General features: G+C 44.7%; 4 protein-coding genes across 13 annotated transcripts in view; 2 read left to right on the top strand and 2 right to left on the bottom strand.

Moving 5' to 3' along the window:
- The window catches only part of LOC308463769 (all-trans-retinol 13,14-reductase-like), a 24,292-nt gene extending 14,195 nt beyond the window's left edge, over positions 1 to 10,097 (bottom strand). The window contains exons 1-4 of the mRNA XM_080982458.1: positions 9,888 to 10,097; positions 6,264 to 6,446; positions 3,605 to 3,846; positions 700 to 901 (exon numbers count right to left, since the gene is read on the bottom strand). Of these exons, the coding sequence (XP_080838584.1) occupies positions 700 to 901; positions 3,605 to 3,846; positions 6,264 to 6,446; positions 9,888 to 10,047 (787 nt within the window). The 5' untranslated portion in view covers positions 10,048 to 10,097. The remainder of the gene's footprint in view (positions 1 to 699; positions 902 to 3,604; positions 3,847 to 6,263; positions 6,447 to 9,887) is intronic.
- A 5,173-nt stretch (positions 10,098 to 15,270) lies between these two features.
- On the bottom strand, positions 15,271 to 50,811 carry LOC308463762 (all-trans-retinol 13,14-reductase-like). 2 transcript variants are annotated; one of them, XM_080982443.1, is made up of 11 exons: positions 50,562 to 50,811; positions 44,790 to 44,972; positions 43,367 to 43,608; positions 42,192 to 42,393; positions 40,809 to 41,006; positions 37,798 to 37,917; positions 27,618 to 27,756; positions 24,618 to 24,727; positions 23,587 to 23,753; positions 21,949 to 22,108; positions 15,271 to 19,199 (listed from the first exon to the last, which is right to left on the bottom strand). In XM_080982443.1, exons 1-11 carry the CDS (start codon positions 50,782 to 50,784, stop codon positions 19,054 to 19,056), a joined length of 1,890 nt encoding a protein of 629 aa, XP_080838569.1. In that variant the 5' UTR covers positions 50,785 to 50,811; the 3' UTR covers positions 15,271 to 19,053. The 2 variants fall into 2 exon arrangements, with proteins under 2 accessions (XP_080838569.1, XP_080838570.1); XM_080982444.1 differs by lacking the exon at positions 21,949 to 22,108.
- Positions 50,812 to 56,093: 5,282 nt separating this feature from the next.
- On the top strand, positions 56,094 to 83,709 carry ELMOD3 (ELMO domain containing 3). 5 transcript variants are annotated; one of them, XM_080982524.1, is made up of 12 exons: positions 56,384 to 56,510; positions 57,069 to 57,173; positions 58,704 to 58,781; positions 60,688 to 60,757; positions 62,411 to 62,476; positions 68,724 to 68,815; positions 71,152 to 71,275; positions 73,048 to 73,170; positions 74,556 to 74,686; positions 77,609 to 77,685; positions 81,032 to 81,159; positions 82,355 to 83,709. In XM_080982524.1, exons 1-12 carry the CDS (start codon positions 56,439 to 56,441, stop codon positions 82,576 to 82,578), a joined length of 1,290 nt encoding a protein of 429 aa, XP_080838650.1. In that variant the 5' UTR covers positions 56,384 to 56,438; the 3' UTR covers positions 82,579 to 83,709. The 5 variants fall into 5 exon arrangements, with proteins under 5 accessions (XP_080838651.1, XP_080838653.1, XP_080838652.1 ...); XM_080982525.1 differs by lacking the exons at positions 56,384 to 56,510; positions 57,069 to 57,173 and adding an exon at positions 56,094 to 56,200; XM_080982527.1 differs by lacking the exons at positions 56,384 to 56,510; positions 57,069 to 57,173 and adding an exon at positions 56,210 to 56,316.
- A 4,675-nt stretch (positions 83,710 to 88,384) lies between these two features.
- On the top strand, positions 88,385 to 142,490 carry FEZ1 (fasciculation and elongation protein zeta 1). 5 transcript variants are annotated; one of them, XM_080982533.1, is made up of 11 exons: positions 88,385 to 88,949; positions 97,903 to 98,244; positions 107,742 to 107,841; positions 122,336 to 122,422; positions 129,202 to 129,370; positions 131,728 to 131,751; positions 133,819 to 134,090; positions 135,820 to 135,900; positions 138,125 to 138,200; positions 141,429 to 141,494; positions 142,118 to 142,490. In XM_080982533.1, exons 2-11 carry the CDS (start codon positions 97,934 to 97,936, stop codon positions 142,132 to 142,134), a joined length of 1,203 nt encoding a protein of 400 aa, XP_080838659.1. In that variant the 5' UTR covers positions 88,385 to 88,949; positions 97,903 to 97,933; the 3' UTR covers positions 142,135 to 142,490. The 5 variants fall into 5 exon arrangements, with proteins under 5 accessions (XP_080838659.1, XP_080838660.1, XP_080838657.1 ...); XM_080982534.1 differs by lacking the exon at positions 88,385 to 88,949 and adding an exon at positions 89,062 to 89,306; XM_080982531.1 differs by lacking the exon at positions 88,385 to 88,949 and adding an exon at positions 89,407 to 89,504.
- The last annotated feature ends 587 nt before the right edge of the window (positions 142,491 to 143,077 follow it).

Genomic DNA, 143,077 nt, shown 5'->3' with positions numbered 1-143,077 from the left:
AGTTGATCTAGAAATTGCTGACGGAGATCAGCATATAGTTTACAATTAAGAACCATATGTGTGAGGGTTTCCACCAGGTGGTCTTCACATGGGCAAGTTCTTTCTCCTTCCACCCTGCCTGAGAACCTTTGATGACTGTATCCCACATAATAGTCAGGATCATGCCACTTTTACTCTCTCAGATGAGTAGCCTCCTGTCTCCATTAAAAGGTAAAGGGACCCCTGACCATTAGGTCCAGTTGTGACCGACTCTGGGGTTGTGGCACTCATCTCGCTTTATTGGCCGAGGGAGCCGGCGTACAGCTTCCAGGTCATGTGGCCAGCATGACTAAGCTGCTTCTGGTGAACCAGAGCAGCACATGGAAACACCGTTTACCTTCCCGCTGAAGCGGTACCTATGTATCTACTTGCACTTTGACGTGCTTTCGAACTGCTAGGTTGGCAGGAGCAGGGACCGAGCAATGGGAGCTCACCTCGTCGCAGGGATTCAAACCGCCAACCTTCTGATCGGCAAGTCCTAGGCTCTGTGGTTTAACCCACAGCGCCACCTGCGTCCCCCTGTCTCTATTACCAAAGTTATAAGTTTAATCAACCAGATGAAACTAGGAAAGGCTCCTTTATGCCTCCTTAGAAAGGGCAAAGGGACTGTCCTTATGTAACGTATGCTCCTTTCAGATGGCAGGGGAGGGTATCGCTTACCGTAGGTAGGGAAGATATAACTGAAGACTGCTCTCAGGTCTGCATTTGTTGTCAACTCAGCCACCACTTCCGAAAGGCTTCTGACTGACATTCTAAAGAAAGGAGAGATCCAGGCCAGCAGGCCAGTGCGGTTCACAAACCAGACCAAGGGCATCGGGAGCATTTTCAGAATCCCCATGTGGGTGCTCCCTCTGGCAGTTTTCTGCAAGGTGGAGGGGCAGAGAAAGAAGGAAAAACAGTGAGGCACAAATCTCAGAGGCAGCAGAAGACCTCCATCTTAATGCTAATGAACATACATAAGAAATGTTGTCTGATTTTCAACAAACAGATCCTTCATCTCTCTTCTTGTTTTTCCCCTTCCCTGCTCTTCCTTCCCTGCTTTCTCTCTTTTTGGTTTTCTTTTCTTGATGTTAACTAAATAGCTATACAGTGGCACCTCGGTTTTTGAACGTCTCCGTTGACGAACATTTCGGTTTACGAACACTGTAAACACAGAGTAAATGCTTCAGTTTATAAAGATGCCTTTAAAAAAAAAAATATTGATACAGCAAGAAAAGAAAAAAGAGAAAACACAAACACCAAATTACCGTATTTTTCGCTCTATAGGACGCACCGAACCATAGGAGGTGGAGAACAGGAAAAAAAATTCTCCCCCTCTCTGCTCAGCGCCCCTTCAGTGAAGCGGCAGGAGAAACGGAGCCCTTCCATTTCTCCTCCTGCTTCCCTAAGGGGCGCTGCGCAGAGAGGGAAAACTGTGCAGCGCCTCTCCAGCGAAGCAAAGCCTGGAGAGCAAGAGGGATCGGTGTGCACCGACCCCTCTCGCTCTCCAGACGGCTATCCGCAAGCCTTCAGAGCGCAGCGGGAACTCCTACTGCGCTCCGAAGGCTTGCGGATAGCCGCCTGAAGCCCCCGGAGCACAGTGGGAGTTCGCGCTGCGCTCCAGGGGCTTCAGCGAAAGCAACACTAAGCCTCCGGAGCGCAGGGGGAGCTCTCCCTCTGCACTTAGGAGGCTTCGCGTTGCTATCGCTGAAGCCAAGGAGCCTGCATTCGCTCCATAAGACGCACACACATTTCCTCTTAATTTTTGAAGGGGAAAAAGTGCGTCTTATAGAGCGAAAAATACGGTACACACAGAAATAGCAATAGACACAGAATTTTCTTATCAAACAATAAGATATAAATTGGTCTTAACACTAAAGACCCAACCTCCCGTCTATTCCGTATTTTGATTTCATATAACTTATTGCCAATACAAAGACGCCTTGGATGTCTAACATGCCACAGGGCTTCTGCTGAGTGCAAGATTCTGAGGTCTAGCTGCCAGCTGCTGAGTTTTTGGTTTTTGAACGTTTCAGAACTCGAACGGTCTTCCGGAATGGATTACAGTAGTACCTCTAGATACGAACGGGATCCATTCCGGAGCCCCGTTCACATCTAGAGGTAAACATAACTAGCGATGGCATGTCTGCACACGTGCGCATCACTTTTCGCCGCTTCTGCGCATGACGTCATTTTGAGCGTCTGCACATGCGCAAGCGGCGAAACCCGGAAGTAATGCGCTCCGTTACTTCCGGGTTGCCGAGGAGCGCAACTCGAACGCGCTCAACTAGAAGCATATTTAACCCGAGGTATGACTGTACATTTGAAAACTGAAGTACCACTGTACTATTATATAATATTTCCATCAGAAATGTTTCTTATTTGTTTCTGTGTTATCTAGATCGAGAATGTATAAGCGTTACACACTGTTAAATTGTTAAAAAACTGAACAAAATTTAAAAGATGACGACATCAGTGTTACAAGCACAAGGACTGAGAATTTTAGCATTTTGTTCTGCTAAGCACAAGGAAGTAGCTGGAGAGCAAAACTGCAAAGCACATGAAGCTTACTGGGTGATTTTAGGTACACTCACTGTCTCTCAGCTCAGCCTACCAAACAGGGTTGTTCTGAGGATAAAATGGGGAGGGAAGAACCGTATGTGCACTGCCTTGAGCAACTTGGAAGAAATGTACTACATTTATATAGTATATAATGTAATTACAATTTATCATTGATTTGTAGGAGAAAATTGAACTCGATAGGGCTTAATCTAACTGACTTTGAAAATTCTGACCCCAAAGATATTTGGGAAATTATCAGGAAGAATCTTACAGAAAAAAAGTGTTCTCTCCACTCTCGAGGTTGCAAAGCAGAGCACTTGCTCTCCTCTCTATTTCAATCTCCCTTTGTGTAGAGATTTTCAAAAGGGATACACGACAAATCTGAAGAATCATGAATTGTGCAGGCTGTTTATGTTAGCCAGATTTAATGTTTCCCTCGAAGATAGTAAGAGGAAGATATTTAGCTCTCCCAGAATCAGAGCGTCTCTGCAAATGTAGTAAACAGGAACCTGATATTTTGGAGCACATTTTCTTTTCTTGTGATTTTGGCATTTATGCCAGAAGAAAATTATTAGAGGCCTTACAACACAATAGGCTCAATTCTATGCTACCAGTGGTTCAGGACCTGCTCTCGGACAGGAATGATCAAATTACTTTAATAGTGGCTGAATTTTTTAGTGCTGTCCATGTAGAAAGACCGGGCCATTATAAAGAGATCTAGTGGTTCTTAATTGATTGGTAATGTTGTATTGTATTATTTATGCAAATTGGTTTTTTTCCTGGAGTTAAAGATCTTACTGGGACAAACCTTGTTATGTTGAGCTCGTATTTTGCACAATTTGTATACGGTGTCTGATAATGTGTGGTTTGCTATGCCTAATAAAGGATAGATTTAATTAACTATATAGTATGTACATTTAAACTGGGTTTTTTTGGTTAAAAAAAACCTTATTAATGTAAACCAATTAAGACTCGATAGCCAGTTTAAGAGGCCTTTCACCAGAACCACTTTTAAAAGGCTTACCTTTATAAGTGTCACAAATCTATCAATATTAGCTTCTTCACCAGGAAATTGTTTCTTTAGGCCTTCGGTATATTTCTTCTTCCCACTGTATAGGTAATACCTCTTGCAGTTGTCAGGATCTCCCAGAATAACCGTATCAAAGGGAGAGTCCATCTGGGCCCATTGGAGCTGCCCATCTGTGAGTTGGTCAATAATCATGCGCTGGGAAGAATTCTCTTGCATTTGCCCTATGTAATGGATTCCTGGAAGAAAACCCACGAAGTGTTATAGAGAAAGAACAATACCAACAGATTAGCTCCTAAATTTTAGGATCTGGGAAGGGTATACTAAACTGGAACATGGTATTTGGATGAGATATTTCTCTAAACTAAGAGATTTTATGGCATATACATTTTGTTAAATAAATAAAATAAACCAGCTTAATAAAATACCAGCAAAATATCATGTAGTAATGACTACATTACTACATGAGCACTGTTCCACAGCATTTGATATTTTCATTTACATACATTCATTCAAAATAAGATGGGTTTATGAAGAAATTCTATATCCTCCCACCACGCTGATGAAGAATTCTACGAAACAGTAGTCAATATCCGGAATCACTGTTCAGTGTTGGACATCATATTTACTGAATACACAAAGCTTCACAGCTTGTCTTTCATCACACAAAGTCTGATACCTTGCTTCATTTAAAGATTTTCAGAGACTTTGAGACTAAAGATTTCATTTTGTACTTGTTATGGTTTGAAGGAATTCTATAAAAGATTGTCTATTGCGTATGTACATGATCATTGTGTTTCCTAGACATTGCTGACGTTCTCTTTGCAACACAGGGGGTTGTTTGGTTACTTATTGTCCGAGTTCAAGCATACATATGCCTGGATAGCTCAGCTGGTTAGAGCACGGCACTGATAAAGCCAAGGTTGCAGGTTTGCATGGGACGGCTGCGAATTCCTGCATTGCAGGGGGTTCAACTAGTATGGGTCAGCAAGGTTTATCTTGCCTGAGCTGGATTGGCCCTGCGGAGATCCCTCCATGGGCTAGATCGTGTGCGTGCCTGAGATTTCCGGCGTCTGCGCAGACATGATTTCCGGCGCCGCAGAAGCGAGTCCCTGTGCCGCGCTGCGCTGGTTTAGCGCAGCACGCAAGTGGTCAGCTTGGTTCAGGGGTGGCTTGTGGGTCGGTCAAACAACCTCCATGGGTTGCTCCCGGCCCATGGGCCTTAGGTTGCTGACCCCTGGACTAGATGATCCTCAGGGTCTCTTCCAACTCTTCCAGCCAAACAAAAACATTTGGGGTGTGAAGCAGGGTCAGTGAGGAACACATGGTCTGGAGAAGGCTCCGAGGGCCATATTTGGCCCTCCAGACCTGAGGTACCCAGCCCTGTGCTAGATATCATGCAAGGCCTGCTTTAGTTTTAATGCTCTCATTTTTAAAAATTTAAATTATTTATGACAGCGTTTTCATTTTCTGCACGATTCCACAACAAGGAACAGCGTTAACGTATAATAAAGCAATGTTTCATTCAAATCACAGAATGCACCTTAAAACATTTAAACTGGATGCTATAGTTACATTGCTAACATATTATCGGTAAAAATAGAAAATATATTAGCAGTGCAACCATATCATCCAACTGAGGCACAGCACTTTTGGGTGAAGAGCTGTATTTTTACTTTGTTTTGAAACTCCATTAAGTGATGGTGCTGCTACTTCTGTGAAGGAAGGGCGGAGTTGGGGTGCCACTACTGAGAATTCCCTCTCATACAGCACTGTGAGAAGGGCAACCGTCAAAGGCCTCAAAGCCTAGGGCGGTATATCAAGGAGGAGGTCTTTCAGGTATCTGGGTCCTGAGCTGCCTTATATGTCAAAACAAGCTCTTTCAATATGGGTCAGTGGCACACTGGAAGCCATTGCAGAGCATTCAGTGCTGTTTTTACCTGTTGCTGGGAAGATGCCCCCGCAAGTCAAAGTATTCTGCGCTAGCTGCAGTTTCTGAACCAAGACCCAAAGCCAGTCCTACTGTACTCCAAGCTCTGGTAAGCTCCTGATTTGACTGCTGCAATGCATTGTACATGGGGCCGTCCTTGAAGATGATTTGGGAAAGCCAACTGGTGCAAAATGCAGTATACTAGTTCCATTCAGAGGTCATATAAAGCCAATGCTAATAATAATAATAATAATAATAATAATTTATTTATACCCTGCCATCTGGCTGGGTTTCCCCAGCCACTCTGGGCGGCTCCCAACAGAATATTAAAACACAATAAAACATCAATCATTAAAAACTTCCCTAAACAGAGCTGCCTTCAGATGTTTTCTAAATGTCAGATAGTTGTTTATTTCCTTGACATCTGATGGGAGGGCGCCACTACCGAGAAGGCCCTGCCTGGTTCCCTGTAACCTCACTTCTCGCAGGGAGGGAACCGCCAGAAGACCCTCGGAGCTGGACCTCAGTGTCTGAATGATGGGGGTGGAGATGCTCCTTCAGGTATACTGGACTGAGGCCGTTTAGGGCTTTAAAGGTCAGCACCAACACTTTGAATTGTGCTCAGAAACGTACTGGGAATACAAGCAAGATTTAGTCCTCATTACAAGTCCAAGGATATATATATAACTGCTCTGGCCCATGCCCAGCCTGACTAGGTCACCTTACCCACGTCAAACTCGAAACCTTTCTCGTTGAAGGTATGGCAGCAGCCCCCTGCCTTCCCATGCTGCTCCAAGACCAGCACGCGCTTCCCAGCTTTAGAGAGCATCACGGCCGCCGCCAGGCCCCCATAGCCGCTTCCAATGACAATGGCATCCAGACTGCCAGGAACTTTGTCCTTGGAGAAGCCTGGAGAGGAAAGAGAAACAAAAGGCATGAACAACTCCTGTTCCCTACGGCATCATTGTAGATAGGCTAGTTCCTATGCTGTAGCAGAAGAGACCCTGCTCAGGTAACTGTTGCAGATGCAGCAGGCGTTTGCAAACAGCTTGGAGGCAGTGAAGAAACCATAAAAAAATCAGAAGCTGTGCTTTGGAAGCTGAATGTTTCGGAAGTTGAAAGGACTTCCGAAATGGATTCTGTTCGACTTCCGAGGTACGACTGTACTTAACTAGATATAGCACTGGTCTGATTCTGCCCATGACAGCTTCCTATTGTTCACATTTTTTTAAAAAAAGATTTGTTTCAAAGGTAAAAATACCCCAGATGAGCTGGAAATCTTGCAAGATTCCCCCCTCCTGAAAGTTGTACAATGTACAAAATTATCTTAAAAAGAAAGGCACCGAGGACCTCGTAATTTTGTCACCGATCTTGACTTAGGCGAAGGCCTTATGGATCAGCTGAGAAAGGGTGAGAACCGATAACTCTGGTAAAGCAGCGTTTAGCTTTTATATATGCATGATTGATCCATATCTGAGTTCCATACGCCTTGCCTGCTGGCTGTATTTCCATTAATTTGAAGTGACAACCGAAAGGTAAAAACCACCTGCCGCACATCATGTCTGTTTTACAAGGCACTAGCTGCAGTTAATTTAACCAGATTATATAAAACCTTCCTCATTCCTGTTTAGGCAGCTGCTTAAGAATGGTAGCTAGTCCACTGTTTGGGAGAGAACTACACAGCCATTGATTTCTGATTTCTTGTTGTTGTTTAGTCGTGTCCGACTCTTCGTGACCCCATGGACCAGAGCATGCCAGGTACTCCTGTCTTCCACTGCCTCCTGCAGTTTGGTCAAACTCATGCTGGTAGCTTTGAGAACACTGTCCAACTATCTTGTCTGTCGTCCTCTTCTCCTTGTGCCCTCCATCTTTCCCAACATCAGGGTCTTTACCAGGGAGTCTTCTCTTCTCATGAGGTGGCCAAAGTATTGGAGCCTCAGCTTCAGGATCTGTCCTTCCAGTGAGCACTCAGGGCTGATTTCCTTCAGAATGGATAGGTTTGATCTTCTTGCAGTCCATGGGACTCTCAAGAGTCTCCTCCAGCACCATAATTCAAAAGCATCAATTCTTTGGCGATCAGCCTTCTTGATGGTCCAGCTTTCACTTCCATACATCACTACTGGGAAAACCATAGCTTTTACTATACGGACCTTTGTTGGTAAGGTGATGTCTCTGCTTTTTAAGATGCTGTCTAGGTTTGTCATTGCTTTCCTCCCAAGAAGAAGGCGTCTTTTAATTTTGTGACTGCTGTCACCATCTGCAGTGATCATGGAGCCCAAGAAAGTAAAATCTCTCACTGCCTCCATTTCTTCTGATTTCTACATCACACTAATCCAAGGGTGGAGAACATTTTTCAGCCTGAGGGCCACATTTCCTCCTCCCTTTCTCCACCCTCCACCCAGAACAAGCAAGAAGCATTCTAAGACTCCCAGGACATATTCCAGCAAGGCAAAATCCCTTGAGGCGCAAAGCAAGGACAGGGGAGAGTTCTGAGGGCCAGATAAGTGGGGCTTGGAGTTGGCGCCTGATGCCGACATACGGACTAGACACACATCTGCTGGCTGTGTCATTTGGCAACCATGAAAAGGGCCCTACATATCTTCCACACGAGGCCAACCAGGGTCCCTCATGGCATGAAAGAGCTCAACATGCATATTTAAATATGTGTAAAATGTATATTATAATTACAAATTTAATTATATCCCTCCTTTTCCCCTGACAGGGACACAAGGCAGCATACAGATAAAAATAAGAACAGCTGAAAGCATAGGAAAAACCCCTCAATAATGAAATACAATAAAATTTTCATAGAGCTAAAAATAAAACTCTATTAAAAACATACAGATAATTACAATAAAAACAGCACAGCATTAAAACACTTTCATTAAAAGCTCTCTGTCTCTCTCTTTGTGCTCACTGAATGCATGGGATGTTTCATGCTTGGTGTGCATTTTTTTTGCCTCAGTGAAACAAACTGACAGTAGACTGAACTCTGGGGTCAATGTGATTAGTTCTCTTAAACTGGAGGGCATGGAACAGGGCAGGAGAAGGACCAGATTCAGAGAGCAGGCAAGAGCCTGACCTCCCCCAAACCCCAGGGATTATGGACAGCTAGGCAGGGCTATCCATTTGTCAATCACCTGGCAGCAGTCTGATATCATTCTCCTTTGTGGTATGAACAGGGTTGGGCAAGAGTTCAGCAATCGGCTGACTGGGGTGATGGTTGTATAAGCACAGGACCTTGGCCACCGGCACCAGCAGGAAATGATGACATTGACTGCAAGGCAGGGGAGCCTGGCCAAATTGGGCCTCCGTGTTTGGTGGTGCTCTGAATGATGAAAGCTGTGGAAATGGCAAGGAGGAGGGGAGCAGGACCACCCACCATTTTAATCCCTGAAGTGCTGCAGAGGTTTGGAGGTTGGCTATTGAAGGCACTAGCAGGGATGCTGCTACTTCCTCCACCCTAAAGGACGGCTCCAGAGTGCTCCCACTCCTGAAGTCGTACCTGAACACCATGGTGGTAATCTGGGAGAGTCCCTGGCACGCTTGGAAGGCCAGGAAACATTTGGAAAGTGGGGGGTGCTGACAAACTGGGAGAGAAAAGGTCCAGGAGCTCATGTAAAGCTGGCCAAGGGAGGCCTGTGACCTGTAGGGACTGGAAACGTGTGGGATTTGAGACAAGACAGGATGTCAGTCTAAGGATTTAAGGAAGGGTGTCAGATGATAAGAGGAGTGAAGGGGGATGCTTGTGGGAAAAAGTGTTGGGCACTTAAGGTCAAAGTGAGACACAGGGATGCGGGGGCAGCCAAGCGGGGGCAGGGAGGGAAAGCTGCCCCCCCCCGTGACAAAAATCAATAAAAATACATAGCTAACTGAGGTTCTCTCTCCGCCCCCCCAATCAAAAGGCCTGACCCCCCCCCCGTGACAAAAATTCCTGGCTACGCCTGTGCAAGGGGAGAAGTCTGCACTAGTCAGAGCCCAGTAAGTGCCAGGGGGCAGTGGAGAAGGATTTTTTGCACCTCTAACCCAGATCTTTTTCCTGGAATGCCCAGATTGATGAACTTTGGCACACAAAGCAAGAACTGAACTCAACAGGGCACTAAGCAACAGAAACCAGCAGGAGTCCTTCTCTTAGCCTGCACGAATTACGCGAGAGTAAACGCGGACTTTACTCTGGAGTAAACATGCATAGGCTGGCACGGCGAGTGCAGTTCAGAACTCCCGCGCTGCCCACCACCACTGGGCATCGTTCACGCGCCACTTGACCCCCCCACCCAGCAGCTCCCTTTGCCAGCCTGGCAGCGCCCCACGCCGGCCGGGGCTGGCTAGCTGAGGCTGGCCGGTGGCTACCTTGCTTGAGGACCTTTCTGCGCGCATCTTTGTCGGTCACCAGAGGCGCGGGCGGCCGCCTGGAATCTGCCCGGAAAGGGTTGGAAGAGGCGCTTCGGGTGCCCAGAGCTCTCCAAATGCCCAGGAGGAGGAGCGCGCCCACGAGCGCGTACACCCACATGGCCGCCCCGGCAAGCGCTGCGAGGACGCGAAAGTGAGACGCCGGCTCAAAGAGCGCAAACCTACAGCAGCTTCCTCCTCCTCCCTCTAGTAGGCTGGCCCCCGCGCGCTCCTGCCCCTTAAAGGCGCACTTCAGCCTTGCACTTGAACTTGGGAAGAGCGCCACAGACATCCTCCGAGCGCGCGGGAGACCTTCGAGAGCTGAGGGTCGGTGAGCTTTGCGAACGCAGCTTTTCTCCCGATTAAAGCGCAGAGATCAGATAGATGGAATCTTTATTTGCATCAGCCACTAGCCATAGCAATAAAATAAGATGTACAGAAGATAGAGGTAAAAAAATATATTTTGGGGGTTTATAGCAACAATCAAATATTACATCTTATTCTAATTGCCCCTGCTAAAAATTTTGCAGTTTTTGCTGTCACCTGATCATCTTGATCTTCTAAAAGTAAGGACACGGTAGCAATGGCTGGACAATAGTAGAGGGTTAATAACCTCACTCCTCAAATCTTTATAAAGAGTGCAGCCAGAAGCACATGAGCCACTGACTCAATACTGCCATCTCCACAGGGACATAACCGTTTTTCCAGTGGAATTTTTTGAAATCAACCAGCCGAAGGCAGTATATTCAATCTTGTGAAAGTGAAAGCACACCTGTATTTTGGAATTGTTAAATTTTGCTTGAAGTGCGGAGTGTTTGAGGACCAGGACATTCAGAGGGAATCCAAAATGCTTGTTTACAAAGCTATTGTACTACCAAGCTTACTGTATTCTTGTGAAACATGGACCACTTATAAATGCCATCCCCAACTCCTCAGAAGATTCCATCAATGGAGCCTCTGAAAAATTTTATGCATCACTTGGGAAGGCAGGTGAACTAATGCCAGTGTACGGGAAGTTTCAAAGATTACCAGTGTCAAAGCAATGATTCTTCAACATCAACCTCGTCATGTTGTCTGGATGCCTGATTATCATCTTCCAAAGCAACTACTCTATTCCGAACTATAAAAATGGAAAGCGTAATGCTGGTGGTCAACTAAAAGAGGTTTAAAGACTCTCTCAAGGCATCTTTAAAAATGTAGTATAAACACTGATAACTGGGAAACACTGGCCTGGGAGTGCTCCAATCAGAGAACAGCCTTTACCAAAGGTGTCATGGATTTTGAAGATGCTCGAAATCGGGACGAAAGGGAGAAATGTCTAAGAGGAAGGCATGCTTGGCAAACATTCACCGTGATCAACTCCTGCCCAGAAACCTGTGTCCCCACTGTGGAAGGATGCGTGGATCCAGAACTGGCCTCCACAGTCACTTATGGACTCACTGTTAAGACCCTGTTCATGGAAGCCAATCTAACTTGGCTACGTATGATCACCAAAGAAGGAGGAGGAGGAGGCAGGGTTGGAAGAAGGAAGGCCAGCGAGATAGAGGTTTATCAGGAGACAGAAACAAAAAAGGAAGGGGAGAGCAAGGGAAAGGCTGGAAAAGCTGGTCCAGAGAGGAGAAAAGTCAGCCTGGGGATTTAAGGAGGAGCAGGAGCAACAAGACTTGGACAGCTTGGGCAGCAGAATTCTGCATAGACATGAGATCAGACCAGACATACAATGGAGCACAGGGCAGAGGGCAGAGAAGGTGCTACAAGACTTTTGGGTCTCATTGCGCTACACATTTAAAGCAGGTGTCATGCCACTTTTAGGGGCAGGTGTGGCTCGTCAACCTGGGAAGGAAAACTCTGAGCAGGGATATTGGAAGAAGAGGCTAGGGAGTAAACCTTACACAAATCCTTAAACGTAAAGGTAAAGGGACCCCTGACCATTAGGTCCAGTCGTGGCTGACTCTGGGGTTGTGACGCTCATCTCGCTTTATTGGCCGAGGGAGCCAGCGTACAGCTTCCGGGTCATGTGGCCAGCATGACTAAGCCGCTTCTGGCGAACCAGAGCAGCGCACGGAAATGCCGTTTACCTTCCCGCTGGTACCTATTTATCTACTTGACTTTGATGTGCTTTCGAACTGCTAAGTTGGCAGGAGCAGGGACCGAGCAATGGTACCTCACCCCGTCGCAGGGATTCGAACTGCCGACCTTCCGATCGGCAAGTCCTAGGCTCTATGGTCTAACCCACAGCGCCACCCATGTCCCATGTCCCAAATCCTTAGTGGTCCCTAAAATGGTTGGATGATGCCTTGCATGGCTCCTTCCAGCAACTCCTGCAGTGGATTCATTCATACAAACATTCGTATATCATCTTCCAGTGCTTACGCACCACTGCTAACAGCTAACAACAATTCACATAACTACAATGCAATATTTTAATATTATAAAATACAATGTAAAAACAGAGACTATATAATGTAAACAGACAGCTGTGGTAGATAAAACAGGTGTCAGATTTTTTTATTTTAAGCAATTAAAAAAAAGTGTCTCTAAACAAAAAGTGCTTGTTGCTTTTGTTTTTTGCCATATGGCAAAAACACCATCTGTAGAAATAGTTTTGTTTTTAGAGCTTGCATATTTATTTATTTTTTGTACTTCATCTCACTTTTGTCTTCAGGCACTTTGGGCTGTGTAGTAGTTTATAAATACATAAAATAAACAAAATTCAATAAAGATTGGTCCAACAGAGTCTCATGGACCAAGGAGGTCTACTATTTAGGTGGAGTTTATAGATGTCTTAAAAAACAAACCTTTGCCTTTCCTGCAAAGAACTCAATGCAACAAACAGAGTTCTCTACCCACCATGTTATCCTCTGAGGCAGACTAGGCTATGCTTGTGTGTGGGACTGGTCCAAGGTAAATCAGGGAGCTTTATGGCTGAGCTAAGATTTAGAACCTGGATACCCCTTTCCAGCCCATATCTGATACTCTAACTACCACACCACATACCAGGGTGTCTAGAAATCTCTGTAGGATGGATTAATTTTGTCTCTAACGCAGTGGTGCTCTAAGGACAGCGCTTTGTGGCAGACATCCAGGGTTTGCACTCAAGAAAATGTGTGGGGCGACAGGACTGCAGTTCTCACATTTTGCGAATATACGTTTACCACCTAAAGAGCTCTGGCCTCAAGACTGTTAAAGGTTCCAGACTTATATAACTTGATTTATCACTGCTCTAGGGAACACAGAGCAGCTCCTGAACTTCCCCCACCTCTTCCTTCTGAATCAGGCAGATGAAGCATCGCTATTGTTTTGCCCTCCACTCCAAAGCTTACCGTATTTTTGTGTGTATAACACGCCCCTGTGTATTTGGGGGGACTCAAATTGAAGAAAATGGGGGGAGATGGCCCAGAGTTATTGAGCTTTTTTGGGGGGATTGCCCAAGGTTGTTCAGCTTTTTTGGGGGGGCGGAATGCAGAAAATCGTTAACCTGAATGCAGGAAGACAAACGCCCAATTGCCGCAGCAGCAGCCAATCCACAGCAGCCATTGCTGCAGCAAACCATCAACTACCCAATTAACGCAGGAGCAGCCAATCCAAAGCAGCCCTTCAGGCAGCCAACAATCACCCACCCAATCGCTGCTGAGAAGCTGCAGCTCGTGGCTGCAACCAATCACTAGTCCCCCCCCCATGCACTGCCCATGTATAAGACAAGCTCCATTGTTAAACATTATTTTTTAAGTAGAAAAACCTTGTCTTTGTTATGTACTGAAGTTCTCATCCTGGGCCAGCAGGGGGATACTGTAGATAGTTTTCACTCAGGTCCACATATGCAAATAAGGAATTGAAAGTGACGTTCAGTGATTGGATAGTTACAGAAAGTTGTTACTGTTGCGTTGTAGTGGAACTCTATATAAGCACGTTGGCTGAACCCTTCAGTTCAGTTCTGTTCTGGCCTGTGAATAAACAAGAGCTGTTTGAAGAATCGCTGTGTCGTCTGATATGTTCACCCACAACTTTACAGTCTTATACATGGAAAAGTACGGTAATTCTCTCCCCCACCACAGGAGAGCTCATGATCTTCCTACCCCCCCTAGTGTGTGTGTGTGTGCAATGTGAAAGGTAAAATAGCTGCTATCCTGCTTTGTAGGACTATGCTGTGCTCAGAGTAAAACTACCTGTGTGGAGTGCAAAGGGATTTAACCACCGGCAGCCAGCTTCAATCCTCAATCTGCACTCCAAATCACCCCAGTCTTTTTATGCTGGGTACATCTTTCTACCAGCAGCATGGTCCTTCTGTGTCTCATTTGACACCCATATGCAGTTCCAGACTCTCATTCTATTCCACCTTCCCTTGCTTTTTTTTTTGGTAGGGTATGGTCTAAAGACACACGAAGCCACCATCTTGTTGCACCTAAAGTAGGTCAGAGTCCGGTCAGAGTGCCCTGCCTTGTGTTCATTGCCGGATTTAGGTTCAACGAGGCCCTAAGCTACTGAAGGAATGGGGCCCTTTATATGTCCAGTTGTCCAGTTGTCTAGTTGTCCTTTGTCAACAACAAATTGTTGCTGTTTTTTGCGTTGAATATATGCTATATGGTAATTTATGGACCTAATAGGTGTCTCAAGCCATTTGCACATAACAAAATATGTATTTCATCAAAGTAATTGTTGAACTGAAATACAATTAAGAAGTAGTATATTAACAGTGGATGTGTGTGGCGCTGTGGGTTAAACCACAGAGCCTAGGACTTGCCGATCAGAAGGTCGGTGGTACGAATCCCCGCGACGGGGTGAGCTCCCGTTGCTCGGTCCCTGCACCTGCCCACCTAGCAGTTCGAAAGCACGTCGAAGTGCAAGTAGATAAATAGGTACCGCTCCGGTGGGAAGGTAAACAGCGTTTCCGTGTGCTGCTCTGGTTTGCCAGAAGCGGCTTAGTCATGCTGGCCACATGACTTGGAAGCTGTACGCCGGCTCCCTCGGCCAGTAAAGCGAGATGAGTGCCGCAACCCCAGAGTCGGCCAAGACTGGACCTAATGGTCAGGGGTCCCTTTACCTTTACTATATTAACAGTGAAATACAATTAAGAAGAAGTATATTAATAGTGAAATAATTATTAAGCTCTAACTGTATGTAGGATTTATTGTATTTTTTTATCTTATATTTTGGAAATGTACATCCAGTTTTTTCCCTTTAGATTTTTTGGGGGCCCCCAAGAAAGTGGGGCCCTAAGCTATAGCTTGTTTAGCTTATATGTAAATCTGGCACTGCTTGTGTTCCACGATGGAAGAAAAATGCATTTTTAAAAAGAAAAAGTAGTTCAAAACAATTGCAAGACTGAGACACAGAGCTGGTCCACATGTTATATCTATTTTTCTATAGAAAATACATACTGTAAAACATCAAGTGTATTATTCTACAAAACTAAGAGACAAAACATTTAACACGGTTTTTTGCCAGTGCATCTTGCCCAGTACTGTCCATCTCTGATTGAAAATGGCTTTCTCAAATAGCTGGTGATATGAAAGAATTCTTTCTTTCTAGAGATACCAGGGGGCAAACCTGTAACCTTCTGAAGGCAAAACACATTCCCTATCACTGATCTATGGTCCTGCCTTGTGAGTGATGGCCCCTCTCCACAAAAGGACAGCAAGGGGAAAAAAGTACCGATCTAGTTTTCATAAACCAATGAAACCATAAATCAAAGGGGGGGGGGGAAAATACATTTCTATATAAATACATATATCGGGCACCATGTACATTTCCATAAAAGTCTGACATGCATATTCTCTACCTAAACTAACATACAAATTGCATTGACTTTGCCATTGACATCATCTGCCCCAGTTTCTCAAGTCATTTGCTCTTTATGATCAGCAACAGAATTCTTGGTTATGTGCAAGTTATTTTTACAGCCCTGAACATAGATGATGGGCACCTTCCAGCTAAACAGATGTGCTAGTGAGAGGACTTCTGATTGTGCAAAGGAACTTCCCTCTGCATCCTTAGCTCTAGCAAAACTGACCAAAAGGAAAGGATGTTAAATGATAAAAGGACAGAAATCACAATACAATTTCCCCACTGGAAAGTGGCTGAGTCATAAGGGTCAGCGGCCAAGCAGACTTCGCTGTCAGGTGACTGAGCTGTCAGTTGTGGGAAAAGGTGGAAACGTTTTCCAGTCAGGAAAATCAAAATTTAGTCCAATTACCAGTGGAATATGTTTGCTGGAGGATGTTTCTTTCTTCGTGTTCATCGATAACTAAATAAGGATGTCTACTTGCATGAGAATTGATGCTTTTGAATTATGGTGCTGGAGGAGACTCTTGAGAGTCCCATGGACTGCAAGAAGATCAAACCTCTCCATTCTTAAGGAAATCAGCCCTGAGTGCTCACTGGAAGGACAGATCCTGAAGCTCCAATACTTTGGCCACCTCATGAGAAGAGAAGACTCCCTGGAAAAGCCCCTGATGTTGGGAAAGATTTGAGGGCACAAGGAGAAGGGGACGACAGAGGACAAGATGGTTGCACAGTGTTCTCGAAGTTACCAGCATGTGTTTGACCAAACTGCAGGAGACAGTGGTTCATGGGGTCATGAAGAGTCAGACACAACTAAATGACTCAACAACAACAGCTTGCATGAGATTTGGTCAAAATTCCAGGGCGTAATTGGGCTTTTGCACTCATGTCATCCAGGGATGTGCTCATTATGCACACCTGCTTTTGTGGAAAATTCCCCATACAATGCCTGAGAGAGAGAAGGGCATTTGGTGAGAACCACAACAAGGGCTTCCCTTGGTGGGAGGACACTTGGCTTGAATTCTTACAGCTTTATCCGATTCCTTTGCTATAGTGCTGTACTCAGTGCTCAGAGAAAAGCTAAAACAAACACATAATTTTGCATATTCAGTGTTTCAGCTGAACCAAGCTTGCTGGCAACAGGCATGGGGCTGGCTGCTGTGGGAAACAATGCTGAAAAGCAGGACTTCCCTTGCATTCTTAAGCAGAGGAACACATAGATGGTACCTTGGTTCTCAAACGCCTTGGTACTCAAAACAACTTGGAACCCAAACATTGCAAACCCGGAAGTAAGTGATCCGGTTTGCGAACTTTTTTTGGAAGCCGAACGTGCTCCGTTTTGAGTGTTACGCTTCCAATTTGAGTGCCACACTTCCGTTTTGAGTGTTATGCTTATGTCTGTCTGTTTCTGCTATTTATTTTGAGTTTCTGTTTTTGCAACTCTCTTTTTTGTTTTTGTGACTGTGTGGAACCCAGTTCAGCTACAGAATTCATTGTGTGACTGCAGTACATTGTTTATTGCTTTCATTTTATGGATCAATGGTCTCATTATAGTAAAATTCATGTCAAATTGCTGTTTTAGGGGTTGTTTTTAAAAGGCTGGAACGGATTAATCCATTTTGCATTACTTTCTATGGGAAAGCGCGCCTTGGTTTTGGAACGCTTTGGTTTTGGAACGGACTTACGGAACAGATTAAGTTTGAGAACCAAGGTACCACTGTATTTGAGTTTAAATTTTCACTTTTCTCGCACAACCCTCTATCCCAAAGCTTAAAAATTGGTGTTTTGTGAGCAGATGGCAACTGCAAGTGGAACAGAACATTTGTACCCACCCTAATTTTAAAAAATAACAAGGTGTTGGGGCGGGGAGAGAGGAAGGAGAGAGGAAACAAAATGCTGTGCTTCATCTCTGCCTGAACACAGCTCTACATTTTCAGGCCCTTACATGTTTACACTGTGCAGTGCCCCAGGCGCTTTATCCCCTCATAGAAGCAAGTGCACTGAAGCCACCCATTCTTCTCTGTTAAGCCTGTTTATTTTCCTCACGTTGTCATATGTCCACGACATGAAAAAGTGTGAACATGAACCAGATGGAACATGGAGAGAGTTGCATCTACTTCCACTTCCATGTGGCAGCTGTGAATGCGGATATTTCTGCAATTGTGGAAACTTCTGCAATTGGTTTACATTTCTATCACCTGTTTTGTATTAACCTTTTCTCTAGGCTTGTTTCTCTACAAGTGATCTAACCTATATTGCTCCCATAAGTAGCATAGAATGCATCAGTACCATTTTGTAAGAGCGCTGCACCCTGGTCTTTAGCACCATGAACATACGAAGCTGCCTTAAAAACAAGTCAGATGTATTGGTCCAGCTGCTCTGACCAAGTAGCAGCAGCATCCTAGGGTCTTAAGAAAATGCTTTTCTTGCTCCCTGAGATCCTTTAACTGAGGATGCCAATAACTCAACCTGGAACCCGCTGCATCTAAAACATGCTTTCTACCACTGCGTTATGGTACTTGATAGGGAAACCCTTCCTTGTAGAGAAAGGGCAATTCAGGTCTACATCACCTGGGACAACAAATTCTCAGACAGTCACCCAAAATATAGGGAATGGTGCCTCTAGCACAGCCTTTCTCAGCCTGTGGGTCCTCAGATGTTGTTGAACTATGAACCGCTGCTCTAGTAGCTTCAGCAATTCTCCTTGGCATTAAAGCCCATGTACCTGCCAGTGCCACCCCAATTAGGGTACCACGGTACCACTAAGATGCTTAAAACCGACCCATGAGGGCTTGGAAGGTAGAGAAGAAGAAGAAGAAGAAGAAGAAGAAGAAGAAGAAGAAGAAGAAGAAGAAGAAGAAGAGGAGGAGTTTGGATTTGATATCCCGCTTTATCACTACCTGAAGGAGTCTCAAAGCGGCTAACAATCTCCTTTCCCTTCCTCCCCCACAACAAACACTCTGTGAGGTGAGTGAGGCTGAGAGACTTCAGAGAAGTGTGACTGGCCCAAGGTCACCCAGCAGCTGCATGTGGAGGAGCGGAGACGCGAACCCGGTTCCCCGGATAACGAGACTACCGCTCTTAACCACTACACCACACTGGCTCTCGGAGTCCTTATTTCTGCCACAACAAAGCTATCAGAATGGCTTAATGGACCTACATACTAAACTGCAACCTGTTCCACAGCGACACTCATGAACCGGAACTTTCTGCAATAATGAACCAAGGTATATGGCTAGTTTTGGTCCCTGCTGACATCCCCTGGAGGGGAAACGGAGAAACCAGGTAGCAGGTAGTCTACATAGCAGGAGGAGCAAATTTTCTTTCTGAGGTGGAGGTTGAAGGCTCAGTTTTTCTTCATGGCACTGTTGGCTTTGATTTTTCCATATAACCACATGATGTCGATGTAGAGATTACGCTTCAGGACAGCAGAAGCACAGACAATGGCTCCGTGAAGTGCTCCTGGAAAGCCACCAACAAAGACATCCTGACCTGGCAGGGAAAAACAAAAGACAAGGAGGAGTCATAGAATTGTAGAGTTGGGAGGGACCATGAGGGTGATCTAGTCCAACCCCCTGCAATGCAGGAATCTTTTGCCCAACGTGGGGCTCTAACCCACAACCCTGAGATTAAGAGTCTCATGCTCTACGGACAGAGAGCATGGGCACACAGTCATACCTCGGGTTAAAGTAGCTTCAAGTTAAGTATTTTTGGGTTGCGCTCCGCGGTGACCCAGAAGTAACGGAGCGTGTTACTTCCGGGTTTCGCCGCTCGTGCATGCGCAGACGCTCAAATGGACATCACACGCATGCGCGGAAGCGGTGAAACGTGACACACGCAGACGTGCAGTTGCGTGTTACGTTTACTTCAGGATGTGAACGGGGCTCCAGAACGGATCCCATTCGTATCCAGACGTACCACTGTAATTGCCTCTTATCAGTCTTTACTCTTGTCTATCTTTCTCCTCATCACCACCCCTCTTGTCAATAGCCAGGAATGATGTTTGGGAGAGCACCTCAGTACTCCAAAGTGCTGCTGAGTTATATTATGCAGAAGGTCACTTGCAGAAACCCCTTAAGGCACCTGTGTAGCCGGTAGGAAAAGCTAAGAAAGGGACACACAGAAAGATCAGGCATCTTTAAAAAGAAACCCAGACACCCCAAGACCTAGTTCATTCTATTTTTCTAATCGAGTTTAATGTTAGAACAAGATCTAACCTTTGGGGGTGGCTGCCTGCTATTCCAGGGACTAGGGTGAAATTGTCCCTCCAGACTGAAAGCGTCTCCAAACTTTACAAGAGGGGTTTTAAAAATTGTACTCATGGGGGGGGGGAGTAATCAATGCATTAGATAAAGTTATAAAGCTGTAACTCTCAAGGTCCCCTGCACTGTAAGTATGAGATATTGACAGTCTGAATCTAAGAAAACAAAGTTGGCTTAACCTCTAAACTAGGTGGCACAGGTGTCAATGGCACTAGCCTGTATCAATATCTTTCAGGATGCGAACACAGCAAACCTGGAAGTATTTTTCTGGGTTTCGCCCCGCACGCATGTGCAGAAGCATTCTACGCGCCACGTGTATGCGCAGAAGCGGCACCTCCGGTTGTGAATTCCTTGGGATGCAGCCGGATCTCCAGAACGGATCCCGTTCGCAACCAGAGGTACCACTGTATACAGATGGCATCGCTACATCTGCAATCATAGAGGAAAGCTACTTGCTTTAAACTCACCAAAGTACTTTTGCTGTGAAGCAAGGACACTGTGAAGCAAGCATACACTGTTTCTACAAAGAAGCAATGGCTTTGGGTACATTATAGATCAGGGGTGGGGGAATTGGATCAAGCCTGGTGGCTGCATCCATAGCTTTCCCACTCTATGTGGGCCACTTTGATAGGTAGGTCAGGCACCAGGTACCAGGTGATTCACATTTAGAGAAATTAAGTTCAGCCCCTACTGCAAGCCCCTCTCTGCACCAGGGTTTGGCTGAACTCAATATTTCTGACTGGCAGCTCCTGAGCAAAACAAATCCCACAGGCACTTTAAGGCTCCCAGTAGTTCCTTTGCAGTTGCATCTTTACTTGGTCCTTCCCTCATTCACATCATGTCATGTGTGGAGCAAGTGGGTGTGGCTTAGGGGAAACGGTCAACAATATCTGCTTGGGTTAATTCCCATTCTTCCTTTCCCAGTTCATTCACTCATCTGCACCTCTAGGGCAAAAAGGCTGGAGGAAGTGAATGCCCCCAATGTAGTTTTTGTTCCTAAGCTCCAATTAGAGTAGACCTCCCCCTCTCCTGGGAGCCAGACCACACATCAATGAAAACACATGACACATAATTGGGATTAAAATGGACACTACTTTTATTAATTTCAGATGTAGGAAAATCTTGGCTTAGGCATTGGGCGTGTATCCCTCTCAGCCCTCCGGTGGGGGTCTGAGGCAAGACAGGGTTAGTCATGGTGACACTGCGAAATGTGTGTTTACACAGCTGGCCCCCATTCCAAGTTGCTGATGGGAGTTCTGTGACCTAACACCCATGGCCATAGACTCCCCTCACTATCCCCTTTAATGGGGACCCTGTTATCACTGCCACAGGAGGGGTGCATCACCACAACACCCCATTTATTATTGGATGATGGACTAAAGGATTCTGCCCAAGGTCTAAAACCACCACCCAAGACCGCGAACTTGTGATCTCACCACCAAGACTAACTACAACTGAAACCACAAAATCAGATGGCCGCCAACCAGTCCTGAAGGCCCTGCTTCACAGCCCACAACCAATGTTAATTCCCCAGCCAGTCAGGTGTACTGCCTAAGGAGCAGACTGGGGCGAAGTCTGTGCTCGCCCGGTCCGCACCTCTAGCTCCCCCACTGGCCTGCCGCGGATTGGCCGATTTAAAGCACCTGGGTTTGGTGGGAACCCAGAAGCCCCTGCGGCAAGCCCAGGGGACGGAGCAACAGCACAGCTCTCCGTCATGGCTCCAAGATGGCGGGGCTGTGTGCCAGGCCACAAATGTCGCCCACTGTCAGGACCCGGTGAGTGGCCATTAATGAGCCTAGGTTAACCCTGCCCATCAATGGGCCTACTCTGAGTAGACAACCCTTATTTTCCAAAGTCAAGACTAGTGCAGAAACACCATCTATTCTATGCACTCGGGATGGGACAGGCTAAAGAAGTTAAATAAGCCTAACGGTGAAGGGGTTGTGGCAGGCTGGAATTGGTAAGGAAGTAGCATTTACCTGTTAGGTAGAGGTTTGGGACAGGGGTCTGAGGGCGTATTGTGGCCATGACTTCCACCTGGAGGCGGGAGATGCTGTGCTCTGCACCATACATCTCTCCTTGGACAGAAGCTATGTAGTGCTTATTGGTGAGAGGAGTTCCCGCAGAGACATACTCAATCTGTTCAGAGAAAGAGACAGATCAAAATGGTTCCTTGTTATTTATTCAGTAGGATCAGGGGAAACCTTTAAAAGGGTTTAAGATAGCACAGGGAAGACAGGGAGTATGCTCAGTGGGATCGCTGCCTGTCTGTTGGGAAGGGGTTAAGTGGAATAAAATAAAGAATATCATCAAAACCAGCATGGCTGGCTGGTGCTCTGAATGGGAACTTTCCACACTGCAACGTTTTGCTCCAAGTCCATCTTGACTTTTGCAATCTTCTTGCTGCTACAGTATTTTAAACTTGGTCGAGATGTTCTGGTCCCAAACTGTTCACAGTTTGGGGCCAGAACATCTCGGGAACTGTACCATCTCCTTAAGAAACCCTGGGGCTTTAAATTAAGAAGGGAAATGGAAACAGAGAGAGCGAAAGCAACAGATAGACAGAAAGTATAATGAATAGTAGAAGGCAGGCCTTGCTTCCAAGAGACTAACAAAAGGACAGAGACACTCATCCTGAGCCCTAGCTGATCTTATGAGCTTGCTGAATAAGCTATCAGTAATGTCTCTAACCTCAGCTGACCTCAAAAGGATGGGAGCAGCACTATCCTTAGGCTATGCCAAATCCAGGACTTTATGTGTGTAGCAGGAACCCCCCACCCCAATCATTCAGTTTGTACAAACTTCACACACTCACACTCACACACTACATATGCCACACTTCTGTTATAAATTCATAGAAAAATCAACCATATATCGGATTTGCACTGTTCCATTTTTATTTTCCTCCATATGACAAGGACTATCAAAGGGGGGTGGCTTGGTTCTGGTCAGCCATAATCCCTTCACCATCCCAGCACATCCACAGGAGCCCTGCCCAGTTGCTATGCCAACCCTGATGGTCCTAGACAGAAGACCATCAAGATCACAAAGAACTTGCATATGGGAGTGGATTCAGCATGGACTGAAACAAAGGACAATGATCAGATCTTCCCTCTGGGGGCAGGAAACTGCCAACTCCCCTTTGTCTCCTGGAAGTGACTCATGGGCAGGGGGGAAGGAGGAACCAGCCAGGTGACAGGACACTCAGGTTACCACCTCAACCCCTCCTTTCTGTAATGTATGCATGATGTCAACCCCTCCTTTCTGTAATGTATGCATGATGTTTCTGGGGGTGGGCTTGATCTACAGGGTGGGAATTTCAAAAGTTTTTATAAGGTCTTGCACACCATCTTTCTGGGTCTTTTCCTCTCTCCTGCAAGTGAGGGGAACACCCTGTTGCAACAGTTCAATAAAGGCCAAGCCTACAGGCTGCTGTTTTGCTCCAAGTTATCCTGGTTGGTGTCTTTGTTTTGTCCAAGGGAGCCCTCGGATTTTTCCGGTAACATGTGCAAACAATTTTTAAAACACCATGCTAGAAATTATTTAAAGAGAGCTGAAAAGCTCCTTCTTTGCTGCTGTTTGCACAACTGATGGTGCAAGACAAGGAGTGCCCTTACCTTATCTTTTATTTGAGGGTAAAATTTCAGAACCGTTTCCATTATGTTGTCCACAAAACAGTTTTTGAAGGCCTCATACTCCGCTCCCCTCTTAGTAACCTTTTCCTCCTTCCATTCCTCAAACCATTCATATTTTGCAACTGCCAGGACAATTAGAGTGGACTTGCCTATAATGAAAAGGGCACAAAGCGTTTCATTAGTGATGTGGTTGCCACAAAGGGACATCTTACCACCCCAGATTATTGCAGAAGATTTGTCAGGTGTCGAGGGCGCACATTTCACAAACCTGGGCATTCTATGACGCCTCATCTCATACAACCATCAGCACTCTAGGGCCTTTGGCCAGCGACCCAAGCTGTATTGACCTGAATACTGTCAGCTGGCCTGAAATTGGCTATCTGACGTTGCAGCCCAATGGAGAGGCATATAAAGTTCTTCCTCCTAGTCTGGTTTGGCTATCTGAACAAACTGTATTGTCCTCACTCAGTGGCCCAACTGTTCAGTCTGGTATCTGGCCTCTGTGACGATGACATCTTGTTTCCCTGATCTGGTATACCAGCCCATTCATGATCACGTCTCAAGCCCATCACCCTACATCAAATCCAAACCCTTTAACAAAGTGAGTCATGGGCCCAGCATGAATCTGGATCCTAAGATTCACTATCCTTTAGATTGCTCTCTGGGTTTCCAAGATTCTGTCATCTATGGTAGTTCGGGGTAGTGGTAGGGTGTCAAGGGAAGAGAACTCCCCCCCCCACTGGGGATCATCTATTGGGGGCAGTGGGTGAGTTCTTAACCAAGTGGTGGGCAGGACCACAAGCCAAAGCAGGTGGGGACCCTTTTTCTCTTTTCCTTCCCTCCTCCTTTCATTCCAGGCTATTCCAGAATTCCAGGCTAAGATTTGCACATAGATTTAGGGCAACAGGTTGCCCAACTCTGGGCTACAAAGCCCCCCCTGCTGGCTCTTCTCCATTTCCTCCCACCCCTTAAGAAACACGATGTTGCATTGCTGGTTCAAACAACACCCATACCTGGGTATCTCTTCTCCCAGAGGGGGTCCTTAGCCGATGGAGAACCAATGTATAGCAAGGGGATATTCTCTGGAGCGGTTTCTCTTGAACAATTAAAGTAACGAACGAACCTATCAAGAAAGAAGACTTACTCTGAACTTTGACTTCATAATGTGTACAAATTATCAAACTATACTATTAATGCTGGAGACGGGGAAAAGCTTGAGAGAGTTGAAAGTGTCTACAATTTCTGCGGCTTATAACTTTTTGGCTGGCCTAAATTTTTAAGCCTTCTCTCCAGTCTCCCACAAGGGAAAGCCGGGTGGGGGCAGTGTACACTGTTGTATAATAATAATAATAATAATAATAATAATAATAATTTATTTATACCCCGCCCACCTGGCTGAGTTTCCCCAGCCACTCTGGGCAGCTCCCAATCAAGTGTTAAAAAACAGTACAGCATTAAATATTAAAAACTTCCCTGAACAGGGCTGCCTTCAGGTGTCTTTTAAAGATAGGATAGCTGCTTATTTCTTTCACATCTGAAGGGAGGGCGTTCCACAGGGTGGGCGCCACTACCGAGAAGGCCCTCTGCCTGGTTCCCTGTAACCTCACTTCTCGCAATGAGGGAACCGCCAGAAGGCCATCAGCGCTGGATCTCAGTGTCCGGGCTGAATGATGGGGGTGGAGACGCTCCTTCAGGTATACAGGACCGAGGCTGGTTAGGGCTTTAAAGGTCAGCACCAACACTTTGAATTGTGCTCGGAAACGTACTGGGAGCCAATGCAGATCTCTCAGAATGCCTTTGGGAAAAAGCATGCTGTGCTGCGATGAAAGCTACATTCCTTTGGAGTGTAAGCATAGAAAAAACAAAACTGTACCAGGCTCCAGGAGGAAACATGTCAGAGCACTTCTGCTTACCAATTCAGATATACCATTTTCACAGCCAGTTAAAAATAAATAAAAAATGTGTTGAACCAGGAGAAAGTTTTGAAAATTCAGTTCAGATCCACCCAGTCCAAATACAGTCAAGAGAATTAGAATTTAGAGTGCCAGAGTTTAGTTCTGCATCTCCATAAAGGCCCACTCCATAAAGCCATTGTGCAAGATCATTTCAGGTGCTTTTTCTACAGACAAGAACAAAGACAAGGAGCTATGGACAGAGTAGCCAAGGGAGCTAAAATGTGGCTGCTAAGTGAACGTTATTGATCAACTACTGGCAAGTATCTAATTTGCATTTGTATACAGTTATGAGTTGTATATATGAACAAATAAAATAACACTCTCAAAGGCAGCTTTCACAAATGATGGCAAACCATAATGCCAAGGCTGTTCTTGGCTGACCAATCCTGCTGGTCTGAGGGAAGGAGTGAAGCATGATGGATCTCCACATTAATGGCAAACAAACAACTAGCTATGATTTGTCATGATATGCAAAGTGAGCCAGTTAAACTGACATTACCTCCTCCCCAAGAAGTCGAGATAGGGTACAAACAAGCAAGTTTGTAGAAAAATGGTCCTGGTTTATAAATTCTGGGAATGAGACACTTCATAAGATTTGGCTATCTGTTTAGCGTGATTCGGCAATTCTAGTATTATTATTTGGAAACTGAAACTTGATATTGTATCATTAATTTTAGTGCTATTATCATTTATAATCATGCTATTTATTTTATATTATTACCTCCTAGAACAGGCATCCCCAAACTTGGCCCTCCAGATGTTTTGGGACTACAACTCCCCTCATCCCTAGCTAACAGGACCAGTGGTCAGGGATGATGGGAATTGTAGTTCCAAAACATCTGGAGGGCAGAGTTTGGGGATGTCTGTCCTAGAAGATTTAAGGCTCTCAGTACTTTAACCTTAAATTCATATAATTTTGCAAAACCTATGTTAGCCAGCAGTGTGTGGGGGTGGAAAATCAGAGATGAGAAGACCCTTCCTAGATTTTTTTTAAAAGTCCCTCTAGTCCTGCTTTCTGTTTCCCATGGTGGCAGTCAGATACCTCCCAAAAACCAACCAGCAAGGCATGAAGGCAACAGATCTCACTTGCTGTTGCCCTCAAGCAACTGGTATTCACTGCTATAATACCTCTGAAGATGGCGGCTCCCTTTAGCTGCAACAGCCAAAAGCCACTTAGAGGTTATTGAAAAAGATCTATCAGAAAAAACGACCTTCTAAAAAGTTAGCGGCCACACCACCACATTGTTGCCTGATTAATTCCATAGTTTAGCTATCCAATAAATGAAGAAGCATTTTCTTTTGTCTCCTGCTAATCGATTCAACTGGGTGACGGACAGAGCTGTTCCGCCTGGCCTTTGCATTGGACTTGGTCTGACCCTTATGTTTTCCCTCCCCTTATGGTCTTGATTTATCGGCTATTTTTAAAATGGGGCTACGTTTTAAATTGCATTTTAACCTGTATTTTAAATTGGGTTTCCCCTCCCTCGCTTTCCCCCTTATTATGTTTTTACTGTGATTTTATTGGTGTTAGCCGCCCTGAGCCCGGCTCTGGCCAGGGAGGGCGGGGTATAAATAAAATTTATTATTATTATTATTATTATTAGTCCACTGACAGACTTCTCTCACTACCTACCCCTCCTTGGGTCACTTTATTCCTTTGCCCCCCCCAAATAAAAAGTCCCCAAATGTTCATTTCCTCATTAGGAAACTCCTAGGTCATTTTGATTTCATGCAGTGCTTTTTTTCCTGGAGGGACGCAGAGGTACGCATACCCCTAAACATTTTGTGATTCTAAGTTTGGCCTCATTGAGGGGCAGCATTTCAATATGAGGAAAATGAGAGTACCCCTAAACATTTTTTTAAAAGAAAAAAAGCACTGGTTTCATGCATACTGAAGGATGAGCCAAGGGTGATGCCATCTTGGATATAACTTCTACAATTTCGGCTATATGACCCAAAAGTTGAGAGAAGGTTCTCTTCACTCCATATCGCTGTGGTCAAATAAATTTCAAATTTCCCCTAACTCTTAGCTGGTTCAGTAGCAAAGTTACACCTTACGCTTCACTGAAGTCGCTGTGTCGGTAGATGTAGTAGTTCTTAGCTTCAAATCCCAGTTCTTCCTTGGAACCTTTGAGTCCGATGAAGAGGCTGATTCCTGCTATGCCATGATTCATCATGGAGAGCTGGTTCTGAACACCTGCCCAAAGACCAACAGAGGGAAGTAAAATGGGGGAAGACGAGGCAGGTAAGCTCTAGAAGTAAAATTATGAATCAAAACAGCACCATCCGTTGGCCCAGAAATGGAAGCAAGAAGAAATCCCGACGAAAGAAGAATGGCAGACAAAATTAATGGGCTATGCAGAATTGGACAAAATGACAGGAAGAATTCGAAACCTGCTGGAACAGAGATTTACAGAAGATTGGAAGAAATAGATGAACTATTTGAAGAGCAATTGTAACCAACAAATTACGCTAGTAGGACTATAAGAGGTTTTGTAAGGAGAAATATATGAAACATTACAAAGAATAGAGATATTGGTTGTGAGTTTTAAATGTAATAAGGAAAGTAAGAAATGTATACTAAGAGATTAGATTGGAAAATTTTCAGACAGGATTGATGGAAGTCAAAAAATTGTATAAGATGTAAAAGTATGTTTAATTATTGTTGAAAATGGTATGTTAAAAAACTAATAAAAATTGATAAAAAAAAAACAAAACAAAACAAAACAGCACCATCTGGCATCTTAGACTGGGAAATTGGAGCAAAAGCAACTTTTTAAAGCTAACCTCCCTCCCTCATGGACCCCCCCAAAAAAGGTGCACCTTGTTGGATTTAATGTGCGCACTTATGTGCTAAGCTTTTATAGCTTTGAAAGTCGAGCTTTCCAACCAATAGGTAGAGGAACTCCTGGAACTGAGCCCAGAAGCATATGGGGTATATCTGAATGAATTTAGTCATACACATTCAAGGTAATATAAGTTGCCTTTCTAGAGTAATTTGTTGCACAAGATATTGGTCCTAAGCAACAGCTGCTATGACCCATTCATCCCCATCTCTTTCCTTCCTTCTTCTCTTACACCTCCTTAACTTAACTGGACTGTGAGTTTTTAGGAATCAAATAGCTAACAACTTGAATTTATTTCTATAGGTCTTGATGGTTAAAAATTGCTTCAGTCTGTTTGTGCTGAGGTGATTTCCTAAACCAAACAAGCAACAACACGACGAGATTTTTCTCCTCTGGATAATTGTGTACCACCCACAGAGCTGACATTTTTTATATTGTACGATCACTTTTTTCCCATCAACTACTGATTAAAGAGAAGTCTGGCAGCTTGAGAAAGAAGTCAGGATAGAGAGGAAATGGGATACTTCACTCATCAGATGTAGTTGCTTAGCGATCTTGAAATGGCTCTTTGTGAAGCCAGAGGGACGGAGTCAATGCAATGTTATTCACTCACAGAGAAATTGCTATAAGCACATTGTATTCATCAGAAATTAAGCACTGGCTTTGCTTATTACCGCAAAACAACAAGACAGAGGTGTACAAGGGATTTGCATATTCACTTTTGTTTCTGGGTAACCACAGAGCCTAGGACTTGCCGATCAGAAGGTCGGTGGTTCGAACACCCGCGACGGGGTGAGCTCCCGTTGCTCGGTCCCTGCTCCTGCCAACCTAGCAGTTCGAAAGCACATCAAAGTGCAAGTAGATAAATAGGTACCACTCTGGTGGGAAGGCATTTCTGTGCACTGCTCTGGTTCGCCAGAAGCGGCTTAGTCATGCTGGCCACATGACCCAGAAGCTGTACACTGGCTCCCTCAGCCAATAAAACAAGATGAGCACCACAACCCCAGAGTCAGCCATGACTGGACCTAATGGTCAGGGGTCCCTTTACCTTTTAACATGGAAAAACTTGGTCATCTCACTTAAAATGAGATGTGCAAGTTCTTCCTTGGGATGATCCTTTCCTGCCCAAAATATGCTCTTTACCTTAACATCTGCTATTAGGTAGCAGCTATGAAACATCACTAGCTTTTCCTCCTACCAAACATTAATTTCCATCTCTTACCTTTGCTGTATGACCTGTGCCATGTGAAGGTAACTTTTAACCTCTCCTTAGGATGCAACTGCCCAACTCGTTCTTATTTACAATATTTCTTTTTCTAAAAAAATTATTTACACATTTCAAGTTTATACATTTCACTAGTTTTACAATCAATTTAACGTTTGAAAATTTGACAACAAAATTAAGAGCTTCTGGGACACTGTTTATGAGGAGTTGAGAAAAATATTTAAACAAACTTTTATAAAGAAACCAGAAGCCTTTTTATTGGGCATATTAGACATCCCAAATGAAAATAAGAGAATATACCCTTACGCATCAGCAGCAGCAAGAATATTAATTGCAAAAAATAATAATGGAAAAGTGAAACAGTACCAACACAAAAAGAGTGGCAAGTCAGATTATTTGATTATCTTGAATTGGAAAAAATGATGGACGCAATTAGGGAACAGTCTAACAAAAAAAATAAAAAAGAGTGGGGAGTGTACAGAAATTACTTTTAAAAAAACAGTGCCCCCAAATCAAAACCTGGACTTGCTTTGAGTAATTTTTGCAAAACAAATTATGGTCTACAAGCATAGTATATGGAGAAGGGTAGAAATGATGAAATGAGAAAGAATCAGTTTATCAAACACGAAACCAGAACCGCTTTGAGGAGGAAGGAAGACTTTCGGATTTATGGCTAAATGTTTGCCATTTGTTTTGTGTTTTTTAAAAAGTTTGTTTCTTAAGTGTCGTATGTGTGCATGTTGTAATGAAAAGTTAATAAAAAGCATTTAAAAAATAACGTTTCAAAGTTTGACCTTCTTTCCCCTCTTTCTGCGGTTCCTTACATTTATTTTTAAATATCTTCTGCATATCCAAATTCATATAATTTGCTTGTTTAATTATCTACTTTAAATATATGCTCTTTCTCTGTTTGCAATTTCTCTGTAAATATTCAATAAACCATTTCCATTCTTTTATAAAAAAGTTTGTTATCTTGATTTTGCCATTTCTGCATATTCCATAAGTTTTTGTATCCATTGTTCCTTTGCTGGGACTTCTGCTTCTTTTCACTTTGGGGCAAGTAGCTTTCTTGCTGCTGTAGTAGCATAGCATACATAAATAAATTTCTATACAATTTAGGTAGTTCTGTCCCTATAATTCCCAAAAGAAAAGCTTCTGGTGTTTTTTTTACACAAGTTATTTTGAACATCCTTTTCAATTCATTGTATATCATTTCCCAATAAGCTTTAACCTTATTACAAGACCACCACATATGATAAAAAGAACCTTCTTTCTCTTTACATTTCCAACACTTGTTTGATTTAGATTTATACATTTTTGCCAGTTTACTCGGTGTTAGGCTCCTTAATTACAATAAGAAAGTTTCCTACCTGAAGAATTCTATGTTAGGTACCTATTAGAAGATTAGATACCCAGCGTTATCTCTTGTAATTGCCAACTTTCTTTCTTAGATAAAAGTCTGAAACAAGCCTTGTTTTATTCATTGTCCAAATAGTATGTGTGCTTTTAATGTGTTTTTATCTTATTGGAATCTATTTGTGGGTCTTTGGACCACAATGAAGAATTGATTGATTGATTGATTGATTGATTGAATAAGAAAGTTTCCTTGCTTTATTTCCACCCAGTATTACTTCACTGTGATAAACTTAACCTAATTTAATTCAATATTCCAACTTTCAGTTCATGGAAACCTCTGAGCTATTGGAATATTAAAGTGGATCTGCAATTCAGAATTGTTCTCCAAGTGTCCTAGAGGAACACTTCATGTCAACGATTGTCTATATCTTGACTCCTATTTGGTCAAAACAATTTTTACTCCTGAAAAAGGGATAATTCCAGGAGTAGCTGTCGGAAAGGGAGGTTGACTGAGGGTAAATGGTTTTGCGTGAGCAGGTGCATAATCTCCTGCTAAAAGTTAATCACAGAATCAGGGTGGCATAGAAGGTCAAGTTAAATCTCCCATTAGCCTTAGACATCTCAAGTTAATTTTTTACAGTTGAAGAGCTCGCAGGAGTTCACTAGGACTCCTGTCATCTTGTGTCAACTTTTCACCTCAAGGTCTTTTTGTCAAGGATAAACAACTGCTGCCCCAGGAACTCACATGAAGGAGACTCAAATCCTCTTACGCGTGGCTGTTCATTCAACAAAATACAAGGTTATTTTTTTACTTTTAAGAGAAAGGTGCTTGCACACATTACACTAATTACGCTGCTTGCACACATTACACCAATTAAACAGGTTTGTGCATCTATCAATCTAGATATCAATATCAATATCGTTGAAAACAAATGGAACCCTTTACTGAATTCTGCCCCTGTATGCAAGTATTGCAAAGGGCGTAGCCAAGATGTTACAAGGAGCAGATTTTCAGTGACATTTGGAAGAATATTTATGTTACAACCACCACCACCAGGTAATATGTAGCATACCTATTAATTTGATTCACTGGAGAATAGTGTAAGGTAAAGTTCAGAGTAAGGGCAAATTAATTTACATCAGGGTTGAGGAACCTGCAGCTTTCTGGATGTTGTTAGACTACAACTCCCATCATCCCTGATCATTGACCATGCTGACTGGGGCTATTGGGAGCCGAAGTCCTCCCAATGTTCCTCCATCCCCTTTTGCACGTTCAGCGTGGTATTGTGTATTTTTCGTAGGCAGGGCCATAGTTGGCATAGATGGGATTGGCCAACACTCACTAAAAACAAAAAGACAAGCAAAGAAAGACAAAAGGAAACACTATTCTTCAACTATTATCAATAAAACAACTTGCAATTACAACAACTGAACCAAAGACAAATGTATGACTTACACAAGATGCTTCAGACACACCCCACAGTGTTTTAGTATTAAAGTTATGGAGTGAAAAAACCTTACTGGGCATAGGTCATTCAATACAAAGGGCATTCTAATTAAGTCGTTCTCACGGATGACCATTAACATTAATGGAATAACTGAAGTTCACTGACATCTGTAGGACTGTTCTAAGCATGACAACATTGGCTGTCACCCAAGCATGTATTTGACTTTGACACTTTTGAGTTTTGTAGTACTACATCTATCGATTGCCTGTAAAATATCTACCATAACAGACCATCTATGAAATGCTCAGGAAGCTTGTGGTATAATATCATACCTTGGGATAAATGTGCTTCAAGTTAAGTATTTTCAGGTTGCACTCAGCGGCGACCCAGAAGTAACAGAGCACGTTACTTTCAGGTTTCGCCGTGTGCGCATGCGAAGACGGTCAAAATGACGTCACACGCAGGCGCAGAAGCGGCGAAACACGACCCGTGCATGCGCAGACGTGTGAACGCGGGTTGCATTGACTTCAGGATGCGAACGGGGCTCCGGAACGGATCCTGTTCACATCCCGAGGTATCACTGTCTTTAGTACCCAGTGTTTTCTGGTGTGGCATAGGTTTCTTGGGGGTTCTTTAGATTAATGGTCCTGTCACACAAAGGTCCATTCTTGATTAATGTCCCTCATTTTAACAGCTTAATTTAGGTGGGAAAAGACCTTTGGTCTTCCATGAACTTTTACCTAGTAGGAGCTATTCCATCAGGCTTCCTGAACTGGCTGGTCATTATAAGAACCGGTGCCTCGACTTGCTTTCCCCCCTCTTCCGTCCCCATCACCTTTTCCTCATGTGTCAATCGTAAGCTTATTGTAAGCCATCCTGGGTTTGGGCTGCAGCTTTCTGCCTGCCCCACTTTAGATTACTTAAAAACCTGAAGCTCTACCTGTAACTTTTATATACAGTACTCTGCGCTACCCAACATTGTACAGCTCATGTTAAGCACTTGGCCGCTTTTCCCCCTTTCACTCAGGCTCATTTGTTAAAGGAAATCTTTCTATTCAACACTGTGTTTATATCAAGAGCCTTAGGAGCAACACGTGAGCTTTCTTTCAAAGCTATTAAAATTTGCTTACAATTTGATCCTTCCAGGGCATACTGGTAGTCTGAAAAACTCCCATGAGATTTAGAAGGATTGTGCTAGCGAAACAGAGGACAGGCCGTTTTGAAAGAAAAACCACACGTAGTATTATTAGAGCTGAAAGGAAGTCTTGGAAAAGTTGAATCCTATTAAAGCCAATGCATAAATTCATCTCATGTTTACCACATCTTTATCCCTTATGAATTGGCCCCATAATTTGAATCCTTTGACCTCTAATAGTGGGGACCAGATGGCAATCAGGAACATGGCATTCTAGAACTTCTGTCCCACTTTTCAGTTAAAACATACTATTTTTTTTTTTAAAGGCTGCAACACAGTTCTGAACAGCAGCAGATTAAAATAGTTAAAATCAGAAGATAACGGGGGGGGGGGGGAGCCTAGGAAAAAATTGGCGCACCACGGCAAAACATTCTAGTACTCCTTTGTACAATTTTTGTGGTTTATTTTCTTTTACAGGGTTCCGGGTTCCGGGTTCCGGGTTACAGCTCAGCTGTAAGAGGTAGCCCTTTTGATCAACTATAGGTCCCTAAATGTTTTAGAAAAGGAGTAAGCAGTGCCCAGCGTATGTAATTCCCTCCCTACATATGCTCTTCTTTTAGTAACAAGTTATAAGGAGCCTGCTAAAACCATTTTTGTTTCAGCAAGCTGGTTAGGCATGTAATTTTAGCATGTACATAGTTTCAGTAAGTAGAAATGTTTCGTAATTACTATACAGTGGTACCTCGGGTTACAGACGCTTCAGGTTACATACGCTTCAGGTTACAGACTCTGCTAACCTAGAAATAGTACCTCGGGTTAAGAACTTTGCTTCAGGATGAGAACAGAAATCGTGCTCTGGCAGTGCGGTGACAGCGGGAAGCCCCATTAGCTAAAGTGGTACCTCAGGTTAAGGACAGTTTCAGGTTAAGAACAGAGTTCCGGAATGAATTAAGTTCTTAACCTGAGGTACCACTGTATATGTTTTGGGGCTTTTTTGTTGTTGGAATATTTAATGACTCTCTTAAACCGCTCAGAAGCCTTTTGTTCTAGTAAGTGATATATAAATTTGGGAAAATAAAATCTTTTAAAACCCACAGTGTTTAAAATTAGATGAACCCTATACTGCCAATTCATTCCAACTTGCAATAGCTTGGTCATTTTATTACTGCATCTTTTATGGTCTTCAGCTATATATTAGGCATTTTGGATACTTTTGGTGACAGAATACACACACAGCCCTGCAAAGCAGACTAGGTGGAGCAACCCACTGTATCCGAATTAGACCAAGGTCTTACAGAGGTGGCAAAATGTTAGCTATTGAAGAGCCAAATGTTATATATGCAGTAGATCCCAGAACCTGCAGAGAATTCCAGGAGGTTGGTATAACCATTTCAGTTTAGGCACTATCAGGTGAAAGTTGTAGGACCTATGTTTTCTAGCTGTATCAACATGGAAAAACATCCCTGTTTCAATGCTGCGGATGGATAACTAAAAAGGAGGAAATAATGGAACAGAACATATCCGAGCAAAATTTGTCGTAGGCAAAAACAGCACAAAATTGGCTAAGACACAGCTAGGTCTGAAGACTGGTCTGGATTGCACTGAAAGGACCTCTGGACAGTTTTCCAGGAATCTTCCAGGACTCTATACACATGCATAGCTTGATTTGTCATGGTTTACCACTCAAACAAACCACAAGTGGTAAACCAAAAACACAGCAAGTCTTGTTTTTCAAGCTGCCTGCCCTATTCAGCCTTTCCATCACCCTCTTCCACAATGGAAAGCACTGGGGGAAAGGGAAAGGTAAAGGACCCCTGGATGGTTAAGTCCAGTCAAAGGTGACTATGGGGTGCGGCTCTCATCTCTGCTTTCACGCCAAGGGAGCCGGCGTTTGTCCACAGACAGCTTTCCGGGTCACGTGGCCAGCAGGACTAAACCGCTTCTGGCACAACGGAACACCGCTAAGGAAACCAGAGCATACGGAAATGCTGTTTGCACTGAAGGCTTGGTTTAAGCTAGCCACACAAACATTTTTTAGTACAAACAAGCATTTAATTATTGAGAGAATAGAATTCAGGATAAAGGAATACAGGCCAAAAAATGTATGTACAGAGGAACGTACAAAAGAGGAGCTTAGGAGTCACAGCAGACTAAAGTAAGATCTTCCACAATCTTGTAGCTAATAAGGCTAAGTAAGTAAGTAAGTAAAATATCAAGTGTGATTAGGAGCTTGTTGCGCTCCCTGTTCTAATAAAACTGTAGTATAGAAATTCCTCTGATCCAATCTCCCGGCTTAAAGATTCTTTTTAGATTAGTGGTGGGGTGCTCAGATTTTTATGTATAATATATTCACACAATCCACATTACAGCCACCTGCATTTCCTCTCCCTTAGTGGTGGTGTTGGAGGAGGACGGGGAAGGAAGGCCAAACATGCTTCTCCCACAGACTCGCCACTGAGTTCCATCACAGCTTTGGAAATCAAAACGATTTCCCACCTTACATGCCCTTTGGTAATAAGATCCTTATTGGAACTCCTCCTCTGCTTTAGAAGAAGAGTGGAGAACTTGTGGCCCTCCAGATGTTGTTGGACTACAACTCCCACCATCCCTGAACGACACTTGCAGGGCTTCCACATCTCTGCTTTCAAAAAAAAAGAACCTACATCACACAGACATATGGAAAGATAGGTAAAGGTAAAGGGACCCCTGACCATTAGGTCCAGTCGTGGCCAATTCTGGGACTGTGGCGCTCATCTTGCTTTATTAGCTGAGGGAGCCGGCGTACAGCTTCCGGGTCATGTGGCCAGCATGACTAAGCCGCTTCTGGCGAACCAGAGCAGCGCACGGAAACGCGTTTACCTTCCCGCTGGAGTGGTACCTATTTATCTACTTGCACTTTGACATGCTTTCAAACTGCTAGGTTGGCAGGAGCAGGGACCGAGCAACAGGAGCTCACCCCGTTGCGGGGATTCGAACCGCCAACCTTCTGATTGGCAAGTCCTAGGCTCTGTGGTTTAACCCACAGCGCCACCCGCGTCCCTTATGGAAAGATAGTTTTGTGTAAATGAGAAATCATTGCATGTTTGAACGGCATTGTGCTTGGAGGGTGAGGTGTGTAGGATGGAGTTTTCATTTTTGATTATGTCTAATACAATAAAAGAAAGAAAAAAAAGAATCTACTACATTGCCATCTGTATAGCTGCAAAAGGTGCTTCTGACACAAGAAAACTCTGGGAAAGAAATGTTTACCAGCTGCGCTATATTCAGAGTACTGAAAACGTCATAGACTCTAAACAGTTGAATCACAGGGCAATATTACCTAAAGGCTTTGTATATGTTGATCACTTACGTCTTTAAAACGTGTACCTCTTGAAAAGAAAAGAAAAGAAAAGAAAAGAAAAGAAAAGAAAAGAAAAGAAAAGAAAAGAAAAGAAAAGAAATTTATGAAGGTACACTACAGGCAACTCCCGATTTAGGCGCACCTGAATGACGCGCAAGCATGCACATTCACATGGTACAGAACCAGAAAGTAGCCCCAAAATGTCGTAAACACAGCATGAAAAGGGATGGAATGGGATGGGGCAGAACAGGCTTATGCCCCGCTCCACCAATGAGCGTGGAGGGAACCTCCACAAAAAACAAGGAGTGCCTGTATAGTTTCTGGTGCTATAATCATGGAACTGCAGGACTGTGTGCAGTGCCGGATTTACGTATAAGCTAAACAAGCTATAGCTTAGGGCCCCACTCTTTTGGGGCCCCCCCAAAAATTAAAGGAAAAACAACAACTGGATGTACATTTCCAAAATATAAGATAAACAATAAATAAAATAAAACCTACATACAGTTAGAGCTTAATAATTATTTCACTATTAATATGCTTCTTAATTGTATTTCAGTTCTTCAATTACTTTGATAGAATACATATTTTGTTATGTGCAAATGGCTTTAGATACCTATTAGGTCCATAAATTACCGTATAGCATATATTCAACACAAAAAACAGCGGCAATTTGTTGTTGACAAAGGACAGCTGGACATATAAAGGGCCCCATTACCTCCAGTAGCTTAGGGCCTCATCAAACCTAAATCTGGCCCTGACTGTGTGCGAATGAGAGAGCTCTAGCATGAAACCTTTGTGTTCCCAGTAGTAAAATCTGCCCCCCCCCATGGCTACAAACCCACCATACACCTACACAGTGGAAGCACAAATTGTCCTGTGTCCTCTTACCTGGCAAAGCCCGCAATTCCTTTGGCAGGAGCTGCTCATAGGTGTTAAAGATGCCAGCATCAGAAATCACAACAGGAGCATAGATGTTAACAAGATCTTGACCTTTCTTTACGCTTACACCTGAAAATAAGACCAAAATGTGTTCAGACCGGGTAAAGTTTCTTTTGGATTGCTCTAATCAAAGAGCAGGGAGAAATCCTTTCCTGCTGATCACAGAGAAGACTCAACCAATGACAATTCATAGCTGGAAGCTGGTACGGAGGTGAGGTTTTGTTTTTGTTTTTAATGTTTCTTTTTGGTGGCACCTGCAAGTTCCAAGGGTTTCTGTTAGTTTTTACAGCAACCTTGCATTTTGCAATCCTCATTTTGCAGATAGTCTGAGGAAGAAAGGTTGGGGAGGGTGATCAATATTACAGGCAATCCTTGAACTGGCAAAAGAGGCTCAGTGAAATTAAGAGGGAGGGTTTAAGCATGTAAGCAGCTTAAACACCTTCAATGAAGTTTAATGTGGGTGGGAAGAGCTTTGGTAGGATTGTTTATTGCCTTGGTTCACATGAAGGTACAAGCGTCTCCTCTCTTTCCCTGTCCTTCACAAGAGACTCACTGACATAGCTAAATTTCAGGCAAGACAAATGGCAGAGTGATGTTAATTTTTGCAAGTTAAATGCATCCTGGAAAATGCGCTGAAAGCAAGAGCATGCGGAGATTCATTCTTTAAAGGCTTATGTTATGTACTGAGTTGAATAGGTTCCAAATTGCAGCAGTCTGATTGGTCCTAGAACAATAGGATCCAGAATACAGCAGTCTGATTGGTCCGCAGCAGCCACCCAATCCAACTCCAGGTGGAAGTGAATCCACAACTTGATTGGCCTACAGGAGAATCCTGGAACTGGCCAATCACGCAGGGCCCATTGTGTAAATAATGTATATAAAGCAGACATTTCAGGGGAACTTCCATTCCTCACTACTATGAGCTGAATAAAGAGCATGAAATCCACACTCGACTCCGAGTATATTTCAGCTTCTCTTTCCACACCCAGCAGCCGAGCTCAGAAAATAAGGGAAAGTTCCTATTTCAGTCCTTATACATGATGGTCTCATGCAGATGCCACAGTAAACCATGGTCCGCCTGCTGACTGTGGAACAAATCGCAATTAAAAGCTCAGGTGTGTTCTTGGCCTCCAGATTGTGGTCTGCTTTGGGAGAAAGCAAATGTGATCTAACATTCAGACGTCACAACAAGCTTCATGGCTTGCTACTTCTGCTTGTTCTAGGGGCAAAGCAGAGAGGGAGTGTCTGAGTGATATGCTTGTTCATAGTAAGCCATGAACCATGGTGTACGACCACATTCAAACCAGGCCAATACCTTAAGCCAAGAGAGCTGCAGCCAACCAATGTAGGAATAGAGAACTATTTTCAACCCAAGGGTTGCATTCCTTTCTGGCCAGTCTCCTGAGAGGTACATACCAATGGTAGACAGGGCCCAAGGAAGGAGTAGACAGAGCTACAGAAGTGAACTTGGCCTTTGTACAGTAGACTAGCTTCTGCACATAAACATTCCTAAATAAGGTAAAAAGGTAAAGGAGCCCTGGACGGTTAGGTCCAGTCAAAGGCGACAATGGGGTTGTGGCACTCCTTTCGCTTTCGGGCCGAGGGAGCCGGCGTTTGCCCACTGACAGCTTTCTGGGCCATGTGGCCAGCATGACTAAACCGCTTCTGGCGCAATGGAACACCGTTACGGAAACCAGAGTGCACAGAAATGCTGTTTACCTTCCCACCACAGTGGTACCTATTTATCTACTTGCACTGGCTTGCTTTTGAACTGCTAGGTTGACAGGAGCTGGGACAGAGCAACGGGAGCTCACCCCGTCACGGGGATTCAAACCGCTGACCTTCTGATCGACAAGCCCAAGAGGCTCAGTGGTTACGATAAGATACAATAATCTTTATTGTCATTGTCCCATACAGAACAACGAAATTGAAAATCTACATCAGACATTCAGAAACCAACAAGTCTGCTATCCTAGCTATCCCAGCCTGGTTAGCCCCCTAAAAACTCTGATACCCCACAATTAAATACAATATACTCCCATAGAGACTACCTTACACTGCGTTTAAAACCAAAATCGCATTTGAATAGAAACTGTTTCTCAGGTGGCTAGTCCTAGTCTTTATAACCCTGTACCTTCTTTCAGAAGGTAGAAGCTGAAAGAGATCATTTGCAGGGTGCGCACTATCCTGCGCTATCTCTGCAGCTTTCTTATGGCACCTGGAAGCATAGATTTGATCCAAGGTGGGAAGAGTGCACCCAATTATTCTCTCCGCAGTCTTTACAACCACAGCACCCTCCATCCAGGCATGCATTAGCTGCTGGACAAAAAACCCTCAAGGGGGTGAAAAGCGTACTTATGCCCCCAGGCCTGTGGTCCCCTCTCCTGATGTAGCCAATCCTGAGCTTGATGGACCAGTAAAACAGCTTTCTACAACAGGAAGCTCTTGATTGGAAAAGTAAATAAGGGTAAGAGCCCCAGAATCTCTCGGTTTAGAAATTAAAGCAGCGTGATCAAGGGGTTGCACATAAGCCCTGTGGCTTCCCATTTCTTTCCCATCCATGCAGCAATTCCTTGGGCTACATGGGATGCTTAAGGCATAATGCAAAGCGCTCTGGATCTTCTTGTTATAATCCGCACAGCAATCCTCTAATACAGATCAGTATTGTCCTCATGTTGCTGGTGGGGAAGGGGAGATGTGGCAAAGGTTAGCTGAGTTACCCAGGTGAGCTCATGGCAGAAACGATAATGCACGGAAACCTGTGGTTTCCATATATTTGTTAGACTACAGCTCCCATCCCCTCTGACCATGAGCCACGCTGGCTGGGGCTGATGGGAGCTGGAGTCCAGAACCATCAGGAGGGCCACAAGTTCCTCTCCCCTGTTACACTGGGACCAGGATGGAATCTGAAATCCAGACTCTCAGCTGCTATACTAAATCAGCTCTGAGAAAGAGCTCACCGCAGGCTTTTCCTTGCGAGTTCACCAAGATGCTCTGCACAGGTGCTTTGGTGAGGACAGCCCCTCCGGCGCGTTCAATGATGGGGATGGAATGAAATGCAATTTCACTGGATCCTCCCTGAGGGTACCAGGCACCTTCCAAGAAATGATCGACAAGGATGGCGTGCAAAGGGAAGCTTGACTTCTCCGGAATGACTCCTGCAAGACACAGAACAAGGATTATTAAATGAGGAAGCTGAAATCGTAATTGTGGTTTAGGCTCCCCCACCCTCTTGAAGTCCTATCCAAGCAAGGTCTACACAGGAATGGTCCAAGTCTACACACTCCATGTAAGTCAGCTTGGAAATTAAGTCCATTAAAATATTAGCTCACAGTGCACCACGAAATATATAATGCCATGTCTAATCAAAGATAGTCATTTGTGGCCTTAGGGCTGGGGGTATCTGCATAAGAGCTGCCTCTGTTTTATTTCCTAGAGGATATTTTTTACTTCCTTCCCAAACATTACATTCACCCCATGAGGCTCTCCTCTGCCCCCTCCTATCATCTGAAGTTAGGCAAATGGGAACAGGATGGAGGCTTTTTTGGTTGTGGTCCTAAGGAGGCTCACCTGGTACCTATTCTGATGCCACTCTCAGGCCAGCCAGGGTTTGCCTAGGATTTTATTTCTTTTGCTGAAGTTTTCTGGCACATTCTCTTCTAGGGGTGGTTCAGATATATGAAGCCAGTTTATTAAGCTGACGAAGAGCATTGATCCAACATGTTTACCTGTCTCCCGCTCCCTCATCAGCTTGCTAACCACTTGCTGCATATCTATATCTATATCTATATCTATATCTATATCTATATCTATATCTATATCTATATCTATATCTATCTATCTATCTATCTATCTATATATATATATATATCTGAAATACACTCACATTTCAAAAGGCTCCTATAGAAAATGGATAGTCTGACTAAGCAGAGATTAAAACAGTTCCTGGTTTCTATGGAACAAGAAAACCTGGTTTCAACTAACACCTGACCCAACACTTGCCCTCAGCTTTCAGTGTGAAAAGAAAAATTAAAAACAGGATGCTACCCTGCTGAGCTTCTCCACTTCTATCACACTTCATTTGTGGCCACTCGTAGGCACAGGGAAATTCAACCCAATGACATGTCTCACTTTTGATATTTACTGAATGATACCAGGGTAAGAAGAGACTATGGACCACCACTTTCAATGGCAGCCACGTTGATATACGGTACTTTGCATTGTCTAGTTCCACCCACAGTTACAAGTTTCAGCCCCCTTAAAAGGGGCAAAGGGATTACGCTTTCATAGGATTAATTTACGATGCACATGCCTTTGAGGCAGCGGGGGACCGCATCACCTACCATAGGTAGGGAAGATATAAGTGAACACTGCTCTCAGGTCTGCATTTGTCGTGAACTCAGCCGTCACCTCCGACAGAGTTTTGGATATCATCCTAAAGAAAGGGGAGATCAAAGCCAGCAAGCCGGTGCAGTGCAGAAACCAGACCAAGGGCATCGGGAGCATTTTCAGAATTGCCATGTGGGCGCTCCCTTTGGCGACTCTCTGCGGGAGGGCGGGAAAGCAGGGCGGAGAGGTGGGAAGAGAGAAAAGAGATGACGTTTAATGCACACCTGAAAGACGCAGCACGAGACCTCAGCAGTTACAAGCACAAGAACTGAGGACTTCGGCATTCGCTAGGAAGATAGAAGTGGTTGTAGAGCAACCGGCAAAACAGAAGCACAGCCACGGCTGAGAGGAAGAGCGCATGCTATGCAGCTAGCAAGTGGATCAGTTAGCAAGTGGTTGGAAAGACTGACCCCCGCCCCCAAGATCCTGGAGAGCTGCTGTTAGACGGAATATTTGATACTTGACTTGAGGGACCAAGAAGGGAACTTCCTTTGTTCAGAAAGCACGGTGGATATTCAGAACCAGCCAACCTAGGGATGGGTGTGGTACAAGTAGTAAATTATTATTATTATTATTATTATTATTATTATTATTATTATTAGTGCTCCAGGATTTAGAAGCCTCTACGTTGGGTCCAAGGCTGCTTCCTTTTTTGCTGCAGCTCTTTTGATAACCTCGGTAAATATATGCGTTATTTAAAATTACACATTTTGTGAGGTAGATTCAGCTGAGAAAGCAAAACTGACTTCAGCACTGTCCCGGGACCATCGCAGTCAAGAAGGTATTTGAAACCAAATATTCTCTGTCACATAACTTGTTCTCTGTGATAGGCCATACTCCCCGACGGTCATTTTGTGATGACCCTCCCAGAATATGTCCTCAAATTTCACACAGACTACAGCACCCACAATAAAAATATAAGGTTGCAGTGCTGTTGAAGAAATTTAAGCTGACCTTATATGTTTTAGTTGCTTAATATGTTGAGCTTACTTCAAGGCTAGATTGCATTCTAGATTGCATTTCAAAAGTGTCAAAAATATCAGTTAATCTAACAAATGGGTTTAAGACTTTGCAGCCATAATAAAAAATCAAAGGTCTTTCACCAAGGCGCAATGAAAAAAATGATTACCTTGACAAGCGTCACAAATCTGTCAATATTAGCTTCTTCGCCAGGAAATTGCTTCTTTAGGCCTTTGACATATTCCTTCTCCCCACTGTACAGGTAATACTTCTTGCAGCTGTCAAGATCTCCCAGGATGACGGTATCAAAGGGAGAGTCCATCTGAGCCCATTGGAGCTGCCCATCCGTGAGTTGATCAATCATCACACGTAGGATAGAGTTCTCCTGCATCTGCCCGATGTAATGGATTCCTGGAAGGCAACAGGTCAAGTGTCATAATGGAAAAGTGATAACGAAAGACATTAGGTCCTAAATTTTAGAACTGGGGTGCATGTGTGTGCTGTGCATCTTTCAGAGTTGGCCTGCTTGGGGAGTCGGGTGGGTGGTGGAACAAGCAACTGATTTCAGTCCACAAATGATACACAGCACAGCATAATTGATGACTCCGCCCTGGTAATTTGCGTTCTGCTTCCTTTGCATTTAAATTGAAATACTTTATTGTCAATTGTACAACTTGTATACAGTGAGATTACATGGGCACCCCCCTCTCAGCTCTCTTAGTCTTAATTCCCCTTGTTTACTGACGCACACCCACCAAACCCGAAAGTCAGTTGTCCTATGGTTAGCTTTTCATTCAGCAGCCTAACAGCCCATGGATAGAAGCTGTTTTTTACCCTGTTGGTGCGACTAATCATGCTTCTATATCTTCTGCCTGAGGGCAAGAGATCCAGAAAGTGCTGGCCAGGGTGTGAATCATCACCAGTTTTGTGTGTGAGTAGATGAAGTATTAGGATCTCAGAGCCGCAGCGTATGAACGCGCCGCCATCTTGGAATATGAAGAATAAATGAAGGATGGGGGACAATGTAGTGATGACATAATTGTGTCCATGTGTAGCAGACAGCGAGAGAAATGTAGTTTTGTCAGGAGTCAAACTGCAGCAGATGGTATTTGCTGGAATCAATTCCTTTCTGGATAGGAAATGAAGAAGCCAACACTGGCAATTTCTGCGAGAGTTCTCCAACATCCCTACATGTATGCAGGGGCGTAGCAAGGGGGTGCAGTGGGGGAGGTCTGTCCCGGGTGTCACCACTGAGGGGGGGGTGACAAAATGCTGGGCGGCACTCACCATGGGGCCTGCAGCTCGTCCAAGCCACACGTCTCTCCTGGGAGTGACGCGGTGGCTTGGGTGCCCGCAGGCTCCGTGCTGCCCCAAACAGTCTGCCCATTGCCTCCCCCTCAGCTGTAGGGCGACTGAGTGGAAGGAGGAAGGCAGACTCCTCGGAGGCCCCACAGTGCCCCTGTAGGCGGCTGGCCCTGCCCCGGGCGCAGGACACACGTGCCGCCCCAGGCGCCCGATCGGTTTGCTCCACCACTGCCTGTATGTAGTTGTAACTGCTCAGGCCCACTCCCTGATTGAGCGGGTCACCTTACCTACGTCAAACTCGAAACCTTTCTCGTTGAAGGTATGGCAGCAGCCCCCTGCCTTCCCATGCTGCTCCAAGACCAGCACGCGCTTCCCAGCTTTAGAGAGCATCACAGCCACCGCCAGGCCCCCATAGCCGCTTCCAATGACGACAGCATCCAGGCCGTCAGGAACCTTGTCCCTGGAAAAGACTGGGAGACGGGGACAGAAGACATGAGTATCATGTAGCCGGGCTAGCTATTAGGCTATAGCATAAGAACGTAAAAGCCACATAATCTGGCATGTATTATCCCTGCTCTGTTCCCACACCACTCTCCCTGACCCCCCAACCTCCAAAGTAATCCTGTTGCTATAATCCTCGACCTACCTCTCCCACTCACATCTTCCTGCTGGTTATCCTAATTTGCTACATCACAGCCAAAATTAGATTGTGTGTAGGAACTCTCAGATCTGCCACAACAGAGAAGATTGAGATACACACACAACACCACCACCACCACCACCACACAAACAAACACATACACGCACCCCAGCTACCAGCAACTGCAATTTGCTTAGTATAAATGATGGAATTTCGGTGTGTGGAGACACAGAAGTGTTATTTTATCAGATGTGTTTGGAGGTAACTATTTGTAGCTTAGGAGAGATATATATCAGGGGTACAACCCACTGGGAATTCTGTGTTGTGCAACTGAATTGTGCATACGCATCTGAGCACTCTAGCACCCTTGCCCAAGTCTAGTTCATTTTGATAAGTAGACCCCCTCACTGTTGGCAAGTTAGGATCAAACAAGATGAAATGCCATTCATGGAATTGTGTGAATGAACTGCAGGTAAAGCCCCCCAAATTGATACCCTGGTATGGGGAGGAGGATTTAGCCCTTTGCTCTGCTGCAGCCTCAGATTCCCTGTGTGTTCTATTTTCACAAGGCAAACAACAACAACAACCCCACTTCCATTCATTCCAATGGGCGTTTCCTTCCCAATGCAATAGCGGAAATTCAGTTGATCTTGTTTGGCACTGCAGTTGGGGCTGAATCCTTTGCCCCCCATGCCAGGGTCCTGATTGGCACTGGGACACCCAAAATTTAGTGTAATAATAATAATTATAATAATATTAATTTATTATTTATACCCCACCCATCTGGTTGAGTTTCCCCAGCCACTCTGGGCAGCTCCTAATCGAATATTAAAAACACAATACAGCATTAAACATTACAAACTTCCCTAAACAGATGCCTTCAGATGTCTTTTAAAAGTAGGATAGTTGCTTATTTCCTTGACATCTTCCACAGGGTGGGCGCCACTACCGAGAAGGCCCTCTGCCTGGTTCCCTGTAACCTCACTTCTCGCAGGGAGGGAACTGCCAGAAGGCCCTCGGAGCTGGATCTCAGTGATGAACGATGGGGGTGGAGACACTGCTTCAAGTATACTGGACTGAGGCTGTTTCAGGCTTTAAAGGTCAGCACCAACAAATTGTGCTCAGAAATGTACTGGGAGCCAATGTAGATCTCTCAGGACCGGTGGTCCTGGAGGCCACTCCCAGTCACCTGTCTAGCTGCCGCATATAGTTGCATATGGATCAGCCTTTAGACACTCTCTTGAGGGTTTCTAGTGGCATTCTCTTTACAGCTGTCTGAGCCATATAAAACTTTAGTTAAATAAAATATATTGATCTGTAGAACTGGCACTGCTACCACTGCCACATAATATTCATTCTCCACCTATAAGAAACCAGTCTTTTAAAGGGGCAGCACCAACACTTTGGAACTCCTTCCCTATTGACATCCGGCAGAAACCTTAGCTGTATTATTTTTGGTACCTGTTTAAAACATTTTTTTGTTTAGGCAAGCCTATCGGAGCATGTAGAAGTTACCTGTGCTTTATTCTCTTTTCAGACACTGTTGAGTTTAATCAACTTTTGAATGTTTTCAAATTCCTGGTCTTTGGGGTTTTTTTTGAGAATTTCAATTTTTTTGTAATCTGTTTAAAGGTTCTCTTACAATCAAATGGTTATACACGTTTTGTTGGATAAATGGGGGTTTGCATTTAATCTGGAGGAACAGCTGAAAGGAAGCAGGGAGTAACAACTACCTGCAGTGCAACATGGTCTATTTTCCAAGGCACTAGGTGAAGTTAATTCAATCACATTTTATCAAATGAAGGGTTTTCCTTCCTCATTCTTCCCAGACTAGAATGGTGGCCAGGCCGCTCTTTGGCAAAGAATTTTGCAGCCATTGTCATAAAGGTGGTATAGCCAGCTTTAGGGGGCAGCTGGTAGGAGATTTCCTTGAGCAGGGTTCTAAAACATTCAGATGAGGATGGACAGAATGCAGACTAAAGAACATGCACAGTCATACCTTGGTTCTTGAACAGCTTAGTTGACGAACAAATTGGCTCCCGAACGCCCAAAACTCGGAGGTAAGCGTTCTGGTTTTTGAACATTTTTTGGAAGCCGAATGCCCAACATGGCTTCTGCGTGAGTGCAGGAAGCTCCTGCAGCCAATCAGAAGCCATGCCTTGGTTTTTGAACAGTTTCGGAAGTCAAACGGACTTCTGGAATGGATTAAGTTCAAGAGCCAAGGTACCACTATATTGATAACACTCCATAGAAGAAGTTTCTAAACCCACCTTTAAATAAAGAAAGGGTCAACTACCCCCCCCCTCGCATGGCAGATGAAATGCTAGACTCGGCTTCTATCATTCACCAAATCTTATAGCACATCAATTGTCTTACAACAGGGGTGGCCAGCTCCCAAGAGACTGCGGTCTACTCAGAGTTAAAAACTGGCAGTGATCTACCCCCTCTTTTGGGGGGTTCAGGTCAGCTTCTTTGGGGGGGGGGAGCCAGTAATCTACCAGTGATCTCTATCGTTTGATGTCCAGTGATCTACCGTTTGATCACGATCTACCTGTTGGACGTGCCGGTCTTACGATGTTATCCCATTTGCCTTCGCAGCAAGGTAGATCAGCATCATTTTGTAGTGGGGCTGATCTAGCATATTGTTCAAAGTCCATCAAGAAAATCCATTACTATAAGAACTGAAATCCTTATGTCTCCTTAATAGAATCCCTAGTATGTTCAGCTCTCCAATCCAACAAACACATTAAGGAACAGAAGAGATGAAGTACCTGTGTTTTGTTAATATTCAAAGGAAATGAAATGAATCCAATCTGATTTACTCCACTGTACTTATGGATACTGGGCGGGATACCTGTGTGTTCTCCCTCATGTGTTCAACCCAGTCATAAGAGGGTTCTGTGCAGGGTAGCCTTACCCCGCTGCTCATGCAGTTGCCAGGCACACACACATACCCCTGCTGGCAGTGGTGTTGGGCAAACATGAGATGGGTCCCTGCATGTGTCTAAATGTAAAGACAATGTACACCTCCTTCATGTGAGGGGCAATCCTAAGCAGTGGCGTAGCGTGGGGGCATGGGGGGCCGTGGCACCAGGCACAGAATTCTTAGGTACCCCCATGACAGGCTCCCTCTTCAAAGCTGCATGGCTGACGCCTTCTGGAGCCATGGGGAGGTGAGCAGAGTCTGGGCTGTAACTTTGTGGCTGTGGCGGTACCTCCTTCTCCTCACGGCCGGCAAACAGATGCCTGCCCCTGGGTGGAACTCCTGCCAGCTGGAGCCCAGACTTTTCCTGGCCTGCGCTGGTCCTTCCCTGGGGCCTCCCTTCTGGTGTGTGTCTTTGAGCAAGGTGCATGCCCCATGGCAGGAGAAAAGAGAGGAGAGGAGAACCACCCACTTGCCTGGGACCTGCCAGCAGCCAGCCTTGTGCTGCACAGCCAAGGTGAGGCAGCCAGGGAAGGACTGCGCTTGGTGCCTCAGCCTGCTCTCTACCACCCTCCTCCTAGGCCAGCTGTGGCTGTGGCTCCAGCACTGCTGGGACACCACCAACCCCACCAAGGAAAGCCAGTCGCCGCTCCCGCTGGGAGCTCGCTTAGCTTAGCTGAGAGGGCGAACACAGTGACCTCCATGAAGGGCACCACAAGGATGCTTCGAAATTCACCTGTTGCCTTCTGCGCGATGTCTGCTAAGAGGTTAGGGGGCACACAATCCTTGCCTTGCCCCGGGTGCTGCCAACACATGCTATGCCACTGATGCTAAGTCAATCAGCCCCCCCCCTTTGTGTGAAGGAGGTCTATGTTTGTATATCATAGGGTCTGCCCTCAAGTTCCCTAAACATACAGCCATCAGGGATGTGGCTGGCAAGGGTGATCCTCTCACATGTTGGGGGAATGCACAAAGTGGGTTATTTTTGTGCTTCCCTCTTTTGCTTCCCTCTTTCCAACTCACACTTTTGCCAGAGGGAAGAGGGGCTGGCTGTATTGGACCCCTGACTGGAAGGCAACGATGTTCTAGGAAATGACTGTGGAAGCTACCAGAGACATAATATGCTCAAGATCATGTTTAGCTCCTTTACAGTCTTGGCTAAATGACACCAGGGGCTGCATTTCAAATTACAGTCTCAATGTCGTTAAAAAATAATAACGTCACTACAGCAACAAGACTAGTTTTAGCAAAATGATGGAGACCAGAAAGCTCTCCAGCCAAAATTTAAAAGTTATCAAAGAAAGAGGGCTGAAATTAACAGCCTATAAAAGACCTGCTCAAAAGCAAGCTAAACTCCAGTGGAACAAGCCAATTGAAGCTAAGCATTTTAACACCCCACTGATTCCAGCCAGAAAGTTAAACATGTGCTGTACAACAGCATCCCATACATACTTACGCAGTGTTCAGTGGTATCAACTCCCAGGAAAGTTTGCATAGGGCTAAAGCTCTCTCTTCCATTCAAAGGGCTCAATGCTGGCTGAATTAAACCTCCGTTAGATGGAAAAGTAATCACTTTATTTACATCTATGTAATATACAATATTCAGTATAATGTGAATTTTCTATTACAAGACTCTAATGCAAGTGTGAAATTTGATACCGGTGTTAATACATATTTTTGCGATTACATATTGCAAGCTCCTAACCTGAAATTCACCATTTTGTCAAGAAAGGAATATCTAAGGCAGTCTCCTTCATAACACAGCTGAAATGTAATTATTCCCACCTAGCAGGGTTCTATTTATTTAGGGCTCAACTGAGTCCGAGGTACAAGTGCTAGCAGACAGAGCAAAACCAGGAAGATTTTAACAAGTTAGTTTTTAAAGAGGGTGACCTTGGGCCAGTCACCGTCTCTCAACAGCAGCCTGCCTCACGAAGTTGTTGCGAGGATAAAAATGGGGAGGTGAGAACCACGGAAAGCTGCTTGGTGAAAAACTGTATAACTTGCAGTGCTAAGGCAACAAAAAGAAGATTCCTTGTAGCAGGTTAGCCTATTTCCCATCTAGTACTGGCACCTGCAACTTTGATTGGCAGGGTCTCCAACAGAAGTGGCTCTTTCCCATTGCATGTTTTTAAACTGAAAATACCAAAGAGGCAGAATTTGGGGACTTTGGCAAGCAAAACACGAGATAACCATCTTCTATACTAAGCTCGACAGCTCGCTAAGCTCTGAACTAAACAGCGCGCGAAGCAACAAAGGGAGAAGAAAACCTTCTTTTAAGGCTGCAGCCCCGTGCTCTCTTGCCAGCCCGGGAGCCCCACGGAACAGCGCCTTAATCCGCAGTAAACATTCCTAGGAATGCATTGATCCCTTCGCTCTGCCACCACTGGGCATCGTTCACGCGCCACTTGACCCCCCACCCAGCAGCTCCCTTTGCCAGCCTGGCAGCGCCCCACGCCGGCCGGGGCTGGCTAGCTGGGGCTGGCTGGTGGCTACCTTGCTTGAGGACCTTTCTGCGCGCATCTTTGTCGGTCACCAGAGGCGCGGGCGGCCGCCTGGAATCTGCCCGGAAAGGGTTGGAAGAGGGGCTCCGGGTGCCCAGAGCTCTCCAAATGCCCAGGAGGAGGAGCGCGCCCACGAGCGCGTACACCCACATGGCCGCCCCGGCAAGCGCTGCGAGGACGCCAAAGTGAGACCCCGGCTCAAAGAGCGCAGACATAGCACCACCAGCAGCAGCCGCCTCCTCCTTCTAGTAGGCTGGCCGCAGCGCGCTCCTGCCCCTTAAAGGCGCAGTCCAGCCTCTCCCTGGGACAAGGGAGCATCCTGCCAGGGAGTGCCAGGCATCCTCTGAAAGTGCAGCCAGGAGATCTTTGGAGAGCGGAGGGCGAGGGGTCTGGAAGAGCGGACGATTCATCGATACAAGGAGAGACCTGTCAGGGTTGCGCAAGGCCAGGGGACCTGTGTGACCCTCGAGGTTCTGCTGGCCTTCAACATGGCCAATGCTCAGGGATTATGATTATTTATTAAATTGGTATACCGCACTTTATCTGACAACCACAGGGTCAAAACATCAAAACACGACATTGAAACACAGAATACATATGATGGGAGTTGTCCAACAACACTGAAGAGGCCACGGGTTTCCCTATCTCTGACTTGCAGATTAGCCATGAGAACAGAACGTTTCAACCTTTTCATGTTGGTGACGTACTTTTTAGACATGCATGCATCGTTCTGAGATACAGTAATTCAGTTGTACTAGCAAGCTGGAGGTTAAGCTTCTTGGATATTCTCTGCATGTGCAAGAGAATAATTTGCTCCAGAAAGAGAAGAAGTTTCAAGAAGCAGAAGGCTGTGGTTGTTCTGTCTATGCAGGGACATTTTCTGTGGGTTCTTTGGACATGCACAGTGTGAAGGAATTAATGATAACAACGGTTTTGTGTAACTTGTTGTATAACTTGTTGTGAGTCTCTGCAGAGACAGAGAGAGTCTTGGACTCTTGCTGGACTCTAAGCATGCCTTGACCACAGCAGTGGTGAATGCCTGTATATAGTAAAGGTAAAGGGACCCCGACCATTAGGTCTAGTCGTGACCGACTCTGGGGTTGCGGCGCTCATCTCGCTTTATTGGCTGAGGGAGCCAGCGTACAGCTTTTGGGTCATGTGGCCAGCATGCTCTGGCCAACCAGAGCAGCACACGGAAACGCCGTTTACCTTCCCGCTGCAGCAGTACCTATTTATCTACTTGCAATTTGACATGCTTTTGAACTGCTAGGTTGGCAGGAGCAGGGACTGAGCAACAGGAGCTCACCCCGTCGAACCGCCGACCTTCTGATCAGCAAGTCCTAGGCTCTGTGGTTTAACCCACAGCGCCACCCGCGTCCCATGTCTGTATATAGTTGCTACCAATATGCTTTTATACCTGTCAAGTAAACTTCTACACTTGACTGAATCTTAATGGTGTCCATGAGTGTTTATTGCCTACTGTGTGTACCTTCAACCCCAAAGATGCTTCCAAGGTAGGAGCTGCAGTGAGATGTAACTCTGCTGAGTATAGACACTGGCACACACACACACACACACACACACACACACACACACACCGAAAGTGATGCCAGACCCAATCATTTCTAAATCATCCATCAGGGGTTGATGGATTGATCTAACAAAACTAACCCCTTTCCATCCCAGAGAAGAGAGCCAGGAACTTTGGGTGACACACCTACACACTGTGGCTAGCACGCTAATATGTCAGGACACACAGTTTGGAAAGCTCTGCACTAGAAGCTTCTTCAGGACCTGGGTCTAGGCAGGAAAACGGTATCAGCAGGGTCATGTTGGCAGTAGAGTGCCAGATAGCCATGAGCAGCTCAAAGTGAGATATTGGGGGTAAGAGGAGAAGTCTGGCTTGAACTAGAGCTCATTGGTAGCTGCTCTTCAAGGTGTTAGTCAGGTAAAGTCCTTTTTAAGTGGAGATGGCAGGGATTGAACCTGGGAACATCTGCGTGTGAAGCATATACAGTCAAACCCTGGTTGTTGAACATAATCCGTTCCAGAAGCCTGTTCGGCCTCTGAAATGTTAGACAACCGAGGCACAGCTTCTGATTGGCTGCAGGAGTTTCCTGCACTCAAGCAGAAGCTGTGTCGGATGTTCGGCTTCTGAAAAACGTTCGAAAACCAGAACACTTACTGTTGGAGCCGAAAAGTTCCAAAACGGAGGCATTTGGGAGCCAAGGTTTGACTGTACTCTGCTATTGGGCCAGTTGCTCCCCTCAACTGTGCAACACTAAGCAACAGAGATTGTGGATGGGCACAAATCAAGCTGGTGTGTTGCTGAAGGGATCAGAGAGGGAATTTTGATATGTACAGGGATCGAGAGACTATGGAGCAGCGCATAAGCTACTAATGACACCATTGCCCAAGAATGAATATTTTTGTTGATGTTTACTGAAAGGTTTTTTGTGATTTTATAGTAAAAGAATTCCACCCACATAACTATATGGTTGGTGTTACAGGATGTGCTCCAAATAAGCTTCCATTTCCCATAGTTAATTTATGTGTCTTACATATTATACCATGGACAGTTATAGCTGATACAAATGCTGATTTGCCCATTCTGGGTTGTTTTTTAAATGAAGAAAGATTAAAATTAAAAAGCACATCAAGGCACATCAAAACAAAACATGATACTGATGCACCTTTTTTTAAAAAAAAACACCACTCTTAAGGTATTTAAGATACATGTAAGGCTTTCAAAGAGAAAATACTGGTTTGTTTGTGGGAGATGTATGTGGGGAGGGAAGGAGTAAACCACAGGAAATTTGCATGAGACCTTTGAACTCAAGACACAGCTGCTTTCATCATGACATTTTAAAGTTTGTGCACCTAAGGTGTTTGTGCTAAAACCACAATGGGGTGCATAAGCTAAACCTAAAATGTAGCATGCAAATTCAATAAACACGCGGCACGCATCGCGTACAGGATCCAGGGTTGCCCACAGCCCTCAAGCAAACAAGATTTAGCTGGTTCCTGCCAAATCTGAGCTTGCTCCCCTGTGTAATTTATAGAATGGTCTCCATTAGAGGAATGGTTTTGTGTGTTTATGTCTCTGTGGACTTCAGGTGATTTAAATATTTGAATAAACATAGATAGGATATGGCCGAACTATATTTTGTTGGATGCATGCAAGTGCCTGTAGCTATTATGCCTGTTGCAAAAACTTGTTCAGTTTCGACTATGGTTGAACTTACATGCTTGTCAAAGGCTAATACCTGTGACATCAGTGACAAAAAGCAGTACAGTCCCCACTAGAGGCAACATCTAATGAATTTAGGCTCTTCTCCATCACTATTAAAGGGAACCATTTTTTTCAGTATCAAAAGGCTTGTGTCAATTCCTTCAGTGGCCGTTTGGAGGCACCTGTGATATATGGATTTATAGAGAAACTGCGAAGTTATACCTACTCTTCTATATGCAAATATAGTACACTTCACAAAACAATACTACTTTCTTTCCTCATGCTAGGGTGGGAGGTATGTTCTGATCACATGCACCAACTTCTGTGGGATTTAATTTCTAACAGGTACCTACTGTCTGATCCAAATGTATGCACAATCTTTTTTTATTTACTTTATTTAAAACATTTATAAAACACTTTTGATGCTACCTTTGAAGGTGACTCGGAAGCAACAATTAATCCAGAATGTGGCTGCTAGACTGATGACTGGGAGCAGATGCCGGGACTGTATAACCCTGGTCCTAAAAGATCTACATTGGCTTCCAGTACGTTTCAGAGCATAATTGAAAGTGTTGGTGCTGACCTTTAAAGCCCTAAATGGCTTTGGCCCTGTATACCTAAAGGAGCGTGTCCACCTCCATCGTTCAGTCCAGACACTGAGGTCCAGTTTCGGGGGCCTTCAGTGTGAGAAATGAAGTTACAGGGAACCAGGCAGAGGGTCTTCTCGGTAGTGGCGCCTGCCTTGTGGAACACCCTCCCAGTGGATGTTGAAGAGTAAAACAACAACATAAATTTTCATAGAGATCTGAAGGCAACCCTGTTTCAGGAAGCCTTTAATGGTTGTTGTTTTTCCTGTATTTTTTGCTAGATTTGTCCGGGGTGGTTGGGGTAACCCAGTCAGATGGGTGTGGTATAAAAAATAAATAAGTTGTTGTTGTTGTTCTTATTCTATAATACCTAAGTGCCAGCTATTATGGTTAAGAGCCCTCAGTTGATTCCCTCCCCCCCAACTAAATCTCACTTTAAAATTATCTAATCCTGGGTCCCCATGCCACATCCAGCTGTGTCTGGCTGATGAAGAAAAGGGTGCATGTCGCAAATGCCAGAGGCATGCTCTAATAACCATTCATTCTGATAGTATCTAATGATTCTTAAGAACAATATCACAACAAAAATAATTTTCAAACAATACCAGTAATTTCCGGGACAATAATTTCACAAGGCTTGACTTTTAGCTGATGAACGCCAGTACTATATACAGGGCCGGATTTAGGTTTGATGAGGCCCTTTATATGTCCAGCTTTCCTTCGTCAACAACAAATTGTCGCTGTTTTTTGTGTTGAATATATGCTATATGGTAATTTATGAACCTAATAGGTATCTGAAGCCATTTGCACATGCAGAATGTAGGCACCCTATATATAGAAATGAGCAAACCAGTGATATTTTAGGGAGCAGGCTAGCAGGCAGGGCCCATTACTTACACCATAGGAGCCTACACAACACAAAACACTGTTGCTGTATGTAGGTTTTATTTTATTAGTTTTTTATCTGTTATTTTGGAAATGTACATCCAGTTTTTTTCTCTTTAATTTTTTTTAGCTTTAGCTTGTTTAGCTTATAAGGGACGTGGGTGGCGCTGTGGGTTAAACCACAGAGCCTAGGACTTGCCGATCAGAAGGTTGGCGGTTCGAATCCCTGCGATGGGGTGAGCTCCTGTTGCTCGATCCCTGCTCCTGCCAACGTAGCAGTTCGAAAGCATGTCAAAGTGCAAGTAGATAAATAGGTACCACTCCAGCGGGAAGGTAAATGGTGTTTCCGTGCACTGTTCTGGTTCGCCAGAAGCGGCTTAGTCATGCTGGCCACATGACCCGGAAACTTTATGCCGGCTCCCTCGGCCAGTAAAGTGAGATGAGCGCCGCAACCCCAGAGTCGGCCACGACTGGACCTAATGGTCAGGGGTCCCTTTACCTTTACTGTTTAGTTTATACGTAAATCTGGCACTGAAATCCTTCTGTACCTTGAGTGTTGGGTTTTTTAAAATTAGCTTTTGCGTGATACAAAACAATCAGGTAAAGAGTGAAAGGTACATCTATGGTCTCTCTCCACTTTTCAACTCGGAGTCTTTTTCACAGTTCGTTTTACATTTCGCGAGAGACGCTTTTGTCGTGGGAGCTCACTCTTGATCATGCACAACAACCACCTTCCGCAGGGCTACCGGACTGAGGAGTCGTGCAAGCTCAATGCTACAGAGCAGAGCCGAGCTACAAACGCGTCCCCCCGCCACGCAGCAGACTTTACGCGGCGGAATGAAGAAGGAAAGGCTGCTCGGTCCAATCCGAGGCCGCTGGGACTACAACTCCCGGCATGCAAAGGGGCGCGCACGCGCGTTTGCCTGTGTGGGTGTTACAGGAGGGGGGGTTAGCAACAGAGCACAGATTGGAGGAAAAACTGAGGCGGGGGGAGGGGGAAGCCCGTCGTTCGGTCCGGCTTGTCGGGGATGACGCCTCCGTGGGTGCGTTATTTGTGGGGGAGATGTGTGGGGAAGGGCAGGGGGAAACTGAGGGAGGCGGGGGGGGCGTGACGCGCGACCGCGAATGTGGGAATGAGTAGACACGTGTCACTACCTATGCAACTATGTCGCTGTATAGGGGGAAGGGGGCGTGTACGGGCTTGTGCGTGTCTGCGTGCGTTACCCTTCCTTCCCAGGTATCTGACCTTAAGGGAAAGAGTAAAAAGGGGACGACGACGACAGGACAACCGTATTGGTTTGGGGGGGGGCATGGTGGGCGGGGATATATTTTTTGGGGGGTGGCGAGTAAAGGTGGGTCGGACTTATTAGTTTGGGGGCCACAGTGGGAGGGGCTGTTTGAAAGGGGGAGGGGAGTAAAGGGGATCGGGTTTTTTGGGGGGGAGGGGTGGCATGGTGGTGGTGGGGGGGTTGCCCAGTTTTGCTGAATTTATATTGGGCTCATAGCAGCCAACGTCTTTTTCTGAGGAGGCTTGTTGTGTTCACTGTGAGCTTAGTGGGTATATTTTGTGGTTTATTCACAGGGCTATTTTTCTAGGTGGGGGGAAAGGGGTGCTGGAACTCCTTGTGAACACCTCTGTCGTTCTCTTAAGAATGGCAGTGGTGCCCACCTGAGAGGTGCCAGGGCTGAGTTCTGGTTGCAAAAAAAGGAAAAGAAGCCCTGATATGCATGTCCCTCAGAAAGCCAAAGAAGTGATTGGTAACACTTTTATTTTTCTCTTCCTCCCTTCTACCAGAATTGGCCATCGAAATGGTTGGCATGGATATTCAAGTACAGTGGTACCTCAGGTTACATACGCTTCAGGTTACGGACTTCTGCTAACCCAGAAATATTACCTCAGGTTAAGAACTTCGCTTCAGGATGAGAACAGAAATTGGCACGGCAGCAGCAGGAGGCCCCGTTAGCTAAAGTGGTACTTCAGGTTAAGAACAGTTTCAGATTAAGAACGGACCTCCGGAACGAATTAAGTACTTAACCCGAGGTACCACTGTAGTAGGAAAGGCTTCCCCTAGGCAGCAACCTGAAGGCCATGTGTGCACCGTCAAATTGCCTGATGCAACTGATGCTTCTCTAAGGCTTTTATTTTGCCCCCTTTGCCTTCCTCCCGCCTGCTGTGCAGCACATCTTGCTACAACACAGAGGGGAAGAGGGTTGGAAAAATTGCAACTGTTCTTTTCTGTTGTTAAAAAAATGGGTGGGTGTGTTTGAAGGTAAGCTGCAGATCTCCAGATGAGAAGCCTGTACCTGCTGGTTTCTGCCTGTGCAGTTGTTAAAAGCATAGGTGCAGTAGGAGTAAAAATGTTCCCCCAAAATGTTGAATATTCATGCAGAAGCTCCTAGGTTGGAGAGTGTAGCTTCCAACTTCATCTGGTGGAATACTACCCTTTTTGCAATGTTGGGAACTGCAAGTTCAGTAGTATGTACTGAACCTTTGGAAAAATTAGAACATCTGTATGTATTGGGGGAAAAAACATGCCATTGTGGTATGAGAGATAGTGGCTAAGAGAATGAGATCTAGGAGGTTGTAGTTCAAATCTCACTTCAGCTGTGAACTGAGCTGGGGGTGGGGGCTTAAGATATGCTACCTTCTCTGGACCTTAGTCTTCATATCTGTAATATGGGGATAACAACACTGGGCTAGATGTCTTGCAAGGGCCTACTAAGATAATATACTCAAAATGAGCTTGGCGTTTAGCAAACAAATATCTGAATCAGGAATGGAGAACCTCAGGATTCTCAACTCAACATCATGTGTGGTTGGGGACGAAGAGAGTCTAGGAGCATTGGGCAGGATGCAGGTTGCCTACCCCTGATCTAAACTTAACGATTGTCTAATGTGCTTTATGTTTTGGGGTGGAAACTCTGTATTCATTTTCTTCGATAGAAAAATAGGATGCAAAAGAGCTCAGGGCAGCTTTTGTGTGTTTACCAGCTGGTCCTGTATGCAGTCATCTGCTTTGGTTTGTGGATGTAGAGATGTTCTCTTTCATTCAGTATAAAGCAGGTACACCTGCATTCATTTGAGTACTCTTGGAGGGCATTTGCATGAGTGGCATCTCTCATCCACTCATACATAAATATTCCCCCTGCCTTTTGTATTCAACCACCACGCTTTTGCTCTTAAGTTGGTCCCCCAAGACTAGGTGACCAGATAGTGGTTTTTGGCCCTGTGCAATTCGCCCTAAATCCAAAGTGTGGTTCCTTGTTCTTTAGTCTCTGTTAAGTTAAACAACTGACAAATGTTCCCTGGTACAGCTCTGCATAAAGCTTAACCGTGTTCTCCGTTTCCTCATAGAAACCTGGGTGCCTTTGGGACTCCGAGATGATAATTCATTCTCTGGTGACTCTATGATTTCATTGTTTCCATTAGGGTATGAACCGATGCAGCACTGGCAACTACCAGAATGAAGAACAAGCGGTTTCTTTTCCAGCGTACAAAGCTTTGCATGTAAGTGTAATCTCTTACCTGGCCGAGGCAAAATTTGAACTGGAGACTTCCTGGCCTGCACTGTCTGCCACTATGCTGCACCAGCTGTTCAGACAGCCAATCCCTATATAGCACCACAGTAGTAGGTGTGGTCAAGTGCCTGTAACCAACATACTTAAATCTGCAGTAATGGAATATTAATAAGGAATTTTGTTTCTGCCAGCATAGTAAGGTGTGGATTTTTCATTGCACTAGTTCTGCCTTCTGTGGTGGCTGGAGCTGATGTGAGTTGTAGTCCAAAGGATCTGGTGGGTGCCATGTTGGGGAATGCTGCGCCAGTGCAACTAATAGTTTCCTTGTAAATATGCAGATGTGGTATTTTTAAGCAGGCACCCTTAGTAAGGTAAAGGTAAAGGGACCCCTGACCATTAGGTCCAGTCGTGACTGACTCTGGGGGTGCGACGCTCATCTCACTTTATTGGCCAGGGGAGCCAGCGTACAGCTTCTGGGTCATGTGGCCAGCATGACTAAGCCACTTCTGGCGAACCAGAGCAGCGCACGGAAGTGCCATTTACCTTCCCGCCGGAGTGGTACCTATTTATCTACTTGCACTTTAACGTGCTTTCGAACTGCTAGGTTGGCAGGAGCATGGACCGAGCAATGGGAGCTCACCCCGTCACGGGGATTTGAACCGCCGACCTTCTGATTGGCAAGTCCTAGGCTCTGTGGTTTAACCCACAGCGCCACCCACGTCCCTTGCACCCTTAGTAGTTCTTGGGAATTTTAATGGAACGTAGAGTAGGAGGCAGCTTAGATCAGCCTATTTCTATAGGAGGCAGACAGCTATTGCTCCTTGTGGTCAGTCGTACCTTCCTCAAAACCTTGAAGGGAAGCCTCTTATAAAGCACCTGCAGCCTTTGAAATGGCAAAAACATGGATGAATTGATACACAACTGCACTGTTCACAACGTCTATAGCGCTTTTCAATGTAAAGTCCTTTGCAATAATAAAGAAAAGTAACCCAGCTTTCCATCCGTTGGTACTTACAAGACAACTTAGCAGCAGTATAGCATGATGCTGCTGAAAAAAGCCACATTATAAAGATTACTGCTGTGATCACAGCCAAAGACAGCCAAATGATTATCTGGTGTCCTCTGAAATAGTTTCCTGTCACCTGAACCCTATTAATGAGGTAGCCGTGTATGTCTGTCTAGGATGAGAGTTCCACAATTTAGGTGCTACCATTGAAAAGGCCCTGTCTCATGGAACAGCATAATCTTACATTTCATGTGACGGGGAGACGGATGTATGATCTAAGTGAGTGGATAGAATCATGGGAGAAGCTGTCCCAGCCCCAAACCACTTAGGACTTTAAAGGTCAAAATCAGCGCTGTGCATTGGGCGTAAATGCCTACCAGACACTGGTGCAGTTGACATAAAACTGAAATATTACACTTTATGTGGGCGGCTCCAGTTAACACTCTTGCTCCCACAGTCTGAACCAGTTGCTATTTCTAAACACTTTCCAAAGGCAGCCGCATGTGCAGTAGTCTCGTCTGAATTAATGTTGTTAGGGTATGAGTGAGAGCAGCCAGAGCTATATCACAGCAACACATTTGGGGGCAGTTCAGTCTAAGAAATAGTGGTTGGAGTCCTCATTCTCCCACCCAGCCCAGTTAGCTCTTCCATGCTAGTATGATTTCTTAGTTGCTTCCGCCATCGCTTAATTGTCTGCATGGAAATCGGCGGACAGGATGGCACCAATTCCAAAGCTGACTTTAAATTGAAGCTGGCGGTAGCAATTTGCCAAGTAGCCCCGATCTCAGCCCAAAGGCATTCAGATGCATTAGCCTTGACAATATTTTGCAGAAGTCCATCAACAGGTTAATGTGGCATTTTACATTCTGATGACTTCTCCCTCTTTCAGATTTCTGCCTTGAAGCAGAATGGACTCTTGCAGTCTCTGTCAGCAACACCCAACGGATGCAGAGAAGCAGGTATGGTTCCAGTTAGCTGAATGTTCCGCTGTGAGTTCTGTTTCTTTTCTGATGAAATGGCACACCGAAGGAGCTATAGTCATCATCCTGTCAGCAACTGGGTCATATACCTTTGATCCCACTGAGAAGATTGTTTTAATTCTTCGGGTGAGCTTAACCAAACCATCCTTTGCTAATTTAGCTCCTGTGTTAGGAATCTGATGCTCTTAAACAATATTTTAATCCTGGATGCTATTTTGACTGGAGTGTGGGCAGGGTTATGGGCATCATTGTATTATTATTATTATTATTATTATTATTATTAGTATTTTATTGTAAGCTGTCATAAGGCATTGTGGAGAGGGGGAATCCAAAATTTCAAAGTAAGTGTTGCCCTTGAGTGAAACCTAGTGAATGTTACTGTTGGAGGCATTATGCCTCTGAACGACAGTTTCCGGGAATTGTTACTGGGGAGAGGCCTGTAGGAATTTGGTCCTGTTTGTGGGACTCTTATATGCTTTCGGTTAGCCACTGTGGGTACAGGATGCTGGACTCGATGGCCGTAATCCAGCAGGTCTCTTTTTATGTTATTATTATTTAATGAGAAGTTGTGTAATTACAGCTTTTGCTCATAACAGATAAGTCAAACAACTTGTTTGCTGTGAGTACAAAGCCTTCATGATAGTAATGGAGAGCAGTCACCATTGGCTGTGGGTGGGTGTGTTTGTGTCCACTGAAATACCCGTGTTTCAGAGTTTGATTTACATAAGATCGAAAACACAGCCTCTGCAGCTTACAGTCTGAAAGACACAACTACGAAAATGAGAGATGGAGAGGTGAGGAAGCCACAAATTCAGGCACCAGTTCTTAAAGTTACAAATGACTAGCTTGAATGGAAACAGCTGTGGAAAAGTGGCAGCTGAATGGAACTGGTCTTCCAGATCCAACGGCATGGACCCCATTTCCCATCTCTCCCTCTGTTGCTGCCTGATGGAATGGAATGGCTGCCCAGTGGAGCTGCCCTCTTGGCCAAGTCACTGGAGTTGGTCCTTGCTTCTCATCTCTTCCTCTCAGTGGCATAGCATGGGTTGCTAGAACCTGAGGCAGTGCAAGTGTTGTGTCTCCCTGGTGGACTGGGCAGCAGGGGGGCACGTAGAGCCCACACAGAGGGGGAAGGGAGCCTGTCTTCAACAGGATTCTCACCCGCTGCCTCTGTTCACCTGCCCACTAGACCAACCCACCTGCTGCTGTGCCTCAGAAGCCGGAGCTCTGTACCTGTCATGGAGGAAAGACATTAGCTGCTATCCAGTGCAAGCAGATTGCCTTAGGAACATAAGGAAGTGTCTTATACAAAGTCTGACCATTGATCCATCTAGTTCATTATTGTCTACACTGACTGACAGCAGCTCAGTCAAGGTTTCAGATGGGGGGTCTTTTCCAGCCCTCTCTGCATATGCCAGGGATTAAACCTGGGATCTTCTGCACTGAGCTGTGGCCTTTTCCTTGGCTTGTGGCACAAAATAGTCAAAATTTATTGTCAGTCAAGGCAAGGGCTAATTTTTTAAAAAAACAGGAGCTGCTTTTCGCCTTAAAAATGCTCTTTTGGAAGTGGTTCCATAGTTGACATGGTTCCATGATGTTTTGTCTCATCTCTCTCTTTCTCTTTGTTGCTAGATATTAGTGAGGAGGTTCTGCGAGCCCGAGAAGAATGGGACAGTGTGGCAAACATCCATTCGGAAGGTATGAAAGCAACGGCAATGACATTTCCTTCTATTGGGACCAGTTAAACATGGCAATAGATTAATTTAGATGACTGTAAGAAAAGCAAGTGCTGGAGGTACTGTCAAAGAGCAGGAAACATGTCTAAGAATAGTATGTGGTGGGTGTGAAAATGTTGGATGTGATTCAGTCTGGGAATTATCAAGTTATAAAGTATTAGCTATGTATAAGTTACTAGTGCTTCAAGTATTTTCTTCAGTCAATTAAATAATCTGCTGCTTACTGGTATGTTTAGCGCTATGAGAATGGGGGAAACTCAGTACTCATGAAAAACCTAGTAGGCAAACTCAGTGGCTGTGTTTGCATGAATAGCTCAGGTGTGATTTTAACCACGTTTGTTGAACAAGCCAGGATCAGTCTCATAAATGAGCAAAGTAACCATGGTTTGCTTTGTATCATTGTCACATGTCCTGGGGCACGGCATCAAAACAAATGGGGATAATGGAATTGGACGTCACAAGAAACCTAACACAGAGACTATAGTTACTTAGCTGGGGTGGGTTTGGACATACAAACCACAATTAAGCTAAACAAACCATGGATTTAGTGTTCTATACAAACCATGCCTGCATGTGCACTACGCAATCATTTTCCCATCATGGCGTTTCTGAATGTGTGTGTTTGTGTGTGAGCGTGTACACATACACTTACTATATGCTTCATATTTTCAGATATATGCAATTTAATGTGGGGGGCAGGGAGAACTGCATCAGGATTAATGTCGCTTCAACCCTCTCAAATCTACCTTCAAAATTTCTGGATGGCAAAAAATTTAAATGGACCAATAGCATTGTTCTTTATCAATATTTAGGTATAGATTTTTTTATTAAAAAAATAAGACGTACACTTATTAAAGGCAGACAGAGTCAGACCCTGCGACCATGGAATATGTGAAGAGTGAATTATCCAGAGTTCATACATTGAAATGGGCCAGCGTTAAAGTGATAACAATGGGGTCTTGAGAGAGTAAAGGTAAAGGGAACCATTAGGTTCAGTCGCGGCCGACTCTGGGGTTGCGGCGCTCATCTTGCTTTATTGGCCAAGGGAGCCGGCATACAGCTTCTGGGTCATGTGGCCAGCATGACTAAGCCGCTTCTGGCGAACCAGAGCAGTGCACGGAAACGCCGTTTACCTTCCCGCCTGAGCGGTACCTATTTATCTACTTGCACTTTGACGTGCTTTCGAACTGCTGGGTTGGCAGGACTTGAGAGAGTACATAAGACTATTTAACAGGAAAGCTTAAAATATAATGAACATAGTTGATAAAAGCTATTTTTAAAAAGGTAAACTTCCTGGTCCATGTTGAAAAGAGTGCTGGGTTAGCTGAAATTGTGGCAGACTTTTTTTTGTTATTAAGACCAGAATTTTAGAATGAGATTCTAACCGGACCTGTGGTATGTAAACTGAAGCTCTGCTTTTTATGAAGAAAGGACTGCAGGATTAAAGTGGCTTCATTCTTTAATTGATTGTAGAATTAAAGGTTAAGATTACAGATTGCAGCCTTAATGAGATTGCGGTGAGGCTTCCTGCATAAAATCCTATCGTTTCCATAAAAGAGCAGGATCTGAAATCTGCCTCTGGCCGTATTATAGGCACCATTTCAGGCTGACACTTCTCGGTGGGGGGAAACCAATTGTAGGTAACATAATTTACTAAACAAACACAACCAAGTACATGTTTGAGTCAATCTAGTCCTTTTGCTTAAACATTTATTGTGCTTTCCCCAGCTCTGATCTCAGGCATGCTTGTTAAGAACGTAAGAACCTTGCTGCATCAGACTACAGATCTATGTAGTCCAGTTCCCACATCCCAAATTCCTCTGGGAAGCTCACAAACAGGGCAGGAGGACAGCATCCCCCTCCTGCTGTTGTTTTCCGGCAACTTCTCTGCAGAGAGGCACACTGCCTCTGATCCTGGAGGCAGCTTTTCACCTCCTGGCCCTTGATAGACTTATCCATGCATTTGTCTAATCCTCTTTCAAAGCCATCTTAAGTTGATGGCTGTCACCACCAACTTTGTGGCGGCAAACTCCACTGTTAGCTGTGTGAAGAAGCACTTCCTTTTTATCTGTCCTTAATCTTCTACTTTTCGGCTTCCTTGGAGGACTCCAGGTTCAAATGTTATTAGGAAGGGAGAGAACTTCTCTCTCCACGCCGTGCAGAATTGCAATAATCATAGGTGGGTTCACCCTCGTATGCCAACAGGAAAAAAGTCCAATAGGGCTTAACTTTCAAGTAAATGGGCACGTAATTGGGCTCTTAGATAAGGCAACTAAGTAGAGGTGAAAGAAAGCTCCTAGTGGTGATTTACTTAAGTGATGCTGCACAAATTCACTTTGGATTTTTACCCTCTTAAAGGTCTTTTTTCCCTTTTTTCCCCTTTTTGATAGAGGTGTACTTGATAGATGACCTACTATTGAAACCCTTCGCTTAATTTACCTTCACTAACTTTCTGCGAGAAAAGCAGGGAAGATATTTTGAAGAGGGATCACAGAGTGGTTTACAGTATAAAAACACAAAAATGCATACCCAATACCCTGTGGGTTCAGCCTGGTTGGCCTGTTGTCAGTCAAAGAGGACATTTATGAAGGCATTGCAAGGCCAGTGCAATACAACCCCAACCGCAAGTACTTGAGGGGTAGCACACCAAATATGGCAAAAACACAAGCATTTATACATTTGCAAGTAACATACATGTATGGTGACACTTCCTTCTGCTAGCTTCTACTGGTTTAATCACAAGGCACAACATATTCCTTATATTTCCCACCTTCCTTTGTTCTTAACAGTTAAGGCAATAGCTCCTGCATGTTGTTTTGTGTACCTAGGCTCCCTTGCGCCCTCAGCAAGGAGATGTATCAGTGCTTCCAAAGCTGGGAGAGACCATGGCCAGAAACTCAAAAAGTTTGCTTTTTGTCACCTTTCGCACTCCGTCAGTGACTTCCTCTGCATCCATTGGGGTTGGGTCTGCTCTGCTCTGTTGGTGCACCTGCCTGCCTGCCTCCCTTCCCTTTTCCTCCTCCTGCAACTCTTGCCCACTGTCTCCTCTCTCTCCCCTCTGAGCTCTGATGGGAGCTCCACTCACACTTTTAATAGCGCCACTGGCTAATTGGAGAGGGGGGTCCTGCAAGGGCTGCTGTGATGGCTCACACCAGCAACTGGATTCCTCCGCTGAGGCAGCCAGAAAGAGCCTGTGCACCTCGTCTGGCCTCCCAGAGCAGCAGAGGAATGACCTGGGGAGTTCATGCGGACTGGCAGGCAGACCTTTAAAGCTCTGTGCGGCCTAGGACCCACGTACCTACAGGATCACCTCTCCTGGTATGCCCCACGGAGGACCTTAAGGTTCACAAATGACAACATTTTGGAGGTCCCAAGTCGCAAGGTGGTTAGGTTGGTCTCAACTAGGGCCAGGGCCTTTTCAGTACCGGCCCCAACTTGGTGGAACGCTCTGTCACAAGAGACTAGGGCCCTGTGGGACTTGACATCTTGTCGCAGGGCCTGCAAGACAGAGCTGTTCCGCCTGGCCTTTGGTTTGGACTCAGTCTGATCCTTATGTTTCCCTCCCCATATGGTTTTCACTTTTAAAACGAGGCTGCATTTTAAATTGCATTTTAACCTATATTTTAAATTGTTTTTTCTTTTTCTTTTTTTCTTATTATGTTTTTACTGAAATTTTATTGGTGTTAGCTGCCCTGAGCCCGGCTCTGGTCAGGGAGGGCGGGGTATACATAAAATTTATTATTATTATTATTATTATTATTATTATTATTATTAGCCATGTCGAGCCAAACTGGAATGGAGCAATTTTTGTGCCTGCACCCTTGGCAGAGGCCAACCTAACTAACCCCTAGGTACGCCCCTGCTCTCATGGTTCTCTTGCAAACTCAGCCGTTCTCAAACACATTTCAGTTTTCAGTTTTATTATTTCTATAACAATAACATAATAACAACAAAACAGTAACCCTGCTCCTGTTTGTTTAATCAGCCAGAGGACTGAGAGATGAGGACTATTTTCTCCTGGCTCCTAAAGATCTGTAATGAAGGCACTAGGCGAACCTCCCAGGGGAACTTAGCTCCCTCTCACACACCCTGGTATTAAAATTGTATTGCTTGCCTTTTAAAGAAGAAACATTAAAGTTGCCCGAGACCAAAGCCTTGTTGCTTGCGTCGCTCTCAAAAGTTCTTGCTGCGGAAGTTAGAACTCTGTGGTCTTTCGCAAAGGAGAACACGCAGGCTCAGCCGAAAGCTTCCGCTTGCTGAAAATGGTAAGAGAGCGATCTAAACAACAAGGACTCCTGCTGAACGATGCTTTAGGTTGTCTCTTCTCTGCTTCCACTTTCTCTATGGTTTCAGCTCAAAGGGTGAGCATGGAGGGTGTGCACTCCTAGTTTCCCTGTCTCTGAACACAAAACGGTGCTGCGTTTGTTTCCATGCTCACTTATGTAACGCTGAGCAAGTTGCACACTGTAATCTACATAAGTGTATTAAGCAGCTTGAACCGGAAATCAAAGTAATTTATCGTTATGTTAAAATTTCTAAAGTTATTTATTTCTTTTTCCTTTGTGAAAAATGAAAGATTTTTTTAAAAAAGTTTTTTTAAAAGGCCAGACAAAGGTGGCCTGCAAACATAGAGTAATGTGACCAGCCTACAAGCCTGTGCAGCCCAGATAAGCCTGCTGTGCTAATTCGTCCTGAATTACTCTGAGCATATCTATCAGTTTTGAGGCTTCTAAAAGGTCAAGTGAATGACATCAACTGCATATTTGTGTCAAGATACGTATGCTTGATAACTATCATCTACCCATCCTATCTATCTATCTACCTACATACCTACCTATCTATCTATCTATCCACATACACACATAACAGTATTTATATAAAACCTGCCTGTAAGATACTTATATATTTATACATAAAACCTGCCTGTTGAAGCAAACGTCGAGATAAACCAAAGCTTTCAGTTTGCGTTGTGCTGAATTCTAGGCAGTAGAATTGATTATCTTCAGGACATTAGCAAATGATTAAATCTGAAATAAGATCATAGATTTGGATATGATAGAATATGACCAAAGAACCTTGATGATTGTTTGTGGATTCTTCCACTGTTTCAGAAAGAATCATTATTTTGTAGAGCTGTGCTTCACTCCTATCATTCATATCCCTCGCTAGGGCTGAACTAGACACAATTTTAGCTGTGTGAATGCAATTAAAGTGCACAGTTTCTGTTACATAAATAGTAGTCCTGGGAAGCTTGAGCATCCTTGGAACTATGAAGGTGGGGTTGGGAGATTGTAACTCTTTCCTTCCCTGCCACAGTCCTACAAAATCTGCCTCTCCCATTGTCAATGGAAGCTTCCCTTGAAATGTAAATAGCAGCTTCGCTTGGACTATGTCAGGGAGAGAGTTAAACTTCCCCCACTACAGTTCCAAGGCTGCTGAAGCTTTCCCACAGCTATTAACATAACAAAAACAACACAGTTAATTGCATTCATGCAATTAACATTACCCTGCCCCTTAGTTCAGCTTTCAAAGTTTTGAGACTAAAGTCCAAACACATTTTTCTCATTTGTAACTGATCCAACCCCCTGATTGCTTTCATTGCCTCATTTTCTATCTTTTCCCAATTGACAGTATCCTTTCTGAAATGAGACAACCAGACCTGCACATGCCATTTCAAATGGGGTTGCCCCGTTGATTTATATAAGGGCATTATGATTCTAGCAGTTGTATTTTTCATCCCTTTCCTAACGATTCCCAGTTCTGAGCTCGCACTACTACAGTACGAGCTGACATTTTGATTAAGTTATCTGCTTACAACCATAAGACCTTTTCAGACAAATCAGACCCCATCAGCATATGTGTGAATTTTAGATTTTATTTTCCTCTCTGTGTGCATCGCTTTACACTTACATATGTTGAATCTCATCTGCCAATCCGTTGCGTCTTCACTCAACTTGAAGAGATCCTTTGGATGCTCTTGGCTATAACTAGGTGTTATTGGCAGACTTGGCAATGCTATTGTTTCTCCCTGGTTCCAGATCATGTATGCATGAGTAAATAAATATAACACAAATTCCAGTACAATACTTCTTAAAAATAGGTGGCTGTTGTTTTTTAAAATGTTGTTTTAATATTGTAAGGCTCCACTGGGAGGAACAGTGGGATGAACATGAATTAAACAAATGCTCTTCTCTTCTTTGTGACTGTAGGAATTGTGGAGAGGCCTCTAGGGCCAATACCCTTAATCTCTTTCAATGAAGCATTGCAATACTTCCAAACAGCAGATCTCTCAGACTGCAGGGTATGTATGTGCCAACTAGGATTGATTTAACAGCCATACTGCTTAAATATTTTAGGCATTGAAAATGCTGCATTGATGGTTCCTGTTTGGCTCTTAAAGCACTTCCGAGGTACTCTTATTCCTATTTCATTTTGTCAGGGAGAGATAGAGTTACCAGAGCCCAGGAGCTTAAATCTCCATGATTTAGCTAGTTCCCCTCCTTTCCGCCACCTTGTCTCCTTTTTGCTAACAGATACAGGTGAAACTCGGAAAATTAGAATATCGTGGAAAAGTTCATTTATTTATTAATATTAAATGAAATCAGCAAAGTGCTCCAAAATCTCCTGGTAGATGGCTGCGTTGACCCTAGACTTAATGCAGCACAGTGGACCAACACCAGCTGATGACATGGCTCCCCAAATCTCTTTTCTGATGAAAGCAGCTTTTGCATCTCATTTGGAAACCAAGGCCCCAGAGTCTGGAGGAAGAATGGGGAGGCACACAATGCCAAATGCTTGAAGTCCAGTGTGACATTTCCACAGTCTGTGTTGATTTGGGGAGCCATGCCATCAGCTGGTGTTAGTCCACTGTGCTTCATTGAGTCCAGGGTCAACACAGCTGTCTACCAGGAGATTTTGGAGCACTTCATGCTTCCTTCCACAGACGAGTTTTATGGGGATGCCAACTTCATTTTCCAGCAGGACTTTGGAATCTGCCCACACTTCCAAAAGTACCAAAACCTGGTTCAATGCCCATGGGATTATTGTGCTTGATTGGCCAGCAAACTCGCCTGACCTGAACCCCATAGAGAATCTATGGGGCATTGCCAAGAGACAGAAGAGAGACATGAGACCGAGCAATGCAGAAGAGCTGAAGGCTGCTATTGAAGCATCCTGGTCTTCCATAACACCTCAGCAGTGCCACAGGCTAATAGCATCCATGCCACGCCGCATTGAGGCAGTAATTGATGCAAAAGGGACCCAAACCAAGCACTGAGTACATATGCATGCTTCTACTTCTCAGAGGTCCAATACTGGTCTATTTGCAATCCTTGTTTTGCTGATTTCATTTAATATTCTATTTTTCTGAGATTGTTAATTTGGGGTTTTCATCAGCTGTACGCCATGATCACCACAATTATAACAAATAAAGGCTTGACATATCTCGCTTTGCATATCATGAGTCTATCTCATATAGGCTATAGGTATCTGTAACAGGAGAGTTTAGATGCTTTCAAGTTATTTGTGCTTCAGAATCCCTGCCTATTGACATAAAGCAGGTCCTCTAATATAGCTATATAGATATAGATATAGAAATTGTTGCCTATAAGTAAATTAACAGTCATTATTTCCATTAACCTCAACTGAACGAAGCGCACTTAAGAGCCAAGTTAAATGGTTGAAGGATTGTATTGTTAGTTGCCTGCATCTAACCAGGCAGAGGGAACCAGGCAGAGGGTCTTCTCGGAAGTGGCACCCACCCTCTGGGATACCCTCCCATCAGATGGCAGACAGATAAACAACTATTTGACTTTTAGAAGATGTCTGAAGGCAGCCCTGTTCAGGAAAGTTTTTAATGGTTGATGTCTTATTGGCTTTTAATATTTTGTTGTGAGCCACTCTTGAGTCAGATGGGTGGCCTATTATGATTACTTCTATCTGATATAGGGCACTGTAGTACAATTTACTTTCTCTAAGGGATTTAAAGCACCCACAAGGCACAAAACAAAACCATACAAACTAGTTTTTTTTAAAAAAACCCCACCTATCTGATTCAAAACACCCAAAAACATTACAAAAGATAAAACAGCAAAATGAGCAACAAGATAAAAATAGCTAAAGGCAGTAAAAAGATCTTAGGTATCACCAAACGGTCCATGAAAATAGAATTTGTCTGATGCCTAAAAGATGGCAGTGAGAAAAGCCTAGGCAGGTATGCTTAAGGAAGGAGTTCCAGAGTTTGGTTGTCACCACAGAAAAAAAACCCTCTCTTTGGCAGGGAAACAGGAAGAAGGTCTACTAAGGGTAATGTCAATCCACAGCCAGGTTCAAAGTGGTCCTTTTTGTTACCTAGCTCAGGGTATGAGGGAGATCAGGCCAGGATTTTGCCTGTGAGAAAACTATGGTCTGAAATGTCAGCTGCACATAATGCATAGATTGCCTGCCAGGAAAACGCTCCTTGCCAAACTGAGTTTGGAAAAACAACAACCTTGGAAGTGAATGAAGGTCTCTTAATATTGATATAATATGGTCAGTTGCAGCAGTGGTCTGTTTCCCTCTTCTCAGCAGTGTTGTTAGGGAGGACTTTGCCTATGTACCATCACACTTTTAAATTCTTTCTAACTTTCCTTGTTTCAGAAAAAGATTCAGCCAACGGTGCGAAGGAGAGGACTGGCCGCCGTTGCCCATTTCCTTTTCGGCCCTCCCCGTCTCCACCAGCAGCTGCAAAGTGAGAGGGACTTAGCCTTGGCGATAGCCCAGTGTAAGTTTTGCTTCTTGTGGCTGCAGATAGCATCTTCCCAGTAGCCGGTTTTCTGACTGTCCGACTACTTAATATTGCCACGTCTTAAATATCTGGAAAGGGCTGCAGCTCCTGGGAAGAGCACCTGCAGAACGCCACGGGTTCAATCCTTGGCATCTCTGGGAAAGATTCCTGTGGAAAACTCTGGACAGCCACTACCAAGTTAGTGTAGACAGTACTGAGCCCTATAGAATGATGGTCTGACCTTTGTATAAAGTTGTTTTATCCAGTCCTGTGAAGTTGGGCTGGGGAACCTCTCGCCCTCCAGGTGGACTCCCAGCTCCCATCATCCCTGACCGTAGACCAGGCATAGGCAAACTCAGCCCTCCAGATGTTTTGGGACTACAACTCCCATCATCCCTAGCTAACAGGACCAGTGGTCAGAGATGGTAGGAGTTGTAGTCCCAAAGCATCTGGAGGGCCGAATTTGCCTATGCCTGCTATAGACCATGCTGGCTGGGGTTGGTGGATGTTGGAATTTAGCAACACCTGAGAGATTCCAGGTTCTGCGCCCCTGATATAAAGTCACAGGTGACTGCTTTTATGGCCTTTGTTTCCTCTAGCCCAGTATTCCCTGCTTTTATTTGCAATAGCTCTCCCAATGGTTTGGGCAGAGGTCTCTCTCCCTGCTGCCTGAGATACTTTCGTGACCCTGCAGTCCCAACTCCCCATCTCTGGGAGAGGAGGTGGTGTCTGGGTGGGAGAGGCAATTGTCACCAGAAATGGCTCTGGGTGTCCCCACTGGCCTAGAAGCTGCAGCCCAAGAGGAGTACCTTTGGCCAGCGCCTCTTCAGCCTCTGGAGGTTGTGTTGCTGTCCTCCAACAGCCAGTTCTATTTAAATCTAGGTTGACCTGCTGCTGAAGTACAGTGCTACCTTGGTTCTCAAACTGAATCTGGTCCAAAAGTCCGTTCCAAAACTAAAGCGTTCCAAAACCAAGGTGCGCTTTCCCATAGAAAGTAATGCAAAATGGATTAATCTGTTCCAGACTTTTAAAAACAACCACTAAAACAGCCGTTTGACATGAATTTTACTATGTAATGAGATCATTGATCCATAAAATGAAAGCAATAAACAATGTACTGCAGTCCCACAATCAATCAGTAGCTGAACTGGGTTCCACACAGTCACAAAACAAAAAAAAAAAGAGCTGCCAAAACAAAAACTCAAAATAAGTAGCAAAAACAGACAGACACTCAAAACAGAAGTGTGGCACTCAAATCGGAAGTGTAACACTCAAAACAGAGCACGTTCGGCTTCCAAAAAAAAGTTCGCAAACCTGAGTACTTACTTCCGGGTTTGCAGTGTTTGGGTTCCAAGTTGTTTGAGTACCAAGGTACCACTGTAATGTGATTGGAGCCTGCTGATATGTCTCTTCTGCCTGAACATCACATGGATGCAGGCAGGGTGCTGCCTGCTTTGCCTTGACTTTCCTGTGTTGCAGGGGGTGGCACTGCATGACCCTTGTCCCTTCCAGTTGATTTTGCCTTTTCAGAACCTGAACCTTGCCTTGTTTCAGATGGTCTTGCTGGAGCCTGACCTTGTACTCAGTTGATTTTGCCTTGCTTCCTTTGCTCTTTGCACTCTTCCTCACTTGGGTTAAAAACGCTCAAGGCCACTGCTTGGCAGAGAACAGATCTTTATGCGAAGATGCCAAGGATTAAACTTGGGCCTTATGTATCTAGAGTAGAGACTTGTTTAAGCAGAGAAAATAATCGGCATTTCCCTCAACAGGTGGCTTGGATAACAATGAAAAAGTGCACATGAGGATCCTGCAAACGATTTACAAGAAACTAACGGGGTCCCGTTTTGATTGTGCCCGTTATGGAGCCCATTGGGAAGACCTGGGATTTCAAGGTATGGAGGAAGTACATGAACAATATTCTTCATACGAGCTTGGCATGGCATGACTTTTGCTTCTGCTGTAACATGTGGAAGGGGAACATGCATTTTCCCCAGGAAAGATCTATGGGTCATACATTATTTTGCAGGGGAAGACCGGTGAGTTCCCTATTTGCAGGATACAGCAGAAGCCTTTAAAAAGCTGCTCACACCTCCCTTTTTTGACACTTTATTTGAAATAATCCTCATCCTAAACATCCAGCAAGAACCACTGTAACATTTCAAAAACCCTGAATATTTTGAGTTTGGGCAGTTGTTTTATAGGCCTGCTTCCACAAACATTATATACGTGATTTGTAAGGAGTTTCTTATTTAACATACTGTTATGGTTTAATACTAACATCACATGACCTTGGAGGGAATGGGAGTTATTTTATTTATTTTAAAATGTATATATCGCTTTATAGATTGCAAATGCAAGTATTCAACAACAGATACAGAACAACAGTAAAAGCAGCCGAAACACTTTGGGGGCTGCTTTGACTGCTGTCCTGTATCAGTTGTTGAATACCACAAGCAGCATCAATAAAGGATGCAGCAACAGGCAATAGAATCATCTAATTAAAAACTTGGGAGAAGAGTGTGGTGCCAGATGAATGTCTCTGGGAGTCATTTCCACAACCAGGGTGCCAATACTTTGTTTCCATGCGCCTTGCCTCAAAAAGTTGGGGCATTTGAAGAAAGACTTCTGAATACCGTATTTTTTGCTCTATAAGACTCACTTTTTTCCTCCTAAAAAGTAAGGGGAAATGTGTGTGCGTCTTATGGAGCAAATGCAGGCTGCGCAGCTATCCCAGAAGCCAGAACAGCAAGACGGATTGCTGCTGTCACTGTGGAGTGATCCCTCTTGCTGTTCTGGCTTCTGAGATTTAGAATATTTTTTTTCTTGTTTTCCTCCTCCAAAAACTAGGTGCGTCTTGTGGTCTGGTGCGTCTTATAGAGCGAAAAATACGGTAATTTGAGTGGGCGACTTCATTCAGGGAGTAGATGGTCTTTTTTAGATAGCTTGTTCCCCTATTGCATTCGCCTTGGAGATAAGCTGTAACGCACAGGCCAGAACATTTCATTCGGTAATTCAGATCACCGTTTTCCTGTGGCTTTCAATTTGGAGTCATTCAGGTATGGTTACATAACGGAAATGATTTATTGGGTGCTCACGAGAGAGAGCATCAAGCTTTCATCAGGCCACATTAATTTTAGCATTGCCTTTCTGGTTTTGCCTTGGCAATTAAGAATCCTCTAATGTAGCTTTATGCATGCAATCATTCACAAATATGGCCTGTGTAAGAGCGTTTATTGCCTTGGCTTAACTGTCTCTCTGTGTGTGTTTTATACTTAAGGGATGGATCCTGGCACAGACCTACGTGGGACTGGAATGCTAGGATTAATGCAAACACTATATTTTGTAATGGATTCTCGGATATTACCCGTAGCTCGAGAGATTTTCAAGTTATCCCATCACGAAACACAGGCACGTTTCCTTTTTCTGAGCTCGGGTTTTTGAAATGTTATTGAAAACCTGTGGGAGAGATAACTTTGCAAGCCTGGTCTCCTACTGGTTATAACGGAAGGCCTTTATTTTTTGACAGCCTAAATCATCAGCTTTAAAGATTCCTAGAGTGTCGACTGCTTTTGTCTGAACTGCTTCTTGTCTGAAATGTCTCAGTCCTTTAACTACATCTCCTCGGACTACATGTTGGGAGAGCTCATGTTCTAATAATTAGGGTATTTTAGTCTCTAAAAATTCCGTGCCTGTAATGGCAAAGCGCAGTTGGTCATTAGCTCTGAATTCAGCCATTTAATTTTTTCATCTCTCCTTTCCTTCTACTCTTCCCTCCCCACCCCAATATAATCTTATTCCTGTCTGCCATACTATGCACCCCCAATAATGTTTCCAGTATCCAAATACTCTCTGGCTGAATCTTTCATGAGCCTTTGGATGTGCTTTAGGAAGACTTGTAGATGAGAGGGATGATGAACCTGCGACGCCCCAGATGTTGTTGGATGCCTCAGCCCCAGCCGGAATGGAGATTACTCAGGGATGGTGGAGATTAAAGTCCAGCAACATCTGGCGTGCCACAGGTGTCCCACCATTGTTTTAACTATCCAGTTTAGATTTTACAACCAATACTTGAACCTTCAGCCTGAAACCTTGTTGAACTGCTTTCTGATCCAGGATTGAGGGTATTTGCATAACATTTTGATGGGTTATGCTGCTTTCTTTGAGTGGAAGTTTGGGCATTGGCCTTGAGAATCCAGGCTAGGTCTTGATAGAAATGCAAATGGCCATATGGTATTAGTAGGTATATCTTAGATTGACCAAGGCAGAGATCTTTTTGCAGTAAAGGTGGCATTAGATTTCTTTTTCTTTTTTGAAGAGGCTGGTTGATATTTGTATGTTTGGTACAACAACGTTTCATGCTGAAATGATATTGCTTGTATTTCTCTCTCCTCCCCTTCCCCCAAATAAAAATATCAATAAATTATTGGAGGAGAATAAAAGAAATTTAAGCACCACCTTTCCCATTAGCTCATTGAAAGGCATTTCTGGGAAACAGGGTGGAAACTAATGCATAATAAGATGCTGAAATGTAGCTGATGCTCCCACTGTGTCTGGAGGCCTTTGCTAAAATTGGTCCCACCAGAGGCATTTGGAGGTCCAGAAAAAAGAACCATTAGCATCTCAGCTGGCAGTCTGGTGGAGCCTTTGTGAACCTGGTGCCTTCCAGACCAGCTGTGCTGATGGGAGTTTTACCTCTTTTACCTTTCAAGCCCAAAACTTCTGAAGGTCGTCAGGTCTGGGAAGGGTGGTCCAGCATATCTTTTTATGTTCCTATTTGGCAGGTTAGTCAGCTACGCTCTGTGGGTTTATGATTTGGTACTCCCTGCTCTTAACAGCATTTTCCCAAATTGTCTTACCTGTACTTTTCCTATTGATGTGAGGTTAGTATTCTGCAAACAGCCTAACTGGAACCTTGCTGCTCTTTAATTTACAATAAATTATACCAGGGTACTAGAGTTTTCTTGATTTCTTTTTGGTTATGTGAGCTGGGTTTTGTGTGAGGTGTTTTTGTGCATTTTTAATACTTATCCTTCGTTAGGAAAGCAGAATTGGTTCAGGGTCCCCCAGTGGAGGGAAGCAGAAGAACAATGAGGTCCTGGGACCTCTGCTGGATGATCCTGAAATTCCTCTCCCTTTTCCTCCCAAAGGCCCACCCCAGTCCCTTTCCCAGTTTCTAAGCAAGTTGAGGAAGTACCGATAATCAGAAGGGTGAAAACATGATTTTAATCACATATCCACTCTCTTCCAGTATACTACAACTTACTATGTTGTCAATGCAAATACGCAAAGTCAGTAAGGGATGGCGAGGTAAGGTTTTGGGACTGCAGTGGTATTTGCTTGTCAGTCAGAATGGTCAAGGGCATGCCGTATAGTCCAGGGCAGGCATGATTTGTTCTTGAGGACAGGAGGTGGCGTTGCACACTGTTGTGTCCTTCCAACACCTTGCTGCTGCTCCCCATCATCTGCCGCCTGAAGCCGTTGTCTTACCATGCCCAATGGTACAGCTGGCCCTAAACACTGGGCAAGAATGACAGAAAGCCAAGCTCCGAAGGGTTTGATCCAGACACAGTTATGCTTAGAGTTAGATACACTGAAAATGTAATAGACAACAATTTCAGTGGGTCTGCCGTGAGACTGACTATGTCTGGATTCAACTCTTATTGTTAATGATTGTTTTAAAAAATAAATACTGTATGTAAATCAATAAAACTAAAGCTCGGTTCTGAAAAGCAGAGGAAACAGAGCAAAGGAACAGAGTAGAAGACTTAGCCAAGCGGGGTCTTCTCCGAGGACTCGAGTTGCTTGGACCAAGAAGCAAGTTCTGAGGCTAGAGCGTTAAAAGGCCCATTGAGAAGGATTGGTGCTTGGGGTCAGCTGACGGGATGTTGTAAGATGCTGTGTTCTGCACTCTAAAGGCACCACTTAGGTTGCAGTACCAGTGTGTCAGGTTTGTGATTGAGACAGCATCAGTGAGACAGCAGCTAAGATACCAGAGCTGGGACCAGAGCCTTGCTCTGAGATGTTTTGAACAGAGAAAATGCCACAACTTCAGGTCAAATGGGTCACACCTGATTTTTATAAAAGGAACAAATCAAATCGGCATATCTGTTGAAAGGATTCATAATCTAAAACCAGAACATGTTGCCTGAATTTGACTTGCTTCTTAAATGTAAGGTCAAGTAGAGGAACTGACCCAAATCTCTGTGTAGGGGTTTCATCCAGGCATATATAAGTGAACTAAAAACAAAACAAAAACAGTATGAATTTTACTTCCCGTTAATTTAGGGACAGGGCACACTTTTTTTTTATGTATTTCCAATTCCTTTACAGAATTTCCCTTTCTGTGTGATGTCTGTCAATATTACTCGTATTGTAATCCAAGTGCTGAGGGAAGAACGCCTTTCCAGGTGAGTTCGTTGCAGATCTCTTTTATTACAGATGGCATGGTAGAGCTGTGTTCAAGTTGTTGCCGCTCTTTTCCTTGGTATGGAACCATGCAACTCAAGAAGAATGAAAACATTTACATTAGCGTGGAAATTAAGTACCGCTTCCGTAAAATGTTGGGAATATATTGAATACATTTTTTTGAAAAATTCCACGAATACAGAAGATCCAGGACTGTAAGCATAACTGACAGGTCAGTCAGCTAAATTGAGGGCCCACTGGGTCCTACTCTTACCCCATGTGAGCCAAATTTGATAGGAGGTGGGCAATCCTCCTGTCATTCAACCAATGCATTCCTGTGAGGAATCATACAGCTGATCCCTGCAGAAAGCAGGTACCACTACTCCTCAGGTGATGTTTTCCCCAGTAGGGGACGCAGGTGGCGCTGTGGTCTAAACCTCTGAGCCTCTTGGGCTTGCTGATCAGAAGGTCGGCGGTTCGAATCCCCGCAACGGGGTGAGCTCCTGTTCCTCCGTCCCAGCTCTTGCCAACCTAACAGTTCGAAAGCACACCAGTGCAAGTAGATAAATAGGTACCACTGCGGCAAGAAGGTAAATGGCATTTCCATGCGCTCTGGTTTCTGTCATGGTGTCCCATTGTGCCAGAAGCAGTTTAGTCATGCTGGGCACATGACCCGGAAATCTGTCTGTGGACAAACGCCTGAAAGCGGAGATGAGCGCTACACCCCATAAGTGGACTTAACCATCCAGGGGTCCTTTACTTTTACCTTTCCCCCAGTGCTCTCTATCATGAAAGAGGGGGATGGAAAAGCTGAATAGGGCATGCAGCTTGAAAAACAAGCCTTGCTATATTTTTGGTTTACCACTCGTGGTTTGTTTAAATGGTAAACCACGACAAATCATGCACTGTGTGTGTGTGAAGAGTCCTGGAAGACTTGCTCTCTGCTTTGCATGTTTTTTCCCGCCTGGCCTGGTATGGCAGGGCCCTGACTGACTCCAGCTACAAAAGCTGAGGCTGTTGAACACTCTTCAGCTGGGGTGTTTGGGGGTATTTTGTTGGGGTGGGGTTGTTGCTGGGGTTGGGTTTTTTTTTTTGGTATCTTCATTTTAGATCTTGCGATTTACCGGTATGTGACAATTCTTGTGCATTTTTTGATGTTTCATTTATTGTTTATGACTACTTTTGTTGTGTTGCATTTTTTTATGTAGTAAGACACCTTGAGCATTAGAGGCACATTCATTATTAAACCATAGTTTATGACATGGGACATGCAGATGTTTTGGAGAGGCATTTGCACCCCAAAGCCACACATTCTTACTTTGGAGTAAGCCTTGCTATGTTTGGCAGGGCTTACTCGCTAGTAAGGAGGCTTAGGAATGCAAATTTTCAGGGGGAGTGCATTGCTGCAAACGTGGCAAGTAGCAGGAGTCACACCACTTACTGACACTTGGTTTTTAAAGTGAATTTAAAAAGTGTCTCTTTAAAAGCAAACTAATTCAGGGCAGCTCATGGGTAGGATATTACTTTGGGGGTATAATTTTGTGGGGAATTTTATTTAGTGCTGCCTAGGGGGTTATGATAAATGAAGGCCAATGAAAGGGAATTGATTTGGAGCAGAAGATGGGGGGGGGGAATTAATTGGGAGGGGGAATTCATTGTGCGTTTGCTTCAAAGCTTTGTTCTGCTCAGAGGGGGGAAAACATTTTACACATGCTCAGTGCCCGAGATGCCAGACTTTTTGAGAACAAAATGTGACCAACCCTATTCATCCTCTTCCAAGATGTGGAAAGACTACCTCGTTCCTTCCAGTCCGTACTGCAGAAATTGGTGACCATTTTTTGTCAGTTCTGGAAAAGGGGAGGAGGAAAGATTGCCAGGAGGGCACTTACAGAATTAAAAGCAGCCTAGAATTCCTTAGTACCTTCAAACCTAACACATTTATTGTTGCCTTAGCTTTTTGTAAGCCAAGATCTTATTTCTTTGGATGCATGCATTGTACCACGTTGGTTTCATAGTGCTTCATGTACACCTGGTATTGTAGTGACCCTTACTGTGAGCCTCCAAGGTAGACCTGTTTTATTATCCCCACATGCTGGGGGAAGGGACAGTGGCCATGGCTAGCACACATAATAAAAAGGTAAAGGACCCCTGGATGGTTAAGTCCAGTCAAAGGTGACTATGGGGTTGTGGCACTCATCTCGCTTTCAGGCCGAGGGAGCCGGCGTTTGTTCACAGACAGCTTTCCAAGTCATGTGGCCAGCAGGACAAAACCACTTCTCCCCCCACCCATAATTTTTATTAAATTTCCCCAAATATCTTAAACACAATACAGCTTAACAATATTTCTCTATATCTTATCTGAGTTAACTTCCCTCCACCCCTCTTCTGGCTTCTCTACATTGCTCCTGCTTTAAGCGCGATTACTATATATACATTCTATAATTCTATAATTCCTTAATAAATTTTTGTATTATACTTTAAACATACATTCCTTATTACAATACAACATTGCATCTTGTGGTCTAACCAAATGCTTACAATAAATGTTATGAGTTTTATTTCAGTCCTGTGAGTGTCTTTATTTATGTACAATTTTCTCTTAAGTATACCATAAATTTGGACCATTCTTTTTGGAATTTCTCATCGTCCTGCTGTCGGATTCTTCCAGTTAGCCTTGCTATTTCCGCATACTCCAATACTTTCTGTTGCCATTCTTCAATTGTTGGGATATCCTGTTGTTTCAATCTCTGTGCGAGGAGTAGTCTTCCTGTTGTTGTGGCATACAGGAAGAATTTCTGATCCTCCTTTTTACTGTCCTCTCCAACCAGAGCGCATGGAAACTCTGTTTACCTTCCTGCCACAGCGGTACTTATTTATCTACTTGCATTGGTGTGCTTTTGACCTTCTAGGTTGGCAGGAGCTGGGACAGAGCAACAGGAACTCACCCCGTCATGGGGATTTGAACCGCTGACCCTCTGATCGGCAAGCCCAAGAGGCTCAGTGGTTTAGACCGCAGCGCCACCCGCTGGGCCACCATCTCAGGCTTTCTTTTGACATGGGTGTGTGTGAACTTCCCCTTGTTTTACCTTAAATTCCAGAGGCGTGTTGTCTTTCCCCCCAGCAAAATGAAATGTTTCTTGGCAAGCAAAAGCATGCTCTTAGTGACGGAAATGCAAGTCTTTGCCAGCCAATATGGAGTGACATTACTGAGCCAGATCGACCAGAAGTCTGAATTGGTATAAAGCAGCTCCTTGTGTGTCGTTTCCCCTTTTGTCTTTTCCTGTTAATAAGGCCCAGTGATAGGGAAGATGACCCTGGGAATAAATTTGTTGTACTTGTCTCTTTCAGAGAGTGTAATCGAAGGCAGCAAGTCATTGCAGTGCTAAATGATTTGTACGTGGCTGTATTTTTGCGCCTCTTCAACATCTGGAAAGCACAACAAAAGACTATTTCCGACTCTGGTTTTGTTCTAAAAGGTGGGCTGTTTTAGTCCTGTTCAAAAGAAAGAAAATATACAGTATAATAATTCCTTGTTCCGTGCATATACGTTCCTTTATGAGAGAGCTGATTGCCATGATCAGACTCATGTGCGGAGATAAATGTTTGTGTCGTTGATTCTTGAATATGGTGCTGCAGGCAAATGCTATGTATCAATTTATAACTGGGGAAATAAAGCAAATGTGCTGGCATTTGTTGAATTTGCATAACTGAAGCTAGGTCTGACACCTAATTAAATAAATTCTAGCTGATTAATCAGGTGTTTTAATTAATTAAATAAATCTGCCTAAGTTTGCATATTCCTTATAGAATTCCACAATTCTTATTGAGGAAAAGGAAAAGGTGGTATATAAATGTAATAAATTATATGTGTGTGTGTACAGACACTCTCTGCATGCACAGAATTTCTGAGGTTTCAGCTGTACTTGCATCTTCAAGCTAGTGCATCTTCAAAGCTCCTGCCTTCTTTTAAAAATCAGGACTCCAAAATGTGATTCTCGGATTGCCAAATGCTGCACCCAGTCCTGAATTCTGTGTTTGTAAGATGCAATCATGAACCTGCAGAACACTCCCCTGACCATAGCTGCTTAAACTCCGAAGAGACTGGAAGAATTTGGAAAGCTACTTTTTACTTGGCTTCTAGACTCCTCTCCAAAATGTCATTTTCATAGCTGTGCAGGTTTGCAGTAGATTTTCTCCATGCTCTTCTTCATAACTTTATAAACCTTTACCCCGATACCACCACCAACCCTGCACTTGGCTTAAAAAGCTCAAAAGTGGCCTTTCCTCACAGGGAAGGTGAGCTGGAAGTCAAAATGGCTAGCCTTTTTCCAACCCAGGTGTCTTGACTTCTTCAGAGCATGTTCCTACCAGATACAGTGACACCTCAGGTTAAGAACTTAATTCGTGCTGGAGGTTTGTTCTTAACCTGAAACTGTTCTTAACTTGAAGCACCACTTTAGCTAATGGGGCCTCCCGCTGCTGCTGTGCTGCTGGAGCACAATTTCTGTTCTCATCCTGAAGCAAAGTTCTTAACCCGAGGTACTATTTCTGGGTTAGCGGAGTCTGTGACCTGAAGTGTCTGTAAACCTGAAGTACCACTGTATCATGTTTCTCTCTCTCTCTCTCTCTCTCTCTCTCTCTCTCTCTCTCTCTCTCTTTATCTTTTTGCAGAAGTGGAAGCATTTGCTAAAAGAAACCCGAAGCAGCTGCTGAGACATTTGGAGACTTACATGAACGGGATTTCGCTTTCAGCAGGGGAAGACGGCTTTCAGGCCAACGCTTTCACCTCGGAGGTTCTCGGTTCGAACCTGAACTCTGTGAGAGCTGACAGTAAGGAGCTGAATTTTACTGGAGTCGGTGACCTGCCGACGTCGGAGAGAGAGCAAGACAGCTGATCCGGTCCCAGGGAAATGGGAAAAGTCCTTGTACATGATAAGTCGACAAAGCCGGTTGATATGGTCTCTTAGTGGCTCTGTGGCCCGGCTGCAGAAAGGCTCACAGGGAGGGCTGAAGGTCTTGGAATGCTGCTAAAGTAGAAGTGTGGGGGCTTCAGTTTGGGCCAGAGGCGCTAAGCAAGGTATAGTGAGAGCCCCAGGGGTGGAGTCTGGGTTCAAGAGCAAACTGCTTCAGTTCCGCAACGAAGCAATCTGGGCAGGATCCATTCATCCCGGTTAGTAGCACTAAAGCTGTGAAGCTGACCTTTCTTTTGTTGCGGGAGTGTATATCTGAATTTCCAAATCCTCTCGCACACTGAAAATAAAACGTTCGTTCTTCCGGTTCCCAAGGTTTGTTAGAGCTAAGAAACCTATGTTTATGCATTGCTGAATGCGAGCTAATGTGAGCCTTGAGCTGCTGCAACCAGAGGCTACAATTCCTTCAGTTAGGATTTTTATTATTATTATTATTATTACTGGGGAACGTACGAGACACAAAGCTGTTGAATCCTTTTTACTCCCGTCAACTGGGAAGCATCGATTTCTCAGTTGATGTGCACCTGCTGTGACATATCAACCCACAGGATGTGTATGTGTGTGTGTGTCTTTTGTTTTTTTAAATGGGATTGTCAACAGGAACCACTGAATGTGTACTGAAATTGTGAGCACCCGACTTATATGCTATTGAGGGTGGTCACAGACAACCAGCAACGACACAGTAGTTGTGTGAAAACGTACCATATGGCGGCTGCAACTGCAAGGTGAGGCATTGTGTGGCTTTCAACCATCTGGGAAACCCAGTGGTTACTACACCTCGGTTTTCCTGGATGGCTGGGGTGGTGAGGAGGGATGGTAGCAGTGGTACTACTAGGCTTACCATATGACTGGCTAACATATGAATGACTCTTGTAACGTTGGTGGAAACGGCCGCACTTTTCAGCAGCTGACATGTGGTGCCCAGTGACTCATTTTCACTCTGCGATAATCTCCTTCGGACGTCCTGTCCGGCGTACCAGCTGTATTGTATGTAAAGTTGTAGCCCTGGCTGATACTGGGCTTTTCCATTAAACTTACTACAATCTTCAACCCTAAGCTATGTGTCTGTTTTCTTCATACCATGACATAAAAAGAAAAAAGTAAAAAGTAAAGGTCCTCTGGATGGTTAAAGGCGACTATGGTGTTGCGGTGCTTGTCCCGCTTTCAGGCCGAGGGTGCTGGAGTTTGACCACAGACAGCTTTCCGGGTCATGCGGCCAGCATGACTAAACTGCTTCTGGCGTAATGGAACACCGTGAGGGAAACCAGAGCTCATGGAAACGCCGTTTACCTTCCCGCCACAGTGGTACCTATTTACCTACTTGCACTGGTGTGTTTTTGAACTGCTGGGTTGGCAGGAGCTGGGACAGAGCAACAGGAGTTCACCCCGTCGTGGGGATTCAGACCACCGACCTTCTGATTGGCAAGCCCAAGAGGCTCAGTGGTTTGGACCACAGCGCTGCCCATGTCACCTTTGAGTTTAAATAAACGTACTTATAGAGGCACTGTGGGCTGCCACATTGCTCACCAACTCTATCTACCCCACCTGCAACCCCCTGCCAACTTCCACCGTCCCTTTATACCTCACCCAACCCCCTGCGACCCCTCACAACTCCTTTGTGTCCCTCCGTCAGGATGGTGTCCAAAATATAAAAAGCCTAAATGTATTACCTACAAAGTTAATTTTGTTTCAGTCAATTCCGAAGGTTGGCTAGACATTGTTTCAGTGCATGGCAAAATGATATTTCTAAATATATTTGGCAATGGCAAAAATCAGAAATAAAATATAAAATATTGATAGATGCAAAAGAGAGAGGTTTCTCTCTGCCGGATATGAGATTATACTATGAAACGTCTTTGTTGGTTGAAGGAATGGATGACATTGGAGAATTCACATATTTTAGACTTTGAAGGTCATGATAATATTTTCGGTTGGCACGCTTATTTATGGTATGAAAAGGTGAAAGTACATCAAGGATTTACAAATCATATAATTAGGAAAAAGTTGTATAGAGCATGGGATGAATATAAAAATATATTAGAGGCAAAAACACCATTTTGGCTCTCACCATTGGAAGCTGTAGCGGTAAAAATAATATGATTGAAGGTGGACAACTTATAGAAAGGAAAGTATCAAAAGAATTTTAGGAATTATCAGGAAAATTAATAACATGAATACAGTATCATTTGAATGAAGTATTTAAGAAAGATAGAATACAAGGGATATCACAACTGGAGAGAGATCTGTTGGAATGAGATGTAAAAGTGCTGTCTAAAATGTATAAGATATTGGAATAGGAGACAAAGGATAAGCAAATAAAATCAATGATACATTGGGCAATAAATATTGGTCATAATATAGATAGGGAAGCATGGGAACGATTGTGGAATATGGATATAAAATTTACAGATTATTGTCTAAGAGAAAATTATATGAAAATGCTATATTGATGGTACCTAATACCGAGTAAATTGGCAAAAATGTATAAATCAAAATCAAATAAATGTTGGAAATGTAAAGAGTAAGAAGGTTCTTTTCATCAAATGTGGTGGTCTTGTGGTACGGTTAAAGCTTACTGGGAAATGATATTCATTATACAGTGGTACCTCGATTTTCGAATGATTCCGTTGACGGACATTTCGGTTTACGAATGCCTTAAATGCTTTAGTTTTCAGACATGCCTCGAAAGTCGAACATGGCACATGGCTTCTGTATTGAGTTTTCCATATTGAGGCTTCCATATTGAGTATGTGGTTTGCAAATGTTTCAGAACTCGAACAGTCTTCCGGAACAGATTACGTTAAAAAACCAAGGTACCACTGCATAATGAATTGAAAAATATGTTTAAAATAATGTTTGTAAAAGAACCCAGAAGCCTTCCTTTTGGGAATTATAGGGACAGAACTACCCAAACTGTATAGAAATTTATTCATGTATGTGACTACAGTGGCAAGATTGTTACTTGCTGAAAAATGGAAAGAAGTCCCAGCGAAAGAAGAACGGATACAAAAACTTAACGGAATATACAGAAATGGCAAAAATTACCGGAAAAATAAGAAATCAAGATAACAAACTTCTTATAAAAGAATGGAATTGGTTTATTGAATATTTACAAAACCCCCCCCAGTAAACAGATAAGAACATTGGCAGGATTGTTGTAATAACCTGCAGATTTATAGGAGTATATATTTAAAGTAGATGAATAAATGAGTAAATTAAGTTAATTTGGAATATTCAGAAAATATAAAAAAGAAATTTATATATAAAACATAAATGCACAGTGTTGCACACTGGAGGGGTTGTTTTGGGGGAGATTTGCTTGGGATCAGATGGTATTGCAAACTTCAGTATTGCATGCAAGCTTTTGAAGGACACCTTGGTACAAGGCTGATCAGACCCAGAGCCTTATCTTGCTAACAGGCCTTGCTGTTAGTATATAATAGACCCATATTCTTATCTCTGATGTTGCATAAAGAAAGTTTTCTCCATACTAATCTTCTTCCAGGAGGAAACAGAATTAATAAACGAACAGTTGCAACACTTGTGTGAGGGACGTCTCCTCCAAATCTATTCCTGTGGCATGGCCACACTTCCTCCATTTCTCAAAGGGAGCCCTGAAACAGTGTGATCTCTGATCCAGTTGCCTGCCCTGCCCTTACATTACGTGAATAATTTCTGCAGCCTCTGTAGTACAGTACAGTCGGCTCGCAGCTTACGCAGAGATTACGTTCTGGGGATTGTGCCTAAAGCCAAAATAGTGTACAGTGGTACCTCGGTTTACGAACTAAATCCGTTCGGGAAGTCCGTTCTTAAACCGAAACTGTTCTTAAACCGAGGCGTGCTTTCCCTAATAAGGCCTTCCGCCGCCAGTGCCCTTCCACTGTTCGGTTTCCGTTCATAGACCGAGGTAAAGTTCGCTGACCAAAACACTACACCAGAACTACTGCGGAGTTTGCATACCGAATAGTTTGTAAACAGAGCTGTTCTTAAACCGAGGTACCACTGTATAGTCAAAACACACTGGGTGCAATGGCAGGTGGGATTGCCAAAGTCTCCATTCCTGGATGTCCACCTACTTGTAAACTACTACTTTTTTTTGCCAATCATGTAAAGCTGAAAGTTGTGGGCTTGCTGCATTGTAGCTTCTGCACTTTGACCATCCACCCCTGCTTATTCTTCAAGCGTTTCTGACTGTTCCTTGTTGCTGATTATTTTTTTCTGAAGCCTGCATATGCACAACTCTACTCAGGCTCAGCCTATTGTATGCGCACATATGCTTTCATCCTGCAAAAGGGCGCTTTTGTGCCTCTTAGGTTTTATTCCAGTTTTTTCTTAAGCACGCAGTTGTGGCAGGAACAAGTGAGATCTGCAACAAAATTTTGTTGTGCATAGTGCCGGCCATGTCCTTTTCCAGGAGACTCCCAACTGGAGGCAGAGCATAGCCATCAAAGCTAGTAGCCATTGACAGCTTCCCATAAGCTTGCCCGATTTTTGAACACCATCCAAGGTTGCGACCATCGCTGCCTCTTGTGGGAGTGAGTTCCACAGTTTATCTTCGCACTGCTGTAAGACCCTTTCAGGAGTCTTCATTATGCCCTCTGAACTCACTCCAGGCCACACCCTGTACCAGCCTGGCATTGCACCTTCGTTGAGTATTTTGGTCTGTGTTTGAAGTCCCATGATAGTGTTCCTTGTTTGCCTGGATGGGGTGGGTGGATATACAGTGGTACCTCGCAAGACGAATGCCTCGCAAGACGAAAAACTCGCAAGACGAAAGAGTTTTTCGTTTTTTGAGTTGCTTCGCAAGACGAATTTCCCTATGGGCTTGCTTCACAAGACGAAAACGTCTTGCAAGTTTGTTTCCTTTTGGATTTTCAATGCATTCCTATGGGAAACCGTGCTTCGCAAGACGAAAAATTCGCAAGACGAAAAAACTCGCAGAACGAATTAATTTCGTCTTGCGAGGCACCACTGTAATAGAAACCTACGACTTGTGTGACAGGAATGCAATTGCCATACAAAGGTAAGAGTCACCCCCATTGCTCTGCCCATTTTTGCTTCTGGACTCACCTGTCCATAGCATGTGGTCCCCAAGAAGGTTCAATGCGGCCCTTGGTCTCCAAAAGGGTTTCCATTGCTGCTTTACCAAAAAGCGCAGGGAAGGTATATTTAAACCTTTTTTTTGGCAAATGCTCTTAATTTTTAAACAGCTTATGTGATCTCAAGATTCCCGGTTTCTTACCGGAACTAGATAATTGCAGTGTTATTGCAGAAAAACAGCTGTGCAATGCTCTGTGAAGGAAAAGGGATGAGTAGAAAGACTTCTTCCGTTGCCCGTGATTGCACATGACTGTATTTGATTGATCTGGCTTTCTATTCTGTGGTCTCAGAACACATTGTTCACAATCTATTATGAAACACAAAAGAGAAGAGATGAAGTACATTATTATTTATTCTACGATAAACAACAACACCCAAGGAAAACCTTGAAATCTCAGCCAAGTGACAACATCTCTCACCCCACACCTAGTGCAGATGTTTTGTCTCAGAAGAAGCTAAGGAAATGGGGCTTTGAAATATCGCAAGATATTTCCACCTGAACCGTTCCCCCTCCTGATCTTCCCTGTTCACACACACATAAGAAGATTGTACGGCAATGCTTCCTCCCTCTAGTGCAAAGGGCGCATTCCCCCAGACTTGGAGAAGCCTCATTAGGAGCAGATGTGCTTGGCCTCTGGTGCTGCTGAGAATATTCCTTTGTACTGAGATGACTCCATCATCTCAATACGGAAAGGCAAGACTGCTGGGAACGGGGCACTGTCAGCGTTGTGTTGACTGCCTGATCAGGACTCAGCGTTTGGATAACGATTGCAGGGGGGCTGGCTGTGAATGCCTTCCCCCAATTGGCTGCCCTTTGTGATCTCAGTAAGCATCTATGGAGCAGTCAGCCCCCCTTCCCCGAGCGCCTTGGCTCCCGTGTAGCCTTTAGAGGGGCCTGGAATCTGGATCGGAGGCTACTGTGTTGTTGGTGTCACTGCCTTGGAGCTACTGCATATTGATGAGGGAGGCTGAGCCCACAGCTTTTTCGAGCTCTGCAGAGAAGGGAGGCAGTGGAGTGGCTGGGAATAGCACTGTTCCTGGACAGGCAGGCAGGCAGGCAGGCAGGCAGCTGCCAGCAGGCTCTCCTAATAATTTTTGGTTTTCTCCCTGTCTCCTCCTCTTCCTCCTCTCCTTTCTGTCATCTGGACCCATCAGATGGGATGTTGAGCTAAGAGCAGAGTTGCTGCCACACTCAGGTGTGTATTTGTGGACATTGGGGTGGGGTGGGATGGGGGAAGGTCGGGATAATGCTGGAGATAATGCTCATGTGCCAGGGCTTCTAAGCAGCCCTTTTCTATTGTCTGATGCAAAAGGCTAGGCCAACGGCATACTGCATTTCCGAAGCTGGAGGTGACAGCTTTGCCACTTGGATGGAACAACATTGCTGCTTGGGAAGGGAGGGAGCCGAACAATTGCATATGTGCACATGCACAGCTGTGCTTGTCGGACTAAGGAGAAAGCAGTGCGTGCGCCTGAAGATTGCTTGCTTGTTTGGAAAGAGAGAAGAGGTTTCTGCATTCGTGTATATGGTGTGAGAGGAGTTGTGTGTACAGGTGGGTAATCTGTGTGCATGTGTGCGCACAGGAGGCTGACTGGGACCCTGAGCAAAGGGACTGGGAGATGTGACCGGGTGTACTTTGCACGAGACAAAGAGGATTGCGTTGGAGGGGAATTGCAAAGAAACAAAAACAAAAAAACCCGCCCATGCTTCTGCTACCAAGGCAATGGAGGTTCTGTTTACAAGACTGCATGTAAGAGGGGGATTCTTTTTGTGGATGCTCCTTGTCATTTAGGCAGTCAGAGGAGACGGTGGATATATACAGGGCGTCTGGCTCGTAGCATCGCTGAGCATGTGTGGGGAATGGGGAACTGCTGTAGTTTTCCTCCAGCGTTGGGAAGGGAGCTGCAATGCCCTGCTAGCGAAGTGTGTTTTGTGGTGCAGCTAAGGAAGAAAAGCAAGTTTGTGTGGTGTGCAGAGACGGGCGTTGCTGGCGTGTTTTGTGGCAGGAGGGTGTTCCCGTGGGCAGGCAAGGGGAGGCAGGTTGTGTCTCTTTACCGAAGGATGCTGTGTAGGCAAAAAGGAAGGGGCATTGGGCATGGCTTGTGGTGCTCATGCGTTTTCCAAGATCAGCATCGGGAAAGGGCTTTGTTATGTATCTGCGTTGCTTGGCTGGCTCACGAAACAAGGTGACCTCTTGTACTCTGTGGCCCTGGACATATTCCCGGGGGAGGCCTCTATATTCTGCAAGGAGAGCACATTTGTAGAGGTGGTCTGGGGATGACGGGACAATAGAGCACAAAGCACCTACCTCACATCTCGACCTCTGGGCCTGACACCCAACATTTACAGAGCATGTGCCTTACAGAGCAGTCCAATCGACTGGGTGGTGTTGGGTGGCATGGCCGGGTTAATGTAGTAGCCATCGGGTCACAAACTGGGAGACTTGAGGCCTGTTTCCCAGTTCCTGCTCTGTATGATGGGAATAACGGTGATGGACCTTGCAGGTTTGTTGTGGCAATCAAAAAGTTATGGGGGGGGGGGGCAGACAGCCCCGGATACATCAAGTGCCTCTCTTTTATCAGGGATACTCCCTGTTTTCCGGTAGTACCCTCCCCTGGAAATTTACCTCCCCTACTTTTTGTCCTAGTTTTTTTTGTTTACTTTTTTAGGGTTGCTAAAAAATTTCATGTAAATTTCTAGAGTTGTAATTCTTCAGAGTTCAGCTCCCTCCCCAGAGACCTCAAAAGTTAAACTTCCTGTTTGGGGGGGGGGGGAGTGGAAACATAAATGGGACACAAACATTAAAGCATCATGCAGTATGCCAGCTATCATTCACTATCCTTCAGTTGTCAAGGTATATTTTGAACTGTCACTGAGCAGCTGTAGTTTCATGGATATATTTCTCTCTCCGACCCCCCAGCATATCTAGGGGAAATTGATGCAGCATTTAACTGATGGAGTAGAATCTCCCGCAAGGCGAAACTGGCAGAGAGGGAACTCAACTTGGTGTGAGAGTAGGATGATAAAAACATGCCCCTGGCTGGGTCTATGAAATGTTGGAGGGGGAAGGGTGACGCCCAGTCTTAACTACATGCCCACTGACATTTTCTGATTTGAGTTGCAAAAAAATGGCGACTGTTGTATTTCAGCAAGCTTAGGGGATGAACTTTGCTCACAGTGGGTTGGCTGATGATTGTATTTGAGGTCTGCATGGAATTTTCCTCCAGGCCCAGGAGGTTGGGCAGGCCCATTGCCTTCCCTTGTAGTAGCACGTGGCTGGGCTTGCTTGCATGAGTCATCTGGAAGCGTTTTTCTTAAGAGTAGCATCATGCAGAGTTTTGGCTCTCTGTGATATAAGTAACACTGGGAGCGAAGTCAGTTCTGTGTTGTCTGAACTGAGTGTCTGTGGATGTGTAGGGCTACAGGCACATATGTGGAGTTGATAGGGACTGAACCTGGAGCCTTCCTTCATGCAAAGCAGATGCTCTCTCTCTCTCTCTTTCTCTCTCTCTCTCTCTCGGCTATGGCCTTTCCTCCACCGCAGCATTACCAAGTTGTAAGTTTGACAGCAAGAGCTCTAAATGGGTGGATATCGAGGAGGGTGTGGCAAGGAACTGGACCAGGGCTGGCTTCAGACTTCTAGGAAGGGGAACTTGGGCAAAATATCCCCAGTGGGTTCCCATCTCTGACTGTTGCCTCCCTTCTTGCTGTGAGTTTACGATACGATACTATACAATACGATACGATACGATATCTTTATTGCCATTGTCTCATACAGAACAACGAAATTGAAAAAAATCTACACCAGACATTCAAAAACCAACAAGCCTGCTATCCCAGCTATCCTAGCCTGGTTAACCCCCTAAAAACTCTGAATTAAATACAATATACTCCCACAGAGACTACCTTCCACTGCGTTTAAAACCAAAATTGTATTTGGATAGAAACTGTTTCTCAGGCGGCTAGTCTTAGTCTTCCAGAAGGCAGAAACTGAAAGAACCTGCCATTTCCTCGACAGCTACAACAATGGTACCTTGGTTGTTGAATGGCTTGGCTCCCAAACAAATCAGCTCTTGAATGCCGCAAACCCGGAAGTAAGTGTTCTGGTTTGTGAACGTTTTTTGGAAGCGAAACATCCAGTGTGGCTTCTGCGGCTTCCGATTGAGTGCACGAAGCTCCTGCAGTCAATTGGAAGCTGTGCCTTGGTTTTTGAACAGTTCTGGGAGTCGAACGCAGAGACGTAGCTAGCTGCTTTGGCACCCGGAGTGACGGGGGCAGGGCGATCCCTCCGCGGTGTGCCATTTTGTCATCTCCTCAGGGTTGACACCCAGCGTGGGTTGCACCCCCCGCACCCCCCGCACCCCCCTTCCTATGCCCCTGGTCAAACGGACTCCTGGAACCGATTAAGTTCGACAACCAAGATGCTGCACATCTTTCTATTTCTGCCAGCTGTTCCCTTGCCAGGAGGCAGCCAGCAAGCACCTAGGCATTAGCAATGGTGCGAAAGAGGAGCAGAAAGTCGGGGGGGGATGTGAGTATGAGCCCCTGACAAAGGCATGAGCCTCAGCCTGGATGTTCCAACTTCTGGCACCAAACCTGGGTTGGACTAGATCACTAGTGTGGAACCTCTGGCCTGGGTCTAAAAGTGGCCCTCCAGGCCTGTCTGTTTGGCCCTTGGAAATCTCTCCAGGCTGCACCCCTTCACCCCAGCCCAAAGGCCTCTCTGGCTCTGCTTTACAACCCTAGCACTTTTGTCAGGCTGGATTGTGTCCCAGAACTCTGAAAATGCCTCTTCCATTCTGGGATGGAGCGTAGAGAGGGGTATGATGCTTGCTTTTGCTTGGCAACATCTGGAGGGCCCAAAATCCCCACACCTGAACTTGCATAGAGTTTGGAAACTTCAGCTGGTGCAGAATTCAGTGGCCAGCTTGCTCACCGGAGCATGAGGGTTTGAGCATATTACACCCATCCTGGTCCAACTGCACTGGCTACCGATTAGTTTCCGGGCCCAATTCAAAGTGCTGGTTTGGGCCTATAAAGCCTTAAATGGCTCAGGACCACAATACCTCAGGGACTGCCTCTTCCCATATGAACCTACCCAGTCCCCGAGATCATCTTCTGAGCCCCCCCTCTTCGTGTACCTCCACGAGAGGTCAGAAGGGTGGCAACACGAGAATGGGCCTTCTCTGTGGTGGCTCCCCGTCTGTGGAATGCTCTCCCCAGGGAAGTTCGCCTGCCGCCTTCACTAAACACCTTTAGGTGAAAGGCAAAAACGTTCCTTTTCAACCAGGCCTTTAAAATGCTGGCTCTTTTGGGGGTTTTTTTATTGGGTTGTTGGTTTCGTTTTGATTTTATGTATTTGATATTTTATGTGAACCGCCCTGAGACCTTTGGGTATAGGGCAGTATAGAAATTATACATACATACATACACACATACATACATAATAAATAAATAAATAATAAATACATACATAAATAATAAAAAAATGTCTGGCAGTGCCTCTCTGAGATTTCAGACTGGATTTTGGCCCTACCTGGAAATGCAGGGATTCGAACCCGTGACCTGCTTGCTAAGCAGATGCTCTCTCGCTCTCTCCCTCTCTCAGTACTTGGGAGCTTGTCAAAATGAAAAGCAGGGAGGAACCGGTGGCGATTTCATGGAAATATTTCCCGCTTTCCGCTTATCTTTTGACTTCCACCTTCAGTTTGCTTCTGTCGCATTGCCTTGGGCCAAAGGGAATTTGAGCAGTGAAATGAAGCAGCGCATCGGAAGCCCTGCTTCTGCTCCGCTGCCTGCCCAGAAGCCATGTGTCCCCTTGGAATTGGAGGTCATTCCTGCTCCTGGCGAGGGGCCCTTTTATGGGAATTCAAGACGAAGGTAGATAAAATTAAAGATCAAGGGGCCAGGAAGGTCAGTGGCCAGGGGTGGGGAGGGAGCTGAGGATGTCTTGGCCTCTATGCATAACAGAGGTGAACAGACAAAAACTCTCTCTCTCTCTCTGCCCCCCCACCCCCGCCCTCCTAGTTGTTGGCAGGAGCTGTGTGAAAGAGTTCAGGACTGGAATAATAAAGGTTTCTGATGCAAGGCAGAGAATAGCTATTGTTGCGGGTGGGCTGGAAGGGGAACAAGACATGGAGCGGTATTACGGATTAGGATGCAGGTGTCTTGGCACAGAGCCTTTTGTAATAATAAACACTTGGCTGAAGCGAACTCCTGAATGCCTTCCAAGCACATTTCCCCCACTCAAAGAATTCTGGGTGCTGTCGTTTGCTAAGGATTGCTGGGAACAGTAACCCTGCGAGGGGTAAACTTCAGTCTCCAGAACTCTTTCTTGGAAATACAGTGGTACCTCGGGTTACATACGCTTCAGGTTACATACGCTTCAGGTTACAGACTCCACTAACCCAGAAATAGTACCTCGGGTTAAGTACTTTACTTCAGGATGAGAACAGAAATTGTGCTCCGGCGGCGTGGCAGCAGTGGGAGGCCCCATTAGCTAAAGTGTGCTTCAGGTTAAGAACAGTTTCAGGTTAAGTACGGACCTCTGGAACGAATTAAGTACTTAACCCGAGGTACCACTGTAAGGTCCATCAAATGTGCAGCGTGAATGGACTGTGGTCCTTTACACGCTTCCCTGCAATAAGTCCCATTAAGTTTAGAGGGACTTGCCTTTGTTTAAGTCCCTCTAAACCAGCCTGTCTCAACCTGTGGGTCCCCAGATGTTGTTGAACTACAACTCCCATCACCCCTAGCTAGCAAGGCCAGAGCTCAGGGATGGTGGGAGTTGTAGTCCAACAACATCTGGGGACCCACAGGTTGAGAACCACTGCTCTTAACTGAATTCTAAAAAGGAAAAACTTGGACTCAGGAGGAGGAAGTTGGCAGCCAGGCCTACCTACTGAGATGGTTGTAAGAAAGGAGTAACAAAGGTCGGAGGTGTCTGGGAGCGGACTGATGTTAGTAGAGCAGTGCCCTGTTTGCCTCTGGTAGACAGGTGTGGGATTTATAAGAAGAAGAGTTTGGATATGATATCCCGCTTTATCACTACCCTAAGGAGTCTCCAAGAGGCTAACATTCTCCATTTCCTCCCTCCCTCACAACAAACACTCTGTGAGGTGAGTGAGGTTGAGAGACTTCAGAGAAGTGTGACTAACCCAAGGTCACCCAGCAGCTGCATGTGGAGGAGAGGGGAATCAAACCCGGTTCACCAGATTACGAGTCCACCGCTCTTAACCGCTACACCACACTGGCTCTATAATGTATACTGCTTTGAGAGTTTTGTGACGAAGCAGTCTACAAATCTTCCTCTCTCTCTCTCTTAAAAATGTCAGTCTGACTAATGCTACTTGATCTGTCCTAGCAAGCTTACAATGTTCCCGTCCTTGGTCCAAAGTAGAAATAGCTGAATATGTCACTTTCAGTTTCTCTTAAGTTTCTCATCTCTCCCCCTTTCCTGCCACCCCACAATTTTAGGTTCAGTTCTCCACATTTCCACATCGGTTTATGTGTGTTTTTAGTAGTGTGCGTGAAAATTCATCGGCATTTTTGTGTGAATGAGACTTCATCTCCGGGTCGTGGGTTCGATCCCAACGTTGGGAAAAAGATTCCTTCACTGCAGAGGGTTGGTCTAGAGGACCCTCATGGTCCCCTTCCAACTCTGCAGTTCTATTATTCTCTTGCCATTTCCCCTAATATGTACATTTTTGCAAGGCAATTCCCCCCCCCCCCAATTTTTGTATTTTGTTTCTACTCATATATGCATTCATGTGCACACCAAACCCTTTAGTACATGGGTAGGCAAACTAAGGCCCGGGGGCCAGATCTGGCCCAATTGCCTTCTAAATCCGGCCTGCGGACGGTCCGGGAATCAGGGTGTTTTTACATGAGGAGAATGTGTCCTTTTATTTAAAATGCATCTCTGGGTTATTTGTGGGGCATAGAAATTCGTCCATTTCCCCCCTCCAAAATATAGTCCAGCCCCCCACAAGGTCTGAGGGACAGTGAACCGGCCCCCTGCTGAAAAAGTTTGCTGACCCCTGCTTTAGCATATGCATTTTTGTACACATTACTCGGCATTGCAAAATTCAGAGAAGTGCAAATTTGAAGGATGGATTGTGTTTCAGTCCACGTCTTGTTTTGGGAAGTGTGAATTAGGTAAAGGTAAAGGGACCCCTGACCATTAGGTCCAGTCATGGCAGACTCTGGGGTTGCGGCGCTCATCTCGCTTTGTTGGCCGAGGGAGCCGGCGTACAGCTTCTGGGTCATGTGGCCATCATGACTAATCCGCTTCTGGCGAAACGCCGTTTACCTTCCCGCCAGAGCGGTACCTAATTATCTATTTGCACTTTGACATGTTTTTGAACTGCTAGGTTGGCAGGAGCTGGGACCGAGCAACGGGAGATCACCCCGTTGCGGGGATTCGAACCGCCGACCTTCTGATCAGCAAGTCCTAGGCTCTGTGGTTTAACCCACAGTGCCACCCGCGTCCCTTTGTGAATTAGGTAGGCTTGCCTTTAAATGGGATCTGAATCTTATTTTCTCTCCCACTCCTAGTCTGAGGCCTGGTCTGGAAGTAGAAAGCCCATATGCGCACCACTCTGAGCTATAGGCGTCAAATAATAAAGCAATTACCATCCCCATGTGCTCAGCTTTCAGGATAGCTGTGGAATGCTTTAAAATGACATGCAGATCCCCTCCCCAAATGGCAGCAACAGTTGCTTCTTTGTGCTGCGCGGGGTTGTCACAGAAACGGAGCGACGGTCAAATGATTCTTCGCATTTGTAATGGCTTTTGTGACAATGGAGAAGATTTAACCCAGAAGAGCTTGGGCTGCTGTCTGCCCACCAGCAACCATGGCTAGATGGAAACAGTAGGCAAATGGGCAGCTTTCTTTTAGATCGGATAAGGAGGCCTGATCTTTGGCTGCATCCCATGTTGCTGCGATGAACTCATTTTAAAGGTTGTAATATCCAAAGTGCTTAACAGCACACTTTTGAAACTGAGTTGGTTCAGATTGGGTGACGAGGCAAAAATGTAGCAAATTAAAGCAGGATATTTAGAAGCAAGAGATGCGGGTGCTGCTGTGGGTTAAACCAGAGCCTAGGACTTGCCGATCAGAAGGTTGGCGGTTTGAATCCCCGCGACAGGGTGAGCTCCCGTTGCTCGGTCCCTGCTCCTGCCAACCTAACAGTTCGAAAGCACGTCAAAGTGCAAGTAGATAAATAGGTACCGCTCCGGCGGGAAGGTAAACGGCGTTTCTGTGCGCTGCTCTGGTTCGCCAGAAGCGGCTTAGTCATGCTGGCCACATGACCCGGAAGCTGTACGCCGGCTCCCTCGGCCAATAAAGCGAGATGAGCGTCGCAACCCTAGAGTCGGCCACAACTGGACCCAATGGTGATTTAGAAGCAAGCTGAGTGATTGCTGGAGTAATATCCTTTATGGACCATGTTGTTGTTGTTGTTTTAATCCTGGCAGGCCAGGGACTGAGGTGAAAGCTGTCCTGCTGGATCTCTCAGAGGCCTTTGACACCATTGGTCATGACAATCCTTCTGGACCGTCTAGAGGAGCTGGGAGCTGGGGGCACTGTTGTACAGTGGTTCCGCTCCTTCCTCCTGGGCCGTGTCCAGAAAGTGGTGTTGTGGAATGAGTGTTCAGACCCCTGGGCTCTCACTTGTGGGGTACCTCTCCCCCATGATTTTTAACATCTACATGAAACCGCTGGGAGAGATCATCAGGGGGTTTGGGCTGGGTGTTCATCAGTATGCGGATGATACCCAGCTCTACCTCTCTTTCAAATCAGAACCAGTGAAGTCGGTGAAGGTCCTGTGTGAGTGTCTAGAGGCGGCTGGAGGATGGATGGCGGCTAACAGATTGAGGCAGAAGTACTGTTTTGGGGAGATGGGGCGGGAAATGCCTTCTGGGTTGTCTGGGTCTTAACCCATTGTAATCCTAGTGTTTATACCAACACAGCACTAGGGAGTTGAGGTCCTCCTTATTTGCTGCTGTTGCAGAAATGCTCCATCCTAGTTACCCTAGAGAGTAACTCATTTCTGATGCTACAATGAAACATGCCTATGGCTGTAGGGCTGTTCTTGCATCATTGAATGTCTACTGCTATTGGCTCATTAATGTCCTTTCTGTTCCAGAAGTCTCCCCTCTTCCATTAGGCTACCTAAGATGGAAGCCCCTCTGGTAAGCCTGGATGAAGAGTTTGAAGATCTGAGGCCGTGCTACATTGAAGACCGGGAAGAGAAATCTCATTATTTTTATGGCTCCTCTCCTCGGCATTTGGAAGACCCCTCCCTTTCTGAGCTTGAGAACTTCTCCTCTGAGATCATCAGCTTCAAGTCCATGGAAGATTTGGTCAATGAATTTGACGAGAAGCTCAATGTCTGCTTTCGGAATTACAATGCCAAAACTGAAAACTTGGCCCCTGTGAAAAACCAGCTCCAGATACAAGAAGAGGAGGAAAACCTGCAGGATGAGGAGTAAGTAGATCAATGGTCAGCTGTAGAAAGTTAAGTATATGTATGGAAGTAAATAGTGTCAGCAGTAAGCTCTTATTTAGGAAAAAGAAACTCTACTATTTTCCCATCCCTCCAAAGTAAACTCTTGAGGGAACCTGTTTCATTTTGATTCTCTGCAGAATCTGGAGTTGCACAACACTGACTGGCTAGCCTCTACATCAGTCACATAAAACCACTTCTTCAATTCTCAAGTGCTGGTTGGTTGGCCCTTGGCCATCACTCCCCGCTCTTCATAGAGCAGATTTGTAAACATAAAAACCCAAACTTCCAAAAGAAGAGAGAAGAAAGTGCCATACCACAAGGCCAAGGAAACCTTTTTGCTCTTGAAGGCCGCAGACAGGCATTGTGCAGGGCTAAAACCCAAAGTTGGCAAGTTGATGCTCTCTCTCTCTTTCTCTCTCTGCCACTCCCTTTTCTTTCTTTCCCTCTGCTTCCCGTGCTTTTGCTCTCTAATTTAAATCAGGTTCTTGATCTCTACTGTACTGCCTTATTTATTTACTGAAAGTCCCTTCTTGCCTGCATTCAGGCCATGCTGCCCTTGCAAGGTACTTTGTAAGAAGTTTGGAAAACACCTAAAGACGCCATTAGAAATATTTCATTTCATTTTTAGTTTTCCCTCCCCACCCACCCACTGCTTCAAGTCCCTTTAAATAGAAATGCAGTACAAGAAACGCAGGAAAATGCAGGGCAGAACCGCCCTCCCAATACTGATACAGCTGTGGATGGCAGGACTGTGATAGGGCAGGGCAACAGGGGCTTGTGGTGTGCAGACGCCACAACAGGTGCCCCAGGTTGGCTTAGTTGATGCCTTTGTGCAGGCCTGAACTCTCTGCCTCTGCTATGTCCAAGTAAGCTTCACGATGCCAGGGTTGAGAAGGGTGTTGAGAGGGTGACCCGGTGCCACAACACCACTGAAAAAGACTAATAGTAACAACTGAAAAAGACTAATAGTAACAACAAGAACATAAATATGGGCTTTAATTGCTGTTGGCCTGATGCAGCCAGGGAAAGTTGCCTGGGAACTCTGGTAGCTGTAGTTCTGGAGGTGGCTGGAGGAGCCAGACACTTATTATATGAAAAAGCAGCATATATTTGAAGGATGTCAAAGGACAGTCCTGTGTCCAAAGGAGTTTGCTGTTAATGGGCTGTTTGGTCCAAGTCTGGGTGGTGAAGTTTTGAAGGTTAAAGGACCACAAGAAGGTGCTTTGAAGTTGCCTATCAAGAGTTAGCACCATGATCTTCTGCACTGTGGAGAGAGGTGTTGCATTTCCGTTGAAATTATTAGCTGCTCCTAACTTTCCATTTGTGCACATATATATTAGCAAATGCAAATATATTGGTGGCCTGTTCTTATATGATGTGATTGAATCCTTTCCTATATTCCTCACATCCACAACATCAGAAGAGGTGAGCATTCCTGGAAACAGTCTGGTTCAGAAGCAACAAACTTGAGCTAATAAGCAAGGACATTGCACCTGAAATGGGACCATACCTGAGAGGTCCATGGGTGATTTCCATAGCTCTTACTCAGTGGTTTTTTCCCCAGCCGGAAATCACTGGAACTTAGTTCTGGCACCTCTCAAGTGGGCGCCATTGCCATTGTACGAGAAAGAGGGAGGTGAGTTTCAGCACCTCTTTTTCTTTAAACGCAACCCTGTTCTTACTTCAGAAAAGGGTTGCTGTTTTTGTTTTTATTAGGTATTTTGTAGTTTCATATCTTGCTTTTATTTTGTGAACTGCCCTGCGACCCCCGGGTATAGGGTGGTATATAAATTCAATAAATAATAATAGTACAGTGGTACCTCAGGTTAAGTACTTAAATTGTTCCGGAGGTCCGTTCTTAACCTGAAACTGTTCTTAACCTGAAGCACCACTTTAGCTAATGGGGCCTCCCGCTGCCGCCGCGCCACCAGAGCACAATTTCTGTTCTTATCCTGAAACAAAGTTCTTAACCTGAAGCACTATTTCTGGGTTAGCGGAGTCTGTAACCTGAAGCGTATGTAACCTGAAGTGTATGTAACCCGAGGTACCACTGTAATAATAATAATAATAATAATAATAATAATACAGTGGTAATAATATATAATAATAATTTATTATTTATACCCCACCCATCTGGCTGGGCTTCCCCAGCCACTTTGGGGGGCTTCCAAAAAAATATTAAAATACTATAATACATCAAACATTAAAAGCTTCCCTAAACAGGGCTGCCTTCAGATGTCTTCTAAAAGTCTGGTAATTGTTGTTCTCCTTGACATCTGGTGGGAGGGCGTTCCACAGGGAGGGTGCCACCACGGAGAAGGCCCCCTGCCTGGTTCCCTGTAACTTGGCTTCTCACAGTGAGGGAACCTCCAGAAGGCCCTTGGTGCTGGACCTCAGTGTCCGGGTAGAACGATGGGGGTGGAGACGCTCCTTCAGTACCTCGGTTCTTGAATGTTTCCGTTGACAAATGTTTCAGAACCCGAATGCTGAAAACCCGGAAGTGAATGCTTCCATTTTCGAATGCGCCTCAGAAATTGAATGGCTTCTGCTGTGTATTTTTCAATTTTCTCAATTGAATTTGCAGACAGCCCTTTGGCGCCTCAGTTTTCGAACATTTCGGAACTTGAACTGTCTTCTGGAATGGATTACATTTGAGAACCGAGGTACCACTGTAATAAGAAAAGAGGGGGGGGGGGGCTTTCTCCATGAGGACTAGTTCCATTGGTATAAAGTTCCGTGGGGAAAGATGTGTGTTTCCTCACTGATTTCTCCTGGAGTGGGAGCATTCCTATTGGACAAGAAGATGTTTTGTGTAACTGAGTTTTGGGAAAACATGAGGTTCTTCTGATATGTCTCTATACTAGTAAACAACGTGTCTATTCAGGAGAGGCAAAATATTGATGGCGTTAAGCCAAGGGTTGGGGGGGGGGAGACTTTTGCCAGCTGCAAGGAACCAAACAGGGAAGCAACAGATTCAACAGCTGAAAGAAAAAGCAAATGAAAATCTGGCCGTTGTAGTACAAAACAAAGAGAATTTATGCTTCCTTCCACGAAAAGGATCCTAGGTTTGCTTTGGCTGTCAAAACAGTGAAGATGCTTCCTCCGTATCAGCTGTCTGCACAAATATTATGCAGATACCATTGTGATTGTGTAATAATATGAGATGCATTTAAACCAGGGGTAGGCAACCTAAGGCCTGGGGGCCAGATGCGGCCCAATCGCCTTCTCAATCCGGCCAGCGGACGGTTTGGGAATCAGCGTGTTTTTACATGAGTAGAATGTGTCCTTTTATTTAAAATTGTTCAGCCCGGACACTGAGATCCAGCGCCGAAGGCCTTCTGGCAATTCCCTCATTGTGAGAAGTTAGGTTACAGGCAACCAGACAGAGGGCCTTCTCGGTAGTGGCGCCCACCCTGTGGAACACCCTCCCTTCAGATGTGAAGGAAATAAGCAGCTATCCTATCTTTAAAAGACATCTGAAGGCAGGGAAGTTTTTAATATTTAATGCTGTACTGTTTTTAACGCTTGATTGGGAGCCGCCCAGAGTGGCTGGGGAAACTCAGCCAGATGGGCGGGGTATAAATAATAAATAATAAATAATAATAATAATAATAATAATAATAATAATAAGTAAAATGCATCTCTGGGTTATTTGTGGGGCATAGGTATTTCAAAATATATTTCAAAATATAGTCTGGCCCACCACATGGTTTGAGGGACAGTGGACTGGCCCATGGCTGAAAAAGGTTGCTGACCCCTGATTTAAATGATGTGCAGCCCTCTGGTTTGAGGGAAGTGGTCATCTGTGCTGTGTGATCTGTCCCCCAGTTTAATAATTTGTGTGGCAAGAAGCGCACCAAGAGAAAAATCATGGAGAAGTCTATCGACGTGCAGATTATAGATATGAATTGTGAACTCAGACGCTGAGATACGATGAAGGCTGAATTATAACGCTTCTGCAGCCAAAACAGGGCAACTGGGAAACAAGAGGGAAGGTACTGGCATGCTAAAGGGAACCCTAAAATTTGCAGAAGCAGAAAAAATACGTTGAAGGGGAAAAAAATCAAGACAAACCAACCGGTGAGGACTTAGCACACCCAGTGTCTGCAGAAAGCTGACCATTGTGGGGAGGGGACATAGAAAAGGAGGGTCCTGTTAAGTTGTGGGTGAACATATCAGATGACACAGCGATTCTTCAAACAGCTCTTGTTTATTCCCAGGCCAGAACAGAACTGAACTGAAGGGTTCAGCCAGCCTGCTTATATAGAGCTCCAGAACAACATAATTGTAACATCTTTTTGTAACTATCCAATTACTGAACGTCACTTTCAATCCCTTATTTGCATATGTGGACCTGAATGAAAACTATCTACAGTATCCCCCTGCTGGCCCAGGGTGAGAACTTCAGTACATAACACCCCTCCCCACCGAGATAAGGCGTTAGTTACAATCGTAATGGTTTTCTTATATACAGCACTACACGTAATGGTTCAATTAGGCACAAAAGCATATCGGTTACATTTCACATGCTTCCATTAGACCAACAGTGTTACATGTCCAACAACATAGTCCTTTAAATAAGTTGGGCGCTTGGAAACTCTGCCAGACTGCAGGGGACCGGTACCCAGGTCCGGGGGGCCGCCCGATCCTTGCTGAGGCTGTGGCGCGACCCTAGGTGGCGTTGAAACCAAGTCCCCTGGATCCGCTGCTGTGGGTGGAACATCCACAAGTGGAGTTGGCAGAATGTCAGGCACGGCAGTGGTCAAAGCTGGATCTGTCCTTGAAAAGCCCACTTTCCCCCAAATTTTAAGTGTTTAACAGCAACAAAAATAGTAGGAATTAAAGATAATTACAGCCGCAGTCACATTTAAAGTGCTGTGATACCACTTTTGAACAGCCATGGTTTCTGCCAGATAATTTGTTGGGTACTGAGAGTCGTTGTTAGGAGACCCCTGTTCCCAGGATTCTTTGGGCGAAGTCATGTGCTTTAAATGTGCATTGAATATGCTTAAATGTACTATGTTAATCTGCCCAGCAATTTTAGTCGGCCTCCAGGTCACCTGCTCCACTTACCGATTTAAGAAAATTTATATGCCCCTAAGCAGTTTGCAAGAGATGGTAATTACAGTTATGAAAATAGTTAATTGAAAACATTAAAACTAAAATTAACAGGAAGAGAGATTAAAACGTGTTGACATCTGTGGGCATTTTTGCCTAAACAAAAATGTTTTAAGCAGGCACCAAAAAGCAAAAAACAGTACAGCAAAGGTTCCTGTCTGATATCAAGTGGCAGGGAGTTCCACAGTGAGGATGTTGACATACTAAAAGACTGATGTCTTACAACTGCGCTGGTGAAATATATTGTATTTCTATTTAAATGATAGAAAACCTTTCTAAATCTGCATATAAATTAGCACGTGTAAATTGCACACAAATGTTTGCCTTTTGGGTGTGTGATGCGTTTCCTCCTTTTGGGGATGAAGTGTTAGCAGCCACCCTAGTTGCAGTCCCAGTATGGATGAACTATACAGTGGTACCTCAGGTTAAGTACTTAATTCGTTCCAGAGGTCCGTACTTAACCTGAAACTGTTCTTAACCTGAAGCACCACTTTAGCTAATGGGGCCTCCCGCTGCCGCCGCGCTGCTGGAGCACGATTTTTGTTCTCATCCTGAAGCAAAGTTCTTAACCTGAGATACTATTTCTGGGTTAGCGGAGTCTGTAACCTGAAGCGTATGTAACCTGAAGCATATGTAACCCGAAGTACCACTGTATGAGAATATATATTTTTAAACCCTGAACAGCTTGGCTCGTGGAAGCTAAATATTTGGAAATTAAAAAGAGGCACGAAGATATTCCCGATGCCCATGTGAGTCGGCATATCATGTCAAAAACATTTTCATTAGTATTATTGTTCCAGGGCTTCTTTCCCTTCATAGTGTCTTTGCAGCTCGAGCTTAGAAGATTTGGGCAGAGACTGGTTTCCTTTTACCTACAAGAAAACATTTCCTAATGGTTCTGCATCTAAAGAAGAGAATTGCTTAGGCACCTAAATGTTAGAGGGGGGATTCAAGTAGAACCATATTTTTTACTACTGCTGCCAGACACACCAACTCTAGGGGGCCGAAGACACCTCAGCCCCCTCAATATTTGTTTTAAGGGGGCTGGGCCCCCTCAATCCTGAGGTGGCCCTGTGTATGTTGTGTGTTGTGCATCGCAGGTCCAGTGGCCAGCTCCTCCTCACAAACGTGCCGTGCACAATGTGTGTGATGTTGACTGCCGGTACCCTCAATTTTGATGGTAACCTGGTGCCTCTGACTGTTCTTGCTACCTGCAGAGCCCTAGTCAAGCTTTCTATGAAAGCACTGAAGACAGAGGGGAGAATGCATGGTGGGGAGCTGGCAATTGGATATCAGAGCTTTGAAAGATGCTTCAACAGTGTAGCTGACTGGGCACAATGATCTGAAAAAATGCTACTACTTATACCAATCCTTATTATTATTATTATTATTATTATTATTATTATTAAAATTTATATACCTCCCTATACCCAGGGGTCTCAGGGCAGTTCACAAAATAAGATCAAGATATAAAACCACAAAATACTTAATAAAAATAAAAACAACAACCCAATAGCGCCCCCCCCATTTTAAAGGGCATTCAGGGGTGTCCAAACTTTTTTCAAAGAGTGCCAGATTTAATGAAGTGAACATACATGAGGGCAGACCAAAGTTGTTGAGGTTTTTTTAAGATGGATGTCGCTGAGCTTTTTTTTGGATTTTACCCCAAGACATATACTGCCATGGGGGCCGGTTTAAATCGACCAGCAGGCCGAATTAGGCCCCTGAAACGGACTTTGGACATATCTGGCAACAGATGTAAATCAGATCAACCAAAGGCCTGGTTAAAAAGGAACGTTTCTGCCTGGCACCTAAAGGTGTATAATGAAGGCGCCAGGCGAACTTCCCTGTGGAGAGCATTCCACAGACGGGGAGCCACTGCAAAGAAGGCCAATTCTTGTGTTGCCACTCTCCGGACCTCTCGAGAAGGAGGCACACGAAGAAGGGCCTCAGAAGATGATCTCAGGGTCTGGATAGGTTCATATGGAAAGAGGCAGTGCTTGAGGTATTGTGGTCCTGAGCTGTTTATATATACCATCAAGATAACCACTTGTGCATAGAAATGACACAGTTATGAGTTATCAGTGGTGAGCTTTCCACATCATCTAGACCAATGTTCTTCACCCTTGTGCCCCCAGATGTTGTTGGATTACAATTCCCATCATCCCTAATAACTGGCTAAACTGTGTGAGGATGAGGGGAGTCATAGTCCAACAACATATGGTTGAAAAATTCAGATCTAGACAGAATAACCTAAAAGATAAATTCTCGTGATCAAGTTATATGTAAGGTTGGGGTCAGCATATTCTCCCCCCTTGTGTGTGTGGTGTTATATGGGTCCTGCTGCCATTCCCGTGCTGGTCCTGCATGTTACTTTGCCCATGTGTGCATGATCAAAGTAGTCGTCCTATAGAAACAAACATGGCAGCCGCTGGGCTGTTTCACTACAAACAAGGCATGTGGCAGCAGCAGGGTGTGAGAAGCAGAGGTGGCAAGGGCCAGGTAACAAGCAGGAAGTTCTGAACATTGGAGAGAATGTTGCAGGCTTTGGGTACCAAGGCCCAAGCGTCCGGTTTTGGACTGGTTTGCAGCAGGTGACACTCAAGTTTATCAGAAGCCTTTTCCCACAAGCCATCTGCTTTGGGGATGCTGCCAAACAATGACACACTGAATGGTCTAGTGGTGGGAGACACCACTGGGAAACAATTCAGATACAAGAATGATGAAAGCAAGCTTGGGCTGAGCGCTCCTAAGAGCTTTAGCTGTAGCTGATTTTAGCAAGGGTGCAAATTGACAGGGTTTGGGGCAGATGATGGGTTTCCCCATCATCAACTGCTTGACAATTTCAACTGGAGATGCCAGGGATTGAACTTGTCATTTGACAGGAAAAGCGTGCATTCATGTACTGAGTTATAGTCCCTCCCCTTGAGGGTAGAATCTTAGAGATGTTTTGCCTGCATCTCAACCTTTGATGGGCAAGTTGCTAACTTGGAGCTATCTGTGGTTCTGCAATTCCTGACCTGCCTTACTGCCTTCTTTGGGAGATCAGGCATCAAACCAAAATATGCCAAGATTTCTCTGCTTCAATTCTCGTGTCTGTTAAAACAAGAATCATAGTGACTGGTCTACTGGTACTGTTAAGAAAACTTATTGTTTACTCTACTCTTTTGGAATGGCAGGGTTAATCTGAATAGAGTGTTTGGAAGCAAGCATTTTAATGATTGCAACCAATTGGCTGCATCTAAAGAACTTCATTATGCTCACAGTTCTCTTAGCTGCAAAATATGGAGGTTCTGTGGCAGATCTTTGGCTGCTTCTAGTCTTGTGCTAGTGGAAGAAAGTTGTTAGATTGAGTCTTGTTTTTCCTCACACAATGCTCTTGCATGAGGTGTGAAACAGGGATGTGCGGAGTTGAATCTTGTTTGATCTAGAACCCAAAATTCTACCAGGCAGAGCCAAGTACAAAACACATTCAGTTAGAATTAAGGAACTGGCTGTCCTTGAGGAAATGATGAGCCTATAAATTTGCTTTCATTACCAGAACTGAGCTCAGGCTTTCACACACAAGTCTGCTTCTGATTACCTAAACTTTTGTCATTTCAGTAGCCTAATTTAGTCATTTTGGGCACTTTGTATGGCCTGTTTGTTGACCATTCATACAATTTTTTGTGGGAAAGTTAGACAAGGTTAGCTATTTAAAGAGCATTCATTCTAACTTGTTTCCTGGGAGATTAGATGATATTGTGTCAAATCAAGTGTTAGACTAGTTTTGAGTGCATTTCCCTGTCATTTCCCTTATTGCAAAAAGTCCAAAATTAGGGGGGAAGTAGGTTTGTTGCATAAGAACTTCCAGTCTGTTCCAATTGTACAACCAAAAATAGCAGACAGCTCAGACCTTTGCTGATCTACTGCAAACCTCCCAGAGTCTGCCAGTAGATCCCAGTCTACCTTCTGCCCATTGCTGGGGCAAAAGGACCTTTCTGCATATGAAAGACACCTTTTGCTATCAGAAGGGCAGCTTTTTGATCCAAACCATTGTTTCATAGCCTGAATATTTTTCATGTTAAAACTGAATTAGAACCCCTCCTGTCATTTAATGTTTTTGAATTCGATCTCAGCAAAGAGAATTCAGTTCAGATCAACTACAGCACTGTGTTGACCTTGGACATCATAGGCGGTTTAGTGGTTGTTTGCGACTGGGGCCATTCAGTTGAACTGGATGTGGCGGCTTTGTGGCTCTTATTTTCCTCCTGCTCTCTTTTGAACGCTGCCCGCTGAGCAAATTGCTCCGAGGGGTGCACCCCTGTTGTCAAGGCAGCTTTCCTCCATTAACAACATCTTGCCTTTTCTCTCTCCAGGGTTTGGGATGCTCTTACAGACAATTACATCCCATCCATCACCGAAGACTGGAGGGATCCTAACATCGAGGTGCTAAACGGCAATGTCTCCGACACAGAGGTACTTCCTTGGATTTGTGTCCTCCCCCCCTTTCCCATCCATGAATCATAAGATGAAATAATTGTTGGCAAGCTTGGGCAGAAGTACGCTGTTGAAGCACAGTGAAATGGGAGGACAGTGGTTAAGCAGCTGCATGAACGCATGCAAAACAAAAAATACAGCTGGCTGCCATTCCAGGAAGCAGGAGTAATCGAATGTGAGAACGAAGCTCTTGTCAGATAGCTGAACAGATCTCTCAGCAATCCTTGAACTGGGGTCACCGTCCTTTGGTAATGGAAAGGCATGTATAATGAGGGGGAACAGTGAATGAAACAGCTTGATATGTGTGTGTCAAGGGAGGCATTGTCCTCTAGGCTGTTGTTCGCTCTGAGATTGACATTGGCGATGTTTGTACCGCCTCTACCCCTGACACGTTCGGAACAATAGCCTGCCAGCCTTCAGGACAATGGTGACTGTGATGGCTAAAAGAATACACACATCACAGAGCAAAGGATGTCTGGGTCCTTGTGCATCTGCAGTGTGCCCTTTTGGAGTGTTGTTGAAAGGCTAGAGGGAGGAGGCTTTTGTGTTAGACCACTTGGAAGAAGTGAGGTCCTCTATCGCCTTTTCCTTCCAACAAAACCTATTGAACGGGAGAACGAGAGGGGCAGGGGCTGGGATTAGGATTTTGTCTGATGGATATGTCAGAAATAGGATTCACTATAAGGCTCTGGTCTATATAGAGCTAGAGCATTCTGAGATAAGGAACACCAATTATTGTCTTCTTAGCTTGTGATTTTTTGGAATGAAGGACAAACCTTGAACTCTCCAGTGGATAGGAAACTCTGGAGACTGGCAGGACATCATACGTTGGTTTGGGATGAGACTAAAGAGGAGAATTCATAGGGATGATGAAAACTGTGGAGTCTGGAAGATCCCAAGGGGGTTAGTGGATTTTGAAAGACCCTTACATTCTTAAAGTAGAGAATGCTTGCATTCTTGAAGTATAATCTGGCGACATTTTTCTTGGTATTGGGAGCATCTGGTAAGTCTAATAAGGATTTGGTCTGGGGGAATCAAAGAGGAAGAGACTCGTAGATATCTGCATCTTAAAAATAACAATGGCAATATCTGACAATATTTAAGTTAGGCATTTTGAAATATTGAAGACAATATTTAGTTTTTACTATGCATCAGAGACTTTTGCCATTTCACTGTTGGGTGTTTTTATCTCACCATTTCTGTAATTTTTGAAACCCGAGGACTAATTGTAGCCTAGAAAAGAAGAAAACAGAAATGAAGGGAAGGAAAAACATACTTCAAACACAGCTCTTGGAAATCCACACTCCATATTCAGAGTCTTATATATAATTCAATGAATTTGGTGCAATCCCCCCCCCCCCCCCGGTTGCAGTTAAATTAGGCCTACAGCATTCAAAAGGCAGCACAGCATTGGGAACATTTTCCAGCTCTCTTTTTAGTGCATCTGTAGGAGTTTTCAAAGAACACTTCAACCCATGTGCTCAATGAATACAGAGGATGAGGGGGGGGGGTTTGAGGACATCTTTACTATTGTTGTGTCTAACATGTTTGCATGCCACTCCCCCAGCAGCCACAAATTTGGCATTAGTGTGAGGACGTTCTGCCTGCTCACTTTCATCCAGCTTTCCCACGTGACTGGGATCCCTGATTGGCAAGCATTGCTGCTCATATGGAGACACTCCATGGGTGCACGTTATTTATTGAACAGCATTTATATGCTGTGCGATTGTTGTAAAATCTCTTTGTGGTTTACAGGAAATAGTCATTTAATGATAATTAAAAATCAATGTGAAAAAGAAAAAAAGACTGAAACACACCAAGATCTACATGTCAGGGATACACTTGTCAAAACAAAATTAATTTAAGAAGGCACTGGAAAGAATACAGTGCTACCTCGGGTTAAGAACTTAACTCGTTCCGGAGGTCCGTTCTTAACCTGAAACTGTTCTTCACCTGAAGCACCACTTTAGCTAATGGGGCCTCCCGCTGCCACCACTGCGTGATTTCTGTTCTCATCCTGAAGCAAAATTCTTAACCTGAGGTACTATTTCTGGGTTAGCGGAGTCTGTAACCTGAAGCGTCTGTAACCCGAGGTACCATTGTACAGTGAAGGTGTTTGCCTGATGTCAATAGGCAGGTGTAGGTATTGCCACACTAAAAGATTGTTTTATTACAAACATGGCTTGAGTATAAGTGCTTAACTGGGCACAGGCGGGGCAAAGCGATTCTGCAAGTAAACAAGTCCCAAGCCATTTAGGGCTTTAAAAAGGTAAAAGGACCCCTGACCATTAGGTCCAATCGCGGCCGACTTTGGGGTTGCGGTGCTCACCTCGCTTTATTGGCTGAGGGAGCCGGCGTACAGCTTCCGGGTCAAGTGGACAGCATGACTAAGCCGCTTCTGGCGAACCAGAGCAGCGCACGGAAGGTAACGCCGTTTACCTTCCCGCCAGAGCGGTACCTATTTATCTACTTGCACTGGCGTGCTTTCAAACTGCTAGGTTGGCAGGAGCAGGGACCGAGCAATGGGAGCTCACCCCGTCTCGGGGATTCGAACCGCCGACCTTCTGATCGGCAAGTCCTAGGCTCTGTGGTTTAACCCACAGCGCCACCCTTTAGTGGCCTTATATACCAGTAATAACACATTGAACTTGGCCTGGTAAATAGATGGCCATCAGTGCGGATCTCTGAGCAGGGGTGTAATCTGCTGACAGAATCTCACTCCTATCAGCAACCATGCTGCTGCATTCCTCACTAACCACAGCTTCCGGATCAAGCACAAGGAAGTGCATTGCTGTAATCCAATACTGAAGCCATCCCCTTCACACAAATGTTGAATATGGGGGTGGGAGGGCCAGCAGACAGGTCAATGGGCAGTGGAGGCAGGACTAGTGGGTACAAACTTGCCCGGGGACCATGTGTTTTGCTGCAAGGCTCTTCCTTTCCTGAACAGGAGGAAAAGTCAGCAGCGGGAGTAAGGTTCAAGATGGTAAGTGAGGAAAGGAAATGCCCCGTGGTCTGCCTCTTTGTTGCCACCTCCTGCACCTACTGCTGCTGGGAAAGAAAGTGTCCCTCACGCTAAGTTTCCCTCAAGAACAAATATAATTTAGTTGTGTATCCGGAGACATTACAAAAAAACAAACAAAATAAAGTGCCTGAGATAGAAACAGTGCAATCTCTTCTTGTCTCAGGAAATTGGCAGTAGGACTCCCAGGGGGGAAAGGGGGGAATGGCAAGGGCTGGCAATAATGGAGCCCCAAACAGTGACACCTACAAGCGATAGGTTCGCTGATAGGTGACATTTGGATGTTCACTAAAAACAAGAGTTCAAAGCATTATCACAATGCAGAGAGCTTCTTTTTGACGTCTGTCTGTCTTCAGCCTCAGGAAAAAAACTTAGGAAGGCATTGCAATCAGTGTTTATCTCTCTGCCACCCCTGCATTTTTTTAAAAAAAATTTAACGTAATTGTTACAAAATATAAGCAAAATATTGCAAATACATACATACATACATACATACATACATACATATTTCAAATAAGCACATATATATGAAAAAAGGAACAAAAGAGAAAAAAAGAAGAAAAGAAAAAAGAAGAAGAAATAAAGACAAAAAAGAAGAAAAGTTGGAAGAATTTTTTCCAAGTTTATTCTACAAATATCTCAATATGAAAATAATAATAAAATTTCGTTGATTGACTTCCATTGCTTACACTGCACTTCCTATATGCATTTTAAGCAAGATTGTATCTGTTATTCCGTATTTTTCCCATACAATCTCACACAAATATTCTGATCAATAAGTTTTCTAAATCTTTCATAAATCTGTTCTAAACACAACCAATACCTTACATTTAATCCTTGTCTACATAAACAATCATTTAAACATTTTCATTGTTTCTGGATTATATATTTTCGTTTTTGTCTTATCAAATCAGTCAGCCCTGCATTTATTTTATTTTTTGAAGTGTTGCTGGATGCATTCTATTTCCCCCCAAAGACACCTGGTCATCTGTCTGACTCCAAACACCCACATCAAAGGTCATGGGAGATTCACTTTAGGAAAGGAGTTGTCCCCACTGGCTCTTGCTAACACAAGCTATCCCCAGCCATAGCTTCTAACCCTAATTGATAAAGTCAGCACCAGGGTTTGGCATGAATGGGCACCTGGCATGGCCTTTGCATCAACAGGAGGCCCTTTGTCAAGCCCCGGCATCCTCTAGCCCTGCTGATCCTTCCCTTGCTGCCACAGCCTGTTCACCTGCCTCTCTTGCAGAGACCAGGAGCAAGGAGAAGAAACAGCGGACTCCACTCTCCTCCCTCTTGCTGGGCCTGGTGGAAGAGAGAAAGGGAATCAACAGGGTGAGGCCTCACTCAGGGCATCTTGCTCAGATGGGCCAGGTCTGTTCTCTGTTCTCCAACAGGGCAGGAGTACAGCCAAGGGAGCTCCAGAGCAATAGCTGGGAAGCAGCCACCATTGTCTCCCGCAGCTCCTGCCACCTAAGGCGGTTGCCTCACTCTGTCAAACGGTAGGGCTGGCCACCATCTGAATCTGAAGGTGGTGGGACAACTGTCAGGATGCTGTCAGCGGCTCCCGGCTGGTTGCCTAGGAAAGTATAAAGACAAGGAAAAGTTTCTTACCGTCCTTTTTTATTTCAATACAGTGGTACCTCGGGTTAAGAACTTAATTCGTTCTGGAGGTCTGTTCTTAACCTGAAACTGTTCTTAACCTGAAGCACCACTTTAGCTAATGGGGCCTCCCGCTGCCACCAAGCGATTTCAGTTCTCATCCTGAAGCAAAGTTCTTAACCCGAGGTACTATTTCTGGGTTAGCGGAGTCTGTGACCTGAAGCGTCTGTAACCCGAGGTACCACTGTATCTACAGAGAGAGGCTCTGTAGAACCCAGCCTCTTGGATAATGGCGATGTCCTGAGTGAATCTCCACTCCCCATCTCTCCCACTTCTTCATTCATCATTCTCACCATCTCCTCTACGGATGCTGCTACCTGCCCTCTGCCTTTGAGCTCTTTGCTCTCCTACTTTTAACGCTCACCGGGTTCTGGGAGATGGAGGGTCTGGAATGATTTCTAATGACAACGTGTCAGCCTGGTCTTGCTCTGGCTCTCCCATGATTTCCCCACTTCCCCTCTCATCTGCCTTTGAGCTGAGACCTCCCTCGAACTCTTGTTGTAAATCTATACTGTCTTCCTCTTCCTCCTCCCTGGAAGGGTCAGGGTGGGGAGGCAGTCTCCACCATTCCTCGTCTGCCCAGTCCCTGACAATAACCAGCCACGGGGTTGGGTGTGTCATGTGTACCCCAGCTGAAATTAAAGAAAGGAATTGTTTCACTTTTATACCTACCTGCTCCGAGAGTGTCATACTTGCCAAGTGTCTGGTTTTAGGCGGGATGGCCCTGCTTTCTATGAAGGCGCTTCAGGCTCTGCCTTCATCCCAGGGCACCCTGATCTCGTGCACTGGGTGGGCAAGGGTGAGAAGCAGTGGGTGGGTGGGGGCACGAGAAAAGTGGCAGGACTGGTGGGGGGCCAAGTGGGTAAGGGCGAGAGAAGTGGTGGGGCAGCTATGGAGAGCGGAGACAGCACGAGTGGGAGGGTGGCGCCCCACTTTGTCCTCCCGAAATGTTGCAGGATAACTTATGGTCTGTGTGTGTGGTTTGGGAGCTGCACGGACAGGGAAAAAACTATGCTGTCCAGGGTTGTAAAGACTGCAGAGAGAATAATTGGATGCACTCTTCCCACCTTGGATCAAATCTATGCTTCCAGGTGCCATAAGAAAGCTGCAGCGATAGCGCAGGATAGTGCGCACCCCGGAAATGATCTCTTTCAGCTTCTGCCTTCTGGAAGAAGGTACAGGGTTATAAAGACTAGGACTAGCCACCTGAGAAACAGTTTCTATCCAAATGTGATTTTGGTTTTAAATGTAGTGTAAGGAGTCTCTACGGGAGTATATTTTATTTTAAAATGGGGTATCAGAGTTTTTAGGGGGCTAACCAGATTGGGATAGCTGGGATGGCAGGCCTGTTGGTTTTTGAATGTCTTATGTAGATTTTTTCAGTTTTGTTGTTTTGTATGGGACAAAACAACACGGGTGGCGCTGGGATGCGGGTGGCGCTGTGGGTAAAACCTCAGCGCCTAGGACTTGCCGATTGCATGGTCGGCGGTTCGAATCCCCGCGGCGGGGTGAGCTCCCGTTGTTAGGTCCCAGCTCCTGCCCACCTAGCAGTTCGAAAGCACCCTTATGTGCAAGTAGATAAATAGGTACCGCTTTATAGCGGGAAGGTAAACGGCGTTTCCGTGTGCTGCGCTGGTGCCGGTTCGCCAGAGCAGCTTCGTCACGCTGGCCACGTGACCCGGAAGTGTCTGCGGACAGCGCTGGCTCCCGGCCTCTAGAGTGAGATGAGTGCACAACCCTAGAGTCTGTCAAGACTGGCCCGTACCTTATGTCGATTTTTTCAGTTTTGTTGTTTTGTATGGGACAATGACAATAAATATTATCGTATCCTATCATATTGTAATGTGTGTGTTGGCTTTGTAGCCTGACGCATGGAGAATTGCAGCTTCCACCAGGAGCCTGCTATTCTGCTCAGTCAACAATAACTTATTAGGCCTTATATTATTAATGGGTTTGCTGGAGTGAAGGACTAATTTAATCGGGCCAGGAAGCATGAACAACAGATGGCCAGAGAGATGTTATTTTCAGCAGGCAGTGGAAGCCTGTAGGAGATCTAGCATCCCCCCCAGCAGCATACAGGCATATGATGCGGGTCTTTGAGGATGCTCTTGACAGCCATCGTCACTGTCCTCTCCGATGTTCAGAGCTCCAGGCAGCGTCTTAAAAAAGGAGAAGAGAACAGTTTGTCATTGGTGTTCTGAACTTCACTGCTGTAAAGTCGACACCTCAATTGATTTTCTTTTTTTGGCTGAGGATTATTTGGATGAACTCGAGCCATAAACTGAACTAGTTTGTTTAGCAAAGCGAGGAACGTGATCTGGAATTAGTTCCTTTCTTTCTTTTCTTTTTCTTCTGATATAACGTTTGTTCTTGTTTGGGTTAAACCACAGAGCCTAGGGCTTGCCGATCAGAAGGTCGGCGGTTTGAATCCCCGCGACGGGGTGAGCTCCCGTTGCTCGGTCCCTGCTCCTGCCAACCTAGCACTTCGAAAGCACGTCAAAGTGCAAGTAGATAAATAGGTACCGCTCCGGCAGGAAGGTAAACGGCGTTTCTGTGCGCTGCTCTGGTTCGCCAGAAGCGGCTTAGTCGTGCTGGCCACATGACCCAGAAGCTGTACGCCGGCTCCCTCGGCCAGTAAAGCGAGATGAGCGTCGCAACCCCAGAGTTGGTCATGACTGGACCTAATGGTCAGGGGTCCCTTTACCTTTACCTTTACTGTTCTTGTTTGGGCCCTTGGATTGCCTCCAGACGTTGAGGGGTTCTTGCTAATCTGCTAGTAGGGTTTCGAAAGCTGAGAGGGACACACTCCTAAGCAAACCTTGAATAACCCTTGCTGTGATGCAGTTTCTTCTTCCTGCACCACCTTGTATTGTAGCCAGAACTCGCTGACCTTGAAAGCAGCTGAACAGGCGTAATCACCCCTTTGCTCGGGACCAAGGAATAAATTAAAATAGCTTTGTATTTCATCCAGGTTTTATTTGGAGAAGAGCTTTTTAAAAATGAAATAGCAGTCTTTTAAAATCAATGGAAATAATTCCAGAGTCTAGAAAAGACAAGGTTTGCGTACACAACATGCATTTCAAGCACAAGAATGCTGGGGTCTATCGTCTACCCACCACAGAACTACAATTCCCAGCACCTTTAACAAACTACAGTTCCCAGGATTCTTTGGGGTGGGTGGGGAAGCAATGAACCACTTTAAATGTATGGTGTTTATGTAGCCATAGAGAGAAACCGCTTTACCTCATGGTCACGTATCAGGGCTATTCATTTGTAAATGGACGAGTCTCAAGTGAATGTGAAATTGCTTCTCAAAGCTGATTCAGATGGTGAACATTAGGGGTGAAGCACAGGGGCAGAGCACATGCTATGACTGCAGAAGCTTCCAGCTTCATAGAATCATGGAATTGTAGAGATGGAGGGGACTATGAAGGCCATCTAGTCCAACCCCCTGCAATGCAGGAATCTTTTGCCCAACGAGGACCTCGAACCCTCGACCCTGAGATTCAGTGCCCCATGCTCACCTGGCATCTCTGGGTGAGGCTAGAAAAGGCTCCTGAAACCGTGAAGAGCCTTGGCTTTTCAGTGTACAGTGGTACCTCGGGTTACAAACTTAATTCGTTCTGGAGGTCTATTCTTAACCTGGAACTGTTCTTGACCTGAGGTACCGCTTTAGCTAATGGGGCCTCCCGCTGCCGCCACCGCACGATTTCTGTTCTCATCCTGAGGTAAAGTTCTTAACCTGAGGTACTATTTCTGGGTTAGCGGAGTCTGTAACCTGAAGCGTATGTAACCCGAGGTACCACTGTACAGGCAATGGTGAAAAATCTGTGGTTTCTCAGACTCTCTCTTCCCCTAGCTCTTTTATTTGTGGAGATTTAGCGTGTTTCCACTCAGCAGTTCATTGGGGACTCAGAGATCAGCTGTGAAGCTCATTGGGTGACTTTGGGCCAGTTACTGTCCCTCAGCCTGGTCTACCTCACAGGGTTGTTGTGAGGGGAGAATTGTGTATACCACCTTGACCTGCTAGGAGGAAAGCTGGGATAGAAATATAATAAAATATATTAAATCAATCAATCAATCAATCAATCAATTTTTATTACGGTCCAGAGACCCAACAAATCGTTACAAAGCAATGCAGAATTCAGACAGCCTACCTCCAAGTTAAACAAGCATTTTGTTCAGACTTAAAGATAGGGATCATTGGTTCTTGCAACCACCGATAAAAACTTCACCACTGCTAATGTTCTAGCGTTTGTCTGGTCTTCCAATAGGAACCTGACATAGTGAGCCTCTGATTTTCCCGGGAAAGGTACCAGCAAGGGTAATATCAGTTCAGCCCTGGCTTGCTCGTATTTCACACAGTGCAGCAAAATATGTTTTATAGAATCGATGTCTTGAGCACACGACCTGCCAGGAAGAAAGCTGGGATAGAAATATAATAAAAGATATTAAATAGATAAAAGCTTTGTGCAGTATTCACACAGTGCCATTCTTGTCTAAATGCCGCCCAGCATTTAAATGCTGCCCAATATTATTTTCCCATTGTCTAGAGTTGTTGTTTTCAGTCTGCAAATGATACACAATTGATAACGGTCCCCTTCTTCACATTTACATTGCTTTTCCTTTGCACTAAAATGAAGGGGTGGCATAAGAGAATGGCAATGTCATTCTGCGTAATGAATTACGCAATTTCACCGCACAAACAGCAAGACAAATAACGGAGTTTTTTTGATGGAAGTTGACCTGCAGTGGAATGGAAACAGTGCAATGAATACAGGGCATAATGGAAAACAGTTCCTTCTTGCATCCCTACCGATAAATAACATACACAGAGACACTGGCAGAAACAGTAAATCTGGATAAAATGGGGGGAAATAGGGGTGACATTTTGATGTTGTGTGTGTGCTGCGAAAAATGTGCTTGCATAAAGAGCACTGAGTACACAACAAAGCACCCGTAATGAAGTGTTCCTAAGGAAAAAAGGGTGGGAAGGCAGGATCCTACCCAACTGTCTGCTAAGAAGTCAGTTTGTCCCCAGAGCTGCCCTATGAATACAAATGTGCATTTGGCCCTTATTTTTTAAATTACGTTCAAAACACTATGTCATTCGTGATTGGTGCAATTTAATGTGTTTTAAACCCATTAGGCTACCTGTATTTTATGTCCTGGCTGCTCTGCAATTCTTCCTTGACCTCTTAGGCTCCCGTCACTTAACGCTCCTGACTGCAAGTGTGCTCTAGGGGAGATGGCTGGAATATTTTTGCTGGCTTTTAGAAGTGGGTGGGGCTCCCTTTTTTTGGCCTGAGGGCCAGATTCCTTGGTGGGCAGGAGCTGGCTCTAAGCTTGTGGGACCTTTTGTCAAAACACTGGTTCCCCTCTTACGTGGGCCCAGGTAAGCTTGCTTGATGCATGCAAGAGTTTGGCAATTAATGGGAATCAGTAAGAGGATATATTAATTATATTTAATCCTCTAGAGAACCGTGGGGGGGGGGGGGTTAACAGCAAAGGAAAAAAGTCTGAATTCGAAAGCATTCGAGAGCCCCAGTAGCAGAGTTTAAATGCCATTGTCAAGCGGTTTAGTGAAACATAGGAATAGTCTATTAAACCTTATTTATTTCATTCTGTTGTGTGAAGCAGCTGACCCCCTGCAATGAAATAGACTACACAGTGAAGTCAGTTGAAAAATGCTTTACTTACTTATCTGAGGCCACAAACATGCATTGTCCTATGCAGCAGCAATTGGAAATGCAGCTAAAAATATTCTTAGTAGAAATACAGTAAGATAGCTTCAGACATGTGTCTGAAGATAGGAGCCATGTTGAGTCACGTCCGCCTCCAATGCTTACAGCGTGGAGAAGGAGGGTAAGGGAAGGAAAGGAAGAAAAACATCACTTCCTCTGTCACTGGGGATGAGGAAGCGTGACCTAACTCTGTGGTCCTTAACCCCTTCATATACTAACTAGCAAAACCATGCAGAGTTATGTTTGACTGCTAAACGTCCCACAGCAACCAGCACTGGGTGGCTGGGATTCGCCATGTTAACTTACTACCATGCCTTGATGTGATGTTATATTACAGAAATTAATATGGTGGCTGAGGGTGCCCAGAGCAGTTGTCGGCACAGCAGTGGGCCCTGCCAGCACATCACACACATACACACACACACACACACACACACACACCAGCAACTGCCCATGGAGGCTTTGTGTTGGGTCTGCAAGCAAAGCAGCTGCATGTCAAGTATTGTGGCCTCTGCGCAGGGGGCACATTTGTAAGAATTAGTAGTGACTTCTGGAAAGTGGATCGCAAGGCTCTCGCCTGCCTTGTTCCACAAGCTCTGCAGCAGCTACCTCTTCCAGCGCTGTAGTGGGTGTTATGCAATCTCAGCTTCAGCAAGCGGGTGATGCGAGTGGCGTCAGCCAGTGCAGCAATTCAGTCAAAAAAACTGCTGGAGCCAGTGAAACAGTGAGGCCAGAAAGTATCGATCGCCTTCCTAAATAAGAATCAAACAGGAAGGGAGGACTTCCTGGCTTTTTGGCCCTTATAAGCTGAAGGCTGAGTGTGAATCTCTAGGGAACCAGAACTGGTCCCTTCAGAGAAAATCTCTGGCTACAGCCTTCCTTGAGCATGAGTATTGTTTTTAAATTTCCTGTAAAGTAATTCAATTCTGAAGAGGCTGGCTTTAAGTAATCAAATCAGAATGGCCCTTTTAACACAGCATCCTGTTTTTACAGTGGCCAGCCAGCAGGACCCAGGCACAAGAGCCCACTCCCCTCTTCAAAAGCATCACTACCTTCTACCATGGAGGCCGGGCAGAGCTACCTTGGCTTCTAGCCATTGATAACCTTATTCTCCATGAGCTTCTGGTTCCAGTTGCTGTTTTACGCTTCGTGATGCCCCTGATGTAGGGCCACGTTATGGGAAATTAGAATGGCAGCTAGACAAATAGGAAGAGCCCTGGTGAATCCGACTAAAAACTCATTTGATAAGACATTCTGTGGCTGGCCCAGATACCTATCGGAAGACTACAAGGAGGTCACTATCGCAATAATGGTAGGGGTCAGGGCCATATTTAGGTTCGATGAGGCCCTAAGCTACTGAAGGTAATGGGGCCCTTTATATGTCCAGCTGTCCTTTGTCATCAACAAATTGTTGCTGTTTTGTGTTGAATATATGCTATACAGTGGTACCTCTGGTTGCGAACGGGATTCATTCTGGAGGCCCGCTCGCAACATGAAAAGAGCGCAACCTGAAGCACCGTATCTGCGCAGGTGCGCAGTGCGATTTGGCGCTTGTGCGCATGTGTGAAGCGCAATTTAGCACTTCTGCGCATGTGCGAGCGGCGAAACCCGGAAGTAACCCTTTCCGGTACTTCCCGGTCGCTGCGGGACGTAACTTGAAAGAACGTAACATGAAGCAAACGTAACATGAGGTATGACTGTATGGTAATTTACGGACCTAATAGGTATCTAAAGCCATTTGCACATAACAAAATATGTATTTCATCAAATTAATTGTTGAACTGAAATACAATTAAGAAGAAGCATATTAACAGTGAAATAATGATTAAGCTCTAACTTAAAATGACCAGGTGCCCATTACTTACATCATAGGAGCCCCCACAAAACACTGTATGTAGGTTTTATTTTATTTGTTTTGTATCTTATATTTTGGAAATGTATATGCAGTTTTTTTCCCTTTACATTTTTTGGGGGCCCCCAAGAGAGTGGGGCCCTAAGTGATAGCTTGTTTAGCTTATACGTAAATCCGGCAGTGGTAGGGGTTCAGCACCAGAAGTCAGCCAATGGCTCAGATCTGAAAAGAAGTCTTCTCCCTCTTGGCACAGATTCATAGAATCTTAAGAGTTGGAAGGGGACCTTGAGGGTCATCTAGTCCAACCCCCTGCAATGCAGGAATCTCAGCTAAAGCATCCATGACAGATGGCCACCTGTCATTTGAAGCCAATCAGAGTGAAAGGAGGCGAGTTGGTCATTGAGGATTGGATCCTGGAGAAGGTGAGAAGGAAAAACACAAATGAGTTGTTGCTTTGTGTGCTCCAGAGTTAAGAATTTAGCCACACTGAAAACACAAGGTGCTTCCATTTCAGGAGAACGGTGTGCACCTAAAAAAGTAGATCTAGCTGAAAGGCAACATGTGGAGATCTGCACTGACTGGTGCAACACATCCCTAATTATTGTTACTGTATAATTAGATTATTGCCTAGTCTTAGAAGGCCCTCAATAAACACACGCGACGTAACTGGCTGTGTTCTTAGATAAATAAGGTATACTATTAATTGTATCAGGGACGCGGGTGGCACTGTGGGTTAAACCACAGAGCCTAGGACTTGCTGATCAGAAGGTCGTGGATCAAATCCCCGCGACGGGGTGAGCTCCCGTTGCTCGGTCCCTGCTCCTGCCAACCTAGCAGTTCGAAAGCACGTCACAGTGCAAGTAAATAAATAGGTACCGCTCCGGCAGGAAGGTAAATGGCGTTTCCATGTGCTGCTCTGGTTTGCCAGAAGCGGCTTAGTCATGCTAGCCACATGACCCGGAAGCTGTATGCCGGCTCCCTTGGCCAATAAAGCGAGATGAGCGCCACAACCCCAGAGTCGGTCATGACTGGACCTAATGGTCAGGGGTCCCTTTACCTTTACCTTTATTCATTGTATCAAATTGTAAATTTCAACAGAAGTAACTCATAAAGTTCAACAAACGAACAAAGCAGAAGACCCAGTGGTCAGATCATTCTCCAGTCAGTTCAGGCATAAGGTCCATCCGTGTAATGGTGTCTATTCCACCTGTCTGTTCATAAAGTCCACACAATCCACATGAAAGGTTGTTACAGTTCCACAAAATCCTATCACAGAGTCTAGACAAGGATTTCCGGAATATTGGCCTTGTTTCACCATCCTGGGCTTCATCAGTAGTTAAAGCACATATGTGATATTACAAGACAGTGGATCTTATGGCATAGTAGTAGCTGTGGACCACTTTATGAGTTACTTCTGTTGAAATTTACAATTTGATACAATGAATAGTATACCTTATTTATCTAAGAACACAGCTGGTTACGTCTCGTGTGTTTATTGAGGATGCTTTACATGACCATAGGTTTGTTTGTTGTTGTAATCCTAGAAGGTTGCAAAATCTTAGGAGCAGGCCTGACTGTGGCTATTGTGAAGGGACCCTTCACTTGTGAATTTGCCAGTACACTCCTGGCTGTGTGAAGAAGACACAGCCAAATAAAAGTTAATGGTGGAGGGAGAACAGAATTGGTGGTGTCCCGGCTGGGTCTCCCTGGGCTCTGGAAGCTGCCCGAAAATGCCAAGTGGTAGTTCTGACCCCGGAAAGAAACACACCTGAGCCACACTTCATATTGATGCTTTTTGCCAGATATTTCAGTGCTATTGCCTGCTGGGTGTCATGATCTCCTCTCTAGGCTTCTCCTCTGAGCTCTTGTTTTAGTGAACGATCCCTCTTTTCTTCCAACACTTTCCTCTCCCAGATATCTGGGGAAGACGAGGAAACAAAACAAGTACGCATGTTGCATGGAGGGGAATCTTGGGGGATTTTAATGAAACACGGCAGACCCTTTTGAACTGCTTCTTAGAACTTTGGTTTTCTATTTTTTTTTTTTTAAAAAAAGCAGAAAGAATACCTGCCCGGTCCATTTAGGAAATATTAGCCTAAGGACCAAAATAAAAATAGAATAAACCTAAATGGGGACCACCCATACCTGCTACTGAATCAGCATGCGGCTTGGGTTTTCTTCCCCCTTCAGATCCACGAGAAGGAAGAGGAAGAGCTTAACGAGAAGAGTGAAAATGACTCTGGTATTAACGAGGAGCCTCTACTCACAGCAGATCAGGTACACAATCTTCCCTTGGCCTTTCCTGTGTAAAAGATGGGAAATTCTAAGGCACCTTCTGCCACCCGCTCAGCAAACGTGCTCAGCCTTTTCCGAAGAGCGGTGTTTGCCCTTTAGGCAACCCGCTTTCTTTCCAGGCTCAGCAAATCTGCCTTGAGAAATTGCTCACAATGGTGGCTGAAGAGCAGATGGAGATTTATGGGCATCTCGAATGCTTTCAGAGGTCAGCTTTGCCATGCATCCCCCTACATTGGCTGCAGAGCAAACAGAAAACATGTACAGGGTTGTCACCACACGGCTAACCTGTAGTCCCCAGACCATCTAACAGCTGTCCAAGATTTCAGAATAAAACAAACCCCTGTGTTGCAAAGAGAACGTCAGCAATGTCTAGGCAACACGATGACCATATACATACGCAACAGACAATCTTTATAGAATTCCTTCAAAGCATAACAAGTACAAAGACAAGCTGTGAAGCTTTGTGTATTCAGCAAATATGATGTCCAACACTGAACAGTGATTCCGGATATTGACTGCTGTTTTGTAGAATTCTTCATCAGCATGGTGGGAGGATATAGAATTGCTTCATTAACTGAAAATAAAATTTTACAGACGATGACCTGCATGCACATATCACTTTACAAAAATTATAAACTGTAATATGTACATGCTATAATAAGATGGGTTTCACAGCTTGTCTTTCATCGTACACAGTCTGGTACCTCGCTTCAGTTAAAGATTTTCAGAGACTTTGAGACTAAAGATTTCATTTTGTACTTGTTAAGGCTTGAAGGAATTCTATAAAGATTGTCTATTGCATATGTACATGGTCATCGTGTTGCCTAGACATTGCTGACAAGATTTCAGAATGGCATCTCTTCATGGAGGTGCTGGATATTGAACCTGAGACCTCCTGCATGCAAAACAACCCTTCTGTATGTGGCGTGAGAGGGCATTGTTTTTGCCTCAGGCGGCAAAATGTCTCGGGTCATCCCTAGGAGTCCACAAATCAGGCAATGGAACATTTTTGAAAAACAAAAACAAAGGGAAATTCCATCCTGCGATTCTTGCCAGGAAGCCCTGGCTCCTAACGCTGAGAATCCTCCCTGCTCAAACTAGCCAGTGGTTTTCAACACCATCCCTTTCTCTCATCCCTCACCCATCACAGTTTTTGGAGGAAAAATTCCTCCCCAAAATCTTTAGATCTCATATCTTCCGCCTGTGGCCTTGGGGGGACTGGAATATGGAGAATGAGAGAGAGCATGTGTGAATTACTGTATTTTTTGCTGTATAAGACTCACTTTAAAAAAAAAAAAAAAATTTATTAAGAATTTTAGAATTACAGGAAAAACAAAGAGAAAAAGAAGAAAAAAAAACAAAGAAAAAAGAAACAGCAATCAAACAATACAAATTAGTAAAAATCAAAATCAAAAAACAACAACAAAGCACATAACACATCACAATCAAGAAACAAAAATAAACCACAAAAATTTTTAAAAACAAATCCAATATTCCCAAATCCTTAACTGTCGTTACCTTATTTCATCGACCTCCTCACTCCTCCCTTTTTTGTATTCTAGTTATTAATTATCACAGCAAATCCTTTTCCATTTTTCATAATATTCTGTCATTAAATTACCTTAATCTATTTTAACCTTATCTTACTATAAAAAAACCCTAAAACTTAAAACTTAGATCTTATTTATACCAATTTCTCATAACCATAGCATATTCTTACATAGTTCTTTTAACATTTCTGCTAAAGCCAAATAATTTCGTTCCAACATTTTTCTAACATTCATCAATTTTACAGAACAATCCTAATAAATTTTTTTAAGACTTTCTTCCAATCTTCATCCAACGTCTCTTCCTCCTGGTCCCGGGTTTTGTCAGTCCTTTCTATCCCATCCATCTAGTTCATTAACCTGGTAATCTTATATCCGAGGCTCTTAAGTCTCTTCCATGTCCCTTCCGCAGATCTTCTTCATATTTATACCTGTACTTTACTTTGTCTCCTGCTCCTTTCACTTGTGGAAACTTCAACTTGACAGTATTTTTGTCCCTTCTCAACAGATCAGCCCCTTTTCTATAGTCCACACTAAACTCCATGTGGTATTTAAAGACATGTTTCAAGGTCCCTCCAAAGTTAAGGACCCCCACAACTCCAAACATCTCATGGCCCATTGCCAGACTTGAAAAGTCAAAACGTCCCTGCATAGGGGGTCTATCCAACCCCCCATTTCCAAACCCAACAAAACTCTATCTCTCCAAGTCTGGCTTTTTCCAAGTTCATTTGTCAAATCCAACAACTCATGTTCCTGCTGGGCCACTGCTTCCTCCATCTCTGCCACCCGAGGTCCCGCAACAACCTCCTCCCTCGTCTGATCTGTCAGAGCACACTCCTGAGTTGGTTCCTGGGTGGGTTCTATATAGGTACCCACTACCTGTCCAAAATTTCTGATCGCAACAGTCATCAAGTCCGTCTTCTCATGTAACTGTTCCAATAAGGCACTTGTTTTGCAGAAAGCATGTACCAAAGCTTCTGAATACATTGTCATGCAAGGTCAGAAGTCTGTTCCCACGATCTTAATCTGCAGCTGCAAAGCTCCCTGGTTCAAATTTAATAACAGTTTCACAGGCTCCCTCTAGGGGAAGAACTTCTATTTGTATCCATCTCTTTTCTTTCTTTTTTTTCTTTAAAAGGCAGGTCTAACAACAAAGTTTCCTTTTTCAGATATTTTGTCAATATTTGTTCCTTTAAAATGCGAAGGGGAACAGTGGAATCACTGTTTCTCTTCTTTTAACTGTCTGTCAAAAACGTTTGTCTATAGTCAATGAACTTCCCAAAAAACATCAATCCTGACACCCCGCTCCCAGGTTCAAGACGGTGGAAAATTGCTTTTCTTTACACACTCTTCTGCAGGTTTAAACAGTCCGGAAACCCCCCCCTCTTCTGCTTCCGAAGGGGGTTCAACAATTTTAAATGATGAAAGTTAATCCTTTACAAGCAATTTTCTGAACTCTAGTTTGCCATGTCTTTGCTTTAATCTATCTACAAGAAACGGAAGGCTGACTTCCTGTTTAGACCTTCCCGTTTCGGTGCCAAATTAAGAAGAATTTCTTAGTCCAATTTTCCGTTCTACTCACAAGTTGTTATTTAAAGTCCAATTGTCCAAATTTAACCTACTCACGGGTAGTTGTTTTATAGCCAAATTGTCCCAGGAAAAAGGCAGCGCTCTCCGGCAACGGCTGTGCGGCTTCGCTCCACGGAAGAAGCCGTTGACTCTCAGCACCGCGCCACTTGCCCCTCTTCGCTCCGAAGCCCATAGCTGGGTTCCTTTACGAGTTGGGGGCGCGCGAAAGGTGCCCGCCGAGTCCCATGGTCACAGGCTTCATCCGCCTGTGATTTTTTGAAGGGTCCCCGCTTCGCCGTAGCGGAAAGACCCGTTTTCCGTGGAGCCGGTCCCTCCGGATCAGAGGGGATCCGCCATTACTGATGGCGCCACCCCGGAAGTGTCGTATAAGACTCACTTTTTCCCTCCTAAAAAGTAAGGGGAATGTGTGTGTGTGTTATGGAGTGAATGCAGGCTGTGCAGCTATCCCAGAAGCCAGAACAGCAAGAGGGATTGCTGCTTTCATTGCACAGCGATCCCTCTTGCTTTTCTGGCTTCTGAGATTCAGAATATTTTTTTTCTTGTTTTCCTCCAAAAACTAGGTGCGTCTTGTGGTCTTGTGCGTCTTATAGAGCGAAAAATACGGTAGTATGTGCGTAGAAACAGCCTCAGCTGCCTGTTTACGCAACATTGCTATAGGATAAAAGGACCATCTGAACAGCTTCTAAAAATAAACACGGACCTGATTGTAGTGTAACGCTGTGTTGTTGGGTATATTTTGCCCGGGTATAAATGTGACAATTGAAGTAAATGCACAAAAAATGGCTTCTGTCTTTTTCTTGGGAGTGCATGAATGACACAATCACTGCCTCTTTCGCCAGCTAACTAGGAAGCTTATGAGGGGTGTGCCATCACCCCTCAGGAGCAGAGCGCATCCTTTGTGTGCAAAAGGTCCTGGGTTCAAACCACGGCATTTCCAGGTAGGGCTTGGAGAGACCCCTCTCTGAGACCCTGGCTAGCCACTGCCGGTTACTGTAAACCTGGGATGGAGAGCCTGGGGTCATCCAGATGTGGCTGAATTACAACTCCCATCAGTTTTGACTATTGGCCATGAAGTCTGGGCCATGTAGCCACATCTGGAGGACCACAGGTCAGCCCATTTTTAAAAAAGAAGTTTAATCAGTCACCGATCTTTGCTATTCTTCTAGCTTCCAAGTTCTGTCTTGGGAAGCCTCTAAATGCTTTCAGCATGCGGAGTTGAAGATCCTTGAAGCAGTAGGAGATGGGAAGGGGCTCTCTCTGTCTGAGACCCCAGAATATCACTGCCAGTCAGACCTGGCAATACTAGATTAGATAGACAAATAGTTTAATCTCATATAAGGCAGCATTCTTTATTGCTAACAAACCTCTAAGAGGGGGTAGGTAAGACGCTTTACAGTCATGGGGTACTGCACAATGCGGTCTGATGGATTTTTTATTTACTAGATTTCCATATCACCCTTCATTCAAGGATCACAGGGTGGTTTACAATATAAAGACACAAAAATACACAACATAGTAAGATTTAGAGTTGGTGCTCATGCTAGCTGTTAAATTTCACACCGTCTTTCCCCCACAGAATCCATATACTGTGGTTCAATGGGATTCTTGCCTTTGTCTCTAGGGTTTGAGGAGTGAGTGAGTCGGTCATTAATATCGGGAGCTTATTCCATACTGAGAGGCTTTCAGCTGCACCTGAGAATTTCTGTTCGTTACCATGGCAATGATACTCCATTTATTGAGCGGCTGCAATGACCCTCTGTTCCAAGTGGTGTTTTCTGCAAGGAATGCAAGAGACTTATTTACTTTTGAAAGATGGCGGCCTTGATAAGAAAAAACAAAAACAAGTGATCGATGGAGGAGAGCTTTGTTTCTTTTCCATGGAAGGCATTCCAACTCTTAACTTTGTTTTAGGAAGGGCAATGCTGTTAAGAGTGTCAAAATATTTGAAGAAAAAAAGCCGTAGAGCGTTTCCCCCTAAAGTCTGGTTGTAATCCCTGTTGGATTGCTATTGGGTCAACCTTGGGATCCAACCACCAGACACGTAGGTGTCAAGAGACATCCCACAGGAACAATTAGGAAGTGCATTGGGAATTGGCAGGTAGCCAAGTAATGGCCGCTAACTGGAAATCTTCCAAACCATTTGATAGATAGCAATGGTGTAGTAATATTTGGGAGAGACTATGCCTAACAACAATCGCACATCATAAAAGAAGGAAGAAGGGCAAGCAGCCAATACAGTTTGCATTATACATTTCAAGCCCTATGATACTGCTTTAAAGAGGCATGGCTTCCCACAAGGAATCCTGGGAAGTGTAGATTGTTAAGGGCACTGAAAGTTGTTAGGAGACCCCTATGCTCCCAGAGCTGCAATTCTCAGAGTGGTGTAACACTCAATCCCTCTTCCCAGAGAAGCAGAAAGATGAACACAATAACAACCCATGTGTGGGTAATGAATTTTGTGCAAATAGTTATCTCATCATGTCAAAGCATGCTTCTTGTTTTAAAATATTGGCAGCACGGTGCTCGTCAAGGATATTGCATATTTCCTAAAGTGTATCAGGGTGACTTGTATCTCGCTTATCTCTGTAAGGATTTGTGGTCTGGAGGGAAGCTGGAGTGGAAAGGTCAACAAAGAGTAGCTCGGACAAAGGATCCAGGCTAGAAGAGGGCCTGGGGTAGAACCCTATTGGTTCCTTGTGTCACCTGATTCCTCTTGACTCGGTAGCTGCAATACCACCTTCTGGCCGTGTGAAATGGTGCCACTGCAGCACACTAGAGGGCAGCCTATCAGCAAGCAGCTTCAAGGATGGGGGTAGGGCTGATGGAGTTGTTGTCCAGCCACATGTGGAGGCAGCCTGGTTGGCAAAGTCTGATGTGGAATGCTAGGTTCCTCCATGGCTCAGTACCCAAATACGCATTGAAGTCTGCTCCTTAATAGTCACTCAGTGGCTTTTAGAATTGTGTACTACGCCTTAACACATCTGGGTTATTTTGAGATGACTGGATTGTCCCTAAGCATGTCCATGATTCCCAGTTTCTCTTGGGCGTGCTCTCACTTTTCCTCCATGTTCTCCCTCCATGTTATCATCACAACCTGTGAGGTAGGGCATGTTATGTTCAGAGATTGTGACTGAAGGTGAGCCAAAGACGATTTTGATTTTTTTTTTTGGGGGGGGGGGTATTTTCAATCTCTTAGATTGTAAACTTATAAAGTGTAAAAGACCTTGAGTGTTTTGAGCAGGAAGGTGGCATACAAGTGTAGCAAATACAGTAAATGTGTCTGGACATGGTTGTTTATTGCATCTGTGTGTGTTCACGCTGTGACCTAGATGATTCAACTTTCATCAACGGTATTTAAAGTGCCTTAATAATAATAAAAAATGAATGGTCCCTATAAGGTAAATTTGCCTAAACTACCCAACAGGTACACTGAAGAAAATGTATTCTTGCCGAGAAATTTAAACATCAGCTAACATTCCATTTTGTCTTGGAAGAAAATAAATAATACACAGCATTTTCATAATGAAATTTAATGTCTTTCTTTCTTTCTTTCTTTCTTTCTTTCTTTCTTTCTTTCTGCACTGAAGCCAAACATAATTCTTAAGCAGTTAGTTCTTTTTGCAGGTGATTGAAGAAATCGAGGAGATGATGGAGAATTCACCAGACCCTGAAGAGGAAGAAGATATTTTGGAGGAAGACGATGGTGGAGAGACCAGCAGCCAGGCCGACTCTGTCCTTCTACAAGAGATGCAGGCGCTGACACAGACCCTGAACAACAACTGGTCCTATGAAGGTGAGGACATTTGGGTCTGGGCTATAAGGTCCATGGAGGAAGATCTGCTGCTTTCTTAGGGACAAACTACACGGCACATTAGCTACTAATCTGTACCTTTAAGTCTAGGGTTTCTTTACACAAATCCCGACCTTTAACACTTTATCCACAACAATGGTCCCAATCTGGATGCTGCCCCCACCTGGAATTTGCAGGGGTGGGGGGAGAGAAACTCTCACCCATATGATACACCATAAAGCATTCTTTAACCACTTTAAATAGCCATGGCTTCCTTCAATGAATACTGGGAACTGCAGTTAAGGGTGCTGACCTTACAGACCTACAATTCCCAGCACCCTTAACAAACTATAACATGGTAAAAGAGTGCTTTCAACGTATGTTGCATCTGTGACCTCCATGAGGCATCTACAGGAGATCTGATCACAGATCCCCAACATCTTGTCTCCTTTGACCTTACTGTAAGATTGCCTCCAAGTCTCCACTGGTGTTTCACTTGCAGCACAGACCTTTGAAGAGGAACATAGGAAACTGCCATGTTGGTAGACTGTAGTTTGTCTGGTTCCGTATTTCTGTGCTGGCAGCAGCTCTCTGGGGTTTCAGGCAGGGAGACATTTCCATCCCTACCTAGCGATGCCAAGGATCAAACCTGGGAGCTCCTGAAGGTGAAGTAGATGCTGTCTACTGCTGAGCTGTAACTTGAGTGACAGTGAGGCCTGGTGCAGCCAGAGCCAATGATAGGTAAAGTAAAGGTAACTGGACCCCTGACCATTAGGTCCAGTTGTGACCAACTCTGGGGTTGCAGCTTTATTGGCCAAGGGAGCCGGCGTACAGCTTCCGGGTCATGTGGCCAGCATGACTAAGCCGCTTCTGGCGAACCAGAGCAGCACACGGAAATGCCGTTTACCTTCCCCCCAGAGTGGTACCTATTTATCTACTTGCACGTTGACGTGCTTTCGAACTTCTAGGTTGGCAGGAGCAGGGACCGAGCAACGGGAGCTCACCCCGTCGCGGGGATTCGAACCGCCGACCTTCTGATCGGCAAGTCCTAGGCTCTGTGATTTAACCCACAGCGCCACCCACATCCCTCCAATGATAGGTAGAGCCAATGATAGGTAGAGCCAACTAATTCTGGTTTTGTCTCCACCTCCCTTCCTCCCAAGTTCTTCAAGGGCAACAAGGAGGAGGATGCTGAAAACCAATGCCACATCCCAACTGTTTGTAAGTGCTTGGAGGGCAGTGTTCCCCTCTCCCCAATGGACGAGCCTTCACTGCAATGAGCAACACTCAGTAATGCATTCCACTGATCTGGATGCTGATTCTTTTCCCCTGTTCACTGCAAAGCGGTGGGGTGTCCTCATGACAGCTCCGTTCTTGTGGGATATAGCAGAACTGCATACAGGTGATGATGTGTATCTTTTTATCATCAGTATGCAGATGACACCCAGCTCTACCTCTCTTTTAAATCAGAACCAGTGAAGGCAGTGAATGTCCTGTGTGAGTGTTTGGAGGCGGTTGGAGGATGGATGGCGGCTAACAGATTGAGGTTGAATCCTGACATGGCAGTAGTACTGTTTTGGGGGGACAGGGGGCAGGCGGGTATGGAGGACTCCCTGGTCCTGAATGGGGTAACTGTGCCCCTGAAGGACCAGGTGCGCAGCCTGGGAGTCATTTTGGACTTGCAGCTGTCCATGGAGGCACAGGTCCATTCTGTGTCCAGGGCAGCTGTCTACCAGCTCCATCTGGTATGCAGGCTGGGACCCTATCTGACTGCAGACGGTCTCACCAGAGTGGTGCATGCTCTAGTTATCTCCTGCTTGAACTACTGCAATGCAATCTATGTGGGGCTACCTTTGAAGGTGACCCAGAAACTGTAATTAATCCAGAATGCGGCAGCTAGACTGGTGACTGGGAGTGGAAGCCGGGACCATATAACGCTGGTCCTGAAAGACCTACATTGGCTCCCAGTACGTTTCTGAGCACAATTCAAAGTGTTGGTGCTGACCTTAAAAGCCTTCTGGCGGTTCCCTCGTTGCGAGAAGTGAGGTTAAAGGGAACCAGACAGAGGGCTTTCTCGGTAGTGGCGCCCGCCCTGTGGAATGCCCTCCCATCAGATGTCAAGGAAATAAGCAGCTATCTTATCTTTAGAAGACATCAGAAGGCAGCCCTGTTTAGGGAAGTTTTTAATATTTAATTCTGTATTGTTTTTAACACTCGATTGGGAGCTGCCCAGAGTGGCTGGGGAAACTCAGCCAGATGGGCGGGATATAAATAATAACTTAATATTATCATTATTATTTAGCATGAGCTCAAAATGTCCAGTTTATGCTATGCTTTAACACTGGTTTATTTATTTGTAGGCTACCCCATCTTTAGAGCCTGGGGTGAGTTACAGTTTTTCAAAACAAGCAATAAAGCAAACGAAAATGGGCACAAAATGCCCTGTTGAGTACATAAAACCACATGACAAAGCACCCAAGCTTAACCCTGGATGCTAAAAGCCCAGCTAATTAAAAACGACAAAGAAGAAAATGTGTTGCAATGATTCTGAAATCGGTCTGGCCTTGGGTTGCAGTAGGTTTGTGGAAGGGAGCCTAGCCACTAACTCATCTCCCGGGATACATAAGCACATTTTAAAACATTGGAGGTCGTGCTTTTCCAGAACATGCTCCTTTCCCTTTTCACATGTAGACGGTTTGAGTGTGTACATTGCATCTGCATGCTCCAAACACACAACATAATTTCCAGATCTGGACAGATTTGGTACCTGTTTTCTGTAGCATTGGGCAACAGTGGCGCCCTGGACCTGTTGTTCAGGGCTTTGTAAATTAATATAAGGTTTGCTGAAGGACAAGAAATCTTTTGGGGGGGGGCCTTCATAGGGTGGGGAACCCCCGAAGCAGTCCAACGTGGCCTAAAGCATGTTCAGTGGGCATGGAATGTGGATTGACTGATAGGGTGGGGTGGAGACAGAAAACCAGACAGGAGGGGAAATTGAATGGAGTCTCTGGAAGAGGGCATGGCTGGCTGGCTCCCTTCAGCACTGAACAAGAGCACTCTGCACACCTGGCAATGTTTTGTTGCAGGCACATGTTTTATTCTAATTACGGTAAAACCAGCTTCAGAATACCACCCTGCATAGGGCTGCAATGTATAATGGATTGCTTCAAGTCATCTATCCCAAAAGCTTTTAAGCAACTAAAAAAGGAACCTCCAATTTATCATGCCACATGTTTTGGGGTTGCTGTTTTATTATTGAAAAAACGAGCATTTTTTATAATGTAAGTTGTTACAAAAACTCCAGGTGGCATGCACCGTGTTGTTTTTCCGCATGGTTGGGAGAGAATGCCTCTTAGAGGATGATGTCGCCCTACTACAACACATGTGGTCAACAGTATCAAAAGCCACTGGGAGTTCGAGGCGAATGAGCAGGATCATGCTCCCTTATCTCTCAAATGTAATCAACATGGGCAGCCAAGGCAATTTCAGTGCCATGACCAGGCCAGAACAAATTGAAATAATCAGTTTCCTCCAGGCATGCTTAAAGCTGGACTGCTACCACCTTCTCATGCACCTTGCCTGAAAAGGGGATATTCACCATTGGCCAATAGTTGCTTTGCCCTTCTGGGTCCAGGGAGGTTTTCTTAAGGAGTGGGTGCATCACTGCCTCGTTCAAGGCAGATAGCACACACCTCTTCTCCAGTGAAGCATTGGTCATTCTCTGAAGCAATTGATTAAAATTTTCTTTAATTAGGTTGCAGCCCTGCTTCTGCAGCCCTAAAATGCAAAATAATGAGGGCTGCATTAATTAGTTACAGTGCAACACTGCACATGTCGACTTAGGAGTAAGTCCCAGTGTGTTAAATGGGTAAAGGATTGCAGCCTTAGATGGACTAGGTAATTTTTTGATTGACTAAGTGGAGCAGTCAATTAAATTTATTTTTAAAAAATTAATTATGTCTAAAAACTGTAGGTGATGCCCCTTCACAGATGTTGCCTGCTGTGTATGCTTTTCCTCCATCAGAAGTATTCTTTTTTCCATATTCACATATTTATTAATATCCATTAATTTACTAAAATTCCTAGAACGAGACTGCAATCCTATACACACTTATGGGGATAAGTTCCACTAAGCTCAGTAAGGCTTCCTTCTGAGTTGACATGCATTTTTTTTTGAGTGACAGCCCTAGAAATAACGCTTTGCATTAGTAATGCTTAGCATTTATAACGGTATGCATTTATATAGTGCTTTGTGAATGTTCAGATTAACACTTAGCTTTTATATAGCGCTTTGTGGGTGTTCAAAATAATGCTTAACACTTATGTGGCGCTTTCTGAATGTCCAAATGGCGACTGTCTCAGTACATCCTTATTACTTCCTTTGACAATGCAGCCCACTGATGTGCTAAGTTGCTTAAACATGCATGTCTGCCTCTTTCCATCCTTCGAAGGCTTGAAGCACATGTCCGTCTCAGAGCTTTCAGAGCTCCTGGATCGCGTAGAAGTTGCTATCCGGGACTACTCCGAAGAACTGGTCCAGCAGCTGGCTCGCCGGGATGAGCTGGAGTTTGAGAAGGAGGTGAAGAACTCCTTCATCACGGTGCTGATTGAGGTCCAGAACAAGCAGAAAGAGCACAGAGAGGTGATGAAGCGAAGGCGGAAAGAGAAAGGGCTGAGCCTACAGAGCAGCCGAATAGAAAGGGCAACCCAGATGCCTCTCAAGGTGGGCAAGGAATGAAAAACAATGGTTTAAGATGGAGACAGGCAACATCTGGTCTGTTGAGGAGGGCAACATCTCAAGGGTTGATGGTGGGCAGGTTAGGGTAAGGTGCGAGGTGAGGATCTTTATAGTAAGAGTAATAAAAAGAAATTGTTCTTTAGGGGAATTGAATTTAATTCTAAATTATATTTTGGAAACGTGGGAGATTTCAAGGGGTCAAAAAAAATGGATGTACCGTGCTATATTAGAAGCCAAAAAAACTTGTTTTGATGAATTGGAAGAGCCGCCAAAAGATTCCATTGAGCACATGGATTGATAATATGGACAGATTAGCTACATATGAACAAATTGCATGTTGACGCAAATTAAGAATGGATAAATATGAAGGAATCTGGAATGAATATTTAAGCGATAAGGCGGATAGTGGTGGGAAGTGGGGGGAGGAGAGAGAGGTGGGAAAATATTGTTAAAAGGGTACAGTCATAGGTATATTAGTGTATTTAAACCTGAATTGTTGAATTGTGTTATTATTGTTATTATGGTTGCCCCTCCAGCAGATATCATGCACATGCAGCCCACTACCAAAATCAGCACAATCACTTTTGTGACTTTTGTGATTTGTCCCCACAAAACACTTCACTACAGTTTCTTCCTATCTATTCAAAGGGCCTTTGCTGCATCATACCAAATGTAAGAATTCACTGATAAATGTACCGTATTTTTCGCCCCATAGGGCGCATCGGCCCATAGGGCGCACCTAGTTTTTTGGGGGGGGGAAATAAAGAAAAAAAATTATTTCCCCCCCCAGGTGCGGGGCTGGGGCGGGGGAAGCCCGAGCTTCCCCTGACCCCAGCCCCCAGAACAGGCTGCTAGCCGCAAGCCGTGGGAGAGCTGCGCGAAGTGCGCACCAACCCCTCTCGCTCTCCAGGCTTCAGCGAAAGCCTGCATTCGCCCTGTAGGACGCACACACATCTCCCCTTCATTTTTGGAGGGGAAAAAGTGCGTCCTATAGGGCGAAAATACGGTATCTATGTACTGGCTCAATGGGAAAACTTCAGAAATTCATATAAACATGTGAGCTCAGCTACTCAGCAGCCCCTCTGCCTGGGCGATAATTCCTGGCATCCTGATACCTGAGTGCCAGACAGGTAGCCATTCCAGAAATAACAATCCCAGATGAAGACAAAAGCGTGAGATTAACTTGGCTGGGAAAACAGGGAAATGTAAATATCTTTTTTGTTACACTTGATGGGTGTTTGGTGGAGGGCAAGGAGAACCATGGGGCAGGGTCCAGGATGCTCAGAGGACTGCCACCAGACCTCCCCTTTCATGATGTAAGCATGATGTATTAGTGATGTAATTTGGGGGGGGGTGTAACATGGGGATTAGCAGCTAATAAAAGTTTGGGTGCTCTTTTGTTCGGGGCTTCCATCTTGTTCCACCTTGTGGCAGGTGGGAGTCCTGTCGTGACAGTCTTCAATAAAGACCAAGCCTACTGGCTGCTGTTTTGCTCTGGTATTCCTGGCTGGTGTCCTTGTTTTTTGTCCAAGGGAGCCCTCAGATTTCTCCGTTAACATGTGTAACTGTTTTTTCCTCATTGGTTTATTCCTTTTATAAACTTGCTTTGAGGATTTTCACAATCAAATTTTATGAAATAGAAGTAAGGGAAATACATCCTGTCGTAGAAACTTATGGGCAAATCCTAATGTGCTCTGTTTTCTCTTCTCTGTAGCGATTCAGCATGGAAGGCATCTCAAACATTCTGCAGACTAGTATCCGGCAGACATTTGGGAACTCGGCAAATGATAAACAGGTGAGTTCCTCTTCTGAGGAAACGAGACTATTTATTTATATCCGAAAGCATTTCTCAATTGCTTTATATTTTAAAAAAATACATCTAAAAAGCGAATGGAATGGCTGGAATCTAAAGCAGCAGCCCTCACATTGCAACACTTAGTGCATTATCAAGCATGTTATCCCGAAAAAGCATCTTAAAAAGCAGAGACATCACCTTGCCAACAAAGGTCCGTATAGTTAAAGCTATGGTTTCCCCAGTAGTGATGTATGGAAGTGAGAGCTGGACCATAAAGAAGGCTGATCGCCGAAGAATTGATCCTTTTGAATTATGGTGCTGGAGGAGACTCTTGAGAGTCCCATGAACTGCAAGAAGATCAAACCTATCCATTCTGAAGGAAATCAGCCCTGAGTGCTCACTGGAAGGACAGATACTGAAGCTGAGGCTCCAATACTCTGGCCACCTCATGAGAAGAGAAGACTCCCTGGAAAAGACCCAGATGTTGGGAAAGATGGAGGGCACAAGGAGAAGGGGACGACAGAGGGCGAGATGGTTAGACAGTGTTCTCGAAGCTACCAGCATGAGTCTGACCAAATTGCGGGAGGCAGTGGAAGACAGGTGTGCCTGGCGTGCTCTGGTCCAGGGGGTCACAAAGAGTCGGACACGACTAAACGACTAAACAACAACAACAATCCCGAAAAATGTGTGATCGTTCATGGGGGTGCAAGAATATTTGCTGTGGAGGATTGGCAGACAGGAAAGTGATGCTTTATCTTCCCCATGCCAGATAATTGAAGTGTAATGCCATGTATTGTTTTAAAGAAGCCTTAACATTTTTAAAGTGAAAGTTTGCTGACTAAAGATGCCCTGCTGTACCATTTGTGTTTTTCATCAGTTTGCAAAATGTTTATTTTGAGAACCGGCAGCATTTCTCTCTGACCTATGAATTCGTTGATGCTTGAAGCGTCAATCAATTAAAATGGGTATCATGACTCAGCCAAAGCTTTAGAAGACTAAAATGTGTGCCATGGTTACCTTTTGGCTGTTGAAAGCCCTGCTGTTGATGGGCTGACCTGATCCTTCCTGGACTCAGTGGCGCCATTGGGGCAGGATTTGGGGGCAGATGTCAAGGGCACCTGAGCAGAATGAGGAGGGAGGGTCCTCAGACACACAAAGGCTGGATTACAACATTGTGAAGGAAATCGCAGAGCGGGACCCCTTGTACGTTTCCGAGCACAATTCAAAGTGTTGGTGCTGACCTTTAAAGCCCTAAACGGCCTCAGTCCAGTATACCTAAAGGAGTGTCTCCACCCCCATCGTTCAGCCCAGACACTGAGGTCCAGCTCTGAGGGCCTTCTGGCGGTTCACCCGCTGTGAGAAGTGCAGCTACAGGGAACCAGGCAGGGGGCCTTCTTGGTAGTGGCACCTGCCCTGTGGAACGCCCTCCCATCAGATGTCAAGGGAATAAACAACTATCTGACTTTTAGAAGACATCTGAAGGCAGCCCTGTTTAGGGAAGTTTTCAATGTCTGATGTTTTATTGCTTTTTTATTATTATCATTAATTCTGTTGAGAGCCGCCCAGAGCGGGGTAGAAATAAATAATAATCATCATAATCATAATCATAATCATAATCATAATCATAATCATAACCATTATGTCCCAAGTGCACTATTGCCTGGACTCCACAAATGCTAACAACCTTGTGTTTGAAATCTTCGTTGAGGCATTCCAGCTTGGGAACAGGACAACTTGAAAGACCATCTCACCTCTTATATACCCAATCCATCACTGTGCTCTTCAAGTGAGCGTCTGCTGCCGATATCATCTTATCAGGAGGGCCCTTGCACACCATATAGGAATTGGGCCTTTAGTGTTGCAGCACCCAGCCTTTGGGATCCCCTCCCATTAAATATTATACAGGTGCCACTTCCAAAGGCTTTTCTCTTCCAACAAGCCTTTGAAGCAGAGCTCTTTCCCAACTCACATCTGCATGAGAGATGCTTTAAGATATGTCTTAAAGAATACATTGTTATTCTTTGTCGCCTGCTGTTTGCCATCCTGTGTTCCTTTGGATGGAAGGAGGGGATATAAATGTAATAAATTAAATGTATGAAGAGCCTTCTGATCCAGCAATCTGTGGTCAACTAAGGCCAGAAAGATGTTTCTTTCTGGTAGATGCCTCTGATTTCTGTCCCTCTTGGAAAGAGGATTACTAACTGCCAGTATCATTCCTTTCTAGTATTTGAACACCGTTATTCCCTACGAGAAGAAAGGGTATCCTCCTTCAGTTGAAGACTTACAAATGCTCACAAACAGTAAGTTCCTAGTCTGTCATGTTGGATGCATCTAAACACAACTTTAAGGTCACATGGGTCCTCTTTGGGCCAAAAGTAACGCACTGAGCCTCTGGGGCTTGCTGATTGGAAGGTCTACAGTTCGAATCCCTGCGACGGGGTGAGCTCCCGTTGCTTTGTCCCAGTTCCTGCCAACCTAGCAGTTTGAAAGCATACCAGTGTGAGTAGATAAATAGGTACCGCTGTGGTGGGAAGGTAAATGGCATTTCCTCTGGCTTTCATCGCGGTGTCCTGTTGTGCCAGAAGCGGTTTAGTCCTGCTGGCCACATGACCCGGAAAGCTGTCTGTGGACAAACGCCAGCTCCCTCGGCCTGTCCTCATGAGCTGGAGGGGCAGCAGGGCTTTGCTGAGCTGCTTAGTCTCACTGCCTAACAGCTGTTGTGCGGGGTAGCGCAGCAGTAGGTGCTGCTTCCCAGCGCATAAGCTGAGTGAGCTCTGCTGTCCTTCCAGCTTGCATGGAGACCCTGCCCAGAGCCCCAAGAGATCCTTCGCATAGTTCATCAATTTTGTCTGCCACTCTTCTTTGGTCGGAGTTGTACCATCTTTCCATTTCTGGGCTAACAGAGTCTGCGCAGCTGTAGGTCGTGTACATAAATAGTTTCATCTGGTCCTTTGGGATCGCTGGTCCTATAATACGTAAAAGAAAAGCTTCTGGTTTCCATCAGTGCCTCCAATCACATGGGCTGCCCACCTCAGACCTTTCTCCTCTAGTGTAAGGAGGGCAGCAGGGCTGAGTGACAGGGATACTATGGAGAAGGCATGGCTTAAGTGAGTGTGGCCCTGCTTTTCCCCTTATGCAATTCTAATAATGCTGTGTTTGTATGTGAAAATACCTGTGTAGGGGCTTAAGAGACAGGCATATAAATTGTGCCTGGAGCCATCTGGTTTGAATCTAGGTGCTCAATTTTCTCAGGTTAGTTTTCTGTCATGACAGTTGTTCATTTGCTTTTTGAAAATTCTACATGTTCTTGAAAATTCATTTTTCTCTGTGTTTGTATTATCAAATCATTTGCACATCTCTCTTTTTCTGGGCTGCTACTTACCACCCAAGCTTCTGTCCACCCCACCCCACCCCCAAGAAAAATAGCATGTTCTAGAATACTTTGCAAGCTTCAAAAGCTATTTCATAAACATCCGAATTCTTCGGCTAGTGGATTTAGCCTCTAACTCTGACTGAACAATTTGTGGAACAAAAATGGAAAGGTTGAGATGTTGTGACAGGCCCTTGTGCATTCTGGGAGAATCATTCGTCTCCTTTTGAGTCTCCATGGCAACTGTGTTTTGAACTGACTGGAACAAACACAGCCTTAGTTCTCTTGAAAAGAGCAAAGTCCTATGAATGGCAGTTTTGTGCACAGAGAGAGTTTTGTGCGAGTGACAATTTGTATCTTGAGGCGAAGCCTTGGCAGAGAGGTTACCAGGGATAAATCTGTGGTCTCCCCCCCTCCAATTAACTGGTGCGCAAAGCAGCATTGGACTGTGATGCAAACATAGGATTTATTTAGATGAGATCAGTTACTGGTCTGGAAGAAATGCCCCTGAATAACATTGAAAGACCAACCAACCTCTCCAAACACAAGCTCTTAGATTGTTGGTATCTAAGTTGCTACCAACAGAGCATGAGATGCCATGACTGACATCTGACATGTATGTTTTACTTTTCCTTCATTCTGGATAGGGATTGGCAATTCTGCCTATTTCCAGTGCGTGTTGCTTTTCACGTGTTTTTACCCATCGTTTTATTCCTTTTCCTTTCCGTATTAATCTGAAAATTATAAAGAACAACAAATATTAAAACACATATTCACTTGCATATTTCAATGCGTATTTCCTCTCAAAATACATATTGAAATAGACGTTTCCTCTCAAAACAGCCGTTCAATCGTGTTTTAATAGGTTTGAACTTTCAAGAACTGTGTTACAGCTAGGGATGAGCAAATCGGTCAGCTGAAGTTTCTCTCAGGTTTTTTAAAATTATTTCTCCAATCTTATTCGGCTCTCATTTCCACATCTGTCTGTGAATTCCTTTTAAAATCTGCATGAAAATTCACCAGCATTTTAGTGCAAAGTTCTCCAAACATATCCATTTTTGTATGCAATTATGCCTGATGTGGGACATGGGTGGTGCTGTGGGTTAAACCACAGAGCCTAGGACTTGCCGATCAGAAGGTCGGCGGTTCAAATCCCCGTGACGGGGTGAGCTCCCGTTGCTTGGTCCCTGCTCCTGCCAACCTAGCAGTTCGAAAGCACGTCAAGTGCAAGTATATAAATAGGTACAGCTCTGGCGGGAAGGTAAACGGCATTTCCGTGCGCTGCTCTGTTTTGCCAGAAGCGGCTTAGTCATGCTGGCCACATGACCCAGAAGCTGTACGCTGGCTCCCTCGGCCAATAAAGCGAGATGAGCGTGCAACCCCAGAGTCGGTCATGACTAGACGTAATGGTCAGGGGTCCCTTTACCTTTATGCCTGATGTGCACAATTTTGCAAAGGAGTTTCTACTAATATAATGCATTTTTGTATTTTATTTTCACTATTTTATAAATGCATATTTTTAAATGCACATTTTGTCTGCATATATGCATTTTTTGTACACATTGCTTGGCTGAAAACCGCATTGAAATATTTTGCACATTTACAATAATGACTGTGTTTTCAGTTCACATATTGTTTTGGAAACTTCAAATTAGGTAGATTCACCTTTGAATGCAAACTGCATTGAATTTCTCCCCCCCCCCCCATCCCTCATCACAACATTTGAGAAGTGCAAAATCTATAACACAGCTAACTTCTAACCTGCACATTAGTCCAAGAGGTGAGCGTATGAAGAGTCTTTCTGGAGCAAGACAATTTATATGAGAATTTGTAGAAACTGTATTTCTCAAAATTCTCTAATTTGGGACTGATTTCCTACCCACTGGTGTTGCTCTTAAAAGCTCATTCACATGTCTTAGAAAGCAGCGAAATCTCAACAAGGACTGAATTTAACTGCTATGCTAAGTAAGCCATTAATAGGATTGTCAGTTTTCCGCGTTGTACAGGACATCTGTCCCTTCATTAGCTAGGATCAATATATAGCTGCGTACACAGCATAAAACACATTTAAAGCACATGACTCTCCAGGTTGATACGGAAGTGAGCCACCCTTCAGCATGAGCTACTAATTATTATTTTCAACAATTTCTCCCCGCAGTTCTTTTTGCAATGAAGGAGGACAACGAAAAGGTCCCAACGTTGCTAACTGACTACATTTTAAAAGGTAAGCGTCGGCAGCAGCATCTTATACTGAGACAGAGGTCATTGGTCCATTTGAACCAATATTGCCTGTTCTGACTGGCAGCAGCTCTCAAAAGTGTCTCAGGCCCAGAGAGATCTTTCTCCCCATCTGTTCCTTGCTGTTTTAAACTGGAGAGGCCAGGAACTGAACCAGGGACCTTTTGTGAGCTATGGCTCCCTCCTTAACAATCAAGGACAGAATAACCTGCTTATACCAGCCTAGACCATTGATCTATATGGTCTAGTATGGTCTACTCCAGGCAATCCCAAACTCGGCCCTCCAGATGTTTTGGGACTACAACTCCCATCATCCCTAGCCTACAGGACCAGTGGTCAGGGGTGATGGGAACTGTAGTCCCAAAACATCTGGAGGGCCGAGTCTGGGGATGCCTGGTCTACTCTGACTCCAACAACTGCCTGCATTCTGAGGTCAAGATCTCTCCCAGGCTTGCAACCTGAATTATTTTAACTGGGGATACCGGAGTTGCAAGACCAGTCATTCCAACCCAATAAGTTTCTGAGAGATGCTATTCGCATTCACAAAAATTGCACTCATCTCGAATTTCCCTGTTCTGCATTGACTTGGTTCTTTCCTTCTTCTTCCAGTTCTCTGTCCTACCTAAGAGCCATGCTCTGAGCATTGTGATGCCAACACAAGACAACAAGGCCAGTGTGTCATTCCACCACAGGGACTGCATGACGTAATGTAAACTTTTGAATTGTGTATTTAAAGATGTATAGCATTAACCTGGATTAAACAGGAGCAAGAGTCTTTCCTTTGCTGTCAATTTCTAGTCATAGTAAACATTTGAATGCATGAGTGAAGGCAAAGGCTGCTCATTTCTCTCTCGACCCCCTCCATCTCAGAGGAGGCCAAGCGTTCTCGTTCGCCCTGTATCCTCGGCCCATCTTCCCTCCCCAAGCAGCTATGAGACTAATTTGAATACTGAAATAAACTTTCATTTAATTAAAAAAAAAAGTTGTCACACTTCTTGGAGAGATGGTTTGTCACTTAAAAACCAGAAAATGTACAGCGTTTATAAATATTTTCACAATAATATCAAACATTTTTAATGTGTTATCATTTAGCATTTTTAATTTTAGCCCATGATGTAAAAAGCATGTTATAAATGTCTCGGTTGTCAGCTTGGCCACAGTGACAGCCCCTCCTTCCTGTATAATTATCATGCGCTTATATGGAACTTGTTAGGATATTATTATGGCATGTTGCTTGTAATAGGCGGGGGCAGGAGATGCTGTGAATAAAGAATTCATTGAAATCTCATTATTGGGGGGTGGTTGGAGCTGGGAAGGAAGCGAGTGGTGAGTCTTCAATCAGTTTTTGCATCTGAAGCAAAAGCAGGACAGATGGCAGATGCCAAGTACCACTGGAGTCTTTTATCCCATCCTTAGAGTGATTAGAAGAAAAAGAGCATTGCCCGTCACCCCAGCATTCCTGCATGACCAACTCAATCTTCCTAAATTGGGTCCTCCCTTAAAGAGGGCATGTATTGCGTGAGACCTGGAAAACCGACACCCTGTGTTGTGGGTAGGTATGACTGGTCA

The sequence above is a fragment of the Podarcis pityusensis genome (genome assembly GCF_964106645.2).
Source record: "Podarcis pityusensis genome assembly, chromosome: 15".
In the NCBI taxonomy this organism is placed as follows: domain Eukaryota; kingdom Metazoa; phylum Chordata; class Lepidosauria; order Squamata; family Lacertidae; genus Podarcis; species Podarcis pityusensis.
This window is presented reverse-complemented; position numbering and strand designations above follow the sequence as displayed.

What these genes read in the sequence shown, in the direction of transcription:
- LOC308463762 (XM_080982443.1), bottom strand. Translation starts at nt 50,784, where the DNA reads ATGTCTGCGCTCTTTGAGCCGGGGTCTCACTTTGGCGTCCTCGCAGCG. An exon ending in TTATATCTTCCCTACCTATG is followed by an intron (nt 41,007 to 42,191) that starts GTAGGTGATGCG and finishes TGTGTCTTGCAG; the next exon opens with GAGTCATTCCGGAGAAGTCA. An exon ending in GGAATTGCGGGCTTTGCCAG is followed by an intron (nt 27,757 to 37,797) that starts GTAAGAGGACAC and finishes GTCTTTGGGCAG; the next exon opens with GTGTTCAGAACCAGCTCTCC.
- ELMOD3 (XM_080982524.1), top strand. Translation starts at nt 56,439, where the DNA reads ATGTCGCTGTATAGGGGGAAGGGGGCGTGTACGGGCTTGTGCGTGTCT. An exon ending in GGCAAACATCCATTCGGAAG is followed by an intron (nt 62,477 to 68,723) that starts GTATGAAAGCAA and finishes TTGTGACTGTAG; the next exon opens with GAATTGTGGAGAGGCCTCTA. An exon ending in AGCCTTGGCGATAGCCCAGT is followed by an intron (nt 71,276 to 73,047) that starts GTAAGTTTTGCT and finishes TTCCCTCAACAG; the next exon opens with GTGGCTTGGATAACAATGAA.
- FEZ1 (XM_080982531.1), top strand. Translation starts at nt 89,458, where the DNA reads ATGCTTCTGCTACCAAGGCAATGGAGGTTCTGTTTACAAGACTGCAT. An exon ending in CTCTACTCACAGCAGATCAG is followed by an intron (nt 122,423 to 129,201) that starts GTACACAATCTT and finishes TTCTTTTTGCAG; the next exon opens with GTGATTGAAGAAATCGAGGA. An exon ending in CTTACAAATGCTCACAAACA is followed by an intron (nt 138,201 to 141,428) that starts GTAAGTTCCTAG and finishes TTCTCCCCGCAG; the next exon opens with TTCTTTTTGCAATGAAGGAG.